A 144,179-nucleotide genomic window follows, 5' to 3' on the forward strand; every position below is an offset into this window, starting at 1 on the left:
TCAAATAGTAACACCCTATATATCTTACGCCAAGTGCAATTCAATTACTCTAACCACCTCATTCAGTGTTTGAGTAAACTCGTAAAAACCGTAATAAATAACGTAAAAGTCAGCCATTGAGTGCTCGGGCGGGCGGTATGATTCAACACTTGCGTATTTACATAGTGCGCCACAGTGCATAGGGGAGCAGTAGGTCGTTTGCGTTTTAACATTGTTTTATTGCCAAAAAATAATTTCTTAATTAGATATTTGTTCTGTTCCTACTGATTTGTATAAGCGAAGTCTGTTCGTTCGTTCGTTCGTTTCAGCCAAATGACGTCCACTGCTGGACAAAGGCCTCCTCCAAGGTTTTCCACAATACGAAATTCCATAAAGCGAAGTCTGTATTATCGGCTAAAGTTTTAAGTAAATCCTACCTACATCCTTGTCTTGACATTTGAATTGGTAAAAAAGCTGTTTAAAAAAAGTTACCTCCTTTCTCTTCCTCCTTCCTTTGAAATTTATTTCCGTTTGCCTCAAGGTCATTAAAAATTTCTGTTTAGCACAATAGTTCACTAGAAAAGAATGTATGAATGTGTTGGTATTATTGCGTGTAGTGGGAGATGTTTCTTAATAAAACTCGGATTGCAGAATGGTAAAATCTTATTGTATTCGCACCCTTTATATATATTTCCTAGTACATAAAAATAATAACAATGGGTAGATTATTTACTAGACTACCTAACACAATTTTAGACTAAGTAAGACGGCTATACTAATGCTGTCCTTGTCATCGCACAAAATAATATTCAACCGCCCGCTACTCCGGAGGAATGAGTAGGACGGCATGCGCGCTGTCTCTGTCGCGCACTCGCGGCGCGGGCGCAATCAAATGTAGGTCAAATTCTTTCAGCAGTGGCACGGCGGCGAGCCGAGCGGGCGGTCGCCGCGTCTCGATGTGCGGTGTATGTGTCCCCACAGGTACCCCCCGTCAGGAAAACCGTACATTTCTTGTAGGTTTGACTATCCTGCCGGAACGGGTTACGTATTGAGGATCTTGTGGCAGTACTTCACAGGGCATCACGAAGGCGGGCTTCAGTCTATCTAGTGATTTATGTTCGCTTCACGTTTCGGTAGTTTTATCTTGAAGTGTTTGTCGTGTTTTTCTATAACTTCAAACGGGCCTTCATACGGTGGTGTTAGTGATTTGCGAGTTGCATCTGTGCGTATAAATACTTGTTTGCAGGTTGACAGCTGATCGGGAACGAAGCTTGTGCGTTGTTGTTGAGTTGAAAACGTTGAATAGTTTAGTGATGACATTGTTTCTGTGAGTTTGCGTATTATTTCCGGGTCTTCATTGTTACTTGTAGATGTTGTAGGTGTGAAAAAGTCGGCAGGTAGTCGCATTGAGGTTCCGTAGGTCATCATAGCGGCACTATAGTTGGTTTGTCTATGTATTGCATTGCGTAATCCTAGCAATACTGAAGATAACTCTTGCGTCCATTGATTTCTATTGCCTCTTGCAATTAGGGCGGCTTTCAGTGATCGATGCCAGCGTTCTACGATGCCATTGGACTGTGGATGATAGGCGGTAGTCCTTAATCTTTCGACTCCGAGCTTTTTTGTGAGTTTTTCGAATAAAGCTGATTCGAATTGCCTTCCTTGGTCGGTGGTTATGCGTAGTGGGCAACCAAATCTTGCGATCCAACCGTCGTAAAAGACTCTGGCTATTGTGTCTGCACTTATATCGTTGACAGGTATTGCTTCAGGCCATCTAGTGCAGCGATCGATCATAGTAACAATGTAGCGGTGTCCTTCTGATGGTGTCAATGGGCCGACGATGTCCATGTGTACGTGTTCAAATCGGCTTGATGTAGGAAATTGTACGAGTGGTGTTACTGTATGGCGACTCACTTTTGCTCGCTGACAAGGTAAGCAGCATCTAGTCCATGTTGATATGTCTTTGTTCATGCTAGGCCAGAAGTACTTCTCGGTAACCATTTTTCTTGTTGTGCGTATTCCTGGATGACTCAGCTCATGTAACGCTTTATAGGCAGTTTCACGAAGGCTTGGCGGTAGGTAGGGACGCGGTGTCTTTGTAGTTACTTCGCAGTAGATAGGTTTCTTTAGGCCGGGTAGTGTAATCGTAGTAAAACTGAGATGCGGCTTTTGTAACAGTTGTTTCAGCTCTTGATCTTGCGCTTGTTTTTCAGCCAACTCGTTGTAGTCGATGATAGTAGGACAATCGATTGATGAAATGCGTGATAGTGCATCAGCCACAGTATTGTCTTCGCCATTTATGTATTCTATTCTTGTGCAGAATTGACTGATGAAAAGTAGCTGTCTCTCTCGTCTAGGTGTGTCATTTGCAGTTGTTGGCTTCATCAAGGCGTAAGTTAGAGGCCTGTGGTCTGTATAGACAGTGACGTCGTTGCCTTCAATCAATCTTCTAAAGTGCTTAATAGACATATAGATCGCTAATAGTTCACGATCGTATACGCTATATCTCTTCTGTGTGTCACTCAGCTTCTTTGAGAAAAAAGATAGTGGTCTCCACACGTTGTCTATCTTTTGTTGTAGTACTGCGCCAACACTTACGTCTGACGCGTCTGTCATGATGCATAGCGGTGCGCCTGAGACGGGATGAGTCAAAACCGTGGCGTTAGAGATGCTTTGGCGGCATTTCTCGAACGTTTCTTCAAGGCTTGGCGTCCATTGAATAGGCGATTTGTCTTTTTTCTTCTTATTGTGAAGTAGCTTGTTCAAGTCGATTTGAAGTTCAGCTTGTTTTGGTAAACAATCGTGGTAGAAATTCAGCATCCCCAGAAATCGTCGTAACTCTTGTATGTTTGCTGGTTTCGGGTAGTTGAGAATAGTTTCGATGCGTTCTTCAGTTGGTTTAATACCCTCGCTTGTAACTTCGTATCCCAGGTAGTTGAGTTTCTGGACACCAAACTTGCATTTTTCAGTGTTTATTCCGACACCGTACTTTGCTAGTCGTTCTAGGACTTGACGTAGGTGCATTTCATGAAGTTTTTCAGTTTTTGACCACACTAATAGGTCATCAACGAAGCAGAAGCAGCATGAGTCTAGGTCTTGTAGGACTTCGTGCATGAATCGTTGGAAAGTCTGTGGTGCATTTCGAAGTCCAAACGTCATGCGGGTGAATTCAAAAAGCCCAAATGGCGTGGTGATAGCAGTTTTCTTAATATCGTCTTCAGCCATTGGAATCCAAAAAAATGCTCTTTTCAGGTCAATTTTAGAGAAAATCTTCATGTCATGTAGCTGGTATGTGAAGTCTTGTATTCTTGGCAGCGGGTATCGATCAGGTAAAGTAACCGCGTTCAATCGACGGTAGTCGCCACATATTCGCAATGTACCGTCTTTTTTCTTCACAACATGTAGTGGGCTCGCCCAGGGACTCTTCGACGGCTGGCAAATTCCCTGTTCCATCATGGATTGGAATTCTGCCTTGGCTGCGTTGTATTTATCTGGCGGTAGCGGGCGTGGTCTGGCAAACAGCGGCGGGCCGACGGTTTCAATGTGGTGTCTAACGCCGTGTTTAGCGGGCGTTTTCATCGATGTTGGCTTGAGGACTTCAGGGTAGGCTTGAAGTATTTTGTGATATCGATGGCTTGGCTCAACCAGATGAATTGACACGTCTTGGTTTGTCTGTATCTCGACGGTGTTGACAGATAGTTCAGTTACGCTGTCAATTAACTTCTTGTGATGTAGGTCCACCAGCAGCTTATAGTGTCGTAGGAAGTCTGCACCCAAAATTGACATCTTCACATCTGCCACGATGAATGTCCACTTGAAGCTGCGTCGAAGTCCCAGGTTCAAATGAATTGTTTTATCGCCGTACGTTTTGATTGGTGTGTTGTTGGCAGCAAATAAGGCGTAGGTTGTAGACGTTATCGGTTTTCGCTTATTCTTTGTCGCTAAGACCGATATATCTGCGCCGGTGTCGACTAGAAATCGCTCTCCAGTGTTTCTTTCAGTGATGCAAAGGCGATTGTTCAGTTTAGTAACACCGACGTCCGCCACGGTCGGTGTTAACGTTAGTTTTCCGACGACGGTTTTCTAGCGCACGGAGGCTCACATTTCCTCGCTTTATCTCCAAATCGATGGTGATAAAAACATTCCCAACCGGGATCGCCAGGTTTCTTGCCATTTGTTCTAGACCTTGATCTTGAGCGTGCACGATAAGGACGGCGATAGTTTGTCCTGCTCTCACGTATCGCTGCTATCTCGAGTGTGAGCTTTTCAATTTGCTTTGACAGAAGTTCATAATGTGGGTCTCGACTTGTCGACGGTTGTGATGGTGATGAAGCAATCTCTGCGATGGTGTTACGATCTGTGTGTTCCATCATCTTGTCTGCCATGATCGCCAGTGTGTCTAGAGATGATTCAGTACTCACAGACAGTACGGCTCGAACTTGTGAGGGTAGATGTCCCATCCAAAGCACTTTCAGGGCGTCGTCGGTTACTTTCTCGCCGGCCAGGTCACGCATAACGCGCAGTAGTTGTGTTGGTTTCTGATCGCCAAGCTCTAGGCCGCTTAGAAGCTTTTGAAATTGACGGGATTCCGATTCTTCGTATACTGACAGTAATCTTCTCTTCAGCGCTGTGTACTTTCCAGTGGCGGGTGGCTTGCAGATGATGTCGCTGACTTGTTCAATATCCATTCGTTCCAGCACCGGTATAACAAGGTTGTATTTCTGGTCATCGCCGATCTTGCACGAAGAAACCACAGCTTCAAATTGCGCGAACCAAAGTTTAGGTTGAGCTCTCCAGAACGCAGGTATTCTTGATTGCAGTGAAATTGTTGACACTTCTTTCTCTTCAGAGCGCAGCGCAGTGGGTACAGCATCGCGGAATTCTTCCTCCATAGTAAANATAGTCCTTCCTGCACACCGACGGCTTCCACGCGATAATTCGGAAGCGGAGCGCATCGCTCCTAGAGCGTCTCCGCGGCAGTACAAATGGCATCCTGAGGGCATTGGCTGACAGGTGGGACTCGCCGCTGCTGGGGCGCTGGCTTAGCTTGCACGTCTCCAGTGCTATGTAAGCTTCATATTTCATTATTTGTATCTTACTAACATAGGCTAAGTGAAAATTGTTACTAACACTATTATGGACCCCGGTCTGACAATAAATTTTTTCAATTCAAAAATTCAATAGTAAATGTTTCAGTGAAGTCGGGTAAACGTCGGTTGGTCACCACTGTTGGTATTATTGCGTGTAGTGGGAGATGTTTCTTAATAAAACTTGGATTGCAGAATGGTGAAATCTTATTGTATTCGCACCCTTTATATATATTTCCTAGTACATAAAAATAATAACAATGGGTAGATTATTTACTAGACTACCTAACACAATTTTAGACTAAGTAAGACGGCTATACTAATGCTGTCCTTGTCATCGCACAAAATAATATTCAACCGCCCGCTACTCCGGAGGAATGAGTAGGACGGCATGCGCGCTGTCTCTGTCGCGCACTCGCGGCGCGGGCGCAATCAAATGTAGGTCAAATTCTTTCAGCAGTGGCACGGCGGCGAGCCGAGCGGGCGGTCGCCGCGTCTCGATGTGCGGTGTACGTGTCCCCACAACTGCATAAAATCATTTGTTAATTGCCTTAGTGTATAAGATTTACCATTGACTTTATGTAAAGACAAAATGTGTTGCAAATGATAATTAGCTATAAGAACCTTATTGTCATATCTTGATGTAACGTAAATGCGCCTATTACCGCCAGTTTAAGCTGACTTCGGATAAACGTTAGAAAATTAGATATAAGACGTGGTGATAGAAAAGACACTTTAATTTATTTATAACAATGATGAAGTAATCTTTGAATTCAAGGAGTAATAATGAGTATTCAATCACACAATAATTAATAAAGAGCGATTTAATCTGAAAAAGCAGTTGTTTCTATTACCGACCGCTAAGAATNTCCCCACAAATGAAACTTTTGTTGTAGTAAAAAAGGTACTTTTGTATAAAGAAAATCTTAAAAGCTCTTATGAAGACCGTTTAAATATTATTATGTTTCTCCCGAAATATTATTCATGATCCGAATGAATTTACTGCCAAATAGTTTCCCGACTAAAGCGAGTAAGCAGTTGAACGCACACCGTTTAAAATTCCCCCGGAATCCTGAGTATCCGTATAAATTACCACCAAACGCATACCACACTTCATGCACTCGCATCCATAAAGCGGTAGCATGTTGCCAAAATGATTGTTTTTACAAGCTTTATATTGACATCACTTGTTAGTATGTGTGGGACAAATCTTGCAACTGAAATTAAGACCAGTTCTCCTCAACCGATTAAGCTGAAATTAGGTATACTTATGTAAGTACGATGACAATGCAATGTTATGGTACCATTGAGCTGGTCTGATGATGGAGTCAGGAGGTGGCCATAGGAACTCCTAAACGAAACGGCGGAAACTTATCGAGTTTGAGTTCGTTAGATTCGTCCTTCCGAGCACTTTGGTGCTAAATGATGACCAGGGCCCAGATTAACATACATCATACAACTAAAAAGTGTAAAATAAAATTATAATAAAAAAAAACTTTTTTAAAAACAAGCTTTATTCTGAAATGCAGTTGTACTGAAACGAAAAAAATAATTGTATGCAATATTCAAATAATTTCGAAAGCTTGTAGCGCAAACAGATAAAAGAAAAATAAATTCCATGCGCGATACAAGCTTTCGAAATTATTTGAATATTGCATACAATTGTTTTTTTCGTTTCAGTACAACTGCATTTCAGAATAAAGCTTGTTTTTAAAAAAGTTTTTTTTTTATTATAATTTTATATATNCCGGAATCCTGAGTATCCGTATAAATTACCACCAAACGCATACCACACTTCATGCACTCGCATCCATAAAGCGGTAGCATGTTGCCAAAATGATTGTTTTTACAAGCTTTATATTGACATCACTTGTTAGTATGTGTGGGACAAATCTTGCAACTGAAATTAAGACCAGTTCTCCTCAACCGATTAAGCTGAAATTAGGTATACTTATGTAAGTACGATGACAATGCAATGTTATGGTACCATTGAGCTGGTCTGATGATGGAGTCAGGAGGTGGCCATAGGAACTCCTAAACGAAACGGCGGAAACTTATCGAGTTTGAGTTCGTTAGATTCGTCCTTCCGAGCACTTTGGTGCTAAATGATGACCAGGGCCCAGATTAACATACATCATACAACTAAAAAGTGTAAAATAAAATTATAATAAAAAAAAACTTTTTTAAAAACAAGCTTTATTCTGAAATGCAGTTGTACTGAAACGAAAAAAATAATTGTATGCAATATTCAAATAATTTCGAAAGCTTGTAGCGCAAACAGATAAAAGAAAAATAAATTCCATGCGCGATACAAGCTTTCGAAATTATTTGAATATTGCATACAATTGTTTTTTTCGTTTCAGTACAACTGCATTTCAGAATAAAGCTTGTTTTTAAAAAAGTTTTTTTTTTATTATAATTTTATATATCTATGAAAATGTACATCTTGAAGGCAGTTTATTACATGAGAGCTACTGCATCTTCATTGCGGTATGCGCGAGTTTGATGGAGAATGCTGGCTGGTGGCCAAGAGCGATTTTTCTATGCGAATCCAAAACAAACAGGTATTTTGACAACGGGCTTGTTGGTACAATTGTTGCACGTGCAGCTTGTGTTTATGAGTAACGTTTATAGAGCTGTAGAGTCAAATTCAAATTCTTTATTAGTATTAGTACTCACTCTTCTGAAAATCAGAAAGTCAGATCGAATCAGAAATGAGGAGATCCGTAAACGAACTTAAGTCGCTGACATAGCATGACGAATTAACAAGCTGAAGTGGCACATAGTACGCAGAACTGACGGCCGATGGGGCAGGAAGCTTCTAGAGTATCGGAAAACGCAGCATGGGACGCCAATCCACAAGGTGGACCGACGACATCATAAAGGTAGCAGGATGCGCTGGATGCAGGCCGCTACCAATCCATCATTATGGAAATCATTGGGGGAGGATATTCACAGCAGTGGACGTTCTATGCATGAAATGATGATTTCTACAGAAATTCATCCCTTTCACTAAGGGCTGAATTTCGTCGTTCGTAAATGACATCCACTGCTGGACAAAGGCCTCCTCCAAGGCACATAGCTCGTAGAGACGATGGCCGTTGGGGCAGAAAAGTTCTCGAGTGGCGACCACGGGCTGGAAGACGTAGCGTGGGCAGGCCTCCTACTAGGTGGACCGACGATCTGGTAAAGGTCGCGGGAAGAGCCTGGATGCGGTCAGCGCAGGACCGTGCATTGTTGTACCATACTGACATAGAAAACTTTCACGTTTGGAATATTAGTACGGATTCTCTCACGACGCAATAATCCAAAAAACTAAATTTTACGCAGCAACGGAATTTCTGCAAAAAATCCACGATCAAATCGTAGAAGGTAGAAGGTTCGTCTTCAACAATAATAAACTCAGAGCTATAGCTTTGTCTAAAAGCCAATGAACATTTAGTTTTTTGTATGCGATCCCGCACGCGAGACGAGATGTTATTTGCTGTTTTTTAAGACTAACAACAAAAATAGGTGCAGTAAGACCACTAATAAAAATATGGACTATTTACACTTCTTATTCCCACCGCTGCAACTCCTGCCAGGATCTACAGCTTGACCGCCAATAAAAAGTCGACCAGTGAAGGTCAAGTTTGTCCCGGGGGAAAGTTCAGCTATTATAACCTCCTCCTTTTTTGAAGTCGGTTAAAAAGTAATATATTTTCTGCAAAAGAGTTTTAAAGTTATTTTACACCTGGTATTACTTTAAACCTGCTATTGTTCGGGACAAAAAATGGGCCAGTGCTGAGAAGAAGCAACGCAAGTGCTTCTTTATTTTATTTAATCACTGAGTCCACCAGGACAATTGTCCATTTTCAGGTCTTTACAAATGATGGTCTACTTAATTCAAAATTGTTTCATAACCTGTGATAAGGATAGAATTCATATTAGGAAGTCGCTATCGTTTTGCTTTTAAAATGTAGTTATTTATGTGAGTGTCCTCAATCAATCTACACTGTGACTGAGTAATGGCCACTGTTTCAAAGATTCGTGAAAAAATAATTCTTAATTCAACGTCACAAGGTCTATAATCCAATTAGCAATTCTCCGAGACTAGGTGCATCAGTGCAGCACTGAGTCACGCGGTCAAGAAAAATAGAATTCAGCGTTTGTATATTTTTGCATCCAACCGTCGTTTTAGTGACGCTAAGAATAGCGCGGCTAATTTGTGAGGAGGTGTGGTGCTTTGTGATGATTTTATTTGCGAGTGCTAAAGGATTCGCCACACTGGATGTGTTCTGCGTACCGGAAAACGCAGCGTGGGACGTCCACCAACAAGGTGGACCGATGACATCATAAAGGTAGCAGGAAGGCGCTGGACGCAGGCCGCTACCAATCGATCAACAGGGAAATCATTGGGGGAGGCATATTTGTCCTATGGCTGAAATTGCTGCTATGTTCAGCAGTGGACGTCCTATGTCTGAAATGATGATGATGATGCGTTCTGCGGGCAGAGTTTAGTTCAAAGTGAACGCAGCCCGCATTATGTAAACAACATTATCGGTTTTAACGGTCAGCTGTCTGGGCAAGATAATCTGTCTACCTGAGAGCATGACATGACATATTATTATGCTGTGCGGTTGCCATTTTTGGTTCTAACCGTCGTATCTACTTACCCAATAGTGACTGAGTTTCTTCAAGAAACTCAGTCACTATTGGGTGTGCTGAGAATAAGCAGCACAAGAAACTTTCTTGTGCTGCTTATTCTCAGCACAGCCCATTTATTGTCCTGAAGCAGTGGTAGGGTTAATACTGGGACGTGTAAATGTGCTTTTTAAAAGCCTACTTGCATAAATAAATGAGTTTTATGGGTTTTTTACTTTTAATCTGTGTCCTTTTATGCACGTATTTTATGTACGAACCAAATAAATGTTTTTCTTTCTTTCTTTCAACGGTCGCCACCGCAAAGACCGCACGGTCAGATCGCATCAATACAAAATGTAGAGACCGACAATGTTATTCATACATAATGCGGGCTGCGTTCACTTTAAACTGAACGCTGCCCGCAGAACGGATCCAGTGTGACAAATCTTTAAAAGTGAGTCAGTCAACCTCTTTGTAGAGCTTTAGTGTACAAATCATGCTGATTTTTATTGCGTGGGACATTTTCTCGGATTTGAACCGGTAAAATTAGTGTTTTGCTTACACCCACCGATATTTGGCCTCTGTATACAGGGCGATGAACGTTTTTCTTACTAAATTTAAATGCAACTGGCATTCTTTTTGTTTCTGAATGGGGTAAACGTGGGTGGTAAAATTGTATCTCGCATTTCTCATATTGACTAAGGCTGAGTTGCAACTACTAACTTTAACGGTAACTATAACGATAACCGGTGATTTTTGTATGGGTTTGACAGATTTTTGACGTTTGTCAAAGTCAAACTAAGATGGTGCAAGCCTAAGACTAAATATCAAACACAAGCTATTATTTACTTGTGCTTGTACTAAAGTATAAGCTTGTCTTTCTGTGACAGACCAAATTTGCCTGTAGTTAAAAGAAAGAAAAATATTCCATTGAAATGTGACAAAATGCTGAAATTAGTTAAATGAATAAATAAAATTATTTATTTATTTCTTTTTCTTTTACAAGGTTTGTTAAGTTAATAAGTAGATTGGAACCTCCATTTAAGGAAAAAATGCCTGTGTTTGGAGGGTCCACTCTTCCATATTGTTGAAGTTGTATGAACCATTGCATGTGCATGCATATGGTGGAACCCTTGACAATACCGGTAAAATAACCGGTTTTACATTAACAATTTTGTCCTCAACCGGTAATAACACACAATAGTGTAAGCCGCATGTGACTGACGTCCCATTAAATTATGGGGTGGCCAGTGCCATAATTACAGAATCGATATATGTCGTATTGACAGCTATATTAGTCGGTTTGAAGTATCGATTGTGGGAACGTATAATTTGAGCAACATTGTAATGGTCGAGCTTATTGTTTTTAAGTAAAAGCTTGTACTTAGTTATCACTTATTATTTCAAACCAGTATCTCACCCTATATTTTTTCAAAAGTGGCTATAGCGAGGTCACGATCTTGTTTTGAACCTTTCAAATTGGACTGAGTAAGCTGTAAGTGCACCGTATAAATACGTGTGTAGTAATGAGTATATTTTGAGTTCCAAATCCTTAAACTCTCGCAGAATACGTGAAGGAATATTATCTTCTATAACTGTTGCAAATATAAATAAATCAAACCAAGTAAACTCTATTGATATACGCGGATTTACTAAGATCCCATCGGAATATCGAACGAAGATATTCGCGAGCGATTCTATAATTGTATCATCCACAGAACTGCGTGTTTTGGCGGACCAATAAACGTCTAGAAATCTGACATTTAGTGCCACAGACAAAATAAACTGTCCGATACGTGTGAGCACTCAAAATCAGCTCTAATTCCTCGAATCAAAGTCTATTTTTGATAATCCAGATGCAGTACTGTGCACATTTTAGATACATTACATTGCGAATAAAACAATTTGGTATCCGATTAGATCAAAGGGAAAAGGTCCTTGTTTAACAAAATTGAATCTTGATGCTTACAGTTAAAGTTGGATTTTGTTTAGGGTGAGTTTTTGATATATCAGAAACGCAAGCGCAAACATGTGTTTTAGTGCTTTTAGATTGTGCTGAAATTAATTTTGATGTGTATTTAAACAATTGTATTCTCGTACCGGACAAATCTGGGTGTTTTGATATTATCATAACCGATAAATTTATATGAATTGACAATTAGTTCACATTTATTTACTAAACAGACGTATTCATAAACGATGCTTGCTTAAGTGAAGCAGCAAATTGAACGCACAGCGTGAATAGATCTCTGTGATTGGTTTGTGTGTCAGTCACCCTGTGCGTCCACGCGCACTGTGAGACCTCACCTCATAGTGATATTTATGAATATGGGCGTCAATTTAACTTAAATTATTGTCACTTACTGTGAACAATATTAACCAATAGTTATTTAGTGGTTTCGTTTTCCCGAAATGAGAAATAATTTTCGAATAGCTATGAAATGAATTTTCTCGGAATAATCGAGTCTGCAGCGAGTAGCGAGAATTCGCTTCGATTGTCGATTCTGGGAACACAAAACTTGTAAGGTTTGATTGCATTATTAATTTATTAATTGGTGATTGAAAAATCAGGGTAATAAGGGCAATTTTACAAAAGTCATTAAAGTGATTTTCCTTCACTGGTTGAGTTTTTATTGGCGTTCAAGCTGTAGATCCTGGCTACACAGGAGTTGCAGAGGTGGGAACGAGAGGTGGGAATAGTCCCGTGAAAGAAAGTCAAAGACAGCCAAAATAGGGTCCAAATCTATAAAGTTTTTATTATTGTAGAGTTCAGTGACATTTGACAAAACCTAGTTGACACCATCTACAAATTGACATGTTTTTGTGAGCTGTCAAAAAACGCACCTCTCCCTCTTTCATGTTGATTAGAAAGAGGAATCTGTGATTTTTTTTATTTATGGTACATTTTCAGGCTTAAACGAAGTAATTTTTCAGAGAACTTGTGCTTTGGTAATACTTAATCTTTGAATATGTCTGTCATCTTTACTATCAATTCCATTTGCTACTAAGTCGACCGGCTTTTCCTTAATAACCGCCCAATCACTTTGGACAGTGTAAACACTAAAGAAAATTAATATTTTGGCCTACTACGAGTACGAGGTGGAAATTAATTTGTTTCCACTTTCAGTTGATTTCAATATATGTCAAAATATTTGATGGTCAAGTGAAAGTTCACTGTAGTTACATGAAATGTTTGTGTTGCTGTATATTTTATATTACCTACGTAATTTATGTAGCTTTATGCAGGTTTTTAATTTGGTTAATTTCTGGAAGACAGACATTTGGCACCAAAATTGCCCCTATTATAAACAGATCGAATCAATCTGATTTTCTGATGATAAATATTTATGATTCAATTGTAGAGACCACGTCAAGTTTAACATATTATTACAAAGAGTAAGCTAGAGAAGTATTTTTCTCACAAGTGCCTCACAAACATGACAAAATTACCAATAGTCCATAACTTCTCCATAAGTACTACAATTTTAATTCTCTCGCACGGACATCGAATTTATGACCTCTCCGGGACTCGAACGTAAACAAGACCTGTATAGTAATACCACTGCACTCTAGAGGGCACTGATTCCAGATTTAGTGGCAGCTGGTTTTACACCCCCTTTTATATGGCCCCGTTAAATTGGGGGTAGTATTGAAAAGGGTAGAGCTTTTTACAGTTCATATGAATTTTAAAATTATTTATGGAAAAGTATTTTTTGCTATAAAATGTTTAATTTATACTTCACTCAGAAATGGGATGGCCACTAGGCCAAGTGGTTGGCATACAGGATTACAATCGGGTTCGGTCACGGATTCGAGCCCCGCACAATGCAAACATTTGCATACATGAACATAATATTTATTTGATATCTGTTGTAGCTTTCCTTAGTTTGAGAATCTATTCTCAGAACAGTGTAAGTGTCCTAGATTATTTATTATATTTCACTTCCTCGTCACATTTTTCGTTTCTATTATTGACTATCCGATAATAGGTACTTTTGAACCCTAGGCGCAGACCACCGATGTTTAGTTGGCCGATAGTTGGATCGGGCTATAAATCACTATGGAGATGTATGAAAGTGCGTACTTTTTAAAAAATAAATCAAAATTCTAACATTTAACTTTATATTTTTATGGAATATCAATCAAATACTAGTTTATTTGTATTTGCCTCTAAAACTCCACGCTAAGTCCGCTAATATTTTATATGCACTAAGTCTTCACTTTATTACTTCTCAAAGAGAGTCGTAAAAAACCTCGACCAAATACAAGTATCTGAATCATAAAGTATTTTATACAAGTATCTGAAACATAAAATTTAAGAATCTGCCCCCGACGTATTGGCCGAATAATTTATACAGGGTGATATAATCCGACATGTTACGAATAAAATGCTCAAATGATAGCTTTAAGTTTGCTGCGTGTTTAAAGCTGTATAAAATCGAAGCGGTGTTCTGGAAATTTATATTCTTTGTTGATGTCATTTTATAGCTATTTTTATTTTGTATTCTGTTCTGAAACATCATTTATATTTCAAAACAGATTGAAATAACAAACTACGGGACTATTCCCAACTCTCGTTCCCACCGCTGCAACTCCTGTGTAGCCAGGATCTACAGTTTGACCGCCAACAAAAACCCAACCAGTGAAGGTCAAGTTTGCCTCGGAAGAAAGTTAAACTGTCAATGGACCTGCAACGAAATTAAGCCTGGTCTTACAGGTTAAACAGGTTGCGAAACCAGTCGTTAAGAAACGCCTTGGGGGAAGCCTATGTCCAGCTGTGGACGTCTTTTGCTCTGAAAGAACTCAGTGGACTTGTATTAGCAGAAGCTTAGGTATGGGTCTAGACTTGAGAATAGATTCAAGCGTGTAAATTGGTTTCTTTAGTTTTGAGATTCGTCATTATTATCGTCATCATTTCAGCCACAGGACGTCCACCATTGAACATAGGCCTTCCCCAATGATTTCCAGATTGGCCGGTTGGCAGCGGCCTGCATCCAGCGCCTTCCTGCTACTTTTATGAGTTCGTCTGACCACCTTGTGGTTGGACGTCTGATGATAAATTTGACTTTATTATTTTTTTATACAATTTACCTACTTTTTCAGTCACCCTAACAATCGAACCTAAGACCTCTGAAAAACCCATCTTAACCCATTAGTCCATCGAGGCGTTGCATAATCTATGTAAGTCATAAATAAACATTATAATGCACGATGCTTCCCACCCAACCCATTAATAATTTCGCACACCCCCTGTATATCTCTAGCATTTCTTCGTACAGCACATCAGACTATACATTCTCGTTGCAATCTCAACCCTATTTATAAGTACATAAGACTCCATATTTTTAGCTTGATGTGCTATCGTCGGTACACAGCACAGACGACTAGTCACATATAAAGACATCAAGAAAAAATACGACGTCATAAATTTTTGCGAAGGAAATCCTCCGCAAACAATGCATATGAATATTTTTGTATGAAATAAGAATATAATATTGTGATATAGGGCTCCGTTTATTGCGATAAGCTAATTTGTTCTGTATTCAAGTTAGTTTATTACTTGACCTTTATCTAAGAGATTTTATAATAATTAAATAAATTTTACACAACCCCAGCTAGCCCCAAAGTAAGCAACTTATATGCTTGTGTTATGGGTGCTAGCTTAACGGATATACTACTTATATACTTTTTAAATATGTACATAACCTAACCTAACCTAACCTAACCTAACCTAGACCCGTCAAAAATTCATCATTTTAATTTTTGCCCGGCTGGGAATCAAACCCGGGACCTCTCGGCATAGTATGTAGTTAGTTTTGAACCACTACACCAAACGGCCAACTTGATAGTAGGTAAGTTAGTTTACCATAACATATTCTGAAACGAATCTCAAACTGATAAAAAAGGTAGGAAGGCGCTGGATGCTGGCCGTTACTAACCGGCCAATATGTTGACGTCCTGTGGCTGAAATGATGATGATGATGATAACAAGGAGTATACAAAGCCTCCGTAGACTAATGGTTCAAGATTCTTTGTACGGAGGTCTTAGGTTCAATGCCCAGGATTGTAAGAAATGATAATTTTATACGTAAGTCTAATTTTATTCCCTTTTTAAAAGCGTCAGTATTTTATAAATAACTGCTCTACTGGCGGCATCAAGCTAAACACTTATGTCATCATCATCATCATCTCAGCCATAGGACGTGCCATAGGACGTCCACTGCTGAACATAGGCCTCCCCCAATGCTTTCCATGTCGATCGATTGGTAGCGGCCTGCGTTCAGCGCCTTCCTGCTACCTTTATGATGTCGTCGGTTCACCTTGTGGGTGGACGTCCCAAGCTGCGTTTTCCGGTACGCGGCCTCCACTCCAGAACCTTGCTGCCCCATCGGCCGTCAGTTCTGCGTACTATGTGCCCTGCCCATTGCCACTTCAGCTTGCTAATCCGTCGGGCTATGTCAGCGACTTTAGTTCGTTTACGGATCTCCTCATTTCTGATTCGATCTCGTAAAGAAAAAAACTCTGGCTTTTATATGGTTGTTCGTTCGTTCGTTCGTTTCAGCCAAATGACGTCCACTGCTAGACAAAGGCCTATTCCAAGGTTTTCCACAATGCACGGTCCTGCATCACAATCAAGTGGCAGTGGGCGGGGCACATAGCTCGTAGAGACGATGGCCGTTGGGGCAGAAAAGTTCTTGAGTGACGACCACGGGCTGGAAGACGTGGGCAGGCCTCCTACTAGGTGGACCGACGATCTGGTAAAGGTCGCGGGAAGAGCCTGGATATGGTTGTAATAAATGCTATTTTACAACTGAAATGTATTTCTGATGTACCAACGAATGTACGCTGTACCAAAGGGCTTTTGTGTGGAGATAAGAAGTTGCGACGTGAATAAAACATGTACCTATGTAAACATATATTCGACGTGCACAAAGTTGGGAGCAAAGCGTGAATCTAAAGTGCTGGCGACATCAGGGTTATACATTTTTGTAGCAAATACGTACCTGTTTTAGATACCAGTATTCAATACGTCCTACTAAAATTAGAGTATTGTTGTCAGAGGATTTTTAAACCATTTAATCATATCTGATGATGACAGTCCACTGTCAGACATGCCTCCACCAAGAAGCGCCATAAGAGCTCAATATTCCGCACTTTTCAGGACAAAGGTCATCGATCCATCGAGCATTGGAAATTACCCTTTTATCGGTTATGCAACTGTTTATGTAACATTTTTTAAGTAGTCCTTCAAATACAAGCGAAACATTGTTGTGTTACGGTTTACGGTAGTAGTTAAGAGGTAAGATAGCCAGTTCCTCTGTGGTTGAGGATTCCGGGTGAAGGTCGCTTCCACCTTCGGTCTGATCATCACTTACCATCAGGTGAGATACAGGCCAAGAGCGTCCTCGTTGTGGTTAAAAAAAAGAAACGAGACACAATTTTATTGAAATCTATTTTTACCGTGGTCTCATGCGACTACTTATTTTTCTACTAGACTTTCGTCAGTTAATAATTTCCTATATTCTTAGCAGATAATGCGAGCAACGCAACGGGCAAAAGTTATACCATATTATCGCGCTTAAACGCTGATAAACGCGCGATTAGTACTGCGTTAAAGCGCCCGCTTTAATGCTCATGAACGCGAGATTGAGACTGCGCTTCGAGTTTTACAACCTCGTAAAACTTTCTTGGACAAGTTGAGAGCGTTTATGTATTCTAGTTGAGTAATATAAAATGTTGTATTAAATTTGAGTATCAATTTGTATAAGTATTCATAAAGTTTTGATTAACGGGTACACTCTAATAGCTTTTATGTCAAGCTTTGTTTATATTAATATTGGTAAAAGAAAATGGGAGGATTGATGGATGAATGTTTGTACTTCTTTACGTAAATGGATGGTGGCTCAGATCGAGATATAATTTAGGCTATAAGTTAAGCCCCCCCCCNCCCCCCCCCCATTTAGCAAATACATACGAGTACTAAACGCGACATAGAAAGCATTGGGGGAGGCATTGACACCCTGTATTTTTCTCTAGTTACCAAAACAAACTGATTGAAAACATTTCACTTAGCGTTCTTTACGAGCGCTCCATTACATCGAAAATTATTAGCGAACTGTATTAAGCTTTTAAATAGTGCAAAAATAAACGAAACGCTGGAAAAGTAATCACCAATAATGTCGATTTAACTGGCGTTAACTTAAACGGATGAGTTTGGAGCTTCGTGTGTAGGGTGTGCATGAGTTGGGTGGGAAAGGAGACATCAGGACTGCCCTTCATACAACCCATAATTAGCCTGGACTATTTTTGGACAACTTAGCTCTTTGGTTACTTGTCATTTTATTATCTTGTGTGCCAAATAAAGAATTTCCTTTTTTGTAATTAAAAATATCCCTGAAAGATTTTCTATTCGAATAAATTGTTGTCTCGAGTGAGACTTGAACCGCTTGCCGGTCGACTACACTAAGCTTGTCAATTTTCAAGTGTGTGCGTAGGTTATCAAGAGTCAGTATCTGTAGGCAGTCGATTTTTTCAGGTTAAAAATAACTAATGCGCAATTTGAGAGGTATTAAGATGAAAACACCACGTAAATTCTTTTGGTATTTTTTCTTGGGTTGCTATATTTGTATATCGCTATACAGTGTGAGTCACGTTAAAGTGTACATATGAAAATAGATGAAACAAGACCTATTTTTATCGACAAAAAAGAGGTCAAAAAATTTTTGAGATTTTTTTTTAATTTTTTATAGAATTTTTTTTCTTCCAATTACTTATTGTAAAGAAAACGTAATAACTTTTAAACTAAGCGGTATATCCTCATAAAATAAAAACAATAATAATGCTAAATAACAGGCGATACTAAAAAAATACATAAAATACCCTCAAAATGCCAACAAATAATAAAAAAAGATACTTTTTGAAAAAAGTCTGCTTAAAAATTCGTATTTTTTTGGTTATTTGATAAATTTCTCCAAAAAATGCCCCATTAACAGGTGGTTTTTATTACTTTTTATTATTCTCCATCGTATTACTTTTGTAAAACCAAAAATCGCATGTCTCTATCCCTATCACAACATTTGCTATGATCGTTTGAACAAAGGCCTGCCACAACATTATTCTCCGCTACAGATAAAGACAATTTTAATTTTAACTAAAATGCTTTTTTTACTTCGAAATCTTTTGTTTTTATTTGAAATCTAACTTGTCTTTATCAAAATTACAAATCTAGAGCCATTTTCAGTTTCGTTGTTAACAAAGCGTTGAATGGCGCGCCCGTAGAGGCTTTGTTCAAACGATCATTGCAAACGTTGTGATAGGGATAGAGACATGCGATTTTTGGTTTTACAAAGATAATACGATAGAGAATAATACAAAGTAATAAAAACCACCTGTTATAGGGGCATTTTTCGGAGAAATTTATCAAATAACCAAAAAAACACGAATTTAAAAGCAGATTTTTTTCAAAAAGTATCATTTTTTATTATTTGTTGGCATTTTTTGTGTATTTTATGTATTTTTTTAGTATTGCCTGTTATTTAGCATTATTACTGTTTTTATTTTATCAGGATATACCGCTTAGTTTAAAAGTTATTACGTTTTCTTTACAATAAGTAATTGGAAGAAAAAAAAATCTATAAAAAATTAAAAAAAAAACTCAAAAAAATTTTGACCTCTTTTTTGTCGATAAAAATAGGTCTAGTTTCATCTATTTTCATATGTACACTTTAACGTGACTCACACTGTATTTATTTATGTCCCACTTAACATTTTGTTATTTACTCAACAGAATATAAACATTTTCATCTCAGTAATTGCATTCAAAGTCTCCAGTCTGCTGTTTTCATTGTTTTAGCAAAACTTTAGCTGGGCGATGTAATTCGAAAGTTTGCAGCACTTATAATTTGATTAGTCCCGACAAAGTTGGCACAAGCCGTGGTCGCCCTACAACTTTGCAATTGAGTATTTTAGTATTTGTGTTATCTAACTTTGAAGGCCCCAGCAGACCGTTTGAAAGATTATTAAGATGAAATTTTCACTCAATATAGGTGTGAGTGCCCCTTAACAAGATTCAAGACTCGTTTTATGGGTTTATTTACGATGAGTTTTATATGTGTAACATACCAGCTTTTGCCCGCGGCTTCGGCCGCGTGGAATTTTGTCTGTCACAGGGAAACTTTATCGCGCGCGTTCCTGTTTCAAAAACCGGGATAAAAACTATCCTATGTCCTTTCCCGGGACTCAAACTATCTCTATGCCTAATTTCATCAAAATCGGTTTAGTGGTTTAGGCGTGAAAGCAAGAGCAGACAGACAGTAACTTTCGCATTTATAATATTAGTATAGAAGTATATGTAGATATAGATGTCTATTATTTGGACAGTAAAGTGAACGGTCTTGTTTCAGTCTACCCAAAGTTTTTTTACTCTTAACAGCTAGGGACAGGAATTCGCTGCCTGCTGCTGTCTTTCCTGAACTCTATAATCCGAGCATTTTCAAGGCGAGAGTGAATAGGCACTTACAGGACAGATATGTGGTACATGTCTGTCCTAGACTGCATCTCAGTTAACATCAGGTGCGATTGCGGTCAAATACTTGCCATGTTCTGCATAAAAAAGTTCTCGTTTTTAAGCAGTGCCATCTAGTCTCATATTTAGCACTATGGATTCCCAGTAACAAAAAATAATATACGGTCTAGGACTTACGATAGTATTTTGTAGATACTTTATTACCTAGGTAAGAATACACAGATAATACCCAGTTTAATAGTAAATGCATGCTATGTATTAGGCGGGAATCAAATCTTGCAACCTCTAGCGAAGTAGCTCAGTGTACACACTAGCACATTGGTTCCCAAACTTATTGGAGACGCGCCCCCTTTCGACCATACAAAAAATTCGTATCGAGCAGTCTGGAATGCATTCTCTCAGCGGTCGCAGGTTTTTTATACTAAAGTACACAGATGGCCTGCGCCCCCCTTTAACCCGGCGCCAATGACGTGAAAATAATTGCAAAGACGATGACCCCGGGTCATATTGACCCACATTTCATCGATCATTTTTCAGGAAATTGTACAAGTAATCTTAATTTTAATTACTGTCTATGTATATAGGGTTCTTTACTGAGCTAATAAAACAAAAATAAAACGAATACATGAAATAAATATTTTTTTATGAATTTTTAAATAAAACATGAAAAAATCATGTATAGAAACACATTTGAGTCTATATTTTTTGTTTTTGGTAAAGATTTTTAGTAATAATAGGAATCAATAATGTTATATAGTGAAAAAGAGATCAAATCAACTTTTTATATGCAGACACAATGAGATCAGTCTTCTACTTCATCATTCAGAGCCATGGAACTGCTGCAACTGGTGCAGTATGTAATCAAATGGTCTGGGCTTGTAAATGTGGCATGACGCACTTGCCGGCGTCGTACTAATGCAAGTTCGAGATTATCCGAAGACTGAGTCCCCATTACTTGCGTCTTTTTCACATTCGTTGCCATTTCTAAGTTCTGGCTATTACAGCCTGAAATTCTTCAATCTCGAAATCCGACTCTTCCAGCAACGCTACATTCTTGCTGGGTCATTTAACAAAGACATTTTGACTAAAACTTAAAAAAGAACAACATAAGCTAGCACTAAACACAAAATAAGCGAATAAAAGTAAGTCACAAAATCACCGCGCCACCGATGACGCCGGGTCATAATGACCCGTTTTAATTTTAAGCCTGTGTATCTCGCTACGCAAGCGGAGTCACAATACGTTAACTAACGCAATGGATTTAGGGAGTTTCTATCTCCAGCTATACGAACGCTCGAACCACAAAATGGACGCGAAAAAAAATTATGAATGTTTGAAAATGCCTCGGGTCAATATGACCCAGCGTCATTGACGCCGGGTTAAAGGTCTTTGCACCTCCCCTGGGGGGAGCGCCGCCCACTTTGGGAACCAATGCACTAGCAGGACCTGCGTTATTAGATAGGCATTCATATTGCAAACGTCTTTCTTCAAATATTCGGTTAAACAAAACTATTATATTTCCGTGTACATCAAGCATCTTATGTACTTGCAATACGGGTCATTTTGAATCAAAAATGTGTATGTACACTCGGCCACATACACCCCGCAATTTTAAGCCGCCGCCGCCTATATTTCACCGGCGGAATTTAATATCGACCGCCATGTTTTCGTGTTTACGACCTTTATCTATTGCAGCGTTGAAATAGTGGTCTTCAGAGATTTTTTGTGGGACTTGCCCTGTGTATCGGCGATAGCGGCAAAGTTTACGCTTTGTGGACACAGGACTATAATTTAGATGTGAAATATCGCCGAGGTAACGCGAACTGAGGCGGTGTTTTTTATCATCCTCGGTGCTTTATCAGCTTTTCATTCGTGCTTGGAAGTGAGAGCGGGGAAATTGTTGCATGTAAATGCAAATAGCATTTTTAAGCTTTTTCAATGGTTCTTTTTGATGGTTCAGAAATTGGTGTATCAGAAAAATAATATAGTAGACTTGAATTGAGGTCCTTGCTTATATTCAATTCACTGTTGCGAGCGTCTTATCAAATGTTACATTTACTTATTTTTGCACACCTCGAGGGGCAAGTATCTCATACAAGAAAACGCATTCATTTGACAAATTAGCATAAATAAGCGCCTTAAACTTGACCTTCAAGTAATTGAACACCTTGCAGGTCATCAAAAAATCATCAAGTTTTTTTTAATCTTGTCCCGTTTTTAACAGAACGAATGGTTACCCTCACACTGCCCGCCGAATTTTAGCCGAGAATTTAGGAAGTTTCGCGATGCATTTAAAATGCGCCACTCCAGGTTCTCTTCACATTTTTATCGGCTCAACTGTACATTTTTAAGTTCACCCGTTTGAATATTTTAAAAGCGTTTTATTTTTTTGTTTGAGCTTCTGCTGGTTTGTGAAGGTTAGAAACGCAAAAATTTGTACATTTATACGTAAAGAAACTACTGAATGTTTGGATGTTTGTTTGGACTCTTTCACGCAAAAACTACTGAACAGATTTTGATGAAACTTTACAGTATTATTGTTTATAACCCATAATAACTTAAAGGCTATCATTTATAACGATCAGTGACAAACTAAATTTCACGCGGGTGAAGCCGCGGGCAAAAGCTAGTGCTGAATAATGATAGTTGGGTAATATACTGATCCTTCAAAAATAACAGACGCTGCGTTATGTCGAAGCGATTTCGCCCATCAAATAAGGCTTATGAAAATGTATCCCTTTTGTAATAAATGATGGTTGTGTCAGCATTTTTCAAAACTTATCCCTAAAGACTGTACAATAGGGTAGCCTAATCAATACAAACAAACAAATATATCCTCTATAATATGTATTCATCAGGTATAGGACGTCCACTGCTGAACATAGGCCTCCCCAAATGCTTTCCATGTTGCCCGGTTGGTAGCGGCCTGTGTCCACCGCCTTCTTGCTACCTTGCTACCGTGCTATGGAGAGGACTATGCTCGGTGTATCTTTACGAGACCGAATCATAAATGAGGAGATCCGTAAACGAACTAAAGTCGCTGACATAGCCCGACGGATTAGCAAGCTGAAGTGGCAGTGGGCAGGGCACATAGTACGCAGAACTGACGGCCGATGGGGCAGCAAGGTTATGGAGTGGAGGCCGCGTACCGGAAAACGCAGCGTGGGACGTCCACCCACAAAGTGGACCGACGACATAATATGTATTACTGTAGATAAATTACTTACATCTACGTCAGTGTAGAGCAAACAGAAATTAATTCCATGTTTTCTCAAACCAAAGTCAACATTATTTACCATATTTTGGGCAATTTCCTAATTTATTTGGGAACACGGAAACGTCGACAAATACGTAGGAAATGGGGATCTGATTGACTTGACGGAGCAACCTGGTAATTTAAATGAATTTCTGAAATTTTGTTATATTCGTTGGAGTCATAATTTTTGGGGTGGTAAATTAGGGAAATGATAAGGGAAATTGATGTCTTTCAGTCTTACTATTCACACCTCTCGTTCCCACCGCTGCAACTCCTGTGTAGCCAGGATCTACAGCTTGACCGCCAATAAAAACCCAACCAGCGAAGGCCACGTTTGTTCCGCGGGTCTTTGTCATTTAGTCTGTCTATTTATTTAAAAAAACATGTAGTCTCTACTAATTGACTATCTACTGTATTAAGAGTACTTTCCCTTTAGATAGCATCACAAAATTCCACCCTCTATATTATCATTGTGTTGTGCACCATCATAATTATAAATTGTGCAGAATTTTAAATTCCACTGAAACTCGATGCCGTAAATAAACTTACAGAATAAAATCCCTGCATCTCTATAAAGTATTAAAATTAAAACAAAAACAACAACAAAAACTCCACACGCTTAATATCGCGAAGCTTTCAATTTTCGCGAAACAAAAATATTATTCCGTTGAACTTATTAATTAATTCGTTGCGAGCGGTTCCCTAGAGTTCCATTGTTGACGTTTCACACATCGGGCTGTTTTTTGTTGCAAAATCAACCCTATTACAACTGTACAAGATTGATTCTGTATGGCTTGTTGTGCCGTGAAAATGTTGGCATTTATGAAGTATAGGCCCCGTGAGGTTTAAAGATGATACTTTTTGAATCTGTGAATTTTTATTGAAATCGACGACATCGTAATTGTAGCAGGAAAGCGCTGGACGCAAGCCGCTACCAACCGGGTAACATGGAAAGCATTGGGGGAGGCCTATGTTCAGTAGTGGACGTCCTATGGCTGAGATGATGATGATGATGATGATGATGATAAATTTTTATCGAGTGCTTTGCCCGAGGTGAAATGGGACATCGTGAAAATCACTCGAAATTTTCGACAGAGGGGTAATCAATGTCGATGACAAAAGTAGAGATGTCGAAATATCGATAAATAATGATATCGAAAGGACTATCGGTAGTATCAATATTGACGATGGTAAATAAAATGGTCACTATTGACTACTTGTCGCTAGGATTGGGGCGTGAGCTTTAGGTGCTATCTTCTTTCCTGAACAGTTTAAGTGTTAACGAATTGTTTGTTGTTGCAAATGCTGTTGACATTATTGTTATGGCGACAGATTTAAGATGGCGGTAGCTAGCCAGGCGGACTTAGAACGAGCCCTACCAGTTACCGCCAACCAAACCGAGGAGAAAATCTTGTCCTCACTGGAAATGTAACCTGGGAACTCTGAGTCTGAAGCAGATGTTCTTGCACTAGACCACAGAGGCGGTTAAATATAGTTGGGAGGTTCTTTGCTCTTTGGGTCAACGACCTCAAGCGAATCTAACAGTAACTGAATGAAAAAAAAAAAACCTTTTTTGCCTGTGTCTGTCATTTTCACAGTAAATAGTCCAATTTAATCCGCACTTTATTCCATGTGCGAAAGCACATAAAATTAAACAATTCGCCCATTTATTTGCGGAGTCGCTTTAGCGCGATGAGTGCATTATCAGTTGGGGGTAGGGTGACCAGGTGGAAGCACCTAGCGAGACTTTTCTGTGGCCAATTCACGTATTTTGAATGTCAAGATCTCGCTGGACGTTCAGAATTCGTCCCATTGAAAAACAGTTCTAAATCCGTATTCACAAGGGTCATTTTCGATAGAACGATTACTCGATAGGATCACAACTCAGTGTTTTGTTGTCGTTGAAGTTTTGTTACGTAAGTAAGGCCAATGGTCCGTATTCAACCGGTTCCATCCACTTGGAAAAGGGTCTCCCCTATGGATTGGACAACGACCGGTCCTACATTGCCCGCATCCAGGTGCTTCCCAGAATCATCAACGGATCGACCGTGGTCGTCACTCCAGAACTTTTCTGGTACTCTGTGAAACTATGCAGACTTCCTTGTTTCGATTAGTTTTCACGACGCACTCTAGAAAATCGGCAAGACCTGGAGCGAGATCAAACGCGAAGCTCAAGACTGAACGCGATGGAGGACTGTTGTGGACGCCCTCTGCCCCATCTAGGGGACATAGGACGTTAAGTCTAGTCTAGAGTAGGTACTCTCTGAACTTTTTAGTTCGTTTTTAGTCGCACTTTGTAAGGGTTTTGGCGCAGAATATGCACTTTACAAACAGGACATTCGACTCATAATAATATGCATTTTTCACAAAACCTTCCCTTGACCATTTTGCAAGATGCCCATTGTAGTTGAAGATTCTTGGTGTAGCTTACTTCAGTCTTTGACCTCATCATGACTTTCCTTCTGGTGAGATGCTGATAAACAAGAATGAAAAGAATGTCGCCTTTATGAAAAAAAGGTATGGTGATTTAGTGATACCAATTCATGGTAACCCTAGCTGAATTTGGTGTGCATGGCAAATAAGCAATTACGAACGAATTGTCAACAATAAAACGTAATTAGCGCCGGTTAACGGAGTTGTAACGATTTTAAATACAAAACCGGTTTTGTCGGTTAAATTGACGGTGAATGCGCTTTGAGTGACAGTTGTCAACCTGCTAGTCTTTAGGTCATGTGGGGTCAGCGCGGTGTTTTGCGTTTTAGATGCGCAAATGTAATGTAATTCTGAACCTCTTTAATTCTGCTAGTGCACACTCAAATAGGTCGCGGGAGGTGCCTGGATGCGAGCGGCGCAGCATCAGTCTTCGTGGAAATCCTTGGGGGAGGCCTTTGTCCAGCAGTGGACGTCTTTCGGCTGAAACGAACGAACGAACACTCAAATAGATCGTTTCATCCACGAAGACGCGTCCGCGATTGTTTGGGTACACGCTGAATTAATTTATCAATGAGTGCACACGTACACTACAATAATGACGCTCGGATTGCTCGGATCAAATTCCCCGCACCTCGCGTTTCCCTCGACCAAAAAGTGGTGGGGCGCGTCTTTGTGGATGACACGATCTATAATAATAATTATTAATATTATGCTATTTATAACCCGTCTAAGAAAAAGACTAAATTAAAATTAGAGACAAAGTACTTTTGTGTTCTACTAAAAACAAACTATAGTTATAAGTTACAAGTATATCAGCAGCCACGCAGTGTCAAGGAACATTCCGTCTTATCGTTCACCCTATATTTATACATCTACAATACAGTAGTAAAAGATCTTACGAGCGATATTTCTGTGCCCATGTCCACTATGGTCCCGCCCGCCCCAACCGTGTAGAAGCGCTTTATGGGTCGAAGCCGCCGAAGAAAATAAATTGGATTCATGCCATCACAAAGATGTATGGCTACTGGACACGGGATGACTATTCCCACCTCGCGTTCCCACCTTCCCACCGTTGTAATTCTTGAGTAACAGAACTATTCACACCGCTGCAAACTTTTCCCACCCTGTGTAGCCAGGATCTACAGCTTGACCGCAAAAGTAAATACCCCCACCATTGATGGTCACATAAAAAAACATCCTATGCCCATACCTTAATTATGTTTCCTTCTAAAATGTCATAAGCGGGAGGCCCTTCTTAATAAATTTTCGCTTTTTCATCATCATCAGCCCATAGCAATCCACTGCTGGACTGGATATACAGTGTGTCCGGCCACCCGTGTCCGACCCGTTAGGGCGCAGTAATATGATCACTTTTATCGACAAATCCACTGGAATAAAACATTTAAATAAGTTGAACGGACACTGTATTATCTACATATGCGCCACTAAACCCTGACTTAGGCTTTTACAACTAAGAATGGCAGAAGCCAGTAATTTTCGTCAATATACATAGATTTTTGTAATGAAAACGCAATTTTGTAAACTGAAAATGTTTGCAATTATTGCTACTTATTTTCTTCTTGTAAAAATCTTCTTAAGTCAATAAAATAAATTGAAATTGCAAAACGTAGATACGATAATAAGCTTAATTAAAAGAAAGAAAGAAAGAAAGAAAAAATGTTTATTTGGCACCAAATTACATGCACTTAAAACCTACACAATATTTAACTTATTCTAATACAAAACAAAAAATATATACAGTTAAAAAATAATTATAATTTTGCTACCAAATTGGGCTCCGCTCAGTTAAAAAATTGTCTTCGAAAAAAAAGCTGTGGTATTTCCGGATCAAAAAAATAAGTGTCTTTTCCAGCGTTTCTGACGTCCGTATACAAACACGCTCGAAGCAAAACGCATTACATAAAAACTGTGAGTTGTGGGGTTTTTGACGTCGGCCGCGGAAGCGCGTAAACTGATTTCACGTGTCTAGTGTTACGTGTACGTCATCCCACTGCTGGGATGAACGTGGGTCAATTATTTTTTGGTTTTTGTAAAAAAATAATTATTAGTGATTGTTGCAATTAGTATTAAATAGTTAACCCCTCGAGCTATGTTAAATAAATGCTTGTTTTTAAGAGTCGGTTTTCTATTGTCACCTAGTTGAGTTGAAATAATTTATTTTGCGTATGCAGTCGCTATAGCACGTATGGAGATTGAAGGTGCAACAAAGTATAACTCTTGCCATAAGTATGCAATAAACGCATCTTATGTACTTCTGATATGCTTTATTTTGTGCGAGGCTATATGATTAATATGACAGTTGTATCTAAACCTTAATAACTAGATACGTATTTCTTTGTCTAAAACGCATTTCTTTAAGGAAACTAGATATTCAGAAAATTAAATCTGACTCAGACGCTGTCTTTGTTCACTTGACAGCACATTCAAACTGTATAGTTACTGCAAAATAGCCCATAATACAACTAAATACAGATGACATATTCAATTTATGCCTGTACAAATAAAATGGCCGATGTCACGCGCCATTTCACGGGAAATTTATTTGACATAAAGTTTTTCACCGTTTTGTCGGTGAACAGAGAATTATTTATAATATTTGATACATTACATTAATTTTGAAGAATTTTTATTGTTTTGAACGCTTTGAAAGTGAAATGAAGTTTAAGATTTTATTATTACTTTAGGTTTTTGAAGGTATTTGTGCCTAGAGATTGTTAGGACTTGGCTTTGCAAGAGATCCTATAAGTTACGTCAATGTGGACATTTCTATTCTAACTGTGGAAAAAAGCGTTTTGATAGCTAATAAGTATCAAGCTACTATAGCTGACCGATGAAGGTGTCGGACTGGCCTACTCGAGATCCGAGGACCGATGTTTCGAACCCCGCCGCTGGACTATTGTTGTGAACCCAATCGTAAAACAAGCATATTTAGCATAGCACGAGGGGTTAACGGGACTATTATCAATTTTGTAGTCCATTTGTTTCCTATTCTAACTTCATCATCATCATTTCAGCTACAAGACGTCTACTGGTGAACATAGGCCTCCCGCAATGATTTCCACAAAGGCTGGTTGGTACCGGCTTGCATCCAGCGCCTTCCTGCTACCTTTATGAGGTCGTCAGTCCACCTTGTGGGTGGTATTCTAACTTATTTTACCAAAATTCTATTACGAGGTAACATCAGCCTCGTACATCAGTGGTCGAAATCATGCTAATGTATATTGTGCAACACAAACGGTGATTGCCTGCATAATGCGTTGTACATGCATGTGTAATTGAGGCCGAGTGTACAGCGATACACTAAGTGCCTCGCGTGCCGACGTTAGTTGTAGGGTGACGATGATATAAGGTATAGAGTGGACAGAAAAGTATTTATTCTAGTTAACTAGCAGGGCCCCAAGTCCGCTAATTTACAAATGGCTCAATTGAATCGTAATCGAATCTCAATAGAATTATTTGACACTTTTGGTATTCTGCTATTAAAAATTACCACATTTATTACAAATAAATATATTCTATTCTATTCTATTCTAAAAAAAGACCAATGATTTTCCAATGGCATTCCATTGAACTGCCATTGGACTATTTGGTAGTCTGCTCTTCAATCGTGTTACAATCGTAAATCGATTGTGGGTTAAAATGGTATTCTACTATTATTTGACGTTTGTTTGACATTTGGTCCACTGGTCGCAAGTTAAAATAACTTAATTTAAATCTTTGTCAGGAACCCGAATTAAACTACCTGGGGAATTTTATATTTCCAGAAAATTGCGTAATGAACTAAATTATAAATAACTTGAAAAAGTCGAACTGCTTAAAGCGGGAATCAAACCCACGTCCTTTCGCTTGCCGGGAGACTGTTCCATCTGAGCTACTTAGACACTGGATGAACCCGTCAAAATTTTCAAGTGTAATACTTTGTTAAGGTAAGAATTTTTTGTTTCATCAATGTCATAAGGTAATCCGTCTGCTCGTTTGCCTCCTGTCACATAAAAAAAACCCAGAAGTTTAGAAGAAAAAAAAGTTATTTACTCAAAATAATAAAAATTTCTAAATATTTGTCCCGGTATTTTTCCACAAAAGCAAGGCCACCCAGCCGCCACGGCGTCTGGTTGCCGCACTAGGCTTGCCAAACGTTCGCGTTAATTGGGGACAGCCTGATAATTGAATGCCATTCGTTAATTTGGCTAATGGATGTCGCGCATTAGCGTATCGGGTTTCGGAGAATGCATATGTTTGAAATCATAGCTCGGACCATAGACAAAGATTACCAAGAAGACCATAGAAGCTGGCCGATGCATTCTTCTTCTTCTTCTTCTTTTCAGCCAAATGACGTCCACTGCTGGACAAAGGCCTCCCCCAAGGTTTTCCACAATGAACGGTCCTGCGCTGCCCGCATCCAGGCTCTTCCCGCGACCTTTACCAGATCGTCGGTCCACCTAGTAGGAGGCCTGCCCACGCTACGTCCGTCTTCCAGCCCGTGGTCGCCACTCGAGAACTTTCCTGCCCTAACGGCCATCGTCTCTACGAGCTATGTGCCCCGCCCACTGCCGGCCGATGCATTATTACAAAATAATTGGAGCCAAAAAGAGATGGGTTGATGCAAGTTTCCACACGAGTGAAAGAGGAAGAGCTGCTAAATTGTCTGCTTTTCTTCTTATCCTTTATTTTTGTATTTTTGTTTTGTGGTTTCCAGTGTGACTGTTAGCGACGCGTTCATAATATTATTTTTAAGTGTTAATTTGTTGTTGTTTCTCAGTGTATTCATTGCTTAAATCCATATCACGCAAATGTATGTAAAACTGCGGTAGTTATAAGTTTGTTTTTATTAAATATTGGAGGGTATTTTGTGGCCCTATTTCTGCCTGTCATAAGCGACAGTTGAGAATGAACCGTCAGTTCAAACCGATCCACGAGCGACTATGGACCGTGCGGAACACCTGCTACTGCGCTACGCACAGAATGAATCCTTTGGTGCGGAACTTGATGCAATAAACGAAGGTAAAAGTATACCACGGAATAGTAAATTACTTACCTTGACTCCAGTGTTGGATGAATCAGGACTACTTCGCGTTGGAGGCCGTATTGATGCTGCATTGGATGCAAAAAGCCCTGGAAGCAAAAAAGCCTATTATCCTAGACGGACGTCATCCAATTGCTCAGCTCATCGCGCGACACTACCATGTTAAGGCCGCACATGGGAGTCAAGAGACAGTTGTTAACGAACTGAAACAAAGATATTGGTTGATACGATTGAGACCCACTGTAAAAGCGATCGTGTCTAAATGTATGTTTTGTCGCATAAAGAAATGTAAGACCCAGATTCCACGTATGGGAGATTTGCCTCAAGGGCGATTAGCTCATCACCAACGTCCATTCTCGCACTGTGGTCTAGATCTGTTTGGCCCTCTTGAAGTGGCTGTAGGACGACGCAGAGAAAAAAGGTATTGTGTCTTGTTTACATGCCTTACAGTACGAGCAGTGCACTTGGAGGTGGTTGCTTCACTAACTGCTGATTCTCTCATCATGGCTCTTCGAAGGATGGCAGCGCAACGCGGATGGCCATGTCATTTGTACTCTGACAATGGGACCAACCTGCGGGGTGCTGAAAAAGAGCTACAGCGATGCATGAGTGCCCTAGATGTAGATGTTCTTCGGCAGGAAGGCGTAAACAACCACATGAGTTGGCATTTCATTCCACCAGCCAGTCCCCATTGGGGTGGGGCGTGGGAACGATTAATTAGGACAGTTAAAACGTCGCTGAAGGTGGTCCTGAAGGAAAGAGCACCCAGAGAGGAGACTTTAGTTACACTTTTAGCTGAAGTTGAAAATATGATTAACAGTCGACCGTTGTCTCATGTATCAGTAGATCCGTCTACAGTCGAAACATTAACTCCTAATCATTTTCTTCTAGGAAACTCCTCCAATTTACCTACTATTGGTGAGTTTGATGACTCAGACTTATATCTAAGGAAGCTTTGGCGTAAAGCTCAACGGATGGCGGACATGTTTTGGAACAGGTGGGTAAAAGAGGTATTACCAGACATGTTGCCGCGTAGGAAATGGAACGAGGAACGAGCGCCGCTGCAAGTTGGCGATTTGGTGCTTGTGGTTGACCCAAGCTCACCCCGTAACACCTGGCCGAAAGGCATTATCCATCAAATATACCCTGGTAAGGACGGGCGCACACGGATGGTTGATGTTAAGACCAAAACAGGAATCTTGCGACGGTCTGCGGCACGCGTCGCACCTATTTCCGTCGTAAATTGAGTGCTGCGATGCAGCACTAGGGTGGGGAGTGTTAGCGACGCGTTCATAATATTATTTTTAAGTGTTAATTTGTTGTTGTTTCTCAGTGTATTCATTGCTTAAATCCATATCACGCAAATGTATGTAAAACTGCGGTAGTTATAAGTTTGTTTTTATTAAATATTGGAGGGTATTTTGTGGCCCTATTTCTGCCTGTCATAAGCGACAGTTGAGAATGAACCGTCAGTTCAAACCGATCCACGAGCGGCACCGCACGCCGCCACAGTTGTAATACTTGGAATAAACGCGATTTCATACAAACGTTCGTTTTTCTCCAATTCGCACCTACGATCGCCAACAAAACTTCGAGCCGGATCATCAGCGGATTAAATGATCCACACACCGGTAAAAATGGTGCGAACGCGGAGTACTACGCGACTCGAACGGGAACAAAATGGCGGCAGTCATAAATGTGTTCCGGACAATCCTCCTCAGCATGATAGAACTGAACTTTGTGCTGCATATGGTGTTGGAAAAAGTGCATCGATCGACGTACTAACGGTAAAAAATAATGTCATCGAGCCTGCGAACAGTGTCAAATCGGAACCACCGCCACCCGCTCCCACAAGTTTGAAATCTGGCAAGTCATCCGTCACCTCCATACAAACAAGAAAAAAACGGTTGGAGATGCAAGCTGCGTTACAAAAGGCTAAAATTCGCATGGAATTGATAGACAAACAGCTCGAGGTGGATATCGCAGAACTCGAAGATGAAGAATACAACTTAGACACGGAAAAACCTGATGACTTCATCGTTGAGAAATGGTTAGAATCGAGCTACAAATCGCAAGAAAAAGATAGCATCGAACACCCGAGAGCACCATCACCTGTGCCTCCCGCTCCTGCCAGCAAACAAACGGCCGCCGGGCCGCTCCCGGCCGCAAGCAGCCGGCCGACCGCCGAGTGCGCTGCGCCGGCGCCGCCGCCGCAGGCTCGAGAAGGGAGTACTGATGCAACACTGCAAATGCTAACTGGTACTATAAAAGATCTGGCAGCCGCTGTGTGTGCTAAGGAAAATCACGCCAACCTGCTCAGCCGCTTGAGTACACCACAAAATCTGCCTGAGTTCAGCGGTGATCCCATCGAGTGGCTACAATTCAAACAAGCATACGACGAGTCGACTGAAGTTTGCGGTTTCAGTGCAAAAGAGAACTTATGGCGGTTGCGTAAGTGTCTCAGAGGTGCTGCTAAAGATACCGTGTCAGCTATGCTTATTAGTGCGACGTCACCTGATGTAATTATATCTACACTACAACTACGTTTTGGAAACCCAGATGTCATCATAAACCGCATACTTTATGACATCAAACGATTGCCACCAGTGCCACACGACTACCAGAAAGATATCGTCATGTTTTCATGCAAAATACGAAACTTCATCGAAGCAGTACGTGCGCTGAACACTGAAGAATACCTACAAGGAATGAGCATCGTTTCGATCATCCTATCGAAGCTGCCAACTGTGTTGCTGTCTAAGTGGATAGACTACAGTTATCCAATAATTACTGAAAATAAGGAATCTCGATTGAGTATTTTATCTGAATTCCTGCATAATGAAGCCGTAAAAGTGTCAGCTACGTCATCATCGAATGTGTATTACAGCAACATACGCACTGATAAGAGTTATCACAACTACGATAATCATAAACGCATCGAAAATAAACCGCAAACAGTGTTAACACAATGTGAACCATCAACAGATGATAACAAGTGCGAGTTTTGCAATTCTACTCATCGACACAAGCTAACGGATTGTAAACAATTCAAGAAGGCGCTTAGAAAAACGAGATGGCAATACGTAAAACGCAAAGGAATTTGCTATAAATGCCTAATATCCCGTCACACTCGAGACACCTGCCCGGCGCCCGCGTGCGACAAGGACAACTGCGGAGCAGCGCATCACCGGTTGCTGCACTTTGATAACAACAGTCGTAGTGAACGAAATAACATTAACGCTAGTGAATCACAACAACAATCTGTGGAAACTGTAACTCATATCAACGCTAGTGAGTGTCAAGTGTTGCTAAAAGTAGTGCCCGTGCGTATACACGGACCTAACGGTATAATTAGTGCATCGGCCTTGCTCGACGACGGCTCCACCGTCTCACTGATCAGCAGTGAGCTGGCTGAGCGCGCGGGCTTGCGCGGCCGGCGCGAGACGATGCGAGTCAGCGGCGCCTGGAGTAGTAACGAACTGGTTTGTGACGCGACCGTGACTAATGTTCGTTTATCAGGTATGGACAATAAGTTGTATACGATAAGAGCGCGCAGTGTAAATGAGCTTAACTTACCTTTACAAAAACTTAGTACTGTTAACTTGAAATCTAAAAACTTGTGTAATATTAAAGATAAGTTATATAGTTTAGACAATAAACCTGAAATATTAATTGGTCAGGATAATTATAATTTAATGTTCCCATTAGAAATTGTATCTGGGGATAAAAATGAGCCGTTCGCTACACTCACGCCTTTAGGTTGGTGTATTCACGGGGTTGAGCGTGTGCCGCAGACCAGGTCAAATTTTGGACACGTCAACCTGTGCTTCTCAGCCCCCGCAAGTGTGCCCACCGAAGACGAGCTCATACTACGGGACCTTCAGGAGCAGGTAAAGCATTATTTTTCCGTTGACTCTGTAGGTATTTCTAGTACGGTAAGACAGAATGCAGACCACGTTCGTGCCATCGCCCACCTGGAGAAAACATCGGAGCTGATTGATGGCCGCTGGTATGTGGGTTTACCCTGGAAGGACCCATATTGTAAGTTGATTGATTCTTACACTAATGCCTATAAAAGATTTTTAGGTATTGAAAGGAAAATGTCACGTTGTGAAGGTTTCGCTCAGCGATATAAAGAGCGTATTGAGCATTTGTTGGTCAATGACTTTGCTCAGGAGTTAACGGATGTCCAGGACTCTTCGAAAGCCTGGTATTTACCACATTTTGGAGTTGACAACCCCAACAAGAAAAAGTTGAGGTTGGTGTTCGACGCGGCTAGTAAGGCAAACGGTTTGTGTTTGAACGATTATTTACTAACTGGTCCTGACTTGTTATCTTCTCTATTTGGAATTATGCTGCGCTTTAGGGAGAACAATATTGCAGTAACAGGAGATATAAAGGACATGTTTTTAAGAATAAAAGTTCACCCCGAAGATCAGCACGCCTTACGTTTCTTGTGGAGAAACAGCCCTGCAGAACCTATAAAAACATATGTGATGACATCTCTTGTATTTGGTGCTAACTGCTCACCTTTTATTGCACAATTTATTAAGAATAAAAACGCCGAGCGCTATAGTTCATCGCTGCCCGACGCCGTAGACGCGGTATTTAACTCACATTATATGGACGACTATATTGCTAGTTTTGATGATGAGTCGTCTGCAATCGAGATGGTTAACAATATTATAAAAATTCACAAAGAAGGTGGTTTTGAAATTCGTAATTTTACATGTAATGACTTGAATGTTTTGGGAAATTTGCCAAACGAAACTGTAAATCAAACTGCTGTTCATTATAACTTGGACCAAGAGCAGTACAATGGCGAACGCACTCTTGGTTTAATATGGTTTCCTAAGGAAGACAAGTTAGGATTCGATCTGACCCTGAAACGAATCCCGGAAACTGTTATTCAGGGGAAAGAGAGGCCTACAAAACGTCTTATGTTACAGGTTATAATGTCAATATTTGATATTTTTGGATTTTTATCGCCTTTCACAATTCAGGGTCGTATAATTTTACAGGATACCTGGCGCTTAAATATTGGTTGGGACGATTGTATTCCAGATACTGTTTATAACGCATGGTGCAAATGGCTTGACCTACTTAAGGTAATAAAAAACATACGCATTCCTAGGTGCTATCTGCGAGCTACGGGTGCGAGGGAGACAAACGATCAAACTGCAGTCCCTCCTCTTCACCGCTCAACGCCTACGGACGGAACTAATTATGATGCGTCTACGCATAGTGCTACGACGAGCTACGAAACTTCTGTTGCCGTAGCACCTGCTACGAGGTCTAAAAATAGATATCAACAGTTGGAACTACACGTATTTAGTGACGCGTCTTCCAAGGGAATGTGTGCCGTAGCGTATTGGCGTTGGGACGATAATGGCGTAATACATGTTGCATTTGTAGCTAGTAGGTGCCGTGTCATGCCTGTGAAACCGCTGACAATACCGCGCGCAGAGCTACAAGCGGCGTTGCTAGCAGCCAGACTCGCGAATACTATAGTTCAAGAACATAAATTAAAACCTGTTCGTCAATTTTTCTGGTGCGATTCCACTACAGTTTTGCACTGGATCAGAAATGATACTCGCTCGTATAAAGTCTTCGAGGCAAATCGTTTAGGGGAAATTGACGAACTTACAAAACAGGACGAGTGGAGATACATCCCGTCGAATTTAAATGTAGCAGACTTGGCTACGCGAGATGAATTTGACCTGCATTTGTTTCAGGACGAATGGTTGAATGGTCCAGTATTTTTACTCAGTGGCAGCGAGTCGTGGCCGAGGGACGTGGTAGGTAAACCCGATGCAGACGAAGTGAACTCTGCTATTTGTATGGCTGTGAGTGTGACTCAAGTCATCCCACGTATGGAGTTACCAGTTCCAGATCCTAAGCGTTTTTCTTCTTGGCTTCGGTTACTGAGAGCCACAGCTACGGTGCTAAAGTTTATTGATGCATGCAAAAGACTTACCAAGGAAATAGACTGCTGCGCTATGGACCGGGCGGAACACCTGCTACTGCGCTACGCACAGAATGAATCCTTTGGTGCGGAACTTGATGCAATAAACGAAGGTAAAAGTATACCACGGAATAGTAAATTACTTACCTTGACTCCAGTGTTGGATGAAACAGGCCTACTTCGCGTTGGAGGCCGTATTGATGCTGCATTAGATGTAGCCCTGGAAGCAAAAAAGCCTATTATCCTAGACGGGCGTAATCCAGTTGCTCAGCTCATCGCACGACACTACCATGTTAAGGCCGCACATGGGAGTCAAGAGACAGTTGTTAACGAACTGAAACAAAGATATTGGTTGATACGATTGAGACCCACTGTAAAAGCGATCGTGTCTAAATGTATGTTTTGTCGCATAAAGAAATGTAAGACCCAGATTCCACGTATGGGAGATTTGCCTCAAGCGCGATTAGCTCATCACCAACGTCCATTCTCGCACTGTGGTCTAGATCTGTTTGGCCCTCTTGAGGTGGCTGTAGGACGACGCAGAGAAAAAAGGTATTGTGTCTTGTTTACATGCCTTACAGTACGAGCAGTGCACTTGGAGGTGGTTGCTTCACTAACTGCTGATTCCCTGATCATGGCTCTTCGAAGGATGGCAGCGCGACGCGGATGGCCATGTCATTTATACTCTGACAATGGGACCAACCTGCGGGGTGCTGAAAAAGAGCTACAGCGATGCATGAGTGCCCTAGATGTAGATCCACATGAGTTGGCATTTCATTCCACCAGCCAGTCCCCATTGGGGTGGGGCGTGGGAACGATTAATTAGGACAGTTAAAACGTCGCTGAAGGTGGTCCTGAAGGAAAAAGCACCCAGAGAGGAGACTTTAGTTACACTTTTAGCTGAAGTTGAAAATATGATTAACAGTCGACCGTTGTCCCATGTATCAGTAGATCCGTCTACAGTCGAAACATTAACTCCTAATCATTTTCTTCTAGGAAACTCCTCCAATTTACCTACTATTGGTGAGTTTGATGACTCAGACTTACATCTAAGGATGCTTTGGCGTAAAGCTCAACGGATGGCGGACATGTTTTGGAACAGGTGGGTAAAAGAGGTATTACCAGACATGTTGCCGCGTAGGAAATGGAACGAGGAACGAGCGCCGCTGCAAGTTGGCGATTTGGTGCTTGTGGTTGACCCAAGCTCACACCGTAACACCTGGCCGAAAGGCATTATTTATTTATTTATTACAGGAATCTTGCGACGGTCTGCGGCACGCGTCGCACCTATTTCCGTCGTAAATTGAGTGCTGCGATGCAGCACTAGGGTGGGGAGTGTTAGCGACGCGTTCATAATATTATTTTTAAGTGTTAATTTGTATTGTTTCTCAGTGTATTCATTGCTTAAATCCATATCACGCAAATGTATGTAAAACTGCGGTAGTTATAAGTTTGTTTTTAATAAATATTGGAGGGTATTTTTGTGGCCCTATTTCTGCCTGTCATAAGCGACAGTTGAGAATGAACCGTCAGTTCAAACCGATCCACGAGCGGCACCGCACGCCGCCACAGTTGTAAAACCTAAGAATAAAAGCGATTTCATACAAACGTTCGTTTTTCTCCGATTCGCACCTACGATCGCCAACAACCACGATTTTGGTATTTCGGTAGTAATCGCATCACTACTCTCAGGAAATACATAGACTACCTTAATAGCATTAAGGCAAGATTCCATGAAACACGGCATGAACTTCATCACAGCACAACTCACATCACAGCACAGCTCAGCGTTAAACCAGGATCCAATGTATCACGTACCTATGTACGAGCACAGATAGAATATAGTCGAAAACATTTTGCCATTCCTTTTACAGTTGGGCAAAAACAAAACAATTGCTTTAAACATTCCCCAAGCTCATCTTCCTCTCGGTCGGTACACTCTTGCCAGAGTGGTCGTAGTCATCATTGTGATTCACGATGAGTGATGTTTTTTGCATTACGGCGCGATTCGTCGCAGNAATTACACTTTTAGCTGAAGTTGAAAATATGATTAACAGTCGACCGTTGTCTCATGTATCAGTAGATCCGTCTACAGTCGAAACATTAACTCCTAATCATTTTCTTCTAGGAAACTCCTCCAATTTACCTACTATTGGTGAGTTTGATGACTCAGACTTATATCTAAGGAAGCTTTGGCGTAAAGCTCAACGGATGGCGGACATGTTTTGGAACAGGTGGGTAAAAGAGGTATTACCAGACATGTTGCCGCGTAGGAAATGGAACGAGGAACGAGCGCCGCTGCAAGTTGGCGATTTGGTGCTTGTGGTTGACCCAAGCTCACCCCGTAACACCTGGCCGAAAGGCATTATCCATCAAATATACCCTGGTAAGGACGGGCGCACACGAATGGTTGATGTTAAGACCAAAACAGGAATCTTGCGACGGTCTGCGGCACGCGTCGCACCTATTTCCGTCGTAAATTGAGTGCNCACCGTGTCAGCTATGCTCATTAGTGCGACGTCACCTGATGTAATTATATCTACACTACAACTACGTTTTGGAAACCCAGATGTCATCATAAACCGCATACTTTATGACATCAAACGATTGCCACCAGTGCCACACGACTACCAGAAAGATATCGTCATGTTTTCATGCAAAATACGAAACTTCATCCAAGAAGCACAGTGCTGAATGGGAAAGCTCCAACGATATAAGATAAGCCTCTCCAAACCATTCCTAAAGGGAAACACAGGGTCATGGAAAAAACTCATTAAGCGGAAATAAAAGGTAAGCCCAAGAAATTATTGGTACGCAAACTGGGCATTATGGAACGAACCACATGTCCAACAAAATGGGCCTAACAACGGAAGACAGCTCTCGAGCATGTGGAATACATATGGGGTCCATGAATCAATACTGTAAGGATGGGTCTGCCTGTTACAACGTGCCGGTTACAACTTTGATCCACCGCAAGGGCTTCCTCAGCCACAAGTGGTTTCACCTTGATTAGGATTGAGGGAGTGTTCTCACCTCGTTCCTACCTCCTCAGCGCGCGAGCAAGCCGGGGTAAACATACTCACAGCGCGGTAGGTCGGGTAAAGGGAAGACTGAGTCGGTTCTTGCACTAAATTCCCTACTAGCTTTAGGGAGTACAATATTGCAGTAACAGGAGATATAAAGGACATGTTTTTAAGAATAAAAATTCACCCCGAAGATCAGCACGCCTTACGTTTCTTGNCAGTGACCTTAATTATTTATTTAATTAAAAAAATTAAGTAAAGTAACCTAAGTTGAACGCGACTATACCATATGTATGGGAAAAAGAATTTACAGAAAATTGTAAACTATCACGGTTTTAGGGCTAAAATCAAGTATTTTTTCAAAGAATTTGTCTTTGAATTATTAGTTACTAGCTTGCCGCCCGCAGCTTCGCCCGCTTGAAATTTTGTCTGTCACAAAAAAACTTCATCGCGCGCTCCCTGTTTCAAAAAACCGGGATAAAAATAAAAACTATCCTATGTCCTTTCTCGGGACTTAAACTATCTTTATGCCAAATTTCATTAAAATCGGTTTAGCGGTTTAGGCGTGAAAGCAAGACAGAGAGATTGGTGTTAACTATCCAATTATAATTTAATATTTAACGATAGAAACAATGTTAAAAATGTGGCTTCCAGCTTACGAATTTTCATTAACCATTAAAATAGGCCGATTTATAGCTGTTTTTATGTCCCCTGACATTATGGCTGCCTGGTCTTGGCCGTTTGATGGGGATTTTATTTTATTTTATTTTATTTGTTAATTTTATTGATAATTTGATGGCTAACTGTGGGTTAACGAGCAGGGGATCTATTGGAGTGTCGCTAGGAATCTATTAGTGATATTGAAGAGTGCTTAAGATCATAATAGAGCCATAAGCTGATACCTTGTTACAGATATAGAGCTTAACTTCGAACTCCTATGTTCTTCTGATTAATTTCGTTGCGGGTCCAATGACAGTAACTTACCGCTGGGATAAACTTGACCTTCACTGGTTGGGTTATTAGCGGTCAAGTTGTAGATCCTGGCTACACAGGAGTTGCAGCGGTGGGAACGAGAGGTGGGAATAGTCCCTTAGTGTTATGATTACGTCAGAAAACTATCTGAAACTTTACCAGAAACCAGGTTTTAATTTTCCAAGCCATTATTTAAGCTTTATTTTATGGTTTCGGTTTCTGGGACAGAAGCTTTAATAGCACTTAAATCGTTATTAAGAAGTTAGGAAGTTGTTCTCTAGGCCAGATGGTCGTAAAAGTGACTCGCGTAGTACCTATACTCGTACTAGGGATGTATATCTACTATAGTATCGTATGAGAAGCTTATGTTTTCACAGAGAGGGCTATTTTCACTTTTGATGATTTCTGATTTTTTCGGATCCGTTTCATAATCAGTTCTATTGAATCAAAAATGCCTATTTCTTTGCTAAAATGAGGGTTTTCGCGATTGAAAAATCCGCCAAATGGCAATACGTAGACGCGCGAGGTCCAAATGCTGCATAATTGGTTATTTTTGACATGACATTGACGGATATGTCAAAATCCACCAATCACGCAGCATTTGGACCTCGCGTCTACGTATTGCCATCTGGCGGATTTTTCAATCGCGAAAACCCTCATTGCCACCTTTTACAAAGGTTCTATACAAAATCATTTTTCATTTTACTGAGAATTTGCTTAGTGTGGAAATAATTAAATAGCCCTTGAACAGACGCTTCATATTATGTCAGTTTAATGACACCAATGGCACCCCTAACTGACATTGATCATCTCATCCGAGATTTACAGGAAAAATAACTACTAAATAATAATATTATGTGTCCATCGATGTGATAAAAGAAAGACATCCCTAAACTGACATCTGTTTTCGTGTCACGCGCGCGAGCGCTTATTTACAGGTGTTATTGAATCTGCGCGCGTGAACAGCTGCCCTCCAGGTGTTTAGTATTTCACGAGTATTTCAAATGCTTTCTAGAATTTCCAGCACATTCTTGAATAAGGGAAATGTTGTATAGGTCTTAAAAAGTCCTGATTAGCCATATCCGTGCCAAAACTGAAAATTCGTCCAGTAACATTGACACCTGGGTTTCTTGTGCTTATTCTTCTTAGCTAGGCCAGTGCTCGCCAGGTGTTTTGTATTTCACTTGAATTTTGGACTTGGGAAGGGAGGATGTATTGTTGGGATATTTACACACCAGTAGTAGTTCTTAGATGGTAATATCTCGGGACATATAAAACTCAAATAACTCATTTATTTTATGAGTTTTATATGTCCCGAGATATTACTATCTAAGAACACAACTGGTGTGTAAAAAATATATTATTGTGCTTGAGATAAAAGTGCTTCCATTTAATATTAGGTACTCTTAACATAAAACTCGTCCCATTTATAAAAGCCAAAATGGAAGTCCTCGGTCCCCAATAATTCCATTACAAAACTTCTTAACCCGTAATTCGCCCGCTAAAAGGGACAGTACTGTTCTGTCCCAGAAAAACAAAACGAAAATGGCGGCCTAAGATAATATGGCCGACTATTACGGGTACAAATATACACATTTGGTTTTATTAGTGTTGTGAGGTTGGTATTACGAAGATTTATTAAGGCAAGAATTCTTGTAGATGTAGGTATTGTATAAATATTTTTTCGTACACGTGCCTCGGTTTGTCTTTATGTAGTGTTAATTTAGAAAAATCTAAAACGTTAAATAACGGTATCTTTGTGGCCAATGAGCTGTTGTCATAGTGTGACATTGACAATACGTCAATGTCATACTAGGATCAAACGTCAGAAGAGAGAGACGCGCGGCCGCGGGGACGACTCCGCGCGCTTTGTGTGCTAAGTAATTAAAATAAGGCAATATAATGGCCATAATTTGACAGGTCCACTAGAAATTATTTAAGTTAAACAAATGAATGTTAAGCGACGAAGCGGCAATAACCCAACGGTGAAGGTGTCGGACTGGCCGACTCGAGATCCGAGGAACGCCGGTTCGAACCTCGCCGCCGATGGACGATTGTGGTGAACCCACTCGTAACACAAGCATATTTAACTTACCACGAGCACGAGGGGTTAACGGGACTATAGTTATTTGTATTAGGTACACAAATTACTTTTGTCAAGGACAGAATTTAAAAGTAAATTAGAAAAAAGAATAAAGACGTCACTTTCAAACAAACGCAGAAAAATATGGTTTTTCATTTTGCTCTCTTCTTAAAATTACAAAATGTTATGTAGAGAATCAACTTTAATAATACAATTACATTGAGAACTGTTTATTCATTTATTATTACTTGATAGTCACTAAGACCAAGAAACCCATTTAATAATTAATTTATAAACTATTGTTTGTTTCAGGTATGTTTCGAGAAATAACCACGTTTACGAGCGAATAGGTTTGAAAAACAATCTATTTACTGTAAGATTTGAAACTAACAAGATTTATTTCGGTTAACTTTTCTAACAGTGTGTGAAACAACACGTGTTTGTATTCGTTGGTTAAGTAATTATTATTCTGCTGGGCAAAGGTTAAAATCATATTATTATTACAGCAGTACAACTCAGTAAAAAACTGCTGAATTTGCCATCTATATTCTTTCATATAACGCACAAAATATAGAGAATATTTTTCTGACAATCATCATCATCATTTCAGCCACAGGACGTCCACTGCTGAATATACAATGATTTCCACATCGCCCGGTTGGTAGCGGCCTGCATCCAGCGCCTTCCTGCTACCTTTATTTTTGAATGTACCCATCCAGCTACTCATAAAGGTAGCAGGAAGACGCTGGATGCGGGCCACTACCAACTGGTCATTCAGGAAGTCATTGGGGGAGGCCTATGTTCAGCAGTGGACGTCCTGTGCCTGAAATTATAATGATGATACCTACCCAGAAATAAAACTAAAGTTCGCCACTGATAGACTTAACTTATTGCTTCAAACAAGCAGATCAATCAATATCAATCATTTAATCTTATTCAATATTGAAGCTAGATTAAAATACCAAAGAGTAAATAATGTTCAGAAGATCCCATTGATGCTATTTATGCCAGATATTGAGTGTTCAGTATTAATCCTCAGATTTGTTTATCAATCGGTTTGTTGTATGATTACAGTTAAGTGTGATTTACACCGAACGATTTTAGTCGGAAGATTTTTATTGGGCACTTTGAAGTGTAACGAACGAATGCCTAAAAATATCAATGCGTTATTTTCCAATATACTGTGCATTAATATACACGTAATATAAAAGGTTTTGCAAGAAAATGCGCATTACTGCATTTTTATATTGTGAGTGTAAGTTAGTTTTCTTTTTACTCTTTAGGTAATTCATTGAAAACAGAATAATTATTGACGGGATTGCTACCATGTACCTTAGTTTCGAGTTTCCGATATTTCGGCACTGTTGCAAGTGCCATGACCACGGAGTATCAAAGAAAACAATCAACAGATTCGAGCTATAACATGGCAAATATGTTTTTTTTTCCTTCTTTTTTTCTTCCAAAACATTGAAGAGTTTCGTACATCGAACTTGTATGATTCTATTTACTCATTTCCATAAATGTTTATGTCATGATTCAGCATCAAATATTTACTTGGCATCCGCTCAGAAAAACATACTCGTACGAGTAATTCCTCGTACGGTGTAAATCGCGTTTAATAGATGTTTTGACAGACGGTACACTACGCCTGAGTAATATCGGACGGACAGACAAACCTACGCACTTTAGATAGTAAGCTAATTCCACAGTAGATAAATCAAACAGTACGGAAGCTTCATACAAACGCTCGAAATCAGACTCACGCACACAGACGCACGCTTTACACGAGCTCTAAGCGAACCTCGCAGTCCATCCGTCGCGAGTGTCGCGCACAATTTTATTGCATGCACGTTCCGCTGTATTATACGGCTGCTTAAACTTGGCATCTTCAAAACCAGAACTTTCATTTTTTAAACTTCGTAATAATTCTGAATTGTAAAAATGATTAAATATTACTTTTTAAATAAAGTGCTTACATCTGATTTTGTAATAGTTATTTTTAAATTACGTAATTACGCTTTTTTAACAATTTATGTGTTCTATTTGATAAAGTAATTTGCTCCGCGCGCTTTTGTACTAAGTGATGAACTGTATTTAAAATGAGGCAATAGCTATGTGAAAGTAAGTATCCGGTATTTTATTTATGAGAATAGAATATCTATCGGCCTCTAACAGTACTTAATCAATTTATTCGATTATGTATTCGATCATTATAGAACCTAATTAACGTTTTATTTTTTTGTTAACTACTTAGTCAATTAATTTATTCCATTAGGTATTTGATAATTAAAAAACCTAAATAAACGTTTTAATAAATAAGTAAGTCAGAACCTTATTAATTTTATAAAGATTAAGAGTGCCAACCCTAACACTCAGTTGAAGTGTAGGTATTTAACTCGCCGAAAGGGCTAAGTTTCCGTACTGCTTTAGCTCATATATCTACTGTGCTAATTCTGTATCTTGAGTGCTCTTTGAGAATTTTAAGTGGCAAATAAGATTGACGTCTTCATATTAAATGATTATACATTGTGCAGTTTAGTTTGCTAATAAAAGCATGCGTGTTGTTTGATAAAAAGTTTCTGTTTTTGGAAACTAGAAGGCGCTGTCTTGAAGTTAGATCGCGGTAATTAAGTATATTCATAAATTTAGTCGAGTTTAGTTCTTGGAGAATTGAGAAAGCTTTTTTAGCTGTCTCTCTAGTGCTTTTAATGGTTCCTTTTAATATTATCTTGTGAAATATTTCAATATTATGGTTTAAACTTTAGATTACTTAGTTTTACAATCTAACGCTAGAAGAAAAGAGCACTTAACAGTCCATTAATTAAGTTGAGTTTCGAACAAGCAATGAAACAATGGAGGCACGTTCAGGTCTCTTAAATGTACTTAAGTCTAGGTGGCTTACAGAAGTACAACTAGTTAGGTGTTTTTACTATGTACTTAATTGTATTGTCAGTTTTGGAAGGAAGAAGGAGATTATAGGGTTAAATAAAGCTTTTATGTCACGGAAGTTTTCTTTAACGTGATTTTAGGGGTGTTTTCCTTGTTCGTGTTTTTGATACAACCACAATAATTATTTTTTGATAGAATTAAAAATCTTGAGGCTGTATGGAGGTATCAGATGCCCCATTAGAGAGCTTATTCAACTGGAAACTTAAATCATTAAACTTAATTTAAACAATTGAAGTCATCATCGGGTAATTTAGGCTAAGAATTCATGGCGCAATTTCCACCCGCGCCCGCGCGGTTGCGGTCCCGCAGCTTCTGTAGAATGCAGATACTTATGTAAAAACTAATGCACAACTCACGACGCGGTTTTCGCCCGCAGCGGACTTACTTGACTTATGGTCCTATGTCCCCTAGATGGGGCAGAGGGCGTCCACAACAGTCCTCCATCTCGTTCGCCCGCAGCGGGCGCGGTTGTAATCGGGTCCTGCTCGGCGGTTTTCGCCCGCTCCCGTGAGTTTTGAGATAAAACCGCAATTCGCGCCGGTAACAATCGCGCCGTGAGTTCTTAGCCTTAGTTTCCTCTGCAGTAACACTACTTTCTTCAATTTACCAGAGGCAAACGAAGATTATGGCCTATAGTCCCCACTCTGGCTTGACGGGTTAGGTAGCCCTGTAGGCCTAGGATGCGCGCCGCGATCAGCTTTAATCGAGCCATTTTATCGATATTACGCGATAAGCTCATACATTTATCGTCTAAAATTATTGATAAGATTAAGATTTTGTCACCGTGCGCGTCCCTAGCCCGGGAGATGTAATAAGATGAAGCGATGATGAAGACAATACAACTACTTATGTATACTAATATTATAAATGGGAAAGTAACTGTCTGTCTGTCTTGCTTTCACGCCTAAATCATTGAACCGATTTTGATGAAATGTTTGAGTCGCGGGAAAGGACACAGGCTAGTTTTTATCCCGGTTTTTGAAACAGGGACGCGCGCGATAAAGTTTTTCTGTGACAGACAAAATCCCACGCGGGCGAAGCCGCGGGCGGGAAGCTAGTCAAAAATAAGATTCCACAATCCAAAACTTTGACAAACTATGCCGTCTCCGATCATTCGCCCCTCTGAATCCTCGCCAAGTACTATTAATTTGTTTGGCCAATAATGTCGACCCGTTGAATAAAGCTCTCAAAAGCTCTCGGAATATTCGAACAGCTTCCAATAAACTTCCTCGATGAATTTATTCAAGAAACAAGCCATTTATTGGCGATTACGGTCTAGATCTTGCTCGTATTTCTGTTATGTTAAATAGAGGGTAATTTAGAAAATGTGCCCATTTTATTTTCATACATGGTTCTGTTTTGATCATCAAGTAGGTAATACCTAGCGGAATAGAGCAACAAAGGACAGAGAAATAGTAGGTACTTGGGAAACTTGGTGACTAGTTTAGTGATTGATTATTTATTGGTACAAAACAGTAAAATCATCCTGACTGACGCTGACATAAATGACGTCCAGTGTCCTCCAAAATCAGTTTCGTTTGACAGCTCGTGGTTGTTGCTCTATTTCGAAGGAATTTTAACTTTATGGTTTTGATCTAATGACGAGTATTTTTTAAAGAATATTAGACATTTTTATTGTAAATACAAATTAGTTCCGTAAACCCCTCGTATTAAGCTAAATATTATTATGCTTGGGTTAGGAGTGGGCTCACCACAAAAGTCCAGCGGCGGGTTTCGAACCCGCGTTTCTCGGATCAGTCGGCCAGTTTTACACCTTCACCGTTCGGCTAACTGGACGTTAGGTATATATGTATTTTTAAGTTATCATTCATTTAGGGAACTTAAGTCACATCAAATCATCCATCATCATTAAGAATACGGGCGTAGTATTCACAAACATTACTATGCGGTCTCACTGTGCGCGTAGACGCACAGGATGCAAACCAATCACAGAGCTCTATTCAAAGCTGTGCGTTCGATTTGCAGCTTCACTTAGAAAGCATCGTTGGTGAATATGGGTGTTAGTCAACACTACAGGAGCAAGATTTTCTTTGAGAATGGAGCATTTATTTGGCTTATACTTAAATTCTTTGTCACAAACTGAAAACTGTAGTTTTATCAGCTGAAATATTATTCCACTCTTCTTTATTGGATATGACTCTACTATTCCATTTTGGATTTTAAAGAGCTTACCTCTTTAAAATATAAAGTAAAATACAAAAATCATAAATCCCCTCCTTGTCTATTGTCATGGTCTTGAAGCTATCCTCTTTATACAATAGTAGTTGTATACTTGTATACAAAGACCTTTGGAAACTCCATTTCTTGACCTTTCTAAGAATACAATCTTACTGAAGCTATTAATATTTATAGACATTTCTGAGAACTGAAGTTTTCTCGATAATTAAGGTTATTGGAAATATGAAACGTTACAGGAAAATGGCATGGTTGAACTATTATATCTGTATTAGGATTATTTCTTTGAATCCGAAGGATATTTTTATAATATTAATGTAATAAGAAAAGCGAGATATGAGAGGTATTTCGTGTTAGACTTGATAAGAAACATAATACATATTTGTAATTTGGACCAACATGACATGTATTTTATTTTAAACTACTGCTTCGCCCAGGTACTTAAAAACCTTCTTGAATCACTCTATTTAAAAACATATGTATCGAAAAATAACAGACTTAAACAATTTAGTTTCCTTTAAACAATTCTATTTAAACAACACACACTTCGTTTTTGGGTATTTTTCGTTCCAACTTTAAAAATAAAACAATGAACTTTTAAGACATGACAACATCACTGAATTAATCCGCCACTGTACATTATTTCTATGTGCAAAAGTTTAAATAATAAACACTACCCTTTCGAGCATGCATAGCTTAAACATAGATTAAGATATATGGCTTATTTCCCTATCGCAAAAAATACACCAAACTTGCTTGCTTTCTTTTAAGTTTTAACGTTTTATTCGCAAGTTCTTATCATAGTGAACGTAAGATTTGTGAAAGAACAAAATTAACTTTTAAAAAAAATAAAACCGACTTCAAATGCGTGAACACAAAAAAAACTAAAAATTGAAAATATTGCGTATAAAAAAGTTCATCCCCAATTTTCCACCCTTGGGGGTGAAATATTTTCTTCAAATTCGCATGAAACCACCCTTTTGATAATACCTATTCAACAAAAAAATAATCGTTCAAATTGATTTATAATCGGCGGAGATATTGCGTATAAAAAAGTTCATCCCCAATTTTCCACCCTTGGGGGTTGTTTTTTCTATTATTAAATTTAAATGGGACCACCCTTGAGGTATTACCTATACGCAGAAAAAAGATTTGTTCAAATCGGTTCATAATTGGCGGAGTTATCGCGTAACAAACATAGAAAAAAAAAAAAACATACGGGTCGAATTGAGAACCTCCTCCTTTTTTTGAAGTCGGTTGAAAAGTATTTCTTGAGAATCCCGTGACATTCTTGGGGGTAATATAACGAATATTTGAGAACCACCGCAATATTACTTACGTATACCCGCATATTAGGCTTTACATTTTTATTGAAAACTCGACTTTATTATGATGGGTAAAAGATAGCAGTGTTTAGCGATATTACTTACGAATATCCTCTAGTACAGCAGCACATTAAGCTTTACATTTTTGTTTCAATCTCGCTTCTATTATAATAAGTATAAGGTCGCAATGTTAGCACTATTACTTACGCATATCCGCCAGTACAGAGGCACATTGAGCTTTACATTTTTGTTGCAAACTAGCCTTTATTATAATAGGTATAAGAACCCAGTGTAAAGCTTGACGTGCAGTATGTAACCCTTTGTCATATGTGCTACAGCCCGCGCGTACTTACTGAGGGAATTTAATATAACACGAGTGTTATACAGGGTGTAAGAATAGTTACTGATTTTTTTAACTTCAGCATTATGATAAACGCTACATTATTTTCAGGTGATGGAAAATATTATGATGTAACTTTAAATAACTGTTAAATCGTATACTTTCAGTGCCTTTTCATCAACTGTTAAGCATCGAAGCTTTTCATTTAGCAGGTCAATGAAAGTGACCAGAGTCGATGTTTTCTCCCGAATACGTTGTGGTTCTTCTTCTTTTCCCTAACCCTTTTTCCCATTATTTGGGGTCGGTTCTCCTTGATCTGAGTCGCCAGGACAGTCTGTCCTGGGTTGTCTGAATGTTTCTCTAGGCACGCTCTATCCTTGTCCACCGTGGAATACGTTGTGGTTATTCTCTTAAAAACGTCTGAAAACTCTACAAAACCCTTGGAAATATTATAAACAGCATTCAACTGTATGTACTTGTACATTGAAGAGAAAAAAAAATCATTTTCAATTGTCCATTAAATAAGAAATAAATTATATTATCATCTGATTCAGGACCTTGATCGGAGCCTAATGTATACGTAAGAAAGTAAGAAAGAAAGAAAATAACTTTATTTTGGCAACAACAGGGTGTACACCATAACACCCTGTATACTACTTGAAAATGTCTATGTATAGCTCTCACTTACTCTCAGCAACAAGTCTTTAAGTGCGACAGAAATGAAGCTATGTAATAGAATCAAATAAGCCAAGCCAAGATTAGCTTTGTTGGAGCGTGCTTTCGTAGATTAATGCCTGTGATATGAAAATGGTGAAGGGTGAAGCTACAAGATATATTATGTACTAGCGGCCGCCCGCGACTTGGCACGCGTGGATCCCGTTTTACCCCCTCAGGGGTGGAGTTTCGTAAAATCCTTTCTTAGCGGATGCCTAAGTCATAACATCTACCTGCCTGCCTAATTTCAGCCCAATCCGTCCAGTGGTTTGGGCTGTGTGTTGATAGATCACTATGTCAGTCATTCGGACACCTTTGAGTTACATATATTTAGATTTATTGTTTTATGACTGTGTCTTAACTAAGTACAATAGACCTAAAGTAGCAATTATGTCACTTTGGGTTCGCTTCGTATGTTCTACGATATTGCTATCATTCGTTTCAGCCAAATGACGTCCACTGCTGGACAAAAGCCTCCCTCAAGACTTTTCCACAATGAATGGTCCTGCGCTTCCCGCATTCAGGCCCTTCTCGCGACCTTTAATAGATCGTCGGTCCAATTAGTAGGAGGCCTGCCCACGCTACGTCTTCCAGCCCCTGGTCGCCACTCGAGAACCTTTCTGCCCCAACGGCCATCGTCTCTACGAGCTATGTGCCCCGCCCACTGCCACTTGATTTTAGCAATTCTGCGAGCTATATCGGTTACTTTGGTTCTCCTGCGGATCTCCTCATTTCTGATTCGATCAAATAATGCAAATGCCATAATGCTTAGCATCATGTGCGCCGTACTTTGTTTTATAAGACTTGGTTTTCAGTTTCCCATACAAGTCCCGTTTGAACCCCGTACGACTTCTTACCGTCCTTGCGACCGCTATAAAGGAAGACCGTCTTTGTTTCGCTTCTTACGGGAGATTATGCTGCTTTGATGTAATACAGCTTATATGAAAGGCTTATGTCGACAGGTTTTGTTTGCTATGTGGAGGTATATAGTCTTTATTGTACAGTTGATAGCATGTGAGATTATACATTTTTTAGGGTTCCGTAGTCCTGACAAGGAACCCTAATGGTTACGATATGTCTGTCTGTCCGAGGTTTTACTTGGAAACTATTGGCACTAGAGAGCTGTAATTTAGTGGAGGTAGGTAAAAAAAATGTAAAAAAAATTTTTTTAGGGTTGCTGCTCCCCTACATGTAATGGGGAGATGATTTTTTTTTAATCTTCTCCCCACCGTCTGGGGTATCATTGGATAGGTCTTTTAAAATGGCTTAGGGGTTTCTAAGACTATTTTTCGATTTAGGGATCCGTTTTGTTTGAGTAAGGCGTTAACTTTCAAGGAAAACTATAACGGTTAAGATGATCAGTTACAGCTCAGTCTCTTCACCTACTAATTTTATCACCAATTAAATTGTTTACACAGGCAGTGCAGTGTAAAGTTCACTGCAACTTTAAACCCAACACTAATTGTTCATACATAAACGACGCAGTATATAGCTTCGCACGCAATATACAAAGAGATATTACACCGCAAATTAAATGGACCATAATACTCTCATTTTATCACCAGTATCAAAACGGTAGGGTTGCCAGTGTCAGAAGTCTCCTAGGAATATAAATTTTAACCAAATGGACACTAATTTTTCGGTACGCGGTCTCCATTCCGGAACCTTGCTGCCCCATCGGCCGTCAGTCGTACTATGTGCCCTGCCCATTGCCACTTCAGCTTGCTAATCCGTTGGGCTATGTCAGCGACTTTAGTTCGTTTACGGATCTCCTCATTTCTGATTCGATCTCGTAAAGAAACACCAAGCATAGCTCTCTGTGCATCTGATCATCTGCACCTTTGAGCTTTTGTATAAGGCCTCCACCCACAAGGTGGACCGACGATATCATAAAGGTAGTATCCTAGTGGGACGCAGGCCGCTACCAACCGGGCAACATGGAATGCATTAGGCGTCCTATGGGCTGATATGATGATGATGATGATGACACTAATATATTTTACTTATTATTATATTTTGTTTCAAACCACTGATTTACAACACGTTTGTAAGATAAAAAAAACTCTAGAAGAAGAGGCTGACAAAGGTAACTGGGTTTTTTGCGCTGCTTCTTCTCAACACTGACCCACTGATTGTCTCGAAGCAAGTATACTGGGACGTGTAAAATTGCTTTAAGCAGTTATAATGTCAAAATTATACTAGGACCTGTAAAAGCGCTTTAAGTAGCGGTAAGGTTAAAACTTAACCGGACGCGTAAAAGCGCTTTTTAAAATCCTGGTTTGTAAAAGATTTTATTTTGATTTTCTCATACTGAATTGCACACAACCCTAAATGTTACTGCCGTGCCGCGGCCGCGTCGTGACGTCACTCCGGTGACGTCACAGCCGTCGATCCCGTAGGAATGTGGGTAGGTGGAGCTATTTATGGTGCGATGTTTTGGTCGTTAATTTTCACGTTTTGCTGTGAGTAATGTGATTAGTATACAAAGTTGCGATTTAATTAAAATGTGTGACGTCTATGATGTACAGGGCGAGCAATGGTGTTTTTTTTATTTTGTTCTTAAAACATTAGTGGAATAACAACTGCTTAAGAAACTATCGCAAAATTATGACCAGAATAGTGCTAGACATCAAAACAAAACCCCGAGGACGAGGAAGACCTCGAATCACATGGATGTCCGTAGTAAATAAGGACCTTAAAGAGGACCAAATCAGTGAGACGACCCAGGACCGAGTCGCCTGGAGACGCATGATACGGAGGGCCGACCCCAAATAAAATGGGAATAGACCAGGCAAAGAATAAAGAAGAAGAGTTATCGCAAGATTAATGCTTCAACCACACCAACGCGTGCAGATCGCCATCGCCGGCGCGATCATAGGCCAATGACTCGAACTGTCATCAGGCCTGTTCATCTCCGCGAGTTTACATCGAAAACAAAACACGCACGATGGCCCACCTACAGGATACTATTCGACAAGGCCTCACATACGAGCGAACTTTGACTCACGCACGCGTATTCTTGTGTATGATGGAAAAAAATAAAGAAAATGGTGTACTAAATACTGTGCAGTATTTAACTGCCTAAATAATAATAAAAACACAGAATGTACTTTTTTAAGTTGCCTCAAGACACTGAGAAGTAAATAAGTAGTTAATATTATTCATGATAATTCATGCTAAATCATGTATTTCCTCCGCCATTTTCCGCAGTTTGGCACCTCACGTCACATCATTTTACCGAAGTCAGCCCTTTAGCTTCGGCGCAGTGCCGATCACTGGCGTTTGTCAACAAAATGGTGCTTGACTCTTGAGACAGGCTAAATTACACCATATTGTTAATGACATTGAGCATACATTTTTTTAAATACCTTCGCGAAGTAAAACTTCTGTACGTAGTACTTATTATTATTCTGTGCTGTCATGGTGTCGCGCGACCTGTCATTGGCCTGTGATCGCGCCACGATGGCGATCTGCACGCGTTGGTGTGGTTGAAGCTTAAGAGTAGGCGCACACCGTTGATTTTTAGTTGGCCGATAGTTGTGCCCGATTTTAATTTGTATGAAGAATCGGCCAAATCGAATCGGCGTAGTGTGCGCACTCCCATACATGCCCATACTGATCAACTGCACGACTAAACTATCGGCCGACGAAAAATCAACGGTTTGCGCCTACACTAAATCTTCAGCGTTATACCACAGAATAATATAAGTACTACGTACAGAAGTTTTACTTCATGAAGGTATTTAAAAAAATGTATGCTTAATGTCATTAACAATATGGTGTACCTAATTTAGCCTGTCTAAAGAATCAAGCACCATTTTGTTGACAAACGTCTGTGATCGGCACTGCGCCGAAGGTATAGGGCTGACTTCGGTAAAATGATGTGACGTGAGGTGCCAAACTGTGGAAAATGGCGGAGGAAATACATGATTTAGCATGAATTATCATGAATAATATTAACTACTTATTTACCTCTCAGTGTCTTGAGGCAACTTAAAAAAGTACATTCTGTGTTTTTATTACTATTTAGGCAGTTAAATACTGCACAGTATTTAATACACCAGTTTCTTTATTTTCTTCCATCATACACAAGAATACGCGTGCGTGAGTCAATGTTCGCTCGTATGTGAGGCCTTGTCGAATAGCATCCTGTAGGTGGGCCGTCGTGCGTGTTTTGTTTTCGATGTAAACTCGCAGAGATGAACAGGCCTGGTTATACGCTTAACTATGAAGTCGCATTGCACATTTCTGTCACACACTTCCCAACTTCCAGTTCTCGGCAAACTTGCCGCGATAAGATTGCGGCACGCCTCGGCCGGAGGTGCAAATCTTCTTAACTAGTAATTTTACCAACTTACCGGGGCTTATTACCGAAATTTGAGTGCAGAATTTTAGAAGCGAATGCTGGAAATTTTAAATTTTACAGTTGCAAAGCTGTGAGTCCAATTTTTTTATCTTTTAACGATAAAACATTACAGAAAATTTTATTCTAAGTTGGAAATTGATGAAGATCATGGCCGCTGGAGCAGAAAAGTTCTCGACCACAGGCCAGAAGACATAGTATGGGCACTGGGCAGGCCTTCCACAAGGTGAACTGACGATCCGATGAAGGTTGCTCTAAGCACCTGGATGCGGGCAGTGAAGGACCGGTCGTTGCGGAAATCCTTGGAAAGACATTTGTCCAGCAATGGACATAATTTAGCTGAAACGTACTAACTAAGCCAATCTTTACCAACTCGATACAGCGAAAGCACATCGTTTTCCGGTCCGAACTCCGAACTTCCCTGCCCTAACGGCCATCAGTTCTACAAACTATTAAACCTGCATCATTTAAATAAAACCGAAATTAATTTTCAACAAAATATCCAGTTCCTATTAATAAAGTTATTAATTAAACTATAACCGCGAGCTCGCTTTCGATTTAATTACGGAACCGCGATTCTTACGAAGTTGGAAACTTCTGGATAAGATTGCAACTTGCAAGTTGCGAGTGCAGGTGTTGGGGACTTTAACTGATTGCGTTTGAAATTAGTATTGAAAGTTTTTGAACAGATACACCTGTTATATTCTTCTGATAATGGATTCCGAGACAGTTGAGTCTCCCCTGGGACCTCGATAACTTATTGTAACTGGTTGGGTTTCCATGGAAAGATGTGGTTTTCTATTCTGCTCAACCAGAACCATAAGGCTCACGTACCTAACATAAATGATAAGTCGTAGTCGTCATCAACATCATCAGGACTTTAAGTCTCCACTGCAGAAGCACTCCCTCTATTATAATTTAATCATCATCATTTCAGCCATAGGACGTCCACTGAACATAGGCCTCCTCCAATGATTTCTATGACCAAGTAGTATGGCCTGCATCCAGCGCCTTCCTGCTAAAGCCCGGTCCGTGAGCACGTAGAATTTTGTCCAATGACCCCTAATTACCTATCCATATCGCTCGCGCGTAATTATATTGCTGTCGCGACTGTGTGACTGGCACCCGCAGTGAGTGTGCGAGCGCGATAGCAACATAATTACGCGCGAGCGATAAGGATTTGTAGCTAGGGGTCATTGGACAAAATTCTACGTGCTCACGGACCAGACTATACCTTTGTTAGGTCCTCTGTAATTTACCATTATTCTGATTACGAGCAAAACATTAAATGAATTTGAATATATTTAATTACTACTAATCTTACATCATTTTCTTTCAACATCACACACATTAGGCTCACAATACATCATCAGCGTCCAATAAATAACTCTTAGTAAATAATACCTATGGCATGACCTTCGAGAATCCATTAAGATTAAAAACAGGCTATTGTTTTAAGCAATTGCTTTTCTAAATAATTATGCCAGTTTTATGGTTGAATTTCTAATTGATTTTCTTTTGTTGAAGAAAATTTAAAGTCTATTGTAATCAAGCTAACCCAGCGAACTTTGTACCGCCTATGTTCATCGGAAATAGTGTAGGATTCTAATAGTGAAAGAATTTTTCAAATCGGACCACAAATCTTTTAGTGCAGACTGTGTCATCATCATCATCATCTCAGCCATAGGACGTCCACTGCTGAACATAGGCCTCCGCTTTCCATGTTGCATGGTAGCGGCCTGCATCCACCCACAAGGTGACTTGATGCAGACTATGTATTTGGTACAAATTACTGGTCTAGATGATGGCACATCTCTAGTTGTAATTATAATAATGTATTTTATTTACTGTATAAATAACCCTGAAAAGTTAATTAGTAAGCAATAATTTCACTACAAAGTAGTTTTGATATGTTTTCTTACCTTGGTCAAGATTTAAAATCTTCATATTATAACAAGTTTATTTCCTTGTATGAAGCAATTTAGTCATAGTAAACATACAAATAATAATAATTTACCGTTTATTGGTACAATAAATGTAATTCACATCTCTATACAAAGTAATAGTTTAAACGCTGCCAAATTGGCAGAGTTCGCCAAACATTGTATGAATTTGTATGGGTGTAGGTGGGTTTTGTAAACATAGGGATTATGTGGATTAATACGAAATGCATGAAATGGGGTAATCGACTTACAAAGGGCGAACGTTGAGGGCAATGTACTGGTGACGGCTCGTCAAGGTACCACAAAATTGAGTTCTTTCATCATTATCATCATTAATTTTAGCCACTGCTGAATATAGTCGAACCCTAACTTCGAACTCCTCTTATGTTCTTCTGATTAATTTCGTTGCGTGCCCAATGACAGTTTAACTTTCCCCGGGATAAACTTGACTTTCACTGGTTGTGTTTTTATTGGCGGTCAAGCTGTAGATCCTGGCTACACAGGAGTTGCAGCGGTGGGAACGAGAGGTGGGAATAGTCCCGTGATGAATATAATTTCCATATTGAGCGGTTGGTAGTGGTCTACATTCAGCGCCTTTCTGCTACCTTTATGAGGTCTTCGGTCTACCTTATGTGTGGATGTCCCACTCTGCGCTTTCCAGTACGTTGCCTCCACTCCACTTTTAGTTCTGTCCTGAAGGAATAAAATTCAAAATCCATTGAGAAACAAAAGAAATGAGTTCACATTCAAATATAACTATTGCCTTTGTTTTTTGTTTCACCCTTAAATTAAACAAAAGTTGTCTTTTTTCCCTTCTATACCTACTGCGAAATATAATAACTTTCTGGTATATTAGTCTATAAGACTCATTTTCCCTTGACACACATTTTTTAACACTTTAAAGATGGACGTCCATTAATCATTAACAAATGGTCGCTCCTCTTTTCTTGGCCAAGCAAATGAAATTAGAGCGTCAGTAATTATATTGAGCGCCCTTACTGTACGTGACCTAGTTGTTAAGTCTCAGAACCTCTGGAAGGATCGATGATAATTTACTAGAGAATTTAATATATTATTTATAGACAGACTTCCCACTAGGTGGACAGACGATCTGGTGAAGACCGCGGGAAGCGCCTGGATGCGGGCAGCGCAGGATCGGTCTGGAAAATCCTTGGGGGAGGCCTTTGTCTAGCAGTGGACGTCATTGAGCTGAACTGCTAAACGGGTTCCTGCATATCCTGTTAATCAGTATGGACATGTATGAAAGTGCGTACATTACACCGATTTGGTATCTGCCGATTCTTCACACAAATTAGAATTAGTCAGTGGCAGTAACTTTACTCTTCGTAATATTATAAAAATGCCAGTGTTGTTTTTAGAATTATTGAATTAAGAGCGTTTACGCCGTTTGGCGCAAAAACAGTACTTTTTCAACCCGTTACAATCATTAACCAGTTACATTACAAATATGTTATAGGCATAAATAATTAGGCAATTTTGTCGTCTAAATAGTTAGTTGAGAAAATATTTGGATTAGTATAGTATTTAAGAATTCTATCAAGATAAGTCCACACTGGTTTTCAAATTTCCACTTCAGCGTCAGTTTACAAGCTGAAATTTTTATATAAATACTGCGAAAACGATATAACAAACATTAATATCCTATAGCATAGGTCCTTGGGCAAATAGTTAGTTGAGAAAATTCTTAGATTTAAGCATTTTACAATAAGAAATCACAAATTCAAAGAACGTGAAATACCCAAAAATCAAAGTGATTTTTACACCATTATTCTTCTTTAATTCAACATAAAAATAGCTTAATATAATAAAATAACATCTTCTTTAAAATATTTACTTTGAAATTCTAATAATAATAATTCATTGTTATTGTTTTGCTATAAACATTTGAAAACTATTAAAAAACGCCGCGCGCGAATCATTTCCAATGATGTTCCTTGAAACGCCGCGCTTCGCGTAAACGCTCTTAATAACAAAACTTTGCCGTTTTTACTGCTGTTTGGGATTTTGCTAGTAATTTACTGGAACTAATTTGGAAAAATATTCAACAGTGTCCATAAAACGCAACGACCTATTCTACTCATATATTTATTGGATGTTATTGGCTGTATGTGTTATAAAAATCCGTCTTTTTAATATTATGAAGAGCTGTGGTTTCTAAATAAATACAGGGTGTCCCAAAAGCCTAAAACGTATCTAACAAGTCTATCAAGTCAGTCATATTTCAAGTTATCAAACTTTTCTATGGACATTGGACATTAATAACTAAAATTGGTCATGTCTCAAAACTTCCAGTGTCTGTGTGAAGTGCTAATTTTGGGACACCTATACAGGGTGGAAACGATTAGTGAGTATTTGTAAACTATACAAGACTAGCTTTCCGCCCGCGGCTTTGCCCGCGTGGAATTTTGTCTGTCACAGAAAAACTTTATCGCGCGCGTCCCTGTTTCAAAAACCGGGATAAAAACTATCCTATGTTCTTTCCCGGGACTCAAACTATCTCTGTGCCAAATTTCATCAAAATCGGTTGCGAGGTTTAAGCGGGAAAGCGTAACAGACAGACAGACAGACAGACAGACAGACAGACAGAGTTACTTTCGCATTTATAATATTAGTTGGGACTAGTTGGGATATCGACACACTGGTTTCTGATCCTAAAAGTACCAATAAAAGCGCTATCAAACGGTATCAATAAATGGTTGCAGAATAAAACTTTTTGCTTTAAAAGTGAGTTCAGCAGACATTCAAAAATATTTCAATACTTAATTTCCATTTGTCTTTCCAACCTGTGCATCTAGAATTTGAACAAAGGATTAGAGGGTAGCTCCACATACCTAGATTCTGTGTCCAACTCAGTGTGACACAGAGCTTCTAATTAAGCCTCAAAGCTGATTGGAAGGCTCTCGATGCTTGTTAATGCTGTCTTAAGGACACGTCACATTGGATGCGGTCTGCGGTCAGTGGCCTAATAATCCACGTATATTGAAACAGTCAAAATGTCGTTGACGTTTAGAAGTCGTCCTATTGTAAAACAGTCCTAAATCCGTATTCGCGTGTCATTTCGATTGAACGATTAAATAAAATCAAAATAATTTCGATTGAAGGATCGCAACTTAGCGATTTGTCATTTTTTTATGCATAACAAGGCAGATATTTGACCACAATCGCATCTGATGTTAAGTGGGATGCAGTCTAGGATGGTACATATATGCCCTGTAAGTGCTTAGTCACTCTCGCCTTGAAAACGCCCGGATTATAGTCTTCGGGAAAGACAGCAGCAGGCAACGAAATCCAGTCCCTAGCTGTTCGGTGTTCGCATTATAAAAGAGTCATCGAAACGCTTAGTGCGAGCTGGTGGAATGTCAACAATAAAGGGATGGTACGGTAACCAGCGTCTGGTTCCTCGATGATGGAAGGGGGCTGGTGGAATTTGACGTTTGACTTCTGTCATCCGATTAAACCGGGCATTATATTACTAAACGGATTGGAATCTGGTGATGATCGCGGGAGGTGCCTGGATGCGGGCGGCGCAGGACCGGTCGTGTGGAAATCCTTGGGGGAGGCCTCTCTCCAGCAGTGGACGTCATTGGGCTGAAACGAACTGCTAAACAGGATCCTGCAAAAAACGGGATGTCTCCGTAGCAAAGAGCTCTAAGGGCCTTCGCCCACGGCGCGGCGTATCGTAAACGAACGACAGCATCGCCACTAACGCGCGTGAGTCGCATTTGCAACGCACTACAGAAGTGATGCCAACGCGCTATTCGCCGTGGGCGAGGGCCCTAAATCTACGCGATTCTCAGAATGTATTTTAAGTCGAATAAAATATTAACTAGTTACCCCTGTTCCTGTTATCAAAGATATTGCTAGTTGCTAGAACCTTTCTCGTAAATTACTGAGAAAATCTGAATCCGTACTTTCTCAGATAAGGCTTGAGACGGTTAAGACGATGCGGGTGATTCTTGTAATTTATATAATGGCTAACTTCAGTACTAGAGTATGAAACTTACAAAAGGAAGGAGGGTCTTACAATTCTTGTGCTGTCAATGCAATGTAGGGAAGTCGAACCTTAATTTAGAACTCCTCTTTTGTTCTTCTGATTAATTTCGTTGCGGGTCCAATGACAATTTAACTCTCCCCCGGGACAAACTTGACCTTCATTGGTTGGGTTTTTATGGCGGTCAAGCTGCAGATCCTGGCTACACAGGAGTTGCAGTGGTGGGAACGAGAGGTGGGAATAGTTCCGTGTCAATGGTATTTCTGTTCACAATCTCTATAAACTATAGATCCTTTCATCCACGAAGACGCGCCTCACCATTCTTCCGCTAATGTTTGAGTGTTATCGGTACACGCTAAATTATCCATGAGTGCACACGCACACTACAATAATGTCGCTCGGATTGCTGGGATCAAACTCCCCGCACCCCGCGCGACCGAGACCAAAAAGTGGTGGGGCGCGTCTTCGTGGGTGACACGATCTATCTAGTTTCTGTCAGCAGTTAGACCTTATTTCATCGTATAAAATTTTATTTGTTATCATAAAATCTTGATTACCTCTTAAAAAAATTGGTGAATCTATTTCAATAAATAAAATAAAATAAAATTTAATAAAATTTTATATTGCACAGAGCAAATATGCTCTTCCTTGAAATGGTATAGTTTTATACAAATTGGAATAATTTCAGCGTTACCTATATAGTCCAAAACGAAGCAGTCTGGACAACGGAAATTAACATGTTACATTAAAAAATGGTTGTTGTCGACTGGCCTCCATATCTTCTCAATAAAAAAAGATTAATGTATATTCGACACTTCATATTTTTTGTGTTTTTATATTTTTCTTTATATTTTTATATTTCCGGATAAAAAAAAATAACACGATCTTATTCTCTCGTTTATGACAAGTTTTCTATGTGCTTGCCATGACTTCATATTATCCCTGTAAGGCCCGATTAGACCAAACTTTTATCCGAGAATAACTCCTGGTATAACTGGCACATTGGCAGTTTCAGTATGGGAAATATGTCGAAATGTCGAATAACTGACGATTTATTCTGAGATTAATATTTACTCTTGTTTGGTCGAATCCACCCTTAGCCTTCTTTTAACCATTTCATTGTACGTGAGTGTAACTAACAATACTGTACAGTGTCACGTGCGAACAACGACGTCCATTACAAAGGGCACAGATGTGATCTAATTGAGTGCAGGTTCGGTTCCCGTCCTGGCCCTGCCCGTATTGTCTTACAGAATAAACTCATTAGTGGCCCGATAAGCCCACTGCCCCGATTAAGGGTCGTTCGCTTTTTGTGAAAATTATCCTTTGTTTTGACCAACTTCGAAAAAGGAGGACTTTGTTACGAAAAAAATTGTTAGTGTAAATGTTATTTCATCATCATCATCATTATTCGCCTCAAGAGGTCCCTCTAGATATAAGATAGTTTGTAAATTACCATAATCTCTTTGAAATCTTCCATTTTGTGTAAAAAAAACTGTTATTAAAAATGTTAAGTATATATTTTTTGTCTTTTTTGGTGGTTTTTCCATGTAATTTCATGTGTAACAAGTTTTACAAAAAAAAAACTATTTTGTTTTCTCTTTTTTACGCATTTTTCCATTTTATTCGTTACTAATTCATGTTTTCTTTTTCTTTTCAGGTATGTTTCCAACGTGGTTCGTAATTACGTAAGCATTATCAAGGTAGCAGAAATAGCAGATAAAGGTTTGACGTTTGAAAGGTTTTGTTGATAAAACTGTTTTTCTTCCTGAGTCTTAGTGATCTTAGTTTCTTCCGCCACTTCTTCTCAGCACCAGCCAATATGTTTTTTTTTTTTTTTTTTTATGCATAACAAGGCAGGTATTCACTCTCGCCTTGAAGAGGCCCGGATTATAGTTTTCCCCGAACTGTTTGTCCCGAACTGGTGGTAGCGAAAGCTATATTGGGACGTGTGTTAAGTGCCCTGAAAAGTACCCACATACTTTTAAAGAATCTATACTAATATTATAAATGCGAAAGTAACTCAGTCTGTCTGTCTTGCTTTCACGTCTGACCACTGAACCGATTTGATGAAAGTTGGCATAGAGATAGTTTGAGTCCCGGGAAAGGACATAGGATAGTTTTTTTTTAATTTATTTTTACATTATTTAGCCATTACATCTTTGATTTAAATAGTGTCTTTAATCCTCTTGAGGCTTGTCTAGACACTATTGTTCTCTTTTATTGTTATTTTATCCCGGTTTTTGAAACAGGGACGCGCGCTATACATTTTTTCTGTGACACAAAATTCCACGCGGGCGAAGCCGCGGGCGGAAAGCTAGTTTAGATATAAAAAGTTGCTTTTTGTAAGTTATTCGTTTAAACTTCTAGTTTATCTCCCTTTAAGGCGATTAGAGTCCTCAATGACCTTGGGCGTTTGACCTTCACGCCGCGAGCAACACCCGCGTACCCCGCACCAAAAACTCCGATTTGACACCGATCAAAAATACACGGGCATAGGTAGATACAGAATAGAAGCTCTTTCTTCATACATTACTGCCTATTATTTTAAACTTAAATTGATGAACCTTGATGTCGGTGTCATTTAACTCAGGCGTAAAGGTATTTCATAAAAATAACAAAATCCATGAACATTTTGTACGGGATAAAATTTTATTTTATTTTTTGTAAAGGACAATGACCAAAAGTGGTCCAAATGTCCACCACCAGAGAGACCTATATTGGCTTATAGTCCTTTAAATAGAGATTAACTTTCAGTATGGGACGAAAAAAAAATAAGCTGTCAGTAAAAAGTTATGACTGTTTAAAAATTGTAGTAGTTTACGCGCTAATCTCAGGAACTACTGGTCCGATTTGAAAAATTATTTATGTTATGGATAGCCCATTTATCAAGGATGGTTTTAGGATAAATAACATCACCCTACAACCAATTGGGGAGGAGCAGTAAAGACAAATGTTGTAAAAATGGGAAATATTATTCAAACAATTTTCACGCGTACAAAGTCGTAGGCACACTTAGTATAATATTTAATAAAATTCATCTATAACCCCGCGCTACATGCGACATGACATAACATGCGTAGATTAGTCCAAAATGTGCAATGGATAGAATGATATCAAGAACATTTTTCGGATGAAAAGGTAAAAAACAGACTTTTCATTCAGTCATAACTTTTTACTGACAGCATATTTTTGATTGCGGTTTGGTTATAATGAATCAGTATTTAGGAGACTATGTTACTACATAGGTCTCGTTAGTGGTGGACATTTGGACCACACTTCATACATTTTTGGTCATTGTCCTTTTCTAATGCTTTTGTCGGTTCAGTCGTTCTCGAAATTTGAACAAACCCGACTTTATTACAAGCTTTTATTTAGCTTGCAATTTATGATGTACCTATGTAGGTTCTGGTTAAATGTTTGTTCGGGTGGAATCTTGCAAGCTGAATTAGTTAGACCAACTTCNTTGAGGACTCTAATCGCCTTAATATGCCGCACGTGCTTACATCAGAAAAAATGTCCGTATTTTCCTTACGAAAATCCCGCAAGTCTTGATTTGTATAATGTCAATACCACATATCCGACATACACTAAGCACACAATCTGTTCATACTTCCTTGTCTCGAATGCTTGTACAGGCGGCACATCAAGTGACAAACTGGTAACTTGTGTAGTTGTATTAAGAACTATTTTGGTACATAATGTGCTGTTAACTGTACAATGGAAATATTTCTCATAAGGGTAAGTGCCTTTTTCCTGGGATACGGATTTCGGCACGCACGTGGATTTGTCTGCCCATCATCATCATCATCATTTCAGCCATAGGACGTCCACTACTAAACATAGGCCTCCCCCAATGCTTTCCACGTTGATCGATTGGTAGCGGCCTGCGTCCAGCGCTTCCCTGCTACCTTTACGATGTCGTCGGTGGCTAGCCCTTATGGCTAGCAGACTGCGAACTGACCTAGCTCACTGTGACATTAGATTGTAACTAGCCTTTAAACTTGTCTGCCACTGTCTGATCAAACCGTCTCGACCAGAAGGGCGCGCAATCCTCATCACGCGTTGGTTCCCGCTAAAAACCAGCTTCTCGGCATGACGTTTGTGTCATGTCGCGACTTTTGCTGAGCGGGCGCCTGTTCAGCTGTGGACGTCCTGTGGCAGAAATGATGATGATGGTGAAGTGTCTACAGTGTTAAAAATAAATAAACCACTTTATACAAACAGTGTCGCTTCTGCCCATTTTATCAACTCTTTGCCAAAGGACAGTGGTAACGCGACCCCCAATAAATTGGCGGATAACATCGCCGTAACGTATTAAATTCCTTGTCTAAAATGTTTAAAGACAATAACGCCGCGTTAAGCCCGCCTTTTGGGGTTTTGGAGTGGGGGTAAGCTCGGGCTGAAATATGACGCGGGATTTGGATATTGAGAGCATTTGAGGCTTGTGTTTAAATACTGTTTTAGTATAAGTAGGTGATTTTAAATTGTCGACTCTTCTAATTCTGTGATATTTGCTTTGAGGGCAAGGCAAGTTGACTTGCTTTTGTAAATCTGGGACAACTCTAAGGTATTTAGGAAAGACTGTATTTACAGGATGGAAACGATAAGAAACTATAGAAGATATCGAAAAACTGGTAACTGACCCTGCAAGTGCTTTACGAGCTCTTTCAAATGGTACTAATAATAGCTTACAGAATAAACTGAAACTATCAATGTTTCTACAGTTACAATTACAAAACAAAAAATTATGTTGCAAAATATTTTGCATAATTTATTATTGGAAATTATTTGGAAGATTGCATAACTCCAATTAATTTTTTTTTGTATGTACTATCGCCAACAGTGTTAACTGCCCATTGAAAGTCATGTCATCTCGTTCTATCGCAAAGAATCGCCATTTGATTAGAGCGAGAGCAAAAACGGAAATGGATAGTTAACAGTGTGAGCGTGTGTACCTATCTCCAATTAATGTTGATAGTATTTTATTAATTGAAATACAACTAAAATCGTGATAGTTTATAAAATAAAACTAGAGTTTTAAATCAAACGTGTCGATTCTTTTGTAAGAGGAAATTGATCAATCCGAGTAATAGGGTTGGCACTAATATTTAAGCGTAACTAACCAGTTGATTACAGAGACATTAAATCTCTACCTACATACATTATTAAGATGACCACTAAAGTCTGATACTAGATTGCAACTGGCTACACAGAGAAGACGGTCTTTGTGGAAATCCTTGGGGGAGGCCTTTGTCCAGCAGTGGCCGTCTTTCGGCTGAAACGAACGAACAAAGAGAAGAAGAAGAGACACGTTTTACGTTTCGTACGAATTATCGCGCATGAATAACTGTGGATATTTAGGGAAAACTAACTGGGGTTACCTTGAGTTAAAATGTGGTGGTGTTAGTGGTGTATTTGGTATTAATGGTTCGTTTCAGCCAAATGATGTTGATGATGCACGGCCCTGCGTTGCCTGCATTCAGGCTCTTCCCGCGACCTTTACCAGATCGTCGGTCCACCTAGTAGGAGGCCTGCCCACGCTACGTCTTCCAGCCCGTGGTCGCCACTCGAGAACTTTCCTGCCCCAACGGCCATCGTCTCTACGAGCTATGTGCCCCGCCCACTGCCACTTGATTTTAGCGATTCTGCGGGCTATGTCAGTCACTCTGGTTCTCCTACGGATCTCCTCATTTCTGATTCGATCACGCAGGGAAACTCCGAGCATAGCACGCTCCATCGCTCTTTGGGTGACCTTGAGCCTTCTTATAAGGCCCATAGTAAGCGACTAAATTCTGCGCAATTCTGCGAGCTTTGGCGATATTAATTTCTCTTCTTCTCAGAATTAATGGTGTCATCTATTTAATACGCCTAAGGAGTATTCCCTCAGTTGACAGCCCTACAGCCCAGGCCGCTATTTCACCACAAAAATCAGTCCACTATATGCTGACCGGATGATTCTGATGCCGACACGCCCCGACCGTTCAACGATAAATCTAGTTCTTTTTGGTTTTGCCCAGTTCAATCTGGTTTTACCCGGTTTTTGCACGCTCTGCGTTACTCTGTGCGAGATGAAAAGGGCGGTTTCAGTGGACAGTGGGACCTGTTCTGGCAGAGGGGACCGAAATTTGTGATGTAGGGTAGTTTATTATAGGGTATTGTAGGTAGGTACAGATATTTAGTTTTGCTCCAATAAAATTGAGGATCTTGGAAACAAAGTCGAAAATCTGCACGATGAACCGACGAATTTAAGAAATGGATGAAATGGAATGGATGTACAGATTCTACTCTATAGGATATTATTGACATTAAAAAGCAAATAATTGCAAACAAAAAAAGAATTGCAGTACAAAAGGCGAATTTAATGCCTTATGACATTCTCTGCCAGTTGACCTTTGTGCCACACAGAAATTATGGCGGTGAGAAAATAATATGATAAGTAGGTATACTTTTTGGTAAGAAAATCCACAGACTTTTTCTCATTGTTCTTGATTTTTTTTAAATGCTAAATAGTCAAGTAAAAAAATATTTGTTTCGACTTGACTAAAAGAAGTCAGAGAGGATTATCGATGATATGTTGAAGGCGTTTCTAATCTTTCTGCCTTTATATTAACTTAATTTTTACATTAATCACTACATCTAAATCAAGACCTTGATACCCTCACAACTAGGCTTAATTTACCAAACAATCTAGATTATCAAACGTCGGCAAAGTGCCAAAGTGAGTTGTATCAAAATGTAAGGCAATCTGTTGTGACTGATTGACATGGCAAATTAAAGAGCCCGACCCGAGAGGAAAAATGCTCCCCCATTTAGTAAATCCAACTTTCGTTAAAGGCAGATTCACACTGATTTTATAGCAGGCGATATAATTTATACTCACGTTCGCGTTGTAGGAAGTAAGTTTTTACCCACGACGCAATGGCGGGAGAACGTAGGGCAGTTTACTAAACTAAGCAAAGTTTGTACAAAGAAATACTGAGTTGGGAGTTAAAAGATTGTTCTGTGTGTGCCTAATAAATATTTTTCTATTATTATTGTAGGTATTAATTACACATCCGTAAATATAAGCTCAGAAAACGCCTAGAAGACCAATACCGAGTAAATGTGTCAGCATGCAAGGAATTTCGTTTTATATTTAAAACGAGTAGGCCTTTCACGTTCATCAAGAGTATGTATTCAATTTCAGTCAGAATATTAATTAGGCTGAGTTGCACCACCTAATTTTAACCGTTACTATAACGGTAACCGGTGTTTTTTGTATGGAGTTTGACAGAAGTTTGACGTTTGTTATAGCTAAAGTTAGATGGTGCAGCTCAGCCTTAATTGCACAAAATTATTAAGTAAAACCACAGAATAAGTAATAGTACAGGTACAGAAGGATTACTCCGCAAGACGATTTAAATAAATGCAAGTCTTGCTACGACGCAATACAGTGGAATTCAGCTCGCACAGCACTACGTACCTACAATTTTATTCACCTACAAGTTTTGTCTCTTTCTATCGCGTGCCTCTGAACTCTTCTTACGCTGTTAGGGTTGCTGTCTAGTGAAAAAATAATTAATGTACTTATTTGTAATGAGGTACGTATGTAGGTAAGTATGCATTCATTATGGAAAACCTTCATAGTAGGTTAGATTCCTATACTATCCTAAGAATTATTGATTACCTACATGGCCAACATACCTTTCAGCATCTTTGGGAAGCGAAAACAAAAGAGAAATCCGGTAGATTACTTTTCGAATTTAAACACCCGAACGCCGCACAATATTTCTTTCTCTTTATGTCCATTTTTAAATAATACTTCGATCATAGAATTATAATCATACTACAACGCACGCCAGCGTCCTGACGAGCGCGCGCGAGACACTCGACTGATATAATACCCGCCGGCGGGGCGTTTCGCTGTAGGTAATTATCGGATGTACCGCGCGGAGTGAGCCAGGCCTGGTAAAACTTAACTATATCATTCGCAAGACTTGGGAGTGAATTCGAATCATGAGCACCTCGTGTGTCACCTTGTTTAATACAGCCATTTCTTTTATCAAACTTTCGCTGACACATTTGTTTTCGAGTTTAAGAGCTCTCTGGCGCACATTGTCCGGCTACCATTTACCAGAAATTCTCCAAGAAAAGTTAAAATTCTGGCTGCTCAGTGTAAATTCACCTTAATGTTTATTTTTAACGCGTTTTCTGGCGCCTTCAGAACTCTGTCTTTTAATTCAAACACTCCAAGCTCTGCTTTTAACAGCTGCAATATAGTTCTTTCTGGTTCTGATTGTTGTATTCTTGCAATTTAGTGTAGCGAATAGCGATTACTGAGTGGATGTATGTATTTTATTGTTTTCTAACGAGTCAAATGCTTTTAAGCAAAACGTTTCTGTTCTGAATGATCAATGAGTTACTGTACTCGTATGTATTTTAAATCGTGCCGTTTTACAGCTAAAATCTGGAACTTAGTATTTTTCAGAAGCGTATAGATGTTGGTTACGCCTTCCCGCAAAAACTATTCCAAAGATGATGAAACTTAACTACACTCGGCATCAAATAAATCGCACCTCCCGCGACAAGCACTTATCAAACGTATGCATCCCCACTTCCCACCAACATTGATACCATTTGAAAGCCTAGTTCTAAACTTCATTCCATTAAAGGAAAGGTTTTTACCCCAAAAATGTGTCTTTACAAGGATCCAGTCACTTCTTCAAAAAATAGGTAGTTACGCTATAGCCATTTTTTATGACTATAAAACTGTTAAATTGGGATTAATCGCTATCCATCTGTTAAAGAGGACACGTGAGATCTTTATTTGGTTTTATAACCGTAAAAATTGGTCTAATTGATCCCAGAGGTGAGCCCAAAATGAGGTCTATTTTCAAGTCACATTTATGGTATATGTTAATCATTTATTTAGAAATGAAATGTATTTTTCTTTAAGGATATTTATTGGGCTTTCAAATAACACCAATATTGTTGGGGTACCATGATTGTGTCAGAAGAAAATCTTTAAAGTTCGCGTCGCGGAAGGTGCGGTTTATTTGATGTTGAGTGTATGTTCTAACTTTACATCAGAATAGCACTTGTGTGTGTATCTAACTTAAGACTACTTTTGTACAAAATCTACACAGAAAGTCTCAATTTCATGATAAAAGTCACTTGCAAATAATAATATGCTTTTACCCAGCCTTTTGAAACGTCCTAGTAAGAGTATAACTTAATGAGAAGAATCAGTTATCTGTCAGTTATTTCTATTCTTTGAAACTTCTGTTACCAAGGTTGTAGTTTATCTGACAGATAAGTTACCTATAACCTATCTGGGCTTTATGAAGAAAGAAAAAAGTAGCTTACTTTTCGCCGTTCGCGTTGTTGTTTGATTAAAGAACAAATAAACAATAATCTGAACACTCTTAAATGTATTATATCCCCATGCACCCTTCGTTTCAGATAATGACCTATTTTTTGGCTCGGAAACTTTTCATTTTGCCAAATCAACCCCCGATTGTTTGGAGGGCCTTTGTTAAATCTCATTTTGATTGAACTTTATGGGGCTAAAAAGTTAACCGTTGTAAAAGATTCGATCCGTAACGTAATATAATTGGGAGGTCTTTTGTCTGAAATTATGATGCTTACCACTTTCTTAAATAAGGTAAGTTAATTCAGTTGGTTGATGTATTTCATAATGACTTTGCTTGAACTTTATTATTGATCAGTGTGCTTACCATAAGTTAAGGCTTCCACAGACCAAACGCGGGTCAGAAGCAGTGCAGGTCAGTTGCAGCGCGGCTGAGGCACACTGAAAGCAGCGCAGTTTCAAAGCAGTTGCAACGCGGGCGGTTGTCAAAAATTTAAATATTCGAAAATCGCTTTCAACGCGCTGCTACCGCCCTGCGTCCGGTGTGTCATGCTAATATGGCCGCCATAGTAATACAACAGCGCGGGCCCGCGCCGCCTCGTTTGTATTTTGGCAGTCGCAGTGCGGCGCGGTTGGAGCGCGGGCCCGCGTTCAAATTTGGTGTGACATACTTCAAAGAGTTTCTTGTATTACATTACAACTTGCGCGGGCCCGCATTCAAACTGCGCTGCTACTGCCCTGCGTTTGGTCTGCCCAAGGCTTAAACGTTAGGTGTGCTCGCTAGCGACTGCTTAAAAAATGACATTAAATGTACGACAAATTTTACAGCGCCTACTTTCAACAACTAAAATTTTAGGCCTCTCACTAGGTAGACCGACGATTTGGTTAAGGTCGCGGAAAGCACTTGGATGTAGACAGCCAAGGACCAATCGTGGTGGAAATCCTTAATTAAGGCCTTTGTCCAGCTGTGGACGTCATTTGGCTGAAACGAATTAGCGAGATACTGTAATCTGTACACTTGTAACTGATGATTTTACGTAAATGTTAAAAAGATGAAGTCTAAAAATGAAACTCGCTGAAAACTTTTCACCCTTATCTGGTACAATTTCCTGAAACTTATCATAGCGTTGAATAACGTTCATTACGTGTTGCTTGGAGCTTGAAAGGATGGGAAATTGGGTCTTCCTACACGCTACTTTAAGAGTGTTTACTGACTAAAGAAACTGACGTTAGATATTATTAACTAAGTTTTTTGCTGAAAGTTTGTATTCTACTTATCATATCGTTTAACGAGTTACGGAGATGAAATTAATATTTATGACTGAGTATTCAGGTTTTTAAAAGAAATTGTTACGAGCGTTTTCATATTTCGTTTCTCGCAGTTTCTTGTAAACTATTTGATGATTTCTGTCATCTTACAACCAATAAGGTATTTTTGGGAACTGAGTGGACACTGAACTTGCAATGATCGATTGACAAATGTAGTGCAGTGCATAGCTAGTGATATCATTTAGTAATTCATCTAGCATCTACCTTGAAACACACATTGAAATCAATCATCATCATATCAGCCACAAGTCGTCCACTGCTGATCATAGGCCAATGATTTCCATATTGGCCAGTTGGTTGCGTCCTGCATCCAGCGCCTTGCTACCTCTATATGAGGTTGTCAGTCCACCTGGTGAAAATGCTGAAAATAAAAGCTTGTAAAATACTGATCCGCCATTAAATAATTTACCCTATTACTAAAAAAACAACCACTCAGCCCATTCCCTCTAATGTACTTCTCATCCCGAAAGTACAAATCAGTGCACGTAAAAGGGAAGCAAATTACTCCCGACAGTGGTATAGTTAAAAAGATAAAAGCGACCTGACTCCCGGTCCCGGGTTCAAACGCCGGGGAGCCAAATGAAGTCCACTCTAGTGTAGGGAGTCTATAATTTTGGTGGTTTTGGGATAAAATTTAAAAAATGTGACATAAAAATGTTGGGTGAAAAATGCTGTGTTATTGGCATTAAGTTTGCCTTTGCATGTGCAAAATATTTCTTAATAAAATAAACTATCTTTAGGTATTTTTATTGCCGCTAGAAGATGACTGGTTCTGGTAAAATAGAATAGGATCACCCATACCAATCGGTATAAGTTGTAAGAGTCGATTAAGCCTAGACGCAGGCCATCGATTTTTCGTCGGCCGATAGTTTAGTCGGGCAGTTGATCACCACCACCCATGGTTCTTCTTGCCTCACGGCGTACGAACCGAATCTCGGGAGAGCGCGCGGGTACTTGCTCTGGGCTCTTTTCCCCGGGCGCTTTGCTTGACTCCCTACAAATTTATCTGATCCATGTCCCTTCTGATAGTCAATTCTCCCCCTTCTGGGGCTTGACACCACAAATACGGTACTTCGCGTCGGGCTGCTATCGTTGATAAATGTCATCACTTCTTCTCATAACTTCGCCTGATTGTGTGCCAGGAGTGCGCGAACTCAGCAACAGCGCGAGTGCGCACATTACGTCGATTCGATTTGGCCGATTCTTCACACAATTTAAAATCGGGCACAACTATCGGCCAACTAAAAATCGATGGTCTGCGCCTAGTCTAAGACTGAATAAGTTGCACCACCTTATTTTAGCCGTAAGTTTAACCTTAACCGGTGTTTTTTTTATGGAGTTTGGCAGACTTTTGACATTTGTTGTAGTTAAAAAGATTTTGCAACCCAGAAGGCAGAAATGTGCGAACATCCCCAACCCGTCTGATCAGCTTGAGGAGTGTAACGGGACTATTCCCACCTCTCGTTCCCACCACTGCAACTACTGTAAAGTCAGGATCTACTACAGCTAAATCAACGGCATAATATAGGAAGCTATATGCCTCTTGGTAAATTGGAGAGACTTGTGTTTCTGATGATGATGATGGTTTTTTCTTGAGCACGTAGTTTGACTGGTGGTGTTATAGGTATTAATAAATAACCAATGTTAGTAACTCAATTTAGCATGTAAACAAGTGGTGAACATGTGCTGGTTTTAAAACAACAAATCAGCGACGTTGGAATGTTTAAACATGACTGAAACACACTTAAAACAATATTATGTTACTATAACATCTGATGTGAAATAATAATAAATTGGTTGTGCCAAATGCCACACAAATTGTAGGGCTACCAAATACTTGTACTACGTCGACCAGGAAATATTATGAATATTACAAAACAAAGCTTAAATAATTTCTGGTGTAGAAGTTTGTGATCTGGCACTCATATTTGATCCCAGAGGATTTAGACCTTATAATTCACTAGCATTGTAGATAAGTTCGTTTCAACTTAATATTGTCCACTGCTGGACAAAGGGTCCCAAGAATTTCCTCAACGAGCGGTCTAGTGCTGCCCGCGTCCAGGTCATTCCTGCGATCTTCACCAACTTATGTCCTTTTAAAGTTTCATTATCATCATCATTTCAGCCTCAGGACATCCACTGCTGTACATAGGCCTCCCTCAATGATTTCCATATCACCCGGTTGGTAGCAACCTGCATCCAGCGCCTTCCTGCTACCTGTGTATCGCTAAATTTGTCATGGTAACCGATTTTTCATAGTTTTTTAAAGGAAAATAAACTAATGCATTTAAAACAAAACATTGGCTCATTCAGTCCGTTAAACGTCCTTTACATTTGATTTAACACTCATTAATAAAAGCTAAAAAGCGGCGAGAGGCAAAATATGAACCATTCTTCGGTCCAAAGGATTCGTCTGGAGAGCGACGCAATAAAAATAATGAAGTGGCGCAGATATTAGCATAGTATAGCTGAAGAAGTAGTAATCCCGCTCCAAGTAAAAGGGACTATTCCCACCTCTCGTTCCCACGCTGCAACTCCTGTGTAGCCAGGATTTACAGATTGACCGCCAATAAAAACCAAACCAGTGAAGGTCAAGTTTGTCTCGCTCCAAGTATAGTGTAATGCGTTTCTGAACACAAATTACCACAATGAAATTGTTATTAATAACCTGTAAGCCGCTGGATGCAGGCCGCTACCAACCGGTTAATCTGCAAATCATTAGCGGAGGCCATTGTTCATCTGATCTGGACGTCCTATGGTAGAAATCATGATGATGAACCTGTAAATGAATTAACAGCCTCTGTTGTCTAGTGGTATGACCACTGTTTCTTATTCTGATTGCCAGAAGGGGCAAATTTTTCTGGTTTGGTCCACCTGGCTACCTTCTTCATCATTTCAGCCACAGGACGTCCACTGCTGAACATAGGCCTCCCCCAATGCTTTCCATGTTGATCGATTGGTAGCGGCCTGCGTCCAGCGCTTCCCTGGCAACCTTCTTACTTGAGTCTATTGCGATTATGATAATGTTAATAACAGCATTTTTGTGTTTCGGCAGTTGAAGGTAGCCTGTTCCTCTGTCGTTGAGGATTCTGGCTCGCTTCCACCTAAGGTCTGATCTCTTTCCATCAGTTGAGGTGCTGGCCAAGAGCTTCTCCGTTGTGGAAAAAATGTGCTACTAAAGAGTCTATTGCGTTTGTTATGTCACATTGTGAGGAGCTAGGCCACTGTCCTTGCCTGCATTGTGGCTTTATCCCATCTTGGCAAGTTGTATACTTTATAATGACATATTTTTGTCGCCGGCATATTTTTTTGTTGGGGTTGTGTTGCCAGAGGCTTGTCAAGAAAATGGGGTATCCTTTGTTTTACATGAAATGTTTAATTATTCTAAGATTCATAAGTCGAATTTATGTTAGTGAGTTGTAATAATTTTTTAGAGCAGAATTCTACACAAATACCTACATCAGTGCAGAGTGGTTTGGTGGGGAATTTACTTGGTTTCCGAACAATAATGTTGATTGAAGCCTGTAAGATCAAACTGGGAACCACTTCTAAGCAATTCTTCACTTATTTTGTGTGCCCTCCTGGGTATTGAACCCGGAACCAAAGAGCCCAATCTACTAAAAACTACAGCAATAGAGATCAATCAACGGTCAGTTCGCTGAACGTTTATTAGGTTACGCAAAGTTTCGTCCCAACTTTTGGTGTCCCTATCCGGCATCGATCCCGGGTGGGTCCGAACCCCGTAATCCGTCTTCGGGCCCTACATTCTGACGGGATTACTGACGCCTAACTCGATTTAGTGTTGCGATACTTGTACGTTTTCGCTGACCCTCCATTTTGCACTTACGTTTTTGGTCCTTCGAGCCGGATTTTCGGAGTAAAGTGTTTTATGTTCATTGTCATATTCTTTACATAATTAAAATGTTAACATTCAAAAATAAGAATCATAAGTTTCACGATGTCCTCGTGTGGTACTTATAAGAAGTAGACTGCAGTCTCCAATGCTTGTAATTAAACTAGGCACAAATCCAGGTCCAGATTTAGCCACGCAGATAGACTAACCGCGTGTTGCCGGTCAGTTTACGGCGCCATGGACGTAGTTATGCGCTCGTTTATATCAGTAAGGTGCTGTAATGCGCACTTTGTAAAGTTTATGGGTTTGTTAGTACTCTTGCGCAGGGCTTGCGATATTTAGGTAATTAAGAAGTGTCGGTCTGGTCAAACGATGATTCGTTGAAGAAAGTCAATGTATTGAAATTATTGAAGCCTACGTTATAAAAGGCTACGCGGTGAATTGGTAGAGCAAGTTTTTGTATCGGTAAATGTCGGAAAATAAATTAATAACCAACTGGCTTCTAGTGAATCAGCTGGATCTATTTGTCCTTTAATAGTGTCAGCCATAACAGAATTTGATCGCTGCAAGATGCAACTTAAAAAAAAGTAACTATAGTGAGAGCGCATTCGTTATGTATTTGATTCCCACTACAAATATCGATGTGTATTCTTCTTGCTAAAAAAAAAACAAATTCACAGAATTAATAAGTTTTTTTTTATCCACAACGAGGAAGCTCTTGGCCTGTATCTCTCCTGATGGTAAGTGATGATCAGGCCGAAGGTGGAAGCGAGCTTCACCCGGAATCCTCAACCACGGAGGAACTGGCTATCTTACCTCTAACTGCCGGATCACAACAATGCTGTGAAGATTGTTGTTATGGCGACAGACTTAGGTAAGATTGTGGTAGCGGACTTAGAACCAGCCCTACCACGAACCAAACCGAACAGAAAAATCTGCCCCCACTGGGAATCGAACCCGGGACCTCTGCGTTTGAAGCAGGTGGTCTTACCACTAGACCACAGAGGCGGTTTCAAATGTTATTTAAACCAGGTAGGTTCAGTTCAGTTCCTTGAAACAAACTAGGAAAAGCTTCTAAAGCTTAAATTCTTGTAAAATTATTTTCCAGAAGCTGTCGGCAACAAAGAGACTGTAAGCTATCGGACGTCTGAAGTGACTGATTAGCATTCAACGAGAAGTGAATTCACTTAACTTCATTTTAAAATACAATGCAGCTGTGTTTATTGTGGAAGAGAAACATTTGATGATTAAATTATTAGATTTTCTTAGTGTAATGCCCGTATTGACAAACATTACTATGAGGTTTCACAGTGCACGTAGACGCACAGGGTGACACGAAGCAATCACAGAGCTTTATTCAACGCTGTGCGTTCGATTTGCTGCTTCACTTAAGCAATCATCGTTTGTGAATACGGGCGTAAGTGAAATTGAGCTGGTTTGAATCCCGCCACCACTGGACTATTGGGTTAATCCACTCGTATCCCAAGCATATTTTAGCTTAGTAGGAGTTAAAGGGGCACAAATTACTAATATTCTTTTAAAAATATTTTTTACCTTATGGGTGGAAGTCCCACGCTGCATTACGCTACGTTTACTTACCTAATAGATAATAATAAGTCATAATTGATCACTTCCCGTAGAGAGTTTATGGGGTAAAACACGTGAAACCTGACCCGATATCCCATTAAATTCCTGAGGGAAGCCTCGCCATCCCTTCGCTGTGTTACCGAATCATAACAAACATTTTAATCCCATCCCAAAAACGGTGGCGCCGAAATACAAAAAGGGTTTAAGAGATATAAAAATTAGGCGTGAGTTGTAAATTTTTTCGCTAACGACCTAACGCTCTTGTGAGGTAATTGTGTAGGGCGACTCGTTGGCTTCCATCGCTCAAGGTTACTTTTGACGAATGAAATGTACCTGAAGCTTGACTAATGTATTTACAAAAATTTAGACACTTGATTAGACAAAAGCTTTTAAACGCTGCCTATTCTATTTATCATGTACCTGTTTTGAGACTAATAGATGCTTATATCTATATGGTTCACAACGGACTACTATGCCGAGAGGTCTCGGGTTCGATTCCCGGCCGGGCAGAAATTGAAATGATGAATTTTAATTTCTGTGACGGGTCTGGGTGTGACTATGTATAATATTTATGTATTTTAAAAAAAAAGTATATAAGTAGTATATCCGTTAAGCTAGCACCCATAACACAAGCATTAAGTTGCTTACTTTGGGGCTAGCTAGCGCTGTGTGAAATTGTCCAAAGATTTATTATTTATTATTATTTATTTATATCTGTCAATCTATCTTCGGTAATTCACAGACATAACGTCTGAACCAAACATTACTTCAAGCTACTGTATTTCAGGGAATGTATTAACCTGTCTTACTAACAGTTTAGTCACAGTAACATACCCTATCTAAGTAACAAACTAACATAGAGCCAACAACATTGTTTTTGTGGTACACTTCCATTGTGTAGGTACTGTACGCGTACTTTTAGACGCAACGGCCACAATATTTTTGTCGGGTTATTGGCAATTTTAGCGCGTACCGGAAAACGCAGCGTGGGACATCCACCTACAAGGTGGACCGACGATATCATAAAGGTAGAAGGAAGGCGCTGGACGCAGGCCGCTACCAACCGGGCAACATGAAAAGCATTGGGGGAGGTTTATGTTCAGCAGTGGACGTCCTATGGCTGAGATGATAATGATGATGATGATGATGTCAATTTTAGAAAAGTTGACTCGTCAGACGTCCGTCACTAAAAAGGCATGTTTAAATTCGTCAACCCTCTAATCAGACTAATGACATGACAATTTACTTTCAATGTATGTAACTAAGAAAAGTGACAAATCAACATTTTGGCGAATTTGACTGTTTGATGGCCTTAAAATATTTTTCCTTCACACACACGACGCGATACGATTTAAGCAGTCGACTAACAACCAAATTAATGTTGGAATAATTATATCGCTCGGATCACACGGTGCGTCGTGCGACATTGTTTTGTATGTTGTCATTTTTCACGTTTTTTTCATGGGTTTTTCTTTTTCTCTTTGTTTCATTAACATCCTCCGGCGTTTCGTAGTCAAGTGGGATGTTAATCTATTGCTTTTTAGGGTCATATTTCAAAATGTCAGTGTTTTTTTTGTGTTTATAAAATATGTTTTGTTTTCATAAAATGGAGGTTTAATTTTTGTACATCGGTTGTTTGGCTGGCTTCTAGGCTCCGTGTTAATAACGATTACTTTCGTAATATAAGTGCTCTGAAAAGGCTTTTTTATACATTTGATTTTGCGTTATTTGACAATTAAGACTGATGGGTTTCTTTCTTTAGCTTCTTATTTAGCATAATTTTTGTTAATTAGGTAATTGAACAGCTTTACTTGATAATAAGGAGAAAAATATGATTCTAAAGCCATAATGAGGGTAAAAGTGATCTTATCGCTTAGGCAATTTCTTCCAGACAACGCAAGAAGAGGTCTGTTGTAAGTAGATCAAGAGAGCTATCAAAAAGCCACAAACTTTCAAAATAATTATCACGTCTTCTGTCATAAACGTCACACACTTGTTAACTAGCAAGAATCGCGTAAAACGATCAACATTGTTTACAGTTTGTTTACGATAGTATCAAGAATGATAAATATCTGCAACCGGTGTAGAGATTTTGATTTGATTTTGAACCCTATGTTAAAAAAAACACTAAAGTTCAAAATATCGTGGCATCAATTCTAACTACACGCTTGAACGTAAACGGTCTGCGAGCAGACGAACTAAATTATTCTATATTTGAATTTTAATCAAACTCAAAATCACTTTCAATTTTGAACTCTGTTTCTAAAATGTTTTCAATCGAGTTTGGCATGGGTGAGTAAGTTAATTTTATAATTGAGGAGAGGTTCCAAAACTCGAATCTTGTAATAGGCAAAACATTTTATACGAATACGGCCAGAAATTATTTAAAAAATTATACTTAATACAATATTATAAATGCGAAAGTAACTGACTAACGAAAGTCTGTCTGTCTTGCTATCACGCCTAAACCACTGAACCGATTTTGATGAAATTTGGCATAGAGATAGTTTGAGTCCCGGGAAAGGACATAGAATAGTTGTTATCCCGGTTTTTGAAACGGGGACGCGCGTGACAAAGTTTTTCTGTGACAGACAAAATTCCACGCGGGCGAAGCCGCGGGCGGAAAGCGGAAAACTAATATGGCAAGTATTAGGTACTAAATTAATTAATCATAAATGCGATTGAATATCTCTCTTTATTATCGAGAAAATTCAAAAATTAATTGTAAATTATTCTAAACTCGGATAGGTTGAATTTTCACTTTGATTGCAATCCCACAACTGAGATGCTTTTACTCTAACATGCTGTATACAGGGTGTTTAACTGTTTACTTGTCTTATAAAGTACTTGTGAGAGAACGCTTGTTTATTAAGTCTCGCAGACGCTATACTAATCCTCCGATTAACTTATTCGAGAATTCGCGCTCTGAAGCCTCCCCTCTCGCAATATTAATAATCCCACCTAATAACGTCCATTCTGAACTTTATTGCATTCGTTATAAAGTTGATATTATTATATCAAAATTACCATTGTAAAACATGTCGTAACCCAATTGATGTAGAGTCGATATTGAAATGACAAGCGTACAAGATTGGCGCGAGACGCCATCCGCGCGCGAAATTCAAATAAGGAACAGTTTAAGACTGTTAAGGGGGAGTTTTAACGAATTACTGTAGAATTAAAGTATGTAAATACGCGGTGTAGATTTTATTGCAAAACAACACTTATTACAACTAAAGCCCGGTCCGTGAGCACGTAGAATTTTGTCCAATGACCCCTAGCTACCCATCCTTATCGCTCGCGCGTAATTATATTGCTGTCGCGACTGTGCGACTGGCACCCGCAGTGAGTGTGCGAGCGCGATAGCAACATAATTACGCGCGAGCGATAAGGATGGGTAGCTTGGGGTCATTACGCAATTTGATTATATAAAATGTCCCAAAGTCTTGTAAAACAGGATACAAATAAAGGGTACGCGTGCGTTTGGGCTGTTCGTTCATTCGTTTCAGCGAAATGACGTCCACTGCTGGACAAAGGCTCCCCAAGGCTACCTGCCTGCATCCAGGTACTTCTCGCGACCTTTACCAGGTCGTCTGTCCACCTAGTGGGGGGCTTGCCTGCCCACACTACGTCTTTCGACCCGTTGTTGCCACTCAAGAACTTCTGCGGCTCGGCTCTGCTTTACGAGCTATGTCCTCTGCCTTAATTTTAGCAATTCGGCGGACTATGTTACTTGTGGTTTTAGACAAACTTGACCTTCATTGGTTGGGTTTTTATGGTAGTCAATACGGATCTCCTTATTTCTGATTCCGATCCTTAGCACCATTGTGTTCCAGATATGAAAAAAGTAGATTATAAGTTATTCCCCTTAACAAGAAAAGCATTATTTGCTCTTAATAATAATCCAATTTACATAATACATTTTGGCAACAATTTCTGTTTAATAAATTGACCTCTTTTTGCCTCCTTCAAGCGATTATTAGACCTATTTTTGGAGTATTTAGAGTTACTTCAATCGTATACTTTGAACATGAGTTTGATTATTTATATTTTTAAAATGCTATTTTTTGTTAATTAAAGAAGAATACCGATAATAATATCATCATCATTTCAGCCACTGAACGTCTATTGCTGAACATAGGCCTCCCCCAATGATTTCCATATCGCCCGGTTGGTAGCGGCCTGCATCCAGCGCCTTCCTGCTACCTTTATGAGGTCATCGGTCCATCTTGTGAGTGGACGTCTTACGTTACTACAATAATTTATTTTTTAATTAAAACACACATCAGGAATATCTGAATATCCCAATGTTATTTTCTAGCCCTTACCTAAGTAACCTTACAATGCAAATAAATTCCAACATCGCCGTTCAGAAAATGTATTCAGTATTAAAATTCCATAAGCGAGTGGAACTAATTCCGAATCTAACTGAATTAGACTTGCGACTGAATAACGTTCGGCATTTCCTGGCCGTGTTATCAGTTTCAGGAGTGATCCAAGTGATGAACTAACATAACTATTTCATGGACTCATTAATGGATTTCTTCCCTTTTTTAATAACTTGAATCGGATTGCCTAAAGTGGGAATCAAACCCACGACCCGTCGTCTTTCGGGCGACTTATCATCTGATCTATTTAGACATTGGTAGAGCTTGTTCAAGGGCTTTTTCACGATTCCAGTTGAAGCTAGCTTCCACTTTTGGCCTCGTCATCACTTTCCATCAGGTGAGATGTCTAACCCTGCCACTTAACCCTACCGCTGCTTCGGGACAATAAATGGGCCAATGCTGAGAAGAAGCAGCGCAAGAAACTCAGTCACTATCGTCAGCCTCATTTTCAAGGGTTTACAGTCTTACAAATATCATCATCATCTCAGCCATAGGACGTCCACTGCTGAACATAGGCCTCCCCCAATGCTTTCCATGTTACCCGGTTAAAAATATGCATAGTTATAAATATTTAGGCGAGCTAGGCAGTTAAACACCCCAAACATTTTTCTACCAAGCTACCTTTATGATCTTAATTTAATTGAATCGCTATATTTCCCATTTTAAACCACCTTCCAATCCGTGTCTTCCGTTCGGTCGTAGTGATGAATATTCATACAAACGCACGGTGGTCCCGCGTCTATGTAACAGCGGTCAAAAGTGGAAAACTTCTTAATAAAATAAAATACTTTGTAAAACATTGTATAATATTATATTATTCTACTGAAATTAAAGTAATACACTCTTTGGGTAAAGAAGACTTCCTTTTTTTAGGCAAATTTCGCAAACCAGTGATATAAGGATCGCTTAACCAGTCAGATTGTCTATTTTTGAAAACTTTTGTAGACTGAGATGCCTTTTTAAAACACTCACATTTTTTTTTGCACATGTTCAACTCTTATTTTCTAAATTCTGCATGTCAATATTTTTCTCATCACTAACTAATGATAACTTTAGATGTTGGTACACAAGACGAGACTTTTCAGCATTCGTGACTTTTTTTAACATTCCATTGCTCAAATACTAACAATCTTGATAACGAGCAATGAATTTCTTAGCTTATAACAGAAAAATCAATTGTTTTGAATTTTAAAACTAAGTTAATAATGCAACTTTGGACCCCTACTGTCAAGACCTTTGGTACTCTTGGGTGAAATTGCATACAAAATATAATAAAGCGTATTGTCAGCTAACTAATGACGTATAAATTGTTACGGGGCACGACGGGGAACTAAACTAAAAGTCTAAAAATATTCAATAAATTATCAATTATTTTCATCATATTTGACATGTTAATACTAGCCATATAACTTTAAAATTTTGACAACAAGTTACACATTACCTTTTTCCAGGATTTCTATTGTTAAATTCACTAGTTTTAAATACAATTTATAAACAAAACTTTATGTAAACAAAGCAATAAACTTAGGACGCGCTGATAGCAACCGTCCTTAGGCTTGCAAGCAATGACTTCTGACTCGTAAAAGTATACCAATTTGTTAAGAAACATGTTGGTACTTTAATATTTTCTAAAACTAGAGGTTTTTAACTATCTATCTGCGTAAATAAAAAAAGATTAATAGACAACTGATTTTTTTGACTTTTGACCTCTGCCGGGCCCACAGTGAAACGTCTTATTAGGTTTGTTTTGTATTACACGAACTTGTTTGCTTGTCAACTCCGCGCGTTCGCCCTTGGAGGGTGATGTGTTGAAGGCTTTACATTCGGCACGGATCAGGTATGTCGGTCAATAGAGCGGGTGGATTCTGAAATAGTTTGCATTTTTGTTTGAGGATGAGAGAAAAATCAATGAGCGATAAAAAACCTGTTATAAAATAATTTCGTTAACGATAACCCGTGATTTTGTATGGAGTTTGTCAGATTTTTGACTTTTGTTAAAGTTACAGTAAAATGGTGCAACTGAGTCTTCAAGTTTAAATAAATCAGTATAGCGTATTCTACTACCAAAAGCGTACTTCCGAAATCAAAATAAATTTTAACCAGGGTTGCACCATCTTACCTACTTTAACAAACGTCAAAAGTCTGTGTAACTCCGTACGAAAACACCGGTTATTGTTAAATTCACGGTTAAAAGCAGATGGTGCAACTCAACGTTAGTATGCCTATTATTATCTTTAAATCATGAATACGGAATGACCACAGGACACCCTGTATTTGCGTCCAGTTAGCCGCTGTCACGGCGTTGGCTTACACGTCATCCGATCGCCATAAATCACGGACGTGACGCTAAATGCAATTACACGTCATGTGTCACGGCGCATAAATCACATTAGCGCACTCCGGAGGTGAGGGTAGGCTGGCATTGGCCTATATGTACTGGGAATAGGTGTCGTCTGTCTCAAATCTAGTTCTAGAGGGATGTTATGGATATGTAGTTTCGGTTATGGATATGGCTACGGATATAGGAATTATGTTATACCGGTTTCGGTTATGGTTACGGATATTTTTTTATTCCGTATATTCGAAAGTTTCGGTTACGGTTACGGATATCTGTGCTTTAGAATGCAATTTGTTCAACACGTTTCATTCATGGCCGCACACTTTACATCGAATAAATAATAATAAAAAAAATAAAATTGATACTAGATGGCATTATAAATGAAAATCAGGCTGCTATGCCTTTACATAATATACATACATATTATAATGCTATACAAAAAAAACAATTTAAACTGCCTACATCCGAAACTATCCGTAACGAATCGGGTACGGTTACGGTTTCGGATATTTTTTTATTTCGGATATCCGAAAGTTTCGGTTACGGTTACGCATATCCATAACATCCCTGTTCTTAACATCGAGAACAGATATTGCTAAGTTTGTGAATGCTGTCACAAGTGAACGAGGGATACAAATGCAACAAGGCACGCTAGGATTGTCAAAATAAAAAATTGGATGTACTAATTAAAGTACATAGTAACTTGCAAATGTGAGTACTAATTCAGCAGCAAGCAGAATTGCTGAAATCAAGTGGCAGTGGGCGGCATATAGCTTGTAGAGCAGATGGCAGTAGAGCAGTTGGGACAGAAAAGTTCTTGAGTGGTGACCACGGGCCGGAAGGCGTAGTGTGGGCAGGCCCCCCACTAGATGTACCGACGATCTGGCGAAGTGCCTGGATGCGGACAACGCAGGACCGGTCCGTGCGGAAATCCTTGGTCCGAGGCTATCGTCCAGCAATGGACGCCATTTGCCTGAAGCGAACGAAGGAACATATAAATTATTCGTCTCTTCTTCTCTTATTCTGTATCGCGATAAGACCGCCTGAATAGTGCCGTCTCTTTTGTGTATTTTTTCTTGTGGTGTACAATAAAATGTGTTTCATCTAAAAACATATTCTAATCTCCCTTTTCTCTTGTTTCCAGAGCAATGGCAACAACTACATGTCGAGCGAGCCGCGGCGCAAGCGCGAGCTGCCAGCGCGACCCAACCACATCCTGCTGTACACCATCATCAACCCGGCATATCCCATCACTGTGGTGAGTACACATCATCTTGACTACGCATTCTTGTTACGCACCTTTCGTTCCCAACTGCAACTCCTGTGTAGCCAGGATCTACAGCTTGACCGCCAGTAAAAACCCAACCAGTGAAGGTCAAGTTTGTCCCGGCTATTTCTAGAAAAGCATATGACGGCAACCCTTCAATGGGATATACGTTTTATGATCCTTGTCCACCCAGACCAATTCGATTTTAAAATTGATTAATCTGACCCATTTCGGCCACGTGGCGACCATTTCCACTCCTGTCTGGGTGCGCCTCTAACTGGTGCAATTTTAAAATAATCAAATTAATACGCGGCTATGGAATTCATCCTTATGCGATCCATCCATATAAACTAGGTACTCAATTGTCGTATTTCTATAGATCATTTTTGGTAAAGTACAAAAATGAGATCAAATAGTGAGCTCGAAGATATTTCTTTCATGCTAAAGAAGTAATTCTCTTACCAATGTTTCTTCTAATTTTATTGATTGCATTTGGCAAAAAAATTATATGCCCTTTCTAGGTTCGAAATCTTGTCATGTTTAAGGTGTTGTCAGCTGAATAGCTCAACTCATGCTATAAGCAGAATTGAATGACACTTCCATAACTCGGAGAAGCACTAGGTGGACAACTCGGCGTTTTAAGTCGAAATATCTCCAAATAAACAAGTAAAGTCCAACTTGTTGCGTCCAATCTCCCCTGCGCATCACGCGTCATTGCGTCTGGAGATTGGTTCCACCAGGACTCGGACTCTTAAGGGACTTTCGTCCTTATTGTATTGAAGTAGTATTGAATGATATTCGTTGAGAACTTCCCAAGATGTTTGATGGCGAAAGTTTGAGGGTAGAATGGTGTGTATTGGACGTGTGATAATATGATTGATGGTACTTACTTATGGAGCAATTCGGTCGCGCCTACTATATTTGGTTTGTCATCTTTTGGGGCCAACCCACATAGTTTGGGTCAAATATTTGGCGTGAAGCGTATAGTAAGTAGGTACTTCAAAGTTTCCATAGGTTAACCAAGATGGGACCATTGGCTAACCAAGAGAATCTTTGAAGTATGCTCAATGATAAAGTTAGCATGGCTACTTCTAGGAAAGTTTAAATTCAATATAAAATGTCAGAGCAATGCATGTTTTATCTACTAAAACACATCCTTAGACATCATCATTATCATCATCATCATCTCGGCCATAGGACGTCAACTGCTAAAAAAAAAGCCCTTTCCCAATACTTTTCATGTTGCCCGGTTGGTAGCGGCCTGCGTCCAGCGCTTTCCTGCTACCTTTATTATATCGTTGGTCCACCTTATTGTGGGACGTCCCACGCTGCGTTTTCCGGTACGTGGCCTCCACTCCAGAACCTTGCTGCCCCATCGGCCGTCAGTTCTGCGTACGATGATGTGCCCTGCCCATTGCCACTTCAGCTTGCTAATCCGTCGGGCTATGGCTTAGAGTCTAAGCCTTAGACATCTTTCAGTGCACCATTTGGTCACAAGCTTAGCAAACTGATATGAAAATACTTAAATACTTTTGTTTCCAATTCATAGAAAACTGAATGTTTGTACTACGGGAATCGAACTCGCGACCCCTAGTAAACCTCAGTACCAATCCTGCTTTGTTTACACATACTGTGTGTTTACATCAACAGGTTGTGATTTGGCAAGCGTCCTGAGTTTGAGCTGTGTTTTGCTTATGAAATTTAGGGGTTGAATTTATATTAGATTCCTGTAATAGAGGCTGCAGACTGTCCCATGGGGTTATGTCCAGTTTTCGGCTCTTGAAGAATATTTGAATTGAACATGAAAATAGCTTAGGATTTCTTGCGTTGCATTCAGGTCAGATCTTCACCAGATCGTTATGTGTGATAAAAGTGTTGATGACGAATGTTTAATGTATAGTTTGTGTTATTGTAATAGATGTGGTCTTAATAAAATGCAGGTGACTGATGTCCTGGGGCTGTCTGCCTACTTTCTCTGAAGGCGTATTTTTGAAGTAATTATTATTATTGACGGGATTGTTACCATGTACCTTAATTTTGAGTTTCCGATATTTCGGCACTGTTGCAAGTTATGTTAGTGACCATGAAAGTTTGAAACAATATATTTTTGAAGTGTTAAAATTACCCTTCGCATACGAAATCTAAACCTATACAGTCAAGGAGTAATTCCCTACCATTCTCTGTAATCCCGAATGCAGCTCTATGGTCTTGAAGGCAAATAGGCATCTTCAAGATCAATCCACCGTAGATTGCATCTGCACTCTTCTTGATAAAAATTGTTATCAAGTCAATGATATTATATAAAAACAAAAGCAGATATGTTATAAGCGTTCGCGCTGTGAATACTCAAATACGTCCCAATTGGGACGTCTTGTGTTTAGTCTTCGTATGGCCTGCGTCGTGCGCAATCGCGTGCGTACCACACCGTAAGTTCCTGTGTTCTTACCAAAATAAATAAAAAATGCCATCGTGTGTGTTTCGAAAGTGTACCAATTATGACTCTAAAGTAAACAAAATACAAGGGATCTCTTACCACATGTGATTATGCAAAATTATTTAGTATTTATATTTTCAATTATTTATGCAAACAATCAAGACGCCATGCGCCATGTTCAAGGAAAGAGAAAGCGATCTTGTTTTGACGTTAGAGCGATAAGGATGCGTGCGCTGCGGACATAGATTAGTTAGTGCAGGCAGAATCGTTAAAACTATAGCTATCTCTTTTATTTGCGTGCTATTTCGTATCTTTTGTTTCACTTATCAGTTACATTTGTCAATGTGTGCAATTTGGAATAGCTCGGCACGGATTAAAATCGTAATTTCTATGAACGTAACATATCTATAGTTCTATAATATCATTGTATCAAGTAGTCTAACTACTACATTAAAACTAGTCCATTACTATAAATGAAATAGAACCGAGTTATAAATTCTCGAGAAGTGTGCACTATTACCTTATCCAAGAAATAAAGCCATATAAAAACTTATGGTGCAATTGAGTCGGCTGACTATCGCTCAGATCATTTTTGTCAAGCACCGAAGTCGGGAAAGCTGAATCGGTCCGCAAGTTGCTGGAAATGCGATAGTGTGGTTGGTGTGCAGTGGGGACACAGGAGCAGCGATTAGCGGTCTGATTAAATTAAGTCAAAAGCAACTGACAAAATGAGGCTTCCGGCGGCTGGGACCGCAATTAACTAAGACCGCGGTCCCAGTCGCCGGATCCGTAAAAATTGAATAATTTTCTTCCGGCGACTGTGACCACTTATAGGTAACTTAAGAAAATATTATTCAAGTCAAAATCGGTACAGTACTAAAATTCATGAGTCCCAGTCGCCGGAAGAAAATTATTTAATTTTGAGGGATCCGGCGATTGGGACCGCGGTCCTAGTTAATTGCGGTCCCAGTCGACGGAATCCTCACAAAATGCTGTTGAGAAAGTCTGGTGTTTTGTTATCCAGGGCCCCAATTGAGGATTCCGTCAACTGGGACCGCGGTCCCAGTCGCCGGATGCGTAAAAATTAAATAATTTTCTTCCGGCGACTGGGACCACTCATGGATTTTAGTACTGTACCGATTTTGGATTGAATAATATTTTCTTTAAAGTTATCTATGAGTGGTCCCAGTCGCCGGAAGAAAATTTATTTAATTTTNTAAATAATTTTCTTCCGGCGACTGGGACCACTCATGGATTTTAGTACTGTACCGATTTTGGATTGAATAATATTTTCTTTAAAGTTATCTATGAGTGGTCCCAGTCGCCGGAAGAAAATTTATTTAATTTTTACGCATCCGGCGACTGGGACCGCGGTCCCAGTTAATTGCGGTCCCAGTCGCCGGAAGCCTCCCCCAATTGCGCTAATTTGTAATGTCGCCAATTCATTCGCGTTTCATCTCTAGTCTACACTTCAGTTACGCATTTTTTTAATTCCAGCTGAAGTGCAATTTGGTATTGCAGTGAAGTTTACGCCGAAAAAACGGATTTATGCACTTTCCATTAAAGGTCCATTAAAGCGACACAGCGATACGAATTTGTACAAACAGCTGAATTTCGTGCGTCGTCCAGTCGCGTTGCAGTTGAAAATATTTAGCGCAATCGGGGCACAGTGTTAGTCCGTACAACTACTATTTTTCGCATCATAATCTAACCGCTCCGCTCCCCGCTCGGCCTCTGAACGTGCACCGACACCGACCAAACTTTTATTGCCGACTCGGCCAAGTTTCATAGCGCGTGAAATTCGTGATGTACGGACGCCCCCTATGCGAAGTTCGAATTGTTTTCGACTGTACTGTATTCGAAGTCTAACTTTGGACAGTCTGCCGGCATGAGGGGAATACCCGGATTGATGGAACGGGGTAGTCTGGGAATTTGACTCAGACAGGGATAGAACGTGGAATTTTGTTGAGATAAAGTGGCATATAATAGAGTGTTAGGTACTATAAAACTTTTATGTGCATTTAAGTTTAAAATAAATAAATAACTTCGTACAGCTTCTGTTCAGAAATAAAGTAGGATTCTAATAAATGGTGAAAGAAAGTCTTCAATTGGTCCAGTAATTTCTTTATAATATTAGTGTCGATACTGCAATTATACAAATTTTTCATACATAGAACGATCTCAGTCTAGGAATTAGACTAAGACAGTGTTATTATAGCTAAGAATTTCGTTGAGATCAAGTGGAATACGTGTGTGAATAGAGGTAGGGGTACATAGATAGAACTGTAGTAACAATTACAAGATACGCTGCTTCTGACTTCTCATGCGTCCATTACATTTTAATAATTTGTTAATTTCCCATAGAAGATTTAGAATTTAGGACAAGAAACGTTTATGGGACTAGGATAAAAGTTACACTTCAATTCAATATTTACTAATCGCTTAAAAAAACAACTCAGAAAAATATAGGGAGGGAATTAATTTCAATCAGGGTTCCTTTTAATTTCCTTATTTATTTATTTATTTATTTATATTAGGGAAACAAACAATTTTGATATACAGACAAATAATCACACAAAAAATAGGACAGAAATCAGCAAAGTTTCCACAGTTAAAATTAATACAGAGTGCAGACTAAAAATTAATTAAATAGTAATAAATTATACATTAATTTCTAAATGTCAAATAAATACAATGTCAATTTTATAAAATGTCAAGCAGTTAAATTTAATAAAAATTATAAAATGTCAAAAAGTTAAATATTAATAAAATTATATAAATTAAAAACACAATAATTATGTAGGTCAAAATTAAAATCAAGTTATGTATTCAAACATTCTCTCAATTGTTTTTTATAAGATGGTAAGGAAGAATTAAAAATGTCAATCGTGTTAAACCTATTATTATATTCCTTACAAGATCTAGGTACAAAATTGTTGCTAGCATAATTAGTCCTAGTGAGAGAAATAGAAAAAAGTTTTGTAGAACGCGAACTCGTCCGAGGGCACCTAAAACTAATATTACTTAACAAAAAAGAGGAGTCAACATGGTTATTTAAAACTTTGTAGAGAAAGACTTGGTCTTTCTCAATGCGACGGTCTAAAAGAGATGGTACATTAGGAAGTGTTCCGCCAAACTTATCAGCTTTGTAACGTAAGTGTTTTTCAAACTTTTTGTTAATTTTTTCTATTGAGTCAATGTATATTTTGTATTGTGGGTTCCAGACAGATGATGCATACTCCAGAATGGACCTTACGTACGAGTTGTAAAGTAATGAAACTGTAGAACATAGTTTAAAATCTCTTCCCGTTCTTAAAACGAATCCCAGCATTCGGTAAGCCTTAGCAGTCATGATGTCTATGTGTGTTTTAAATGTCAATTTGGAATCTAAATGAACTCCCAGATCTCTCACCTCTGTCACTCTTTGAAGAACTATGTTATTTAGGTGNTTTATTTAATGGCCTTACATTCAGCCACACCCTGTATAAAAACGTACAATATCATCCTGTTGGTTTAATAACGGGAAAGCACTTAGCTGTGTCATCGTAGAAATAATCTGTCCGTTTCAAAGATTTACTTTTGCACTGTTTCAAACTTAGAGGAAAGTTATCCGCTTTGGTAGGGTGACCATGTTTGTGTTAGACGCTTAGGACTGCAGGCTTACGGGATTATTATTATAATCCAGTAAGTCAAATAAATTTTAAAATAGGAAATTAAAAAAATAGGAAGATAAACTGTTATTATTAACTAAACACAGTTTATCTTATGTAGCTAAAATTAGTTTTAATTTGCAATACAAATGTATAGTCTGTGTGTGTCGATGTGTATTGTGATTGTGAAAGTAGATAAAATAAAAATAAAAATAATTTTTATTTCTTTTAGCAATGACTGTATTATAAATTATTATTGATATTAAGTAAAAAGGAAATGTGATTCCTTCATTCATGACACAATGAGCCAGATTTACCTATGTCAGTGTTTAAAAAAGGTAGTAATAAAATCCATTACAACACAAGCCTAAGGCTTCCCACTAGATAAAGCGACGATCTGGTAAAGGACCCCGTAAGCACATGGATGCGGATAACGCAGGACCGGCCGTTGTGGAAATCCTTGGTAGCCTTTGTGCTTAATCTATACTATACTTACTAATATTATAAATGCGAAAGTAACTCTGTCTGTCTTGCTTTCACGCCTAAATCACTGATCCGATTTTGATGAAATTTGGCATAGAGATAGTTTGAGTCCCAGGAAAGGACATAGGATAGTTTTTATCCCGGTTAATGAAACAGGGACGCGCGCGATATAAAGTTTTTCTGTGACAGACAAAACTCCACGCGGGCGAAGCCGCGTTCGGAAAGCTAGTATCCTAATACGTGAAATACTTGAAGTATAAATAAATTAGGAAGTCCTTAATTTATATCAAAAGAACCTGAACCATGGTCACCCTACCGAACAGTGGATCGCAAGTTGCCATCTTGCGATACGGCACGCGTGCGCATTTCTATTTAAACACGCATTACCGGTTATGTGAGTTCTTTCGCTTTTATACGACGAGCTTATTGAAATGGCGATAAAATTAGCTTTTAAAGCTGTTTGAAGAGCTTTCGGCTTTACGACAGTTTGGGATCAATTAACTTTGTGAATATGTTTTTATGAAGTTATCTCTGGAACTACTAAAATGATTTTGAAAATTATTTCTCCATTATAACGCTTAATTCTTCCTGAATGAACCTTTCTGTAGCAGACCGAAATTAACTGGGCAAAACCGTGGGAAAAAGCCAGTTATTAAATAAAGCCACCTTTATTTATGTTAGAAAGACTGAACTTTAATAAGGCATGTATTTAAATGATCTTTTTAAATTAGCAAAAACTGCAAATAAAAAAATCTAAATGGTCATCTATTTTAATGATTGATCCTCTTTCTTTGAAACATAAAATAAATGAAATCGATCGATATTTTAATCTCTTTTGAACTACGCAAAAAAATATTGAGATGTAAAAATTATATCTGATCGTTACTTGTTGGTCCTCAAAAATAAAAGAAATGAGCACCAAATATTCAATATTGTGATACTTTTTTAAATAATTCGATTTGTATAAATTATTTTTTGTCTATATCAAATAATCTTCAAAATAATTATGTTATGGTACTTATTTTTATTAAGTTGTAGTCAAAGGATGGAAACTATTTAAAGGCACTTGATGTTCAAAGATTTATTTTTTATTAAAAAAGCATACTTAACACGTTCACACTGCGTTATCGGGTCGAATTGACCTTAGGTGCTGGATGCGTTGGTGCGGGATGGATATATTCGGTATTTTCAGTAGTACGAAAGATACATATTGATTTGCAATTGTTACGTCAAACACAGTAAACATTTGGAAAAAAAAACTTATCAGGTCCTTACGACCCGATGTCGCACTAAAAGTAAACAAATATCGTTTAGTGCTTTTATCGTGTCTAATCGACCCGTTGACAGATGACTTTATGGTCACTGATCACGGTCGAGATCGGTATACTAAGAGAAAATCAACCTTGCGATTTGAAAAAAAAAAAAAGGTAAAAATTATGATGTCGGGTTCAGGGATGTCAGAAGTAAGAAATTATTTTACATAGCGCCTCTAGTCCCAAACTAAGCAAAGCTTGTAATTTAAACAAACAGGGCAATGTACCATTCTGCTTGCTTATTGGCCGCTAAGCCCTTGGCCAACTCAGTAACCAATGACGGACGATTGTCACTCAACCACAAAGTACCGCGTAAATTAAAAGATATTTTTTAATTAAAAATATTAACCAATAATATTTTTTGTTAGATCAAATATATTTTAAAGTTAAGTTATACATAGATCGAAATGTATTTATTAGGTGATCAATATTAAAAGGCAAACTTGATATAAAAATCATCAAATTAACAAAATTAAAGATCAATAACTAAAAAAGAGGATCAAATATTATTTTTGTTTACCAAATATTAAAAGAGTATGTTAAACATAAATATTATGTTACCTTTAATGAAGATCATTCATAATTTATCCGTAGATCAACTAATATAGACCCAATAATTAATATAAAGATAAAATATAATAAAATACATCATTTATTTTTAAAAGTGCACATACAAAAAAGATCAATTAGTTTTTAGAGGATCAAATAATATTGTCCCCTTTAATAATTCTTTGAATCCATCGAAGTATATCAATTTTGTCGATATCAATTTTATTATTATGAATTTGGCAGTACCTATATCAGCTTACAGCTATAACTTTACCATCATAAAACTTCATATTCATATCTAATACAGCAGCCAATTTCACTGAAATATTCAAGATTACCATAAAGCCGTATCTGATGCTTTAAATAGCGATCCTAATAAGGCTTTTCCCAAAATAGCCGAGTTTCAGCGTTTGCCAAATGCTTGTATAAACAATAATGGACTTAGAAGCAGTAGGCTTGCTTTAAACTCTACATTGGATCCTTAACTTCGATCTCCTCTTATGTCCTTCTCATTGATTTCGTTGTGGAACCAATGGCAGTTTAACTTACCCCCGGGATAACTTGACCTTTACTGGTTGGGTTTTTATTGGCGGTCAAGCTGTAGATCCTGGCTACACCACAGCGGAAGGAACAAGAGGTGTCCCGTATTCTACATTGGATCGTTTTAGGTCCAAAATTCACCAATTTGAAAAGTCAAAATGTTATAAAGGTTCTGGAGTGTAGGCCTCGTACAAGCAAGCGTAGCTACTACCTGCTATATGAAGTCGTCTGTCAACGTGTTCAAGTGCCTTCATGCAGGCCACTACCACCAGGCCAATCTGGAAATCATTGTGGGAGGCCTATGTTCAGCTGTGGACGTCCTGTGGCTGAAATTATGATAATCAATCATCCTAGAGAACCCAACCGTTCTCTATCGTTCAATCTCTCGTTGTTACCTATTTGTTACTGTTTATTACTGTTAATTAAGACAATATAATACTGTTTACGCAATATTTTAACCATGCTGTGTGTACACGTTATTTGAGTGATGATCTAGATCTAAGCATAAGTTAATTTCTTTATACAGTGTGAGTCACGTTAAAGATCATTGCAAACGTTGTGATAGGGATAGAGACATGCGATTTTTGGTTTTACGAAGGTAATACTAGGGCACTATTTAAGTTGTGAGCCTCGACAACATAACGTGTTGTTAGACAACATCTGATACTTTTAATGAAAAGTTTGACATTTTTGACTACAACCTTATTCAAAACTTTTTATCATTTGAGCACGTTTTGTACTATTAACATTGAATTGAAAATTATCTTGACTACAAAAACATGGAATTGACTTGCGGAAATTTTCGCGCGAAGATTTATTATGACTTTCGACGTGGTTAATCAATACGAAACTGAAGCGGTCAGCTAAATTTCACTTTTGATGATAAAGATCTGTTCTTTACCATTGTAAAACGCTAGTTTAAGAAGTATAATATTGTATGTCATTGGCTCACCAGTGAACTTTGCGAAAGTCGTCCAAAATGACTAATAGTGGCGGAAAACATTGATGTTGTCAGAAAAATGGAAGAGAAACCTCGTCATGTGATATATCGTATGATTGAGATAATCCTAGGCATTAATTCCACTAGCAGTAATAATCTATTGTATGACCATATTATGGTTAATACGTTTTTTTCTCGCTGGATGTCACAAAATTTTTCAAACGCTCAATAGGACGCTTGTGTCGTTTAGTCCTTGGAAATGTTTGATAAATACGTTTAAAAAGCTTTAAAAGCCGTTTTTAAAATTGTAACAGTTGACGAATTAAGGATCTATGCATAATGATTCTGAATATAAACAGCTATCGATTATGGAGGTGTTTTAAGATGAACCAATTCCAACAAAAGCCCCATGCGCTCGGAACACTTTGAAACTTACGGTCGCCTATTTTTCCGAAATATCCGATTATATGACAGAAATGTCACTAGAGAAATTTAGAATGGTTAATTCTTAATAGTAAACAGCCACTTTTTTTCCAAAAGTCTTCAGTATAATAAGGGAAACTGACCAGCATAGTCGAATCGCCATTCGTGACAAAAATGTGAGCTTTTACACGTCTCGTCAAACAACTGACTATTTGAACACTTAAAATATGAAATAAACAGGTCCAACGCTACAAAATTCTTGCTTGGAATCTAAACACTTCTTTTGGTACCCAAATATTAAAATTAAATGCGTGAACAGCGATTTATGTAGCCAGAAGCAACTGTCGGTGCGGTCAAAAACCATGCTTTGGAGGTGCCTCAAGCTGAGTGGAAAAAATGCTATGAAAAGTGTTTCGGACACATTAAAAAGTACATAAATCATGAAAGACAATACCAATAAACGCAATCAATACCATTTTAATAATAAACTACTTTGTTTTCATAGTTAGGCTCACAACTTAAATAGTGTCCCACGTACGATAGAGTATAATACAAAGTAATTAAAACCCCCGGTTATAGGGGCATTTTTTGGAGAAATTTATCAAATAACCAAAAAAACACGAATTTTTAAGCAGATTTTTTTCAAAAAGTATATTTTTTTATTATTTGTTGGCCTTTTTTGTGTATTTTATGTATTTTTTTAGTGTCGCCTGTTATTTAGCATTATTATTGTTTTTATTTTATCAGGATATACCGCTTAGTTTAAAAGTTATTACGTTTTCTTTACAATAAGTAATTGTAAGAAAAAAAAATCTACAAAAAATTTAAAAAAAATCTCATAAAAATTTTGACCTCTTTTTTGTCGATAAAAATAGGTCTAGTTTTATCTATTTTCATATGTACACTTTAACGTGACTCACACTGTATATTATTTGTGATTGTTACTTGTTGTGTATGCCTAATAATAAATAAATAAATAAAACCGCAGGAGGACGACCCTCTCTAATTTAAAATAATGAAGTAAATGGAGGATTTGGTCTACACTCTTATAGACCTCCTAGTTCAGCAGTGGACTGAGTGTCGCAGGAGGGAATCGAACATGAACCTCCAATTTCTTGGGGAAAATATTCCCTTACATAAGCCTCGAGGCTACTGTACTTTGCCCAGTTGTGTACCAACACATGACAGCAAAGGCAAGCCAGGCCTGATTAAACAGTAGTAACCACAACGTTCACAATTAATATCTCGGTCTTGCAAGATTAAAATAATCGACTTGGCGAGCTGAGCCTTCATACAGGGTGTCCCAAAAACAATGGATAATCCTACAACAATCTAAAGGCCTCTTCATGACTTACTTAAAGTCCTATGTCCCCTAGATGGGGCAGAGGGCGTCCACAATAGTCCTCCATCGCGTTCGGTTCGAGTTTCGGTTGAGCTTCGCGTTTGATCCAAGTCTTGTCGATTTTCTTCGCCTCGTCTGCTACAGTGCGCCGCCAAGTTTGCTTGGGGCGACCATGTTTGCGTTTTCCTTGGGGATTCCAATCCAGTTCCACTTGTGGCGCTTGATCTGCTGGTCGATCCTGCAGGCCTCCTCATGATCTCTTTAATATCAAATTTTGATTAAATATCAAGTATTCAAGTTTTATTTTTATTTTAAATTCAAAACCTCGTATCGCAATCACAGGTGGCAATTTTCTAATTATCAAAAAAAAAGTTAATAATCTCAAAAACCGTGATATTTTTATCAGGTCATTTTTTTATATTAGAGACACCATAGTGAGGCTTATCTATAGTTATTATAACATTATCCGTATTTGGAACATCCTGTATAACGTTGGAACTGCCGCCGAGCTGATGGTATGACCGGTTTAAAATGCAAATGGTTAAAGGAAGGCTCGTCGAGCTAAACATAGCGTTATTATATCGTTGCAATAGGGGCGACTTTGCAACAGTTTGGGATGTGCTGTTAACTGTATTGTTTTATTATTTGGTTATGTAAGGATGCTTATTTTTATCAGATAACTAGCGGCCGCCCGCGACTTAGTACATGTGGATCCCGTTTTATCCCCCTAGGGGTTGAATTTGCAAAATCCCGTCTTAGTGAGCACCTACGTTCTAAAAGGAACCCCCATGCAAAATTTAAGACTTCTAACACTTGTAGTTTTTGGATTTCGATTTTGGATGACACCTAATGTCATTTGTGTGTCAGTGTCAACATTATTTCACTGTTTTGTGCAATAAATCAATCAATGAACCAGTCACCACGTTTCTGAAGCACCATTTCTCATAAACTTCCACGATTTCAGTCATGTAAAATCTGAAAATATCTCAGAGTTCAAATTTTCAGCGTGCCAATTATAATAAGTGTTAACGAACTGTCAGAAAGTTGAAAAAAAAAAAACGGTTCTGTTTCATATCACGCATCTCTTTTTATCACACAGTGTTGCTATTAGTGACATCTCGCTAGCTCAGTTCTTTATGCTCTATTCCGCTAGATATATTAACTTTATGGTTGCTTATAAGGAATCTATGGAAAATTAAAGTTCTGAATTTCTGTAGATGTAGAAGTTCTAAAGTAAGTGTAGTAGTTCTGAAGTTCTGTAATCGGCTTAAGTTTCAATATTAATGAAACTAAGTTGTTCATAAAGCTGTTGAGTTTCTCAATCACACTATACTTAATCACACTTAACATTATAAACGAGAAAGTTTATGAGTGTGTATGTTTGTTACTTCTTCACGTCTAAACGGCTGGCGCGATTTTAATAAAATTTGGTATGGAGTTAGCTGACACCCTGGATTAACACATAGGCTACGTTTTACCGTGGGTAACACCACGGGCACAGCTAAAAAAAATAATTATTAACTTGGGCGTTAAACGCCTGTATGAAATAATACATTAAAAAACTTTTATCAAATCGACTTTTTCTACAAACTTATTACTTCATTCAGAAGAGTACTCCCGAATTTCTGATAAACACCTATCAATCAACTAAAATACAGTGAGGCACATACGAGTGAGTAACGCCCCTATTCACAAACGATGCTTGCTTAAGTGAAGCAGCAAATCGAACGCACAGCGTTGAACAGAGCTCTGTGATTGGTTCGTGTGTCATCCTGTGCGTCCACGCGCACTGTGATACCTCATAGTAATGTTTGTGAATACGGGCGTAAGACGTTTGATGTGTAATGAATATTAGCTTACTAGCTGTGCCCCGCGGTGTTACCCGCGGTAAAACGTAGCCTATGTGTTAATCCAGGGTGTCAGCTAACTTCATACCAAATTTTATAAAAATCGCTCCAGCCGTCTTTCGCCTTTATAATATTAGAGTGATTCACGTATGTGGAGCTGACTGTACACTTGTCACTAAGCGTTAGGCAGTTAAAGTTTAGACCTGACTGTCAGTAAATTGCACATCGCAGCAGGAACGGTGATCGATTAGCGTGTTTAGTGTGGCCACACGTTCGGATATTGGTGGATTTGTCCTGAACATGTTTTTATGGAAATAAAAGTAACTCTGAGATTAATAAAAGGTTTCTTTTAGTCTTGTCTAGTTCTGTCATCGCTGTATGATTTGATGTAAGAAACAGAATCATCATTTATTTGCTTTAAATGTGGTTCAAAAGATGAATACAATGAACGAGTATTATAATCGCAATAGATGGTTGAATTGACAACTTTGTCCCAAGGGAAAATTAAGCTATCATTGGACAAAGTGGATGGCCATGTGATAATTTTCTCAATTTTTTTTTGTTACATTAAAGTTGCTCGTCTGTAAGCTTTTGAAATAGATGAAATTCAGCTGTGTAGGTCGACTACTAAGACTACTTTACAGTCTAGATTCTACTCGAGCAATAAAATAACAATAACAGTTAACGGAATTTACACACCATTAAGGTCAAGTGACGCTAAACGGAGTTTAATAAATAAAGCGGCATGGGAAACAAGTTCAATGTTTAACCGTTTGTTCTTCTTTGTCGTCGTCGTTTCAGTCGAATGACGTCCACTGCTGGACAAAGGCCTTCCCCAAGGATTTCCACAGACTTTTCTTTGTAAACTGACTTAGAAAAAGGAGGATGAAATGTTGTTTATAGGTATTTTGATATCCAGTGATAATATAGAAATGTTTCTGCCGCGGTTTTTCAGTTACGGTCAATCATGACTCATCCCACTTAGTTTGAGTCCCAAGGAAAAACATGGAATATTATAAATAACTTGAAAAATTATTATTAGTTTCCTAGTTTTTTGAACAATCAAGACTTGTCCCACATTTCCCTGACTGCTGGTCGCCCTACACAAAGCCATTAAGATACGTGACACACCAACTTTCGCAGCTCATAGCCGATGACAAATTGTCGGCGGAACATAAACAGCAGAAAAACTAACGATTAGTCTGCCAGAGTGAGGTGATGATGGACTGGTGTGAGGATTGGGAAGGAAATGTATGTAGAGGTAGGAAATGGTACTATTGTACAAACATACACTCTGATTTTTTCACGAGATCGGAGCAGAAATGATGCTAAGGGTGGATTTTAACAAACAAGAGAAAATATTATAAATGCGAAAGTTTGGATTTCTGGATATCTGGATCTTTCACGCAAAAACTACTGAACGGATTTTGATGAAACTTTACAGTATTATTGTTTATAACCCAGATTAACATATAGGCTATAATTTATGACGATCTGTGTGATTACACGCGGGTGAAGCCGCGGGCAAAAGCTAGTTAAATTATAATTTTAAATCCAATGATATTCTGCAATCGTATATCAATATTCTCGTTTCAGAGTTTAGCAAAATAGTAAACAATTTGAACAAAATGTCTCTCAGAAAACTACTTTTTATTTCATCACTGACAACTTCAGTACTTTATCACCATTTACGTGGAACAAGAATAAATATTGTTGTAGAAGTTTTTCCGAGTAAGCATTTACTTCAAATGTCCAAGTTCTAACTAACAATAACTACATTCCGAGAACTTCAGGAATTGGCGCTTGTTAAATTTTCATTCATGACTGGGTGTCGCCACAGTGTAGGAATATGCAGTAAGTCAACGTCAAATTGTTAAATTGTTCAGAGTTTAATAAGGGCTTTATGAGAATGCTCAAAAACATCTTAAGGCAATGAAGCCACCAGTAGGGCCTAACGGGAAGATTTCAGTAGCGCTGTCCCCCACTGGTGGACATAGCAACTTTTTTTCTCGATGTCCACCAGTGGTGGACAAATAGTGGGGGACATCGGGAATAAACGTTAGAGTAACTGATATAGCTCACAGAACTGATAGAAGCTTAAGAAAAGTTTTCTAGCGACCACGAACTGGAAGACATTAGTGTAGGTACTGTAAGCAGGCTTACTACTCGGTGGACCGACGTTCTAGTGAAGGTTGTGGGAAGTCAGGTATTAGTTATTTTGCGTATCATTACGGTACTTATAAATTGGATTATTTCCACCTCTCGTTCCCACCTGCAACTCCTGAGTGGCTAGGATCTACAGCTTGACCGCCAATCAAAACCCAACCAGTGAAGGTCAAGTTTGTCCCGGGGGAAAGTTAAACATTCACACTGTTACTGTATTTATATTTAACCTTTCTGCTTATTGCTATACTGTAACCAAACCTTCTGTAACTGTGACTATGGTTCCGTGAAGCGATCGAGTCTCGCCGTCAATAATGCTCTTAAATACAAGTAAATATATTATACACTAGCTTTCCGCCCGCGGCTTCGCCCGCGTGGAATTTTGTCTGTCACAGAAAAACTTTATCGCGCGCGTCCCTGTTTCAAAAACCGGGATAAAAACTATCCTATGTTCTTTCCCGGGACTCAAACTATCTCTATGCCAAATTTCATCATAATCGGTTGCGAGGTTTAAGCGGGAAAGCGTAACAGACAGACAGACAGACAGACAGACAGACAGAAAGAGTTACTTTCGCATTTATAATATTAGTTGGGATAAAATCATTCAAGTGAAGTGTATGTAATACCAACACAGATGTGGACACTGTATTTTAATAATGACTTTAAGGCGAATTCAACGTTTGGGAACAAAATTTGGGCTAACCGGAAAAAAAATATTTGTTAATAATCACCATGATTACGATTTACGCATTAATACTAATCTTAATTTAATTAATAAAAATGAGGCATCAAGGGCCTTTTCCCATGGAAATAGTTCATGTGAACTCACAAGTGTGTTTGGAATTTGAATTCTAAATTCGTTTCTTTGAATGTTAATATTAAATCATGTATATTAAGTAAACGGGATCCTGCATAAAGCAGTTGCTGCAAAAAACGGGATATCTCCGTGGGGAAAAGCCCTTAAACCTCTGTTCGTTCAAGTGGATTTCATCCTACTGCAGGAATATTTACCTACTAAGTTTTTTTTATTATTATACTTTTATTCGTTGATCGATTGGAAAGCATTAGGGGAGGCCTATGTTCAGCAGTGGACGTCCTGTGGCTGACATGATGATGATGATGCTACTTTTATTCATATTTTATTGGTTTTTTGCTTCATTTGCGCCAGCTCGACCAGGTTTGATCTATTGTGTCAACAAGGGCTTTAGAGTTCACTGCTTAGTCCCGTTGAGTCTATAAATTTCCAGATTCTTTGGAGCGTGATATCGTGCATGATGTGTCGCCCGAGATGGATACTTCTTTTGCTCATAAGCGGGTCGTATGAGCAGAGAACATGAATGGCCATTGGCTTTCTTCTTCTGTAAGGCAGAATCTGCAGAGAGTTACCTACTAAGTTACTGTGTGTGTAGTTGTGTTTCTTACGGATAGAAACTTAACTTCCAATCCCATGTAAGTATTGTCCATTGGAGTGAGTTCAGTATTTCTCAGCCAACTTGGACGACGCAGTTTAGGTGTACATTGAGTCAAATCGCTCTCGGGCAGACAAAGTTTGCAGTTTTATTACACGTGCCTGCTGCGAGGCCGATTTATACGACACGACTCGAAAAATGCGAATGCGAACAGCTATAGGTTGCTGTCGCGCTCGCACACTCACTGCGGGCGCCCGTCGCACAGTCGCGACAGTATAATTACGCGCGAGCGATAAGGATGGGTAGCTTGGGGTCATTGGACAAAATTCTACGTGCTCACAGACCGGGCTTTAGGGACTGGAATTCGCGGTCAAATACCTGCCTTTTTCTGCATAAAAAAAATCTTTATTTGTATAGGCCAATTTAATTAGTACCTATTTGGCTCCTAAGAAGCTTGATTTTTCTTATGATTTTTTGCGCACCCTATATTTCGAGATAAACATTTCACAAGGGTTGAGAAGAAGCGCTGCAAAAGAAACTTTGTAACTGAAGTGGATAATTTACTTATTTCTTTTTTTTTAGTTTTGTCAGGAATCGGCCTTTTTTGGGGCCAGTAAGATGTTCACCACAGCTGCTATGTGAAGGGCAGGTTAGGATGGTGGTGAAATTAGGTTTTTCAAATGCTTTTGAAGACTCTTGATGGGCTTTTAAAGAAAGTGGGTAAAAAGATCTGAATTTTAACAAAAATCCACGGATATAAGTATGCGTTCTACTATTGAGCTAAGTCGCCGACCTGGTGCTGTCGCGTGTCGCCTAGTGTGCACTTATTAAATCAAATTAATCAAAGTCGTTGACGATTTTATTCTGTCAGTGTAAACGCCATCCAAACCTATTTATGTAATTCGCTCCACGTGAGATACGTGTGCGAAAGTTGGGCAATTTGGCATTTTTATCATTGCTGTAAGGGCCAAGATTTTGATCGACGGTGTTGTACTTGGGAAAGCGTTGAAAGTTACGGCAGAAAAGTTCAGTAGTCAGAAGTTGTGATGTTGAGTTCACTTTATTTTATGTTGGCATTCATTTTCCATATTTAGATGTCCCTGCATTGAAAAAGAGGCTGACAAAGGTTACTGAGTTTCTTCCGCCACTTCTTCTCAGCACCAGCCCATATGTTGTCCCGAAGTGGTGGTAGGGCAAGCTATAAGGGACGTGTTTAAGCACCCTGGAAAGGTCATAAGTACTGAATAAAGAACTTTGACTTTGCATTACTAACTTTTGACTGTGGCTTCGCCTGTATGAATTTCCGTTTCTTTAATGCTGACACAAGATAAATTATGGATTTCCCATTTAAAGTTCCTCACACCTTTTCACCCCATAGTGAGACGAGTTTCGGGATAAAAACTACTTTGTGTTCTTACCAGGATCTCAAACTATTTCTATACCAAACTTCATCTAAATCGGTTCAGCAGTTTAAGCGCGAAAAGGTTACAGAGTTACTTTCACTTTCACTTTTATTTAAGCACTAGCAGCCGCCCGCGACTTCGTACGCGTGGATCACCCCTTTAGGAGTGGAATTTTGCGAAATCCCGTCTTAGTGAGCACCTACGTTCTAAAAGGAACCCCCATGCAAAATGGCAATGCCAGATTTTGTATGGAAGATGGCGTCTTTTTTTTTCGTGCGGCCATCGATCAAACTTTGTTTTTTGATTACAAAATAGTGTAATAAACCAAAATTACTACGGCATGTATACCTCTAAACTCAGTCTGAACTGAGTTACGAGCATTAGAAGTTTGATGATTTTCATACTAGATTTGCTTTTCAACCGACTTCAAAAAAAAGGAGGAGGTTCTCAATTCGACCCGTATGTTTTTTTTTTTCTATGTTTGTTACGCGATAACTCCGCCAATTATGAACCGATTTGAACAAATCTTTTTTCGGCGTATAGGTAATACCTCAAGGGTGGTCCCATTTAAATTTAATAATAGAAAAAACAACCCTCAATGGTGGAAAATTGGGGATGAACTTTTTTATACGCAATATCTCCGCCGATTATAAATCAATTTGAACGATTATTTTTTTGTTGAATAGGTATTATCAAAAGGGTGGTTTCATGCGAATTTGAAGAAAATATTTCACCCCCAAGGGTGGAAAATTGGGGATGAACTTTTTTATACGCAATATTTTTAATTTTTAGTTTTTTTTTTGTGTTCACGCATTTGAAGTCGGTTTTATTTTTTTTTTAAAGTTTTGTAAGAAATTGCAACAGTCGATGGCCGCGCGAAAAAAAAAAAGACGCCAATTTCCGGCATTGTCTTTTGAGACTCCTAGCACTTGTAGTTTCTGAGATTTCGTGATGAGTGCGTCAGTCAATCAGTGACTTGTCGCTTTTATAAAATTAAATGTAGATACCAAAATTCATATAAATCGGTTTCACTAATTTAAAAGTGAAAAGGTAACAGACAGACCGAGTTACTTTAACTTTAACGTGTAAAATATAATCATGAAAATATGAAAGCATGGCTACATCTGTTGCTACTTTGATCAAGACAAAAGACATTTCCAACTTCTTTGAATACTGAACTTTTTACAGACAACGGCATATCGAGCTATACTGTGGCATCTTATGTATTGGCAATAAGTATTATTTTGCAACAAACATGTACAGTCTGATGTACACTGTACAGTCAACGGATTATACTTTTGTTGAAAAATAGCTTCTGTTACAACGACATAAGATTCCAGTATTTAACTTGATGTGCTGTCGTCTGTACATCAGAAATTCAAAGTTTCCATCATTACAAGCTTTATTTTATCGCACTCGACAAAACATCCCCCCACAAACGCCCGAGATATGTTTTATGCTCGCAATGTTTTAATAGAGACGCCCTTTAAATGATTTTTTATCGATATATCGAATTGACTATGTTCACCAAAATGGAGGGGTTGCAATAAATTAAGTAAAGCTTAATGTATTATTTTGATTTTGCATGTTTAAAGTGTTACCAAATCTTAAAATTTATCCACAAGAGTCTCGGTTGGTACCTTTATTTTATGAAGGTAGGTAAGTTTAGCAGAAATGCAAATCACTACAACTCTTTTGGAAAAAAAAAACCCAAGTCCAAAAGCTTATTTAAATAAAAAGTTTTTACTTTCTTTTTCTACGTTTCTCTCAATGTTTTATAATAAGACAGTCAGACAGTTTCGATAAATCGATCCATTTTGGCATCTCAGTTGAGTAGGCAGTTACGGTTATTATAACAAAAGGTTTCGCTGCAACTATTCTTGGAAATATCGATATAGAAAATATCCATAGAATGATGGACGGCTCTATTTCATAGCAGTAGTCAGAGGAAATATTGGTGTGCTCCTTACGAAGCGTTCGGGACCTATGTCTTGTTCGTCGAAAATATGTTTATATTGGAGTTTTATTGCTCTTATGTTGAAGGAATAACTATGGGGAAAAATTGCCATAAGGTTACCTACTAACCCTTGAAAACTGCAAAAGAATACTAAATTCAACCTAAATAAACTTAGACCGACGACCTCAGGAAAGCACTGAATGCAGGCCGCCACCAACCGGCCATTATGGAAATCGTTGGGGGAGGTCTATGTTCAGCAGTGGACATCCTATGGCTGAAATGATGATGATGATGAAATAAACTTTTTTCACGGAAACACTGGCCGGAAGACGTAGTGTGGGCAGGCCCCCCACTAAGTAGGCCGACGATCTGGTGAAGGTCGCGGGAGGTGCCTGGATGCGGGCAGCGCAGGACCGGTAGCTATGAAAATACTTGGGGGAGGCTTTTGTCCAGCAGTGGACGTCAGTTGGCTGAAAAGACGAACGAATACTAAAACGCTAAAGTTTGATTCTGGTCGGGGTAAATTAGAAACCTATCTTTTAATACTCAAATCTATAAAAGTTAGTCATAAAAGTTCACACACATGTTTCTGAACTGATATTACTTACAAAACTAATTAATGGTCTCCTTTTTTTTCAGGTAAGTGTGCCTTACGGATAGATTTAACGACTACCTACTTGGTAAGTGCAACAGCATGTTTAAAGACTACATATTTTCATGGCAACCATCGTCCATAAGTGAACCAACTTTTAAAGGTGAGAGTGAACAGGCACTTACAGGGCAGATATGTACCATTCTAGACTGCATCTCACTTAACATCAGATGCGATTGCGGTCAAATACCTGCCGTGTTCTGCATAAAAAAACTACGTTTTTGCGTTACGTTCGACGTGTGAATCACAGAATAATAACAAATACTGCTGAACCAGTTATGACGAATTTTGGTATACTATAAATTAGGCTGGCTAGGCAGTTGTAACAACACTGTGCACACGTGCTATTAATTGCACTGTGCTAGCCTGGATGTTTCTAAAATGGCCGCCAATTCGAATCGCTTAAATACGACTGTTGTATTGTGAAAATATGTATGTAGTGTTCTGGGTTCTGTTATAAGCTTACGGAACTATTCCCACCTCTCGTTCCCACCGCTGCAACTCCTGTGTAGCCAGGATCTACAGCTTGACCGCCAATAAACCAACCAGTGAAGGTCAAAGTCCCGGGGAAAGTTAAACTGTCATTGGACCCGCAACGAAATTGATCAGAAGAGCATAGGAGGAGTTCGAAGTTAAGGTTCGACTTCCTTGCAGTGCAAATGATGACAGGTGACAAGTTTGCTTGTAAAATGTTTAGTCTGTTATGCTGTCGTTTGTACAGTCAACGTCAAATACTTCATGACACCGAAAGTTGTCAGGCCTGGGCAGGTCTCCCACTAGGTGGACCGACGATCTGGTGAATGTCGCGGGAGGAGCCTGGATGCAAGCGGCGCAGGACCGGCCTTTGTGGAAATCCTTGGGGGAGGCCTTTGTCCAGCCGTGGACGTCTTTCATCTGAAAAGAACGAACGAACGAACCCAAAGTTGTCAAAAAGTTCTCACAACCTTATTCCAAGTGTACCAAAGACGTGTTGCGAACTTTTCGGCTACTTCTGGTGTCACTATTTGACGCTGACTGTACACATCCTCAAAGCACTCGACGCGTTATCGTTTTACGACGTGTTATGACGTCACTAATGACGTAATCATCGCCGACTTCGGGATCAGCGCCGGACGTCCGATGATAAGCCGGCGGAGACGCGCACGAGTCGCGATAAGAGAGGCTAATGTCAGGAAAATATAGGCGAAGGATATACTGTATCTTGAGAGGCTGATATGTTAGACGAAGTATCAGTACGGTAAATCCGTTCCGTTTAATCACATACTCTTATATGATACGTCAAGCAAGATACGGACATTATGTGGTCCATTAGCAATGTTGAGAACAAGCAGTGCAAGAAACTCAGTCACTATTGTCAGACTCTTTTTCAAAGGTTTACAAAGATAAGCCAATGGGGTTAGACAGTCTAATGTAAGGAAAATAGACGTATACGGCGCACGAGTCGCGATAAGAGAGACTAATGTCAGGAAAATATATATAATACTGTATCTTGAGAGGTTGATATGTTAGACGAAGTATCAGTACGGTAAATCCGTTCCGTTCAGTCACATACTCTTATATGAAACGGCCATAGTTGTTACGATACGGTACGAAGCCGGTAGCCTTATTCACGTAACAAAACTTCAGCGATAACAAAACCCTGAGTTGCGATCCTATCGAGTAATCGTTCTGTCAAAATGACCCTTGTGAATACGGATTTAGAACTGTTTTTCAATGGGACGACTTCTGAACGTCAGCGAGATCTTGACTGTCAAAATACGTGAATTAGGCCACAGAAAGAGGTCTTAAAAATATTTCAATTTTGAAGTTGCTATGAGGAATGTATTAGTCAACTCAAGCAACAATAGTGTTGTTTGATTTATGCCCGTTTTCACCATCAATCCAACATTTTTTAAGTGACCCCTATGGCAACACATTACAGGTTACAGGCATTTCGTTTTCATAGGGGTCACTTAAAAATTAGGGATAGATGGTGAAAACGGTCTTTAGACATGTAACATCAGTGGACAGCTTGATGAGCTCCCCTGGCTTACCTGGAAGTCGTTAAATAGACTTTAGCCGTAGTAGGGACAATCTGGTCAGGTGGGCATTCTTGGATGGCTTGAACATGGAGTGCAGGTGCGGTTTTGTTTCCCAGTCGATGAAACACCTGATGTCGTGCCCTGAGTGCCCAAGCAACTGCACTCAAGAGGATTTGATGAGTGCTTCTGACAACGCCACTCTTGTGGTGGAGTTTTGGGCTGACACTGTGTAGGTTTGTTGTTGACACGAAAAGAAGGAGAAGTGGACAGCTGTTCTGGTGAAAGTCTCTAGAAGCTGGCCATTGTGGAAATCCTTGAACGCGCTTTTTTCCATAATAGAAGTCCTTTATGCTCTTTATTTCATCCATAAAAGTGTGTTGGAAAAGAGCACAGTTGTTTGAATTCAGAGGGTAAGTAAACCGACAAGTTTTTAGTATGCCGTTTGTCCTGGTGACTCAAGTATCAATATTAACGGTCGCGCTACACGATCTAGGCGCCGGATGTCCGCTCTTAGGGATGTAACGGTAACATTGAGGATCTGATATCGATATTTGAATACAGTTTTCCCAAAACTCCGCCACGAGAGTGGCGTTGTCAGTAGCAGTAGTTGAATACAGTCGATAAGGTAGTACGATTAAAAAACTAAGCATAATATTTTGTGTCCCCAGAAGATACTTGTTGATCGTTTTCTCAGTTTTTAGTGTGTTAAAAAATTATTTTCAATAGGTATGTCCATTCTGGTAACTGACTGCTTTGTTGTGCTAAACTAACATAAGCCTCCCCCAATTATTTCTATATTAACCGGCTGGTAGCGGCCTGCATCCAGTACCTTCCTGCTACCTTTATAAGATCGTCGGACCACCTTGTGTGTGGGAATCCCGCGCTGCGCTTTTCAGTACGTGGCCTTCACTCCAGAACCTTGCTGCTCCATTATTACTATCATCATCATTTCAGTCACAGGACGTCCACTGCTAAACATAGGCCTCTCCCAATGACTTCCACATCGCACGGTTGGTAGCGGCGGCGGATTTTTATTATCGTTTATCGATATTTCTGTCTACAATGTAAACAACTGGCATCCCTATTTCCCACTTATCTTGTAACCTCTTAAGCTTTATGGAGTCTGGATTAGGTTTCCAGCCTTTGTGGTCTGCGCTGCTTATGTATAGTGGGTATATAAAAACGCTCTGTAGATAACGCTCGAGATCATTGCGCGGAAAAGCGCTTGTTTCTTATACAGCTGTTGAAATGGTACAGTACGTGGATTCTTTGACTTTTTTTAAAGACTAATTCCATTAGCCCCTGTAGGTTAGCTAAATGGCCTTAATCGGCCACTCTGGAAATTATTGGGGTGGCCTAAGTTCAGCAGTGAACATCCTGTGGCTAAAATACTAAAATAGAAAGACACGGCCTGACACGGGTCTTAGGCTGCGTTTCCACCAAAGATGTGCGAGGAAAAGAACCAATAGAATCGCTTCATTAACCGAGGCGAAGTAAATGAAGCGATTCTATTGGTTCTTCGTTGCAAACACATCCCTCGCTACGCATCCTCGCACATCTCTGGTGGAAACGCACGGCTGAACCATTTAAGAACCTAGTAAGGGACACTTTTGCAGATTTTCGTTTTTTGTCATAAATCACCTTAGAATTAAGGTCTCCACAGGATGTGAAGACAGAAATCGCTCTATTACACTTAACACCGGAGAAACGCGTTGCTAAAAACCTAGTAAGTCCAATTCAAATCTGCAAAAACCATTATCAAAACCTAGCAAGTTACAATGACCATTTAAAACCTAGTAAGTGCATGGACTTACTAGGTTTCAAAATGGTCAATGTGAGTTACTAGAGGTAAAATGCTACTGTAATTTAAATATTATTTCGAGTTCTGTTGGCTGACACTCGATAACCATATCAAAATTTGGGTACTACATGAGTACTGATTCATATTCGATTTTGATTTTGATTTTTACGAGGCACTTTTGTCAAAAAAATAATTTTTAGTGTTAGTAAAGAGCATAAAACTTGCAATTTTTAACTAAATATATTCTTTTATTCCATAAAGTATACTTTAGTAACTAATCTTTAATATAAACATCGGAAGTTATCCAAATCTTTAAGCATCTTAGCAGGGCAAATGAAAATGCGTTTTTTCGCTCTCCTGTAAAATTTGCTCCGCTGCACTTACTAGGTTCTTAAATGGTTCAGCCGCGCAGCTTTAACGCAACGTTTATTAATGAGTTACATTATGTACTCACAGCTTGACGTTTCGGCTGCTATGCTGCAGCCGTGGTCACAAGCAGACTGGCGGCTCGCGGCGTCGTCCGAAAATAATATTAGATACTAGGATATTGATATTCTACAGAGGCAATGCACCTCTAATATGGCTCCAGGTCTATATTAGCTCATCAATCTCGGTCTAGGCAAACGGAACTTAGCTCATTTGTCTTGCTAGGGCCCCTGCAGACTTGCAGCGTAGTTACCAACTTTGGACGGTGCGGTGTAGTTGCAAATTGATTTTAAATAGTATTCAAAGTTTAATACAATTTTTGAAAAGCATGTCATGGTCATATTAGTTAGAAATAGGTCGGTTCAGTTATTTCCTAATTTGATTTTTTTAATACAAAAAAAATTAATCGACCAAACCGAATGTTAAGGGGAGTATAAACTAGCTAGAGCATTTACTTGTAACATAACAACGAGCCGCTCTATGAAATGTTCTAGTGTCAGACCAGTGACACCTTTTTTTCACGAACCAAACATCGGTCATTTTTTACGTGTATTGCACCATTCGTAAGGACTTTACATTACATAGAAATGCTTTTCTCTATATTCACCTTTAGCGATTTTAACGAGGTACATACGAGATATCTTTTTATCTAAATTAATTTTAACTCTTAAGGTTCGGCCAAACCAACGCGATCACACCGCGATCAGCCGGCGTGCAGCGATGGCGACCAGACCCAAATGCATTGATCGCCATCGCTGCACGCCGGCTGATCGCGTGTGATCGCGTTGGTTTGGCCGAACCTTTCCAAGTAACAAGTACATTTTCCATGAAAATATGATAATAGTTCCAGAAAAATACGGAAAATGAAAATAACGTTCCAGAAATATTTCTACATTAAATATTTCACTTTAGCAAGGGGAAGCAATAATATTTTTATAAAGACACGGCCCCGAGGTGTGGTCTTGACGGTGACACGTTTGCCGATAAGCGCCTTCTATCGGGGTATATCTCAAGCGTTTTCATTTAAAATTTTCGCCACAATTTATCAGATTTTTGACGCTTTTAAAAATAACTTTTCTGTTTGAAAAAAAAAAAGCTGTCACATCAAGGGGAATCAAATAATGTTCTAATATTTTATTCATAATCTTATATTTTAGTATTATGGGCACTTAAAGTTAAGAGTTACTTGATCAAAAGATTCGATTGTAAGAGAGAGAGATCCTGAAGTTAAAATTTTAAAACCATGCTTAGCCTTCGATTGTAATTTTTTTTTGAGCCAAATAAATAAATTACTTCTATGAGTGCTCTACGATGTTAATATTAAAATACAGTGACTAAAGGAAAATTGCTTTATGAAAGTTAAAAACTTTTTGAAAATAAATAAAATAGGCTAGATGACAAAATTTCTATTATTTGTCCGTCAGACAGATAATTAGAAAATATTAGACTCATATTTTTTATTTTCTTTCATAATTAAATAATAACAGTGCTACATCGAGTTGAAATGGCGCGATACGTCACGCTTGAGTAGAATTTTTACTCAAAAGTGACGTCACGCGACATTTCAACTCAATATAATACTGTAAATATTCGATTATGGAAAAAAATATGAGCCTAATATTTTCTAATTATCTGTCTGACGGACTAAATAGAATTTCGATTTCATTACCCAGTCGTCATCCCTATTTTATCTAGGAGACCCCTTAGGCATTTTTAACGGGACTGTTCCCGTCATCATCCCTATTATGAAAGAAAACACCGCACATATTAAATTTAACGCCACTCAAACGTAACGACGGGAAATCATAAAGATGTCGTTTGAAATTATTTTTATTTAACGACTTTTTAACATGTCATTATATTTATCGCGGCCTATTAATCATTTCAGTTGACACAGCCGTAAATAGGTGTCATTTTGTTAAAAATACTAGCTTTTGCCTATTGTTTCGCTCGTATGAAATTCATCAAAATCCATTCAGTAATTTTCACGTGAAAGAGTAACAAACATACATTCATGCATCCTTATAAACTTCCGCATTTATAATATTAGTAGGATTAAAACATTAGGTTCTGCGAGTATACTATACTCGCTAGAGCCTCATATGTAGACATTGTCCCTTACAAAATCGGGAAAATGATTTGTAGGTACAATTGTTTTGTTCCCTTCAAGAAATAAACTTATGCAGTAAAGACAGAATAGTTTTTATGTCTATCTACGTAGAAAAAAGTAATTTCCTGCATATATTAACACATTTCGGAGATAAGACTAAACTTTCGCGTTCCATTTCAACTAAAATAGAAAAAGTCCAGTAAATAGAGAGCCACCTAGTCTGTTTGTGCTCATATAAAAAATGTCGCGTTGAGTGAGACCCGTGTTTCTCCATTGTACATTTCGAAGATCACTGATTTTCAGCAATAAAACACATGTGGAGACACTAATTTATTTTAATGTACATTGCAAACTGCTGGTGTTAATTGGTCAAGATATGCCTTGACGCATTCAAAACGTCCCCTCTAATTGACTCGACAGCAGCATATCAAGCCCCAACACCTGCATTGAAATCCACACGCCTGACAATCAGGCCAACTGATGGCTCGTTTCTGGCTAAGCAATGGCTCATATCTGACACACAAATGGCTGATATCTTGCGCATAGAGGCCGTATCGGACGGATAATCCGCCGTTGTGAGAGCCGGCAATTTACGCGCCTGCATCGGCTAGATACAGCCACAGGGTAAGTAGATCCAGTAGGACTAGCTTCCAAACTTATAGACTTCCAAACTATCCCACTTAGGCCATTCGACCAAACTTTCGTCCGAGAATTACTCCTGGTTTAACTGGCACATTGACAGTTTCAGTATGGGAAATATGTTTTAATGTCGAATAACTGACGATTTATTCTGAGATTAGTATTTACTCTTCTTTAGTCGAATCCACCCTAAGCTCTCTGTTACAAGGTTACAAGGGAGAAATTGAGACATGTTAAGGTCTATAAAGGACTTTCTAGACCCTTCAGTAATGAAGAAATAATGACTTAAGAAAGAAAGAAAAAATTTTTTGAAAAGATTTAGAATATCTGACAAATAATAATAAATGACTCAACGGGAAAAATTAAGGAATCTCAAATTAAGTAGTTTTTATTTTCATTTGTTTTTTTTTTATTCATACAATTATTTAGTAGGTGTGCTAACAAGTGGTAGAAACAAAGGACTTTCAAATAAATCCGAGTATGTCTTTAATGTGTAATATTTGCTAAGGAATCTATCACCATAAATGTCGGCTCACCTTTTTTTTTATTCGGATCTCATACTTCTTCTCAGCACTGGCCCATTTATTCTCCTGAAGCAGTGGTAGGGTTAATACTGCGACGTGTAAAAGTGCTTTTTAAGAGCCAACTTGCATAAATAGTTTTTATGAGTTTCATTACACATGACAAGATGGTTGTTTGTAGATCACCTACTGTATATTCTATGACTGTGGCACGACGAGCGTGCGTTAGGGGATTGAATACGATGAGGTGTTCTGATAAGGTGTCGTTACGCTGAAACCTTTATTAAGGCTTGGTGTACGGACGACCGCACTTCAAGGCAAACAATGGCATCTTATGTAGTTGGGATAGGGCCGATCTTAGAACTAAAATATTCAGTCTGATGAACTTTTGATAGTGATAGAACCTGTATGAAACCTAATGTATCCCATTTCTTCGAATAACTGAAGAATTGTGCGTGTAGGTGGATAAATCAAAATCTAAAAATAGGTAGCTAAAATAAAAGTCAAATTAATGTTTTTACGAGGGGCGGCTGAAAAGTTTTGAGCCTAAGTATCTTCAAGTGTTTTTATTGACTCGCACTAAATTTCATTAATTTGCCAATAACCTCCTTAGTATATGTACCAAGTTTCATTTCATTAGCGTCATCACGCTTTTAGTAATTAATCCGTAAACATCATCATGTCTCAGTCATCCGCGCAATGTACGAAATTGAAGTACACAGTTGTCATAAAATTCCACAAAAAGGGGAACAAAACGCTGACGGTAACATTTGAAGAGATGTCTACAGTTTATGGGGAGTCTGAGCCTTCATTTGCCACCTTGAAAGATTGGATCCGATAGTTCAAGCATGGCAGAGAGTCGCTAAAAGATGACCGCAAGTCAGGGCGGCCAGATTTCGCCATGTTAGGGATATATTAAGTCCGCTACAGAGCAATAAACACAGTGGTTGGTAGTAACATAATAAATATATTGGTATCAAAGCACACGTAGAATATTTACAATAGAGAGTTCGGCACAGCCATTACACAACTAAAGACAACATCACATTTGAATATAAATGACAGTTCTATCATAGCGGTTCCAGCTAGCCAGCTCTACGTTATACAGCATGAAGGTGCTCATCAACACACCCCCTCAACTCATGCTTTATACAAGGCACTAGAGTACGCGCAACCCTAACCCTTTACTCAGCAAGTGATGCCTTATACGAGGCAAAGGTTTGGTGAAAATATCTGCCAGCATATTTTCAGTTGCCAAATGTTCTAAAGTTATCGACTTATTGTCACGCAGCACATCCCTTATAAAGAAATGCCTAATGTCGATGTGCTTACTTTTCGCGTGATAAACACCGTGATCTTCAGCTAGACAGATAGCAGCCAAGTTATCAGCATGCATGCTTACCTTAGACCAATGGTGAAGACCAAGTTCCTTCAGTAAGCCATTCAAATACACTGCTTCTTTCATAGCTTCCGCTAAACTTACAAATTCAGCCTCACAAGTCGACGTCGCAACGATGCGTTGCTTTTGTGATGCCCATGAGATACCTGCTCCGCCTAAAATGAAAACATAGCCGGTAAAAGATCGTCTATCTGTTTCACAGTTACCCCAATCTGCATCCGCATAACCTTGAATGCACTTACCCATCGGTTTAAATGTTAAACCCTGAGTAATCGTACCTTTTAGGTACCTAAGGATCCGCTTTGCAGCTCTCCAATGAGTTTCCTGAGGATTCTCTGAAAATTGTGCGAGTTTTGCCGTCGCGTTCGCGATATCTGGTCTAGTCGCTACGCTCAAGAACATAAGTGCCCCTATGAGTTCTCGGAACGGAAAAGACTTTCCTCCATAAATTTAAAGCGAGTCAATAATAGCACTTGAAGGTACTTAGGCTCAAAACTTTTCAGCCGCCCCTCGTAAATGTCGAAATTAAGAAATTTCGAAATTAAAAAAAAACGTCATCGGCATCGTTATGCGTAAAAAATTGGCCAAGTGCGTGTCGTGGCACGCGCAGTGTAGGATTCCGTAGTTGTCTGTCGTAACCACAATATATTTCAGAAGCAAGCAATTACTTCATCTAAAGTCACTTTTCATATTTTCTTCTAAGGATTTTTTACTGGTTAAGAAATTGTATAATACATGTGTCAAATGACTATTACTCTTAAACTAAGTAATGTATCTTAACCGTTATAGTTTTCCTTGAAAAAATTCATCCCCACTTTACATGCAGGGAAGCTACCTACCCTAGAAATTATTTTTTTTTTCAAAATTTTATTTTACCCTTTTGTCGGCGTGATTAATATAAAATTACAGCTCCCCAGTGCCAATAGTTTCCAAGCGAAACCTCGGACAGACAGACAGACAGATCGAAACTATAAGGGTTCCTTGTCAGGACTACGGAACTCCAAAAAATTACATTACATACGTATGAAAATATCATGTATTCGTAGTTAAAGTAACCAATAGTCAAATTTGACAGATGTCAAATGAAAAGTTTTTTTTTTTGCAAAACAAGGCATGTATTTGACCATAATCGCACCTGATGTTAAGTGGGATGCAGTCTAGGATGGTACATATCTGCCCTGTAAGTGCCTATTCACTCTCGCCTTGAAGAGGCCCGGATTATAGTTTTCGGGAAAGACAGCAGCAGGCAACGAAGTCCAGTCCCTAGCTGTTCGCATTATAAAAGAGTGGTTAAATAACAGAAAAAAATGTTTTTATAACAATGATTAACTTGACTTTTAGTACATTTTTTAACTATTAGTTTACATTTTAATATTACTAATTAACTATTAGTCGAAAATTTAACAATTAGTTATTTTAACTATGAATCAAAAAACTGGTCCTAGGTTGAAGCAATTGCTTGTCTTACTAAACGACGGGAAGCTACGGAACCCTGTACTGCGCGTGGCACGACACTGATTTTTTCATATAAATCTAATAGACTCGAAGCATAGACATTGCAAAATAGGCATTTTATTAAATATCACGTGAGATTAGGGGGGTGGGGGAGGGGGTCAGGCAAAATCTCACCAAATCTCACCAAGGGGGGCGGGGGGGTTGAAAAATGGCCAAAATTGTCTCACGTAATTTATGGACGCCCCCCAACAGCACTGGACCAGTGGGTCTAGTCAAAATGCCATCGCAAACCATTATGAAGTTTTCACTAATGTCAGTCGCCGCGTCACCAGTAATTCGATTCGATCGGAAAATGGCAGCCAAAATGCACATTGAACCACCAACGACGCGGCGATATAAAAGTTCATTCAAAATCGAAAAAAAGTTAAAAAATGTCTATGATTTTGCGATTGTTTTTACTTTTTTTAGCTTTTTTTTTTTAATTTGTTTCTTCCTTCTTTCTGCTCTCTGTTTACGTCTAAGTCGTACTAAAGTAAGGTGTACGGATGCAGTATGGTTAAGTTCAACATAACGAGTGTTATTTAATGCCAAAATCGCGAAATCTTATGCGTAGTAGGTATACATCGATGATATTTTGTATGTAAATAATTCCAAACAAAACTCTTTTTTTCTCTTAACTCCAGGGATAGATTTCAGTGCGCTCCGGTTTACAAATTAGTATTGGCCTGAAGAACAAAATGCACTATAGTTTCATTCTGGGCAGCGCTTGGTCCAACTTTCATACATGGATTGGCACTGTCCTTTTTCGTCTTTATAATATTAATCTAGCTCTCCGCCCACAGCTTCGCCCTCGTGAAATTTTGTTTTATAAAACCGGGATAGAAACTATCCTATTTCCTTTCCCGGGACTCAAACCATCACTATGCCAAATTTCAAAATCGGTTCAGTGGTTTAGGCGTGAAAGCGACAGACAGACCGAGTCACTTTCGCATTTATAATATTAGTACGGATATTTGCAAATGTGGCCACAAATGTTTGTGCCAAACTAAACATTCACGAAAGTTGAGTAATAACCAGCGGTCAGGTTGAAATCATACTATACTGACGGTTCATATGAGTAAAGTTTAGAAGTTGGCATGTTAGGAAACCAACGGGCCACAGTGTAGGGAGACGCAGTAGGTTAGTCGTTTTTCAAATTTATTAAAAATTTTGGCACTAATAATTGGTGACATAAGGCGAATTTAATGCCATAGGACATTCTGTGTTAGTTAATTTTAGGGCTAAACAGAAAAAAACATATAAGTAATATAATCGATCGAATAAGACAATTTCTGTCTAAGGTGACGACATTGAAAATATGTAAACTCAACGTGTAGGAATCCTTCCTACATTCTATGCTGTAACTACGGTTATTTATGGCAATAAGCCCAGTTTTATATTTCTCCCCGTTGTCTAAAACTAAATTATTTAATTTTAATAAAGAAAGTCCCAGGATTATCAACGAGGTTGTTTTAAATAAATTGATATTAATAATTAACTTTAAAAAAAAATAAAACCGACTTCAAATGCGTGAACACAAAAAAAAACTAAAAATTAAAAATATTGCGTATAAAAAAGTTCATCCCCAATTTTCCACCCTTGGGGGTTGTTTTTTCTATTATTAAATTTAAATGGGACCACCCTTGAGGTATTACCTATACGCCGAAAAAAGATTTGTTCAAATCGGTTCATAATTGGCGGAGTGTTCGCGTAACAAACATAGAAAAAAAAACATACGGGTCGAATTGAGAACCTCCTCCTTTTTTTGAAGTCGGTTGATAAAGTTCCAAATTAATTACGGCCATTGCAATGTAATGGTACGAATCCGCAAAATGAGAGATAACTCGTAAAATCATTATGGCGGAGTTGCCGGCGTATAAATGAATCAATTGCAATAATTGTGGACATTAACATTTCGCAATTATTTGGATGTGACAAAGCTTAAATATAACGGCCAGTCAATTTGTTACGTTATGACTTCGCCCGCGGAAATACCAGGGATTTACCAGACGGAGGTGCTTACTTTTATTGTTTACTAGCTGACCCGGCGAACTTTGATCCGCTTTAATGGCAATAAATAAGCAGACTTTTTTTTTAATTTCGAACGGGATAAAAAGTATCCTATGTCCTTCTCCTGGCTCTAAACTACCTCCCTGACAATTTTCAGCTAAATCGGTTCAGCCGTTCATGAGTTATAAGTAGAGTAACTAACACGACTTTCTTTTATATGTATAGATTTATTTAAACTTCTGCACATAAATGAAATGCACTGTGGCGTGTGACTAGACTTAATGCCGGATGGCATTCTCTGCCAGTCAACCACGGGTCATGCAGAGAGAGTAAGGCAGTGCAAAAAATTTATCATTAAGGGAAATAAAAATTACAAACATATAGCTTCGTTTATTTCTTGTCACAAGAGTTACCATATAATGGACATAAGCACTACCTTCAAACGATAACCAATATTTACTTCATTGTCTTAAGAAATCTTTAAAAAACTTTTATAAAAATAATAATAAGAACATTAACAATGGTAGGGCAAGTTGTCTTTGCAACGTCACGGAGGACATGTAAAAGTTCTTTTTAAACGCCTATTTTCAATAACAAATGAGTTTTTATAAGAAAGTGCACTGAAAATGGCTTACATAAAAGAAGTTTCACCACTTACCATCAAAATGTCTGCATAAATAACTAGTTTAATGAAATAACAAAATAATTTGTTACCATTTACCTAGGCTGGCTTTTCTCTTCCGCCTACATTTGATTCGGCGCGTCCTCTCTCAATTCATTAAGGCGCGATTTTATCGGATTTTGAGGTGAAAATATTCGTCCGATTCACGTCCATAATCCGCACATGCAAAATCCCTTTTTAACCGACTTCAAAAAAGGAGGAGGTTATATGTTCGACTGTATGTATGTTTTTTTTTTTTCTATGTATGTTCACCGATTACTCCGTCAATTGTGGACCGATTTTCAAAATTCTTTTTTTGTTCGATAGGGTACACTTCTGAGGTGGTCCCATTGTCACCAAGTCAGGATCTGATGATGGGATCCTAGGGAAATCGAGGGCAACCCTCAAATTTTATAGGCACGTATATCGTTTTTCAAACTTTTTCTTAAGTTATTCAAGTATTTGTTCCTGGAAATCATCATCTCATATTGATGAGGTGATGATAGAAGGTACAACTCCTTAATGCTTAGGAGTTGGAGGATAATTCTTTTAATTTTATAGATAACTATAGTTTCTAAATTTATTCAAGTGTTTGCATCAGATAGTCATCATCTCATCATGATGAACTGGTCATGGTAGGTACAACTCCTTAACGCTTAGGAGTGGGAGGATAATTTTTTTGCTTGAATGGTCTGCCCAGTCACCAGACCTGAACCCCATCGAGCATTTGTGGGGTCTATTGAAGGACAAGGTCCGGTGCCATTGAATAAAAACAAAAGAAGACCTAAAACGTCGCTTGCGGGAAGAGTGGAACGCTTTAACATGTGACGATTGTAATAAATTAGTACAATCTTTACCAAAAATAACTTCTGCAGTAATTAAGGCAAAGGGTGGTCCAACAAAGTATTAATTTTCTGTTGTTAATAAACAATATAAAACTGTTAAAAACTGTTTTGATTCAGACACATGTATAATTCCTTCAAAATTAATAAATATCATGGGTGCTCAATACTTTTGGCCAAGGCTGTATTAGGACGAATTAATGTTATACCATGATTGATACTTTTGGAGTCGGTGCAAGCAAACTTCACACGTTTCATAATCTTGGCACCGACTCCAGAAGTATCAATCATGGTATAACATTAATTCGTCCTAATATATAAGTAATTAGTAGGTAATTATTTTTCTACTTTTTAGTGTTTGTTTTTTGGAGTCGGTTTTATTTTTATGTTATTATTTGCAATAACAATTAACTCGGATTTTGTGTTGTGAATTCGTAGAGCAGAACATTCACTGATAGCAACTGATATATGTTTTATTTTGAGACAGGTAGTTACCTTAATTATTAAAAAATTAAAACCCAGCAATTTTATTTTACAGGTAAATTGTTCCGTACCGTACACACACGTCTAACGAGTTCATAATAACTAGAGATGTACCTACTCGGGTATTATATTTATCAATATTAGAGGACCAGTTGATACTCCATTCCATTTCGTATACGTTTACTTAAAAACAATTTAATATGTTTCATAGTATTAGTAAAAGGTTTTTTTTTGTGTTCAATAGCGCATGAATATGTTAAAATATTTACGTTGATGATTCTAAATTAACGTGAAATTAGAGTATTTCTAGTAATATTACCTGTATTTCGTGAACTCTGAAAATGGTTTATTAATTTCTATTCGTTTTGTTGCAAAATACATAATACATATATTATTAGATGAATACAGATATTTTCGCAATTTGTTTACCCTTAATCAAACGATCTGATCAATAGTTTCCAATGTGAGATGCAGGCCAAGAGCTTCCTCATTGTGAATAAAAGAAACGAGGAAATCTATCGACATCTACACTATCGAGCATCGTACAGCACTGTTAATAACATCATCAACATAATCGCTTCACAAGCTGCAGCACAGCAAAATAAAAACAATTCGGATGCAAGTCTCGCGACGGTTGCTTAATTTTGAAGCTAAAACAATTACGCTTGTTCCCCAAACGGCGCCGGCAGTAAATTTTACAACAAGAATAATAGCAGAAATGTTTTTAATTAAAACCTAGTATAAAACGGGGTAGGACAAGAAAACCACGGATCGTCTGTTGAAGGTAACGGAATAATGGAGCTGGTGCAATTTGGAGACGGGAGCTGGTACTGTCAAACAACAATGGGTTCTAATAAAGGCTCATGGAAAAAATTGGACATACAGGGTGGAAACGATAAGTGATCTCACTCGATTATTTCTAAACTATACAAGATATCGAAAAACTGGTTACTGATTCTGAAAGTGTTTCACAAGCTCTTTTAAACGGTACCAATAATAGGTTACAGAATAAATTGGAACTATCCCAAAATTCAATGTTTCCAGCTTCCATACTAAATGTATGCAGACGACACATTATTAGAAAAAAATAAGAAACTTAAAAAGTCGGTTAAATAAACTCGTAACTTGCATCTTATTTAAAATTATTTGTGAAAATCATTAGTTTTAGGCTTTACTTGCTATAACTTTATCAAGAGATGAGTACCATGACTGTGATAGTACTAAATGTATGGAAGACGGAAACATTGAATTTTAGGATAGATCCAGTTTATTCTGTAACTTGATATTGACACCGTTAGATAGAGCTCGTGAAGCACTTTTAGGATCAGTAACCAGTTTTACGATATCTTGTGTAGTTTCTAAAATTATTTAACTTTACCAAATGTATGGAAGCTGGAAACATTGAATTTTCGGATAGTTCCAATTTATTCTGAAACCTGTTATTAGCACCGTTTGAAAGCGCTCGTGAAGCACTTTCAGGATCAGTAATCAGTTTTACGATATTTTGTATAGTTTAGAAATAATCGGGTGAGATCACTTATCGTTTCCACCCTGTAGAATATAAAGCAAGTTCTCAGTGGCACGGGACAATTCCCACCTCTCGTTCCCACCACTGTAACTCCTGTGTATCCAGGATCTACAGCTTGACCGCCACAAAAACCCAACCAATGAAGGTCAGTTTTGTCCCGGGGGAAAGTTAAACTGTCATTGGACCCGCAACGAAATTAATCAGAAGAACATAGGAGGAGGTCGAAATTAAGGTTCGACTTCCCTCCATTGCAAAGCGGATGACAGGTGACAAACAAAGGTTTAAAACCTTTAAGAAAAGATTATGTTCCCAGTGGCAGTGAAAGAGCCACCTGACGGACAACCGACTAAAGGTGAAGTAAACAGATTACAGAATGGAGGAGACGTCTCGGCAAGCATAGTATGGCCACTGCTCGATGGACTGACGACATATACTGTCGAAAAAACTGAATTTAATGGGACTTAACTAATTTTAAAAGGCGACAAATTAACATAATTATATGACAGTGAAGACATATCGGATAACAACTTGATTTTATTGCCAATGGGTTTTATACAAACGTATACGATACTTTATTCCATGGGTGCACCTCAGGGAAGTATTCGCAGACCAAAACTATTTAATATCCTTGGGAATCAAACATGAATATTTTTCTGACATCAGAGTTTTTTTACAACGCTTCCTTCGATCCCCGAAGCCATCCACCAACCATTATCAGGCTTAAATTGGAAGAAAGCAATTAGTTACCAACGGGCCCCTACAAATAACCGGAGACTGAAACGAATTAAACCGTCGGAAAACTCAGGTGCCATTGATTAAACCCCGCTGGTAATCGGCGGAGTTACGCAAACGACACTTTAACTGTAACGCTTGTAGCACACCTCCGCCGCGAAACTATGACAGCGAAACAATTTCAATATATATCTCTGCAATCACATCCCCATCTTAGCAACGTGGTGAAGTAAACGCAGAGATGTATATTGAAATCGTTTCGCTGCCATGGTTTCGCGGCGGAGCACTATGGAGCGAAATTGCGATTTATGGACATAGCGATTTTTTTCACAATTTCTATTTGAAAAAAATACCTATCGATAGGTTACGTTATTCTGATGAATAAATGCTGCACAAGTTTTTCTCTAAAACCAATAGTTTGACTGGAAAAAAATATTTTCCATTTTCGTTGTATGGAATGAAACATAAAGTGGTCGATTTCGACTAAGCCTTGACAGATCTTGCTTTGAAACTACTTGAGCCTTGTTCTATGGCTTGTTGACTATAATCCTAGACTAACAGCGCGCGCACAAAGTTGCCCGTTCAGAAGTTATGAGGTTCCGAAAAATGAAAAGTAAAGTAAGTAAAATTGACTTTTCTTTAGATAAGACGACAAGAGAAAGGTTAATTACATTACTAAAGTATATAATTTTCATGTTTTAGTTGAATCTTTAAAGATTTATACCCAAAAAAAGATACTTTTACTTACTTTAATTTTCATTTTTCGGAACCTCATAACTTCTGAACGGGCAACTTTGTGCGCGCGCTGTTAGTGTAGGATTATAGTCAACAAGCCATAGAACAAGGCTCAAGTAGTTTCAAAGCAAAATCTGTCAAGGCTTAGTCGAAATCGACCACTTTATGTTTCATTCCATACAACGAAAATGGAAAATATTTTTTTCCAGCCAAACTATTGGTTTTAGAGAAAAACGTTCATAATATTTATTCATCAGAATAACATACCCTATCGATAGGTATTTTTTTTAAACAGAAATTGTGAAAAAAAAATCGCTGATTTAATTCCTTTTAAGTTTATTAAAATGTGTTTTTAGCAGTAATTTAAGGTTAATTTACATTATTAACGTATAAAATCTTTATATTTTTGTTAAATCTTTAAAGATATTCCAAAAAAAAGTCACTTTTACTTACTTTTTTAAAAATTTTCAGAACCTCATAACTTGTGAACGGGCAACTTTGGACGCGCGCTGATAGCGTAGGATTACAGTCAACAAGCCATAGAACAAGGCTCAAGTAGTTTCAAAGCAAGATCTGTCAAGGCTTAGTCGAAATCGACCACTTTATGTTTCATTCCATACAACGAAAATGGAAAATATTTTTTTCCAGTCAAACTATTGGTTTTAGAGAAAAACTTGTGCAGCATTTATTCATCAGAATAACGTAACCTATCGATAGGTATTTTTTTCAAATAGAAATTGTGAAAAAAATCGCTATGTCCATAAATCGCAATTTCGCTCCATAGTGCGGAGGTGTGCTACAGGCGTAAGGGCCGGTTTTCACTAAAGCGGAGCGGAGCAGAGCAGAGAAGAGAAGTAAATCTATACTAATATTATAAAGCTGAAGAGTTTGTTTGCTTTAACGCGTTAATCTCAGGAAGCTAAACTAAACTGGTCCAAAATGAAAAAATATTTTTGTGCTGGATAGCCCATTTATCAAGTAAGGCTAGGCCATATCACATCCCTATAGCCGTGTAGCCCTTTAGGGGTGGAGTAGTAAAGAAAAATGCTGCAAAACGGGAAATATTATATTTTCACGCGTACGAAGTCGCGGGCACAGCTATAATGAAATATGATTGGTTATTCAAAATACTTCTCCGCTCGGCTCTGCTCCGCCTTGGTGGAAACTGAGTTTAACTGTTTCCTTGTGTCAACTTTTACTTGTGCTTCTTCGTCTTTCTTGTATTTTTTTGGCTGTTTCTTTTACAGTCGACCCTACAACAGACTTATACATTTTAATGCAAAATGACACCTATTATAAAGTTCATAAGATCAGAATGTGTAGCTCAATATGCTGTCTTTACCTTTGTGGATATTAACTTCTTGGAGATATCTTGTTTTGTGACTCTATGACTTTGTAAGCAGATTTCTCGCTTCATTTGCTGTTCGATTTACTTTGCTTTATTCAATTTGATTACTGTTTTTTGTAGAACATTCAAGACGTCTCTATTTTATACTGATTTTTAGTGACAGATATTTGGATTGTGGTGGACAGTCGCTCGAGCGGGCAAAAATAACGAAATACCTTTAAAATTATAGGTTTATTTTCACCAATAACAGAGACGGCTATCAAAACATACACTTCAAAACTAAAAACAAAAGGTATCAAAAATAATAAAAAAAAGTATAAAAACATAGATAAATATCAAAAGAGCTTGGTCCACCTATCGGTTCCCAACATAATAACATAGTTTATGCACAGTAGATAAATCAAACAGTACGGAAGCTTCATACAAACGCTCGAAATCAGACTCACGCACACAGACGCACGCTTTACACGAGCTCTAAGCGAACCTCGCAGTCCATCCGCCGCGAGTGCCGCGCGCGTTGTGTTTTTATTGCATGCACGATCCGCTGTATTTTTAAAAAACATGCCACGAGTGTATTGCGTAGTATACGGCTGCTTGAACTCGGCATCTTCAAAACCAGAACTTTCATTTTTTAAACTTCGTAATACTCGTAATTCTGAATTGTAAAAATGATTAAATATTACTTTTTAAATAAACTGCTTACATGCGATTTTGTAATAGTTCTTTTTAAATTACGTAATTACGCTTTTTAACAATTTATGTGTTCTATTTGATAAAGTAATTTGCTCCGCGCGCTTTTGTACTAAGTGATGAACTGTATTTAAAATGAGGCAATAGCTATGTGAAAGTAAGTATCCGGTATTTTATTTATGAGAATAGAATATCTTCTACCGGCCTCTAATAATACCTACTTAATCAATTTATTCGATTATGTATTCGATCATTATAGAACCTAATTAACGTTTTATTTTTTTGTTAACTACTTAGTCAATTAATTTATTCCATTAGGTATTTGATAATTAAAAAACCTAAATAAACGTTTTAATAAATAAGTAAGTCAGAACCTTATTAATTTTATAAAGATTAAGAGTGCCAACCCTAACACTCAGTTGAAGTGTAGGTATTTAACTCGCCGAAAGGGCTAAGTTTCCGTACTGCTTTAGCTCATATATCTACTGTGGTTTATGTTTGGTTAAATTACGAGTACATGTAGTAGTGGCTACCTCGAAAAAATATCCTACTATCAAATCAATCTAGCCCTGTATTAAGTAGAGCTAGATAACGGGTGTAAGAATGAGAAACTGACGCCCGTTTTCACAAACGATGCTTGCTTAAGTGAAGCAGCAAATCGAACGCACAGCGTTAAGTAGAGCTCTATGATTGGTTCGTGTGTCACCCTGTGCGTCCACGCGCACTGTGAGACCTCATAGTAATGTTTGTGAATACGGGCGTTACATTTTTATTCCGGTAAAAATGCGTGTGCTCACACATTTCATTAATTTGCTTCCAGTTGGGCACATATTTAACAAGGCATCAGATGTTAACTTAAACGTTTTATCTTTGTTTCTATTTTGTGTCTTAGGCTGAGTTGCACCACCTAACTTTTACCGTAACTTTAACGATAACCGGTGATTTTTGACGTTTGTCAAAGTTAAAATAAGATGGTGCAACCCAGCCTTAATATGATAATGATAAGAGTAAATACAAAAATAAATCCGCCACATCAAAACCAAGTGCCCGTTATAAAACCATTGACGTCCCCATCACAGCGACAGCCTAAATGGTTGTTTAAGAAGCAGCTTACAAAAGAAATCTGGCGTGAAGTAATGCTGAGTGGTTCCCTTGGCTCAGTGGTTCCCAACATTTTCTGGACGAAGGATCAATTTGATTTCTATTAATTTTCAAATTTTGGAAATTTACACCAGTATTAATATTTCACAAACGATGCTTTCTTAATTAAGTAAAGCAGCAACGCTATGCGAAGTCGAACGTACAGCGTTTAATAGAACTCTGTTATCGGTTCGTTCGTGTGGGTCACACCGCTACTCAAGTATTGTCTATGGATAGATTTTTAGGACCCTGTGCGTCCACGCGCAATGTGAGACCTCTTGGTAATGTTTGTTAATACGGGTGTCTAAGCGTTCGCGAACTATACGAGTATTTACTCCATCGGACCCTAGGTTGGGGACCCCTGTCTTAGCTCGTGTTCCCTTCATCCGTTGGAGTGGGGATGTAATGTCGAATAATCCCCCCCACCCCCTCTTAGTCAGGTAGATGAGGGTAGTTGGTAATTTGCACATGGTTTATTGTGGGGCCAGGAAATCTCGTGACTTAATCTTTTGTTGAAGCATAGCGAGATTAAACTAAGTTTAGTCTATTGTGATAAGTAGTGTTTTGAAGTGGTTTTGAAACTATTGTTAATTATGTATTACAATTAGACTTATAAAACACTAGACGTTGTTTAGATTTCAGCATTTATCTAGAAAAATAATTAGACAACTTACTTAATGTCTCGAGAATATTTGGTATAACATTTATACTTATTTATGCCACTTTTTGTAACTTTGCATAGTAATACATGCATAATGTAACTTTTGGTTCAAATAAACGTTTTTATTATTATATTATTATTATTATACTATTCTTTCTGTAGGTTAATTATGTTTACATTTTTGATACACCTTATTAAAAAGGCTATCAAGTAGCCATAAAGTTAACGCATTAAAAACTTTTTAATTTGGAAGTTTTAGAGCACTTGTTCACCTCATTCTACGGTTGTTGATTGTGTACTAAAAAAAGTAATTTGATTGTGCCTTTAGGCATTCCAAACGATAGTTTAAAAACAATTTTCTAATTCCCAAAAACGTTTCTACCTCTAGGTTTCTTATCAGATCATGATAAGGCATCATTGTTACGCTTTAATTGATATTTCCCGCCGTTTTCGTGGCCCCACTCGGAAATCCTTCGCGTGTAATGACAGTTTAATAGTCCGGCGACAGCTTCGCGTTAAAATAACGTTATTAATAACGGTATTATTAACGCAACGGTATTGTGTAACGTGTTGATAAGTGGGAGAGTTTCTAGTTAGTGGGTTGTGAGTTTTGAAGGCTTTTCGATTGAGATGTTACTGCCCAACTTTATGTTAACGTTAGGTATGAGTATATGTTGTGAATATTGAGAGTTCGTTTCAGTCAAATGACGTCCAGGTGGACTGACGATCTGGTGAAGGTCGCGGGAGGTGCCTGGATGCGGGCAGCGCAGGACCGTTCGTTGTAGAAATCCTTGGGGAGGCCTTTATCCAGCAGTGGACGTCATTTGGCTGAATAAAGAGAGTAAACCTACCAAATTCGAGTTCTAAATGTTTTAACAGAATGTAGGCCCTTTTCAGGGCACTTATACATGTCCCAAATAATAGCTTGCCCAGCCACCACGTCGGGACAACATATTGGCTTGTGCTGAGAAGAAGTGGCGAAAGATTAAACATAGTAGCGCAATAATTATGCGCATTTTTCTTTCTTTCATAATTATGCGGAAATATTGGTTGTGTTTGGGCATTTTGTTAATATAACCAGTTCGTAAACAGATTTGAATAATAGGATGAAGTCGAGAAAAAAAACTTGTGAGCTTATGAAGAGATTTCTTCCAGACGAACATGGAGACAGTAGGTGATTATAGGCTACATTTAATGTTAAAGGTTATAGCACACTTATCAACCCGAAAAAGGATCAACGCCGTATCGCCTTCGCCTCGCGGTTGACAGCGAGGCGAGGCGTTTACGTTACGATGCGGATAAGTGTTTTGTACAGAGAGTACGGATTTTCATACAAAGAATACTGACCGCCTCAAGTTGGTACGGTTACGATCCGTTTCCGGGTTGATAAATGTCCTTTTACCTCCAAGCTAATTTATTAACTGAGCAAACTATCTTCTTTGCCTCTGCATTTGCGTAGGGGTTCAATCGAGTGACTCGTTAACCCTTCGGAACTCGTTGTCATAACTAAGTTACTAGACGGAGTCGCACCTTAATCCAAAAGTAAGGCGTAGTGTACACAACATGTGAGTGACTGATCATATGACACATGAACTTGAAAAAATCAAAATCAAAAATATTTTATTCAATTTAAACCACTGGTGGCACTTATGAACGTCAAAATTATAGTAAATAAAAAAAAGGTAGCCCTATGGGGCATTTTACATGTCTCCTTATCTTTTGGGCCCTACCAGAAAAAAAAGAAAATTTTGAAGATATGTTGTATGTTGGCATTCATGTTATTTCGAGGTATTTCTAATCACAGATTTTGTTATTTTTTGTCATAGTATCTTAAAGAAAAAAAAACTTGAAAAATTTACTACATCAGGTGAAAATTGAACCCACAACTGATTTTGATCGATAAAACACTTTTTTTCCAAAAACTTAATATCTACCTATTTGCACCACACGCCCCTTTATTGCTTTAGATTATGAACTACATAAAATAAGATTTTCTGTGGCATTTAATTAAAAACTAGCAATTATTTAGATAAGTGATTTTATTTCTTTGCAAGTAAGGCCCAGTTTTTTGATTCGTTGTTAAAATCACCAATAGTCAAATTTGATAGATGTCAAATCATCAAATGACTAGTGGTTAAATGTCAAAAAAAAACGTTTTTCGAATAATGGTTAGCTTGACTTTTAGTACATTTTTAACTAATTGTTTACGTTTTGTTAATATTTAACCATTAGTAGCAAAATTTAACCATTAGTCAATTTATTAACTTGTTAACTATGAATCAAAAAACTGGGCCTAAGTCACATAAATGCTGAAATTTTCCTACCTCTATAGTAAAATTCAATACTTTTTCTACGAATTAAATGAACCAAACCCATTAGTGAGCTCAGCTCCCTTAGTTAATACCTATCCCTTAATTAAGCCCTTTTTTGTTGAATACTTACTCTGTAATGTGCGGCTGCGGGGATTACGTGGGGCTTCCAACCTCGTAATCGATTAGACTTTGTGTGGTTTTAGTGGGGAATTAAAAATATTAATGGCATATTAGATTTTGTATGAATCGGAACAGAAAGGCGCTCGAGTGGCGACCACGAATAGAACACGGAGCTTAGGGTTACGGGACTATTCCCACCTCTAGTTCCTACCGCTGCAACTCCTGTGTAGCCAAGAGCTGGTTTAGGGTTGCCAGATGGTCGGGATTTGGCTTTCTATCTCTATTTATATTTAGGAGCTTTCTCGTTGTGGATAAAAAAAAAGATCCGCAGGAGAACCAAAGTACATAAAGACAACTAGAATTTATTGGAAAATACACCAAGTCACACGCTTTCCAGAATTCCAGACTCCAGAAGCATGTGTGAACTCAGCCTAACATCTGCGTTTGAACCTAGCTTAGTTGAGTTAAAAGCTCGACACGTATAGGCTAAAGACTGACCTATTTTATAGTATGGGAAGTTGTGGTAAAGTTAATTAATGTTCAAAGGCTTCCCTGCCTTGTATGGGTTGGTTATTAAATAGAACATTATACAGGTGGAGGTTTTAAATGGGTCAGTAAAGTCCATTACTTGTTGAAGGTAGAGAAGTTCATAAATACTTTTCAAAGTTTTATTAAAACATTTTAGAATGCTTTTGAATGGCCTGCATCCAGTGCCCATCCTGCAACCTTTATGGGGTCGTCTGTCCACTTCGTGTGTGGACTTCTTTCGCTGGCCTATCTGAAAATCATTGGGAGAGGCCTTATCATGTTCAGCAATTGACGTCCTGTGACTGAAAAGATGATGATGATGATGATGTTTTAAGAGTAATTTTGCCAGCAGTCAAAGATCTCACTTGTAGGTACTTGTATAATCTTTTTTAAGTTTTATTAATTTCATATTTTTTGTTACAGGTAAGTCGATATTGTTCTTCTAATCGTCTAAGTATACGGAATATTGTAAGTGATTTGGCGATTTCTCCTAAAATCTCTGATTGAAGTTAGATTTTAGGTTATGGTTTTGCTCAGCTTTAAATTTCGCATGTCCTAGAACAATACAAAATATATTTTTAAGTGTCTGCTTTTATGAACTACAAAACACTAAAATGTAACTTGTTTATCTTTTGAAGTGGAAAAATAATATACGAATGTGCAAAATAACTTAATAACCCCAAAATTAACTGCACCAAACAGTCCCAGTGGAAAGTAGTTTGAAGTTAAAAACTTAGTTTTGCAGAACGTTTAAGCCAAATTAGTGTCGCTTATGCGACTTTTTACGTGTTCGTTGGGAAAATTTAAGTTTTGTTGTTACTTAGTTTTACACTGATAAACCAAGGTCTCTCTTAAATTATATTATTTTTTTAACAGAAAGACTATCGTGAAAGAATATTCCTACTTATGTTTTTCTCCTTGACTAATTCTAACTCAAACTTTCTCATCATCATCATCATTTTAGCCATAGGACGTCCACTTCTGAACATAGGCCTCCCCCAATGCTTTCCACGTTGATCGATTGGTAGCGGCCTGCATCCAGCGCTTCCCTGCTACCTTTACTATGTCGTCAGTCCACCTTGAAATTGGTTCTAGAAATTGGACCTACCTAGCTGGATCGTTTGTCCAAGGTAGACATACTTGTCAAGTCAACAATCTCGATAATTGAGCTTTCAACTGAAACTGGGTGGGCCCAACATGGACATTTCTCACGAATCACTATATTTATTGGTAAACACTAGTGTTTCTTACAAGAAAATCTCAATCGGATCGGAAAGAAATCGAGAGCGTGTATACTTGTTTCGAAACTGCAAAATATGTCTTTTCCGATGTTTCATATATGACTTACTTATTCTCTGTATTAAAAGGACTCTATAACGAGTTTTAGTATAGTTTATTCGTCATTGTTCGTTCGTTTCAGCCAAATGACGTCCACTGCTGGACAAAGGCCTCCCCCAAGGATTTCCACAAAGACAGGTCCTGCGCCGCCTGCATCCAGGCACCTCCCGCGACCTTCACCAGATCGTCGGTTGTCATTGTTCATCATCATCATCATCATTTCAGCCATAGGACGTCCACTGCTGAACATAAGCCTCCCCGAATGCTTTTCACGTTGATCGATTGGTAGCGGCCTGCGTCCAGCGCTTCCCTGCTACCCTTACAATGTCATCGGTCCACCTTGTAGTTGGACGCTACGCTTCGTTTTCCGGTATGCGGCCTCCATTCCAGAACCTTGCTGCCCCATCGGCCGTCAGTTCTGCGTACTAAGTGCCCTGCCCATTGCCACTTCAGCTTGTTAATCCGTCGGGCTTATGTCAGCGTGTCATTGTTATATAGCGTAAATTAGGTAAAAACCAATTATAAAACATGTAGAGTTACATGTACCATCTCTCTCACTCCCACAAGAATCTCAGACGTGTGAAAGAGATAAAGAATCGAGTGCTTTCTTACTCAATATCGTTTCGCTCTGCAGCCATAGACAAATGCCGTGGTCTCTGTAACAAACGATTCCTTTGTCTCCGTTTAATAACTGTGATGTTGCGTTTAACTCTATATACATAGCGCTGTCTTGTACATTTTCTGAGGTAATTTGAACCTTAATCATTTGCAATAAGGTCGAAAATTGGTTATTCAAGACGTGTCCTATAGAGAGTTAAGACGTAAGGCGGTGAGTATGCATGCGGAGCTTGGCGGATGTGTAGCAGGACTTCTAGCTCTATTTTCTTGTGATTAGTTAAGTTCAATCCAATGACAGTTTAAACTTCCCCCGGGATAAATAAGGGCTTCACTGTTGGGGTTTTATTGGCGGCCAAGCGAAACTATGGCTACATAGGAGTTGCAGCGGTGGAGGTAACCCATGACACGTAACATGAATGAAAGTGTTTCTTAAAAAACCCGGTTTTGAGCTACGCGCTAGCTGCGCATGTGTATGACCGTAGCCTTATTCTAGAAAAGCGACGTCCACTCATTTAACAGGAGACATAAGAATAAACTTGCTGTTCCATCATTTAGGTTGCATAAAATAGGTAATTCATTCTAGGGGAAATGTATTACCATATTTAAGAGCCATTTTACATTTTCGTGCGANTGCTCATACAAAAAAGATCAATTAGTTTTTAGAGGATCAAATAATATGTATGTCCCTTTTTATTGTCTGTTTGTCTGTGTGACTGTATGCATGTCTGTATATGTGACTGTGTGTGTATCTGTTTGTAAGATAAATTTAATCTGAAGTTTGACTTAAAAGTTGTATAACAAAAATGCGAGGCCCTCTGGCCTAAATAAAAAATATATTTTTGTTGAGGGACTGATAATCAGTTAGAGTTCTTTTTTATTGAGGTACTGATAATCCGTTTTTTGGTTCTTTAGCATTTCAGAATGCCACCAGTGTCACCCTTAAAACCAATTGCGTAGAATCTTGTAACTNGATAATCCGTTTTTTGCTTCTTTAGCATTTCAGAATGCCACCAGTGTCACCCTTAAAACCAATTGCGTAGAATCTTGTAACTTAGTAGGTGACGTAATCGGTAAAATTTTATCTTGTATTTAAGTAGGTACCTATTTATATTATGTTATTACTATTTATCTATGAAAATAAGACAAAATATATGTTTTATAAACACTTAAGAGTCATTTACAGTAGTAAAGTTTGAAAAAATTATTGCTGTGAAGTACAGAATCACATTCGTGGCATCAAAAAATTCAAAACGTTAAAGCTTCCAAACGAGACTCACTATTTGCCTGATTTACTGAGAATACAATCTTCACATCAAGCGCTACAATTTTTGTTTACAAAAAGTTGAAATAAGTTAGAAATAAAATTCGCCACGAAGGTGACGATGAGAACCGTGGCGATGAGAAATAGCCTTGTACTCCGAATGACTGGCGTAATTACACCGATCAAAATGGCGCGAATATTTGTTATGCGCAACTTTAGGGCCCTGTAACTTTTGTATTTGTAGAGATATTTTCATGATTCTTTCATAGTTGTAATTAGTTTTACTAATATTTTTAAGTTTTATTAAAAGAAAAAAATTGGAATCTTGTCCATTAAGACTTTTATACTTTTTCAGTAAGTGAAGAGTCGCTACCAACCGGGCACGTGGAAAACATTGGGGGAGGCCTATGTTCAGCAGTGGACGTCCTATGGCTGAGATGATGATGATGATGAAGAGACAAGAGTTGATTAAGCCATGATCATAAAGTCAATACAAGGGCCTAGAAGGGGGAAACAAATTACAACACTGAAAAAAATGTTTGGTTACTGCTTACACAACAAAAGTGACCAACGAACTAAGTGTTAACTATAACCAAACTAAGTCTAGCTCACTACAGAATTATTTGTTTAATTTACTCAACATTTTGTTCCTCATAAAGTGTTCGGTAGTCACTTTTCTTGTGTAAGAAGTAACCAAACATTTTTTTCAGTGAAGATTGATTTGAAGAATCCTGAGTATTTACTCAGGCTGTATGTGTTTAATTATAATGGTAAACATTTCCTTAAAGTAACTGGGTAAAGTGGTGCTAAACTGTTTTAAAGAGAACAGCAAAGATGCGAAGCGAAATGGAAGAAGATCAATTTGGAATCTATAATCAGAGAGATTCACACGCACTCAAAAGAGACGCGAAACTGATTGATTCATTTTCAGGTCTCCTCCTTTCAATTAACTCTAACTCTATCTATTGATATTAATATGCTGTCTTGAAAGACTGATGTACGACGAAACCAACGCCCGTATTCACAAATGATGCTTGCTTATATGTGAAGCAGCAAATCGAACGCACAACGTTGAATAGAGCTCTATGATTGGTTCATGTGTCACCATGAGCATCCACGCGCACTGTGAGACCTCATAGTAATGTTTGTGAATACGGGCGTAAGTCTCTATTTTCAGCATCAAAGGGCATGCATTTAAAATGTACCTTTTACAGAACATTCTTCTGTTCTGTAAAAGGTACATTTTAGAATATCAAATTAAGTCTTCAGTCAGTTTAAGAGTTACTGATTCATTCAATCAAACCTAGACCTATTAATAGTTACTGTTCAAGAAGCTTAAGCGGAGCTTATTTTCTCTTTTCAGCAGTCCATTTGCAGTTGGTTTTTTGTATTTCAAAATAATCTTTTGAAGAGATTAGGAGGTGCTTATTTTTTCTTTCGTCTGATAAATGCCAATATATTTTTTACACGCTGCGAAGTCTACGCGGGCGTTGTCTGGGCCCGGCCAATCAGAATTCGTGCTGTACTAGCCCCGCCCATTTTCAGGTAGTTATGGTGGCTGAACTTATGAAGGGAGACGAACTTTTCTAGGACTTCCCTCAACTACGCAGAAAAAGCTTTCCTTTAGTTTATAGATTCCAGGTAAAAAGGATATCACGGCGCTGAGTCTCGTGAAGAGGCTTCACTGTATTAATTGGAAAGGATTTCCTCTAGTTCTCATTATTTGTAGGTTTTTCTGAAAGAAAATTGTATAAACTACGCAGCTGAAGTTATTGTTAGTTAGTTTTTAAGAAAAAGTGATAGTTGAAACGCATCTAACTGCATTTTTTTTTGCAAAATTCCACCTATTACAATTATAAGATACACAAGGTTTGTGTATGAAACTGACCTCGGATTTTTTAACTGAACGAAAAATAAAAATCACTGAAAACATACGAGTACCATTAAATAATCAGAACTGTTGATATCTGTCGCTAACTCTACAGCATGGTGTTTAGGAAATGTAACGTAAATTGAAGTTGAATATAGTGTAATTTAATAATATTTTATATCAGTACAAACATAACAAATAAATTGAAATAGACACGTAATAAAATCAGTCACATCAATGGAGCCAAAACGGTAACCACTCAACTTGTACCTCGGTGAAAGGAACCATGTACCATGTCCTGAGGCTGATTTTCAGGGGAAATGGCAACTTTTTTGAAGTGGAAGACATTTTACAGCAGTTAAGTTTTTCAAACTTCTTTGTTTCATCATCATCATCATTTCAGCCCCCAATGACTTCCACATCGCACCGTAGGTACTTGTTTGTCTACACTAATATTATAAACAGAACAGATTTGAATGTTTGTTTCTTTGTATTGAATGAATAGTCTCAGAAACTACTGGACCGATTTGAAAAAATATTTCAAAATTAGAAACCTACTTACATTATTTCTGATGAACATAGGTAGCACGGAGTTCGCCGGGCCGGATAGTATAAAATAAAAAAGTATTGTTTTCAGTTTAACAGTTTAACAAGTTTTGATGAACTCGGGGCTTAGACTTGCTTTTGCGATTGAAGCTAACTTACTGAAACCGTGTTTTAACACGATTAACATTTTACTTTAGTTTATAGTTTGTTGTTATAAATATCCACTGTTTATATCGGCTTATCTGATTCAAACTCAGCCAAGATAAAACAAAAGTTGCCGCTTTATTATAATGAAGTTGCTGTTTTATTTAGAAACAGTGAAACGAGTTTTTATTATTAAACTAAAGTTGCTGAGGAGTACAACAGCATTGACAGGCCTAGCTTGTTTGTCAGCGGTTTCCATCATCATTTTGCAATTCTTGACACCTCTTGTTTTTTCTCGTCATTAGTGTGTCAAGTCAACTCTTCAAGAACTAATGATTCACCACAGTTTAGCGAAGTGTAGCTTTTTTTTTTAAATTTGCATCAAAATCGATGATTTTATGAGTTTTGTGACAGCTGGTGTTGGATACCAGTCTTTAAGCACCGTCTATAAATTCTTTACATCTTTTTAGGCTTATCATTGTAATTACACGTTTATAATTTATTCTTCACTAGCTGACCCGGCGAACTTCGTACCGCCTTAGCGTAGAGATTTTCTTAATATTTTTTTCCGTAAGAACCATCCTTGGACTTCCACAAACATTTAAAAAAAAGAATTATCGAAATCGGTTCAGCCGTTCACACGTGATGCCGTGACAACGCGAAGCGGGTTTCATTTTTATATATATAGATTAAGTCTTTTGTTAGATACAAAAGCTACTGCTTTACACGGATCTTCGTTTGAGCTCAACTTTTCCTGTTGGGTAAATATTGATGTAAGTAGGTACCTACTCTGTAACTCAAAGCACGCTAAATGACTTTCCAATTGGCTTTAGATGTTGTATTGTAATACTTGCCGTTGGAAAAAACGATTTGGATATTTTACTAGATTGGAAAAGTCGTCTACTTCACATGTCAACTTGATGGACCTAAACATGAGCCAAAATGAAGTGAAGTGAAGGGAAGTAAAATGTATCCCTGCGAATTCGGGACTGGATGGCATAAAAACTGTTTTAGAGAATTAATCACGAGTTAATCTTCTGAACACATACCTTTGTGTACCTACAAGGTTTGAGAGCCTACTGAATCAAAAATGTTACCAAAACTCTTCAACGAACTCTACCTACATACATATTATAGCGCAGACTGCGTTCTTTTGTTTAGAATAAAAAAAATAATGCTTTGGCACAATTTAGTGACAGTGATAGGACTATTATCTATAATTTTGTTGATTTATTTACTTATTGCATTAATACGGAACCTTATTAATGGTCAAGTTCACCTCGTCTTGACTGGTTTTTATAGTTCAATGAAGTTGTGTAGGTGGTTAATTAATCTGGGTATGCTTTTAGAATATATAATTATTAGCGATATTATAGTTCATGTATCTTTGTGTCTTCAAAGTTGTATCTATAATGTTTTTGATAGTTAAGAACTAGCAAAAACTGCGCGCGCGCCTTTATGTTTGAACCACGAAACTTCTCATGACTCAGGTAATAAAAAGTTTTAATACCTAAACAACTATAAAATGAAAATAGCCTTTACATCTACATGATTAAGGAACTGAATACTTGTTTCAGTTGTTCTTAACCAGTTAGAAGCCACGTAAGAGCCCCGACAGACTAACCTCATTTTCTATTATTTCTGTATTAGGATAATTAAAACCGGATTATACAAATTAACAAATCATGAACTTATATTACCCCTCCGCTAAGAAGCAAATAGGTACGTTTTGACTGGTAACTAAAGCAATTATGATTGAAAATGAGATTTTAGATTTTTAAGACATTACTGGATTTTTGAAGATTTATTAATGTAAATTTTTGTTCCCAGGCTACTTTTGGGCCAATAAGAAAATATAATGGAAGATCTCAATATAATCTTCTTCCTCTTCTTTTTTGTTGTTAGCAATACTCGTAGAGGCTGCTGAAAACTCGCCAGTGTTGCCAGTGTGCTTAACATGAGCACCAATAAATAGTGTGCTCGCTAGCGACTGTGTAAAAAATGACAGACATGAAATGTATGGCAGATTGTACAGTGCCCAGAGATAGCTGTTACTTTTAAGGACTAAAATCTTCATAGATTTTTTGATGCACTAGTTATCTACCGATGAAGTTTAATGTAAACTCATGATAAAGCTACAGAAACTTTTTTCTGAAATGCTAATGTTACAATGTCAATGTTTATGGCCAGCGGGTGAGTGATAGCGCTGGTTGCGCAGACGCCGTCGATTAGCTCCGTCCGGTCCAGATAACTGTATGCGGAACGCTGATCCGAAATATTCAGACTAGAGCTGACTTACGAAATAACTGCACAATGCGAGGACGACAGAATGCATGCGGAATACAACGTGCAGTTGATAAGTACAACGATTGCTATGACAACCAGTCTCGATCGACCTCGTAGAAGGTGAACGATTTACAGTATTTCTATCCTAGCCCTAACGCAAATAAATGTGGCCATATTTACCTACTTAAGTATGCCTGATTTTGAACATCTTTAAGTATTTCGGTTTTATTTGAAGAAAGACAACATAATAATAATAGCTGCAACCTGTGTGCTTACCATGAGTTTACGTTAGGTGAGCTCGCTAGCGAATACGTCAAAAAATTCTATGAGGATTTTATTTCTTGAAAGTAGCCGCTAGGGGCGCTGCACAATATGTCATACATTTAAATGTCATTTTTTTACGGAGTCGCTAGCGAGCTCACCTAACGTAAACTCATGGTAAGCACACTGGTTCGTAGATCATAAACCTGCGTCCTCACGATGCGTAGTGCTCCTATGTTTCAAACTATTCGATCTGGTCGCGTCGCCGCACACTACAAAAGCATTGTTTGGCCTTAGTTTACTACAGTATGGAACCTGTATATACCTTCTTTTATTGTGCAATAAATATAATGTGAAATAAAATCACAACGACGAGAAGGTGGTACAATTTTCAACTTTATTGTTATCATCACAAGAAAAACTCATCACATTGTTGTCGGTGCAAAAACTTCTTAATTTACCTGCAGTAAATTCCATAGGATTTCACATTCTAAAAGTGGCAAGTGATAATCAAGATTAGATAAGAATTTAAATAGATTCTTGACTCCATAATCTAATTGCGGACACTTAGACGGACACGATGACACGTGATGGATGTAAATGAGTCTATGGTACTTTCTAAAGTTTTAAAACAGCCCTTTTAAAGTCAATATTGAATGGAGGTAATTGCAACCAAATGATAGCTGATTTACATAAAGTTATTTAGCATTGTTATCACATTGCAGCAGAGGTGTTACAAATGACCATAACCGGTTTTCATAAGTTTCACTTTCATACCTAGAGGATGCTCACCATGCGAGGTGGGTGTGTTCGTGAAGTAGAGCGCAAAGAGATCGTCGACTGAAGCGCTGGAGGTGGCGGGGTGCGCGGGGTGCGCGGAGGGCGCGGCGTAGGGCTGCGGCTGCGCGTGCGGCGGCGGCGGGCCTCCGTAGTGCAGCCCGCTCGGGCCCGCCTCCACCAGCAGCTGCATCTGCGAGATGTCCACGAACTCGTCGCCATCGCCGCGACCGCCCAGCTCCTCGTCCTCCGGCCGACGCATCGCGATCACGGAGAGCATCGCACGAGTGCATCCCCGTACCGTAACGTCCACACCACCGTCTGCGACACGATCGCACGCTCACTCACAATCACATCCACCTTTTGCACACTGCTCCGCCGGTCTCCGCACCGGCGCATACGCCGGCTCGCTCTACACTAAATACACGTAAACTAACTTATGTCCTAGCGAAATTGACGCGATCACAGAAAATTACTTTTAGGAAATTACGTATACGCGGCACGATGATCACACGGAAGGGTCACGAGTATATATCTACTGATAAATGAACACAGATTTCGCACGCGGTGAGTGTCGTCGCGCGGAGAACGCCACATCCTCGACTGAGGCACGATCGGAGCGCGGCGAGGGCGTGTAGCGAGCCGCCCCCGTGCGAGCGCCGCGGCCGGTCGTCGCCCGCCGCGCGCCCTATCAATGGACGCCAGCCACCCGGTCGAGGTCGGCATTCATTCACGACGGCCGCGTTAATGGCGTTGAGTCGAGCGCCCTCGCTCGGCCGGCGGCGTCGCCCACGTGCGCGAGAAAATGGCGCGGCGTCGCGACGACGAAGGGAGGCGCGCGAAAAGCGCGGGGCGCTCAAGTGTAGTGATGGCGATGCGGGCGGTGAGCGCGCGGCGTGGGCGCGGAGGCTCGGCGCTCGTGCTCGCGCGTGACGTTGCGCTCCCTGGCACTCCTGACACCACCACTTTCTCCGCGTGCTGAATCACGCTCCGCTTTCGTACGCGCCGGCCGGCTGACGGCCCGCGGAGACCGTTTTGGTCATGCTACAATTAGACGTGTGGCACGCGCGCTCCCGTGACGTCGGCGGCCCGGACCGGATAGTTGAGGAGTTACGTAGTTCGGATAAATCATTGGGCTACTCTAAAAATATGTGGCCGGTCATAGTCTTACCTACGTAACGAGTCCCTCATATGCAAATGTAGTATGTTTACTACATTGACGTATTTGCACGACCACAATATTTGTGTAACAGTTAATTTTAGTGTCTCATTATAACTTTAATACTCAATGATTCACTAGTTTTCTGTGACGTATCTATTATAATTTTGTCTTCAGGTCTATTCTGTTCTTAAAAGAAATTGAAAAAGACCAAAAAATAAAACAAATAATAATTCCTGAAAAAATCCTTCGAGCTTACGGAGCTTTATATGTAGATTAATACCTTTTACATTTCAGGTATGAGAATGTAAGCTTAAATGTAAAAAAGATCTTTAGTTTATTTTGATTTCAAAGAAAAAAGAGGCTAGACATTGTAAAAGATTCTTATGTGGGACGTGGGTGTGGTATTGAAACGTATTGAAGGGAGGATTTTCGGGGTGCTTACGCCGGAATGAGGAAAGGTCATGGCGCGCTTGTGCGTTGCCATGGCGACCACCTGTTAATCTTTCGCGCGGCGCCAAATGTCAGAGTGCAAACAGTTGGCGGCCGGGTCGAGTCCTTTACTCCCACAGGACGCTTCCTTCACTCATTCCATAATTTACAGCTCAAATAAATAATGAGGTTTCCCCGATATTCAATGGTTTCAAGCTTGTATTTCTTATCATCTCATTTTATCAGAGTTATCAACATTTTCAGCGTAGCAAATCTACTGGTTTTAAAAGCGAATCTTTCAGCTTTCAGTACTTAAGTCTTTCAGTAATCTATATGAGCTGTCAAGCTTTTTGTAGTACATAAGGTATTGGTAAAATGATTACCTATCTTACAATGTTTGTATCATATTTTTATAAGAAGATACAATGAGATTTCTAAAATAAGCAACGTAATTTTATTGTTGTGTTGTTTACAAAGAAATGTTTTACGAATTTATTTGCAACTTGTGTCGGATTTAAAGAAGAAGGAGAATTTAAATATTGAGCATTTCGTTCCCTTTGAGCTTTTGTTATTGGACCTTTCGAGTATTGTACATTCGTTTGAAAAGTCCTTTGAGATATTGTATGAATTGAAAGTTGATTCAAACAAGTTTCTAATTCACAAAATAAATGAAAGTTATACTTACTAAGTACAGGATGAAACAAGGGCGGGCGGCGGTGTAGAAGGGGAGTGTTGAACTTACCTTCTCTCATTCATGAATTGGTTCTGGAATTCCGTAACCGTACATGAAGTCGTAGCTTTATTAATTCAATAGAATAGATGATATTCTAGAAATGGGGATGACGGGATAAAAAATATAAACTAGAGATGATTCTTCATAAGTTATACTTCATGTGCTGTGTGTTTTGCTGTAGGTAATATTCACACATTTGCCTTCTTTAAATGGCACTGAAGCTACTTTGATACCCATAAATTGGTGAATGAGTTAACACATGTAGACGCAACGTTGAATAATCAGCGCTGCTCTCTATATTTTAAGGTCTATGTCTCGCTGTCGCTTATGATCTCGCTTCAAGGAAAAAGATTAGGGTATTGTTCCGCCATTCAGTCAGAAAATTGAAAATTGTTTGAGCCTACTTTTCACGAGGTAATAAGCTCCGAATCTAATGATCAACCGGAAACTTCACGAGAATAGGTCGAAACAGGCTTTAATTTCATGAAACGAAAATGTTTTAACAACATAAATGAACAATGATTTAAGAGAAATTACACAGGTCGGTACTACACAATTCTTAAGATTCTATTACCTACTTAATACCTTAATACTACCTACTCTTTTACCGGAGCTCCCTTACGTGTTTTGTTTGTTTATCACCGAAATATCATAACGCTTTCCTCGGGTACTCATTATAATATATGTATAGTCCCAGCATAAATGTTACCTTTGACCTTTTAAAACAGCGTAGATTTCCATCGGGTTTTTTTGTAAATCGACTGTTGTTCCAGACATTAGTCCCTCCTACTTACTTAAAATTATATTATAAATATAGAACTACTTGATAAAATGTAACATTGTTTTGTTAGATACTTGACGTGAGCATAGACGTGGGTTTTCAAGATCCATTGAAAGACTTTAATTCATAAAATTTCCTCTCAAATAATCAGCATTAGAATTTAAATACGCAAATTGTGCTAATGCTTAATGGATTTATTCTATTTTAGCAATTAATACCGTTAATCTGGCATGAACTAGCTAATTGTATTCGGGTAGGCGTACAACTAAGAGCCCAAAGTATATGTGGGTGTCTCTCTCATTCAGCGTTACATTAATTAGGTACCTGTATATTTACAGAGGGAGCCATTAAAAATGTTATAATAAATGTATAAATTTATTTGGCCCAGCATTTTAATTTTATTATTTAAATAGAAAAAAGCTTTTAATTTTTTGTCCTAAAACAAAACAATTAATCTGTAGAACAAGAAAAAGTATTTTTAAGTCGCATAAGGACTAAAAGTATTACGTCAGTGATATTGAAAATTACGATAACGAATATTTTTGCAATCTTAAGCCTTATAATTATTGTATTAGGCAATTTTATAGGATCTATGCGTACGGTATGTGTCGGAGGCGGCGTGGGAAGCGGCCCTGACACGTCGGTCTCGGGGTGTGGTAGGGTCGCAGCCTGAAGTCTAGTCCGCGTCTGCTCACTTTCATTCATAACCGTCTACGTTACGTATTATAATGCTGTTTGTGTGGTGTTCTTTTGTTTTAACATAGGTACCCGTGTTGTAGGGTAAAGGTCGGGTTGTAACCTTTTTGGTGGACTTGTGGCAAAAAACTTTACTAACGTGTAATAAATGGATCAATACTTACAAATTGTCAAATCTTGCTTCCAGGTATATCTTACTTACAACGAAAAATAGAAAATAAATCTTCAGTAAATTCCTGCAACCCCCAAAGACTTCAAGGTGCGAGTGAATAAGCTATTTCTGGGAAAGCTCGCTTCATCATAATATCACGTCTGCACTCTTGGGAGAGATATTGTAATCAAATCAACAAGTGTCGAATTTATTTAAATGGATGACGCAATGGAGTACTGTTGTGGACGCCCTCTGCCCCATCTAGGGTACATAGGACCTTAAGTCAAGACACCACTCAATTTCATATTGTTATTTAGGTACTTTTACATTCTAGGTACTTATGTCATATGGTAACAAAAGATTGACTGGTCTTTGCTGTATTGATCTCTTCTTGTGAGAATATCATTAAAAATTCACAATTACGATCCATCTGTTTAAATTTTCACCATCGCTTGCTTAATTTTGGGACCGGTGAAAATGTGCTGACAGGAGCCTACGCGTTTCCGGCCGCCCACTGTAAAAGCCTACGAAGTAACGACATCGTTACGACACGTAGCGCCTTCAATTGCACGTTGTAAATGACTTTTCAAGGTTTTAATGTCTTACACCAAGTAGATTTTTACTAGCAATGGTTTTGTGACTTGTGATTACTGTGAAGCTTTGGTAGAGTTATTTAATTTATAGGTGTTAAATTAATACAAATCTTTTAAATATTGCACACATTGAGAGACAGATATTGAAATTGTACTTAGTTATCCTCTAAAAATGGATTTAGACTTTATTATTATCAGGCTTCTATTGGAATGCGTAGTTGTAGTGTGTAATGTAAGTAGTTGTCAAAATTCACGTTATGGGTTGCTCAAACAGTGTGAGC

At 38.7% G+C, this 144,179-nt stretch overlaps 2 protein-coding genes and 1 non-coding gene across 3 annotated transcripts; 1 reads left to right on the forward strand and 2 right to left on the reverse strand.

Moving 5' to 3' along the window:
* Positions 1–4,028: 4,028 nt before the first annotated feature.
* Positions 4,029–5,591, reverse strand: LOC114353420 (uncharacterized). The gene is made up of 2 exons (XM_028305426.1): positions 5,168–5,591; positions 4,029–4,877 (listed from the first exon to the last, which is right to left on the reverse strand). Exon 2 carries the CDS (start codon positions 4,869–4,871, stop codon positions 4,041–4,043), a length of 831 nt encoding a protein of 276 aa, XP_028161227.1. The 5' UTR covers positions 4,872–4,877; positions 5,168–5,591; the 3' UTR covers positions 4,029–4,040.
* Positions 5,592–32,860: 27,269 nt separating this feature from the next.
* On the forward strand, positions 32,861–90,649 carry LOC114353452 (uncharacterized). Its single transcript, XM_028305477.1, has 6 exons — positions 32,861–33,398; positions 33,933–34,466; positions 34,656–34,837; positions 36,683–36,793; positions 84,824–84,937; positions 90,605–90,649. The coding sequence occupies exons 1-6, from the start codon at positions 32,861–32,863 to the stop codon at positions 90,647–90,649; spliced, it is 1,524 nt and encodes a 507-aa protein (XP_028161278.1).
* Positions 76,303–76,374, reverse strand: TRNAL-CAA (transfer RNA leucine (anticodon CAA)). Its single transcript has one exon. It is a non-coding gene; the product is annotated as a tRNA-Leu (tRNA).
* Positions 90,650–144,179: the final 53,530 nt, after the last annotated feature.

Source organism: Ostrinia furnacalis, unplaced genomic scaffold (assembly GCF_004193835.3).
Source record: "Ostrinia furnacalis isolate ACB-3 unplaced genomic scaffold, ASM419383v2 OfSCF1657, whole genome shotgun sequence".
Taxonomy (NCBI): Eukaryota; Metazoa; Arthropoda; class Insecta; order Lepidoptera; family Crambidae; genus Ostrinia; species Ostrinia furnacalis.

What these genes read in the sequence shown, in the direction of transcription:
- LOC114353420 (XM_028305426.1), bottom strand. Translation starts at nt 4,871, where the DNA reads ATGGAGGAAGAATTCCGCGATGCTGTACCCACTGCGCTGCGCTCTGAA.
- LOC114353452 (XM_028305477.1), top strand. Translation starts at nt 32,861, where the DNA reads ATGCAAGCTGCGTTACAAAAGGCTAAAATTCGCATGGAATTGATAGAC. An exon ending in GACTAATGTTCGTTTATCAG is followed by an intron (nt 34,467 to 34,655) that starts GTATGGACAATA and finishes TGTTCCCATTAG; the next exon opens with AAATTGTATCTGGGGATAAA. An exon ending in ACTCTGCTATTTGTATGGCT is followed by an intron (nt 36,794 to 84,823) that starts GTGAGTGTGACT and finishes TCTTGTTTCCAG; the next exon opens with AGCAATGGCAACAACTACAT.